Source organism: Rattus norvegicus, chromosome 17 (genome assembly GCF_021556685.1).
Source record: "Rattus norvegicus strain SHRSP/BbbUtx chromosome 17, alternate assembly SHRSP_T2T, whole genome shotgun sequence".
Classification (NCBI taxonomy): Eukaryota; Metazoa; Chordata; class Mammalia; order Rodentia; family Muridae; genus Rattus; species Rattus norvegicus.
The window spans coordinates 83,828,373-83,950,268 of record NC_141550.1 but is presented as its reverse complement, the minus strand read 5'-3'; the positions used below and the strand labels follow the sequence as shown (position 1 = coordinate 83,950,268).

At 41.6% G+C, this 121,896-nt stretch overlaps 2 protein-coding genes across 12 annotated transcripts; one reads left to right on the top strand and one right to left on the bottom strand.

The window, feature by feature from the left end:
• Nucleotides 1–247: 247 nt before the first annotated feature.
• Stam (signal transducing adaptor molecule) lies at nucleotides 248–44,745 on the bottom strand. Its single transcript, NM_001109121.2, is given in 14 exon segments — nucleotides 248–1,735; nucleotides 5,640–5,815; nucleotides 7,202–7,355; nucleotides 8,097–8,151; nucleotides 8,569–8,656; nucleotides 11,531–11,625; nucleotides 15,059–15,153; nucleotides 17,148–17,340; nucleotides 17,688–17,778; nucleotides 20,626–20,772; nucleotides 22,124–22,219; nucleotides 22,305–22,380; nucleotides 33,064–33,148; nucleotides 44,588–44,745. Coding segments are annotated over 14 exon segments (1,644 nt in total). The 5' UTR covers nucleotides 44,628–44,745; the 3' UTR covers nucleotides 248–1,482.
• A 14,115-nt stretch (nucleotides 44,746–58,860) lies between these two features.
• Hacd1 (3-hydroxyacyl-CoA dehydratase 1) lies at nucleotides 58,861–81,593 on the top strand. Of its 11 annotated transcripts, none has more exons than XM_087591477.1 (7): nucleotides 58,861–59,138; nucleotides 67,238–67,355; nucleotides 67,527–67,545; nucleotides 67,622–67,680; nucleotides 72,393–72,514; nucleotides 77,090–77,268; nucleotides 81,366–81,593. In XM_087591477.1, the coding sequence occupies exons 1-7, from the start codon at nucleotides 59,002–59,004 to the stop codon at nucleotides 81,446–81,448; spliced, it is 717 nt and encodes a 238-aa protein (XP_087447603.1). In that variant the 5' UTR covers nucleotides 58,861–59,001; the 3' UTR covers nucleotides 81,449–81,593. The 11 variants fall into 11 exon arrangements, 7 of the variants coding, with proteins under 7 accessions (XP_087447603.1, XP_087447602.1, XP_087447601.1 ...); NM_001101001.1 differs by having other exon boundaries at nucleotides 58,911–59,138; nucleotides 67,622–67,710; nucleotides 81,366–81,538; XR_015640967.1 differs by lacking the exon at nucleotides 72,393–72,514.
• The last annotated feature ends 40,303 nt before the right edge of the window (nucleotides 81,594–121,896 follow it).

The following is a 121,896-nucleotide window of genomic DNA, read 5'->3' as shown; positions in this document are numbered from 1 at the left end:
TTAAAATCTAAACATTACTATTTGATGGTGACACACTTTAAACTCAAGTAAACTTACGAGTGAAGGAGCTGTAGATATGATCTGAGTTAGTCACCCTCAGACTATTCGCCAAAGCGGAAGGCATTTGTCAGAAGGAGGACAAGTCAGCAATGCAAAGCTATCATGCACTCACAGGAGGGATGCTCAGTTCTAGTGAGTATGATACGCAAATTCTAGGTTATTTAAATAACAGGATAGCACAACCAGGGGAATTGTAAATATTTATGACTAAAATATCAATGGAATTTTTATATGAATTACAATAATTCATTAAAGTTACTCCTAAATAAGCAAAAATAATTCTATTAGAACTTCAAGTGAGACAAAGAGGGAAAAACTTAGACTCCAGTTTGTAGCAACAATAAATATATACACTATTAAACAAAATCAGAATATAAATTACTTTGAAACACCTATTTATATCCATTTTAATGAGAATTAAAAGATACAATGTGTCAACAACATTAAAAAAAAACCTAGTGGGGTAAGACAGGAGAATCAGATCTTGTTTATAGCGTACGCTTTACAAGAGACTTTGACATTGTAGTGTTAGTTCATCGCTGCCCACTGAACGATCCCCGTGTGCATCGTCTCTGTCTTTGGTGTCACTGCTACCAATAAACACAGTACACGGCTTTAAAACCTAATCACACTAACTAGGAAAAAGTAAATCAACGTCACCTTTTTCAAAATAAAATACAAGGACTAATTTTTGTCTCATGGTCCACAATACCTGGAACATCATGCCAAAATATAAAGGGTTAAAGGGAACATTATTCTCCTCTAATTGCACCAAAATGTGGCTACTGTATGCTGGTGTGATGACAACCAGTGGGCAGAAGCTACACAAAGATACAACGTACATGTTTTGTTCACAATTAGTAAAAGAAAGGTTCAATTTAATGTGACACGATAACAGGACAATGCCTTCAGGTCAATGTGCTACGAGTTGCTTCTCTTGTAGCTTAAAAAGATAGTGTACTTATCTTAAATTTACACAAAACATTAGCAAACATAGTTGTTCATGATTAAAATAAAACAATGTAAATTAATTTAACAGTGTTAAATATATTCACATGACCACCACTGTAATTCAAAGGTCGCTAAGGAAGTTACATGTCAATATATGTACATAACATTTGCCACAGCAGTTTCTGATCATTTGAGTGCTGCAGACCAGGTAATTTTACAAGACAATAATCTTGTAACAATTCTTCATATCATGAAAGGAAATAAATGTTGTAAGTAGTTTCATTCCTCGGGGGAGGAGCATTCCTCTAAAAAGTCAGTGCAAACTGAAGCAGTTCTACCTTCTTGAGTATTTGAACTTGACCAAGATAGACTCTCACAAGCTGAGGAAAACAAATCTTAGGATGTTAATGAATTTCCTAACACTGTCAGTGGCACTCAGCAGAAATAGGCCACCCAGAGCAGCATCAAGTCCTATAGCAGAGCCTTCTGAGAATATGCTTGCTGTGGCTGAGGTGGCTGTTGGCTGCCTCCTGTGTGAGGCAGGGTCGATGACGTTAAGGTATAGTTTGGCACCTGGGACATGTTAGGTCCTGGATTCTGGTAGATGGTGACATCAGCAGGCACAGGCACTGCAGTGACAGCGACAGCGGCAGCAGCAGCAGCAGGACTGTATATTGAAGCCTGGCTGGGATACGAATTTCCTTGAACAGAACTAACCATTGCACTGTGGAGGGAGGAAAACACTGGATTAGCTAAATAATGAATTATGCATCCAATTCAGAGATGAACAGGAAAATTATTAAACAGTTCATCTGACAATTTATTAAATAAGTGCAAAGTATCAAACACTGTTATTTAAGCACTGGGATGCTATCAAGAAAGAAAATGAGTAGCTATCATTACAGAGCTTACATTCTGGTGGGAGAAAAAAAAGATAGCTAATAAATTTAAAGGATGCCAATGCTTAAAATCTCAGTAAAGAAAAACAGGGATCGGCAAATACCAGAAGTCTGGTAACCAGATTCTCGCTTATGTAGGGTGTTAGAGGGAGGCCTTTCAGACAAGGCTTCATGCAAGGGAAGGTCTTGAGAAAGCAGAGGAACTCCATCAACAGTCTAGGAAAGGCACACAGTAGGCTACAAAAAAAAAAAAAAAAAAAAGAAGCCTTTGAGGTTTTGTAATGCCATGTTCAAAGAACAAAAAGGAGGCCAAGGCATTCATACAACGTGCCGAGAAAGCACATGTGGTATAAGAGATAAAGGAGCTGTTAGGAGGGCTACAGAAGGTCCAACAAGTTCCTTAGAAGCCACAGGGTTATGCATGTGAGTCAAGTGAAACAAGCACTGGGTGGTGTCTGAGGAGAGAGGTAATGAGATAGGACTTATATTTTTGACAGGCTCACATGGGAACAGGAACAGATGTGAGAGCTGGCAAGTGCCCAGAGCCATAGTGGAGACAGGAGAGAAGGGTCACACCCTACTTTGAAAAAAGAGCCATTGAAATTTGATAATGGACCAAGTAGTTTAGTATGCCTGGTTTTGTAACTGATAAAAATAACTGGAATGACCACTTACTAAAAGAAGAAAACTACACTTGGGACTACAGCTGACTGGAACAAGAGAGGCATGGGCAGGCAGAACCAACAGTTTTGGACACCTCAAGTGAGATGTCCAAAAGACACGTAAGAAAACACATGCAACCTGGTGTCCCAGGGGAGAGAGGAGTGGAAATAGACACTAAGAGTCCTCATTCAGAAACACGGGGCTGAATGAAGTCCTCAGAAAGTGACTGAAGAGAGCGAGCAGAGCAGTGCATGCGAGTCCTCCACTCTCTGACGTCAGGAACATAAAGGTGTACCCGACAATGGCACGTGAGGAGCAGTAACCAGAAAAGAAAGCCTGACCCAGCCTAACAAGGGCCTGACCCAGGAACACGCACCAAAAACGAACAGGAAAGAGACTCACTGTAAGAGAGGTGGGCCTGGGGTTTGAGCAGAGGGTCTGGACGTCGGCACATCCTGACAGAATCATCTCAATGGACTAGTGAATGAAAGCATGGCTGCCTTTGTTATCTCCCTAAAGGTTTAGGCTAAGGACATCCTACACACCCCCACCCTGGCCACACCTACCCCTACCTGGAACTGTAACTAACTGTTCTGGTTGGCGCCGGTGTCTAATGTGCCCAGCCTGACATGCAGTGGAGCACTGACGTCACCTCTAAGGAACACCTGTCCCTTCCATACGTTCTGTGAGGTGTGTCCTTAAATGTCTGGCCTTCTTGGCTGGTCTCCTCTCTGTTCTCTAGTTAGTTCTTGGCGCGACGTCATTTTCTCTAGGACACCCCTGCTGTCCGTCTCTATTGCTCCTGGTACCAGCAGATTCGACGTGTGCTCCTACCAGTTTCCTTGGGTGGCTCCCTTCCTGTGTCTATGCCTATAAAACTACAGCAGTTTCAAGAGCCAGGACGGAGTTTCTGTCCCCTTTTTACAGCCATCTCTTAGGACATGACTTACAGCAGGAGCTCAGTGACTAATGAGAAAGTGCCAGTGCCCACAATTCCAAAGTCTACATTAGGACAGAGGTGAGGCGACGGCTTTCAATCCCTTGAAGGCGTATCAGAGACTCCGAGGTAATCTGAGAATTGATATATATTTGTACATGTATAAAAACAAGTGTCTGCTCAGGAGAAGAAATAAGGCAAGTGCTGGCAGAGGAAATGGAGGATCTGGAAAGGAAAACGAAGGAAAACCAAGGCCTGGTGTGAGTCAGGAGTGCTATGTATCTGAGCTTTCGGCTGTAATTCAAGGCCATGCAGATTTTCACCAATTCACTGGCAGGTTGTCCCAGCCCTGGAAGGTTATTTCCTTTTTGTCTTTTTAAAAATTTTTATACACTTTAATTAAAATAAAATTATATCTCTGTCCCTCTTTCCTCCCACCAACCCCTCCTACGGACCTCTCTCTCAAGTTGATAGCTTCCTTTTCTCTGACTATTGTTATATACATGTGTGTGTGGGCACAAATACATAAATACAACCTACTCAAGAGTGCGCTTTTGTTCTTTGTTTGCGCATGGTTTTAGGGCTGACACCTCTGGAGTAAAGAAGCAACAGGGAATGCATGAGAGGCTGTTTTCTCTTCCTCTTCACACAGCTTTAATTCTAGAAGTAAGCACTTTGCAGACATCTGTCCCCAGGACATACGGAAGGCGCTCACTCAAGAGCCAGTACTCAGGTAATGTTCTAAGCTACCTACCGTGGGGACAGTATTTTGAGAAGAGAGAAAGGATGAAGCCACCATAACTTACAGATCTATTATCACTGATTTGGTTTGATGAACAGATGTTTAAGGATTTAATGAGAAATGAGATATAAAATGGCGGTAGAACACTGGCTTCATATACAAGGTTCTAGGCTTGATCCTAGCACTGTGAAAATGTGAGGCTGGGGGGTGGACATGGACAAAAGCAGCTTCTTTAGACTATGAGCTTTTCTATTTGACATGGGCTAGTCAAGAAAGGTCTCACTAAGAGAAGGGAGGAACTGACATCGGTAAGTACTTCCCAAGTCAGGGGAAAAGGGTAGATATTTTTGTACGCCATTAGTACAGTTACTGAGGGGTTAAAGTAGATGATAGGATCAGAAAGAAACACCACAGAGACACTGGTGAGGAGGACCGAAGAATGAATGGACCAATCTGAGTTGATGAGAACTGCAGTAATTGGATAAACTCATTTATAAGGACAAAAAAAACTGTGCAGCCATGGTGATTAGGTAAGAAATGATTAGTATCCAACTGTAAGTGTATTATGGTATTTCTCTGAAAGACTTGGACATGGTAAATAATTACATATTAGTTGTCGTGGTAGACAATGCAGAGGAGAGAGAAGCAGTCCATGTGAACGGCAGGGGTTAGCCTCAGCTAACTCTGGGAGGAGATGAGGAGTGGAACGTAGGAGACAGCTGACACTGGACAGAATATTTAGCATGTGCCCAGAGCACATCAATGCTCTGCAGCCACCACCACCATTCCAAATGCTGCACTGGGAGAAAGGGAGCTAAATTTCAGTGTTCTGGCCTCAGGCCTGGTTCTGGATCTTAGCTAAGTGGGACCTTAGTTTGCATATCAGTTTCCCATTAACAAAATGGAGTGAGTGCCAATGTTACCTCTCATAGCTATTACAGAGGGTCAGTTGGTTAGCGTGTGTTAAACATAAGCACAGCACTTGGTCCGTACATGCAGTATCAGGCTTCTTCACTATCTTCCTTGAAGTCATGTTAACATCTGAGACATGACAACAGAACAATGTCTTTAAAAGCTCACCCACACTTTGTGGATGGGCACGCCAATAGCGAGGTACACACAGGACATTACTGACACTGCTGCTTTCTGAAGTGTGCCTGTGTTACCCAGAAACACTATGCTGGTGAGCTCGTGAAAGCCTTCCCTTACTTGCCTCAAGGAAAAGACTTTGCCCGCACTCTTACAACACTCACTCTACATAAACAGGGCAGTCTGAACAGCGATGCCTACCTCCTGTTTTTCTTATCCAGATTTATGATCACAGACCACTGTAACCAATTAAAAAAATTTAACGTTAACCCTAAACAACCATCAACAATGAAATTACTTCGGGTAAGAAGCCTGGGCCTGCTGATTAGGAAGGGCTGGGGTTGCAGAGGGAGGAACTGCTCCTTGGCTGATGGAAGCCAGCTGCTCCGGGGGAAGGCTGTAGCTCTGGAGATGGGTCATCTGGGCATTCCCTGCAACCAGATAGGCTCCGCTCTGAGCAGGCCCTGGGTATACCTACAAGAGACGACACGGACACAATCCATTAGACAAGTGTAATGTATACTCCAAAGTTACTTAGCAGAGGCATTCAGTTACGAAAACAGGGATACTGTTCTTTAGAACTTCCTTTAAAAGTAGCTTCTATCAATTGGAATTTTATAAAAGGCACTTTATATGTTTGCATGAATGTGGATGCATGTATGCGTATGTTGGAGCATGTGGGCCAAGGGTCAAGTGTCTTCCTGGATTATTTCCCACCAAATCTATTCAACCAGGGTCTCTTACTGAACCCAAAGCTCACCTATTTGGCCACTATAGCTGGCCAACTTGCTCTCCCTGTGCTGGGATTAGCTACCATGCCCAACTAGCATTTACAAGAGAGCTAGGAATCCAAACTCCGGTCTGGCAAGCATTTTATGCCCTGAGCCATCTTCCTAGTCTGAAGTGTTATTTTTACAGATTATATGAGCAGACTTTACTTTCATATAGAACCATCCCTATTGCCAATCCCTATATCCAAAAGCTGTTCTTTCTGATGTTGAAATACATTTTACACTAACATAATCTCTACACTCAATTTATGATATACTTTCCATGTTGGTCTTTTAAGAGCATTTGTTAAATTCCCATTTGTTTGTCAGCAAGTTTATTTGGGGGTGGGGGCTGTGGTTGTGGGGGTATGGAGACGAGAGGATCTGGGAGGAGTTGGGGAAGGGAAACCATGATCAGATTGTATGAAAAACAGTTTTTTCAATTTGTCTCTCCCCCTCTTCCTTCCTCCTCTCGGAAATATATTTTGTTATATAGCCCTAGACTATATTCACAATTCACATTTCTAAACTGCAACGGAAAGAACGGAGAACGCACTAACTTCCTAGGGTTAAGGTGCAGTGTCTGTGGTAAGCACTCAATTCTATAGGCTTAGAATGCAGCTCTGCACAAAGCAGAAACAAACGGGGCAGCTGTGAGGCAAATGGAGTGGCTGGTGTGCACTTCATACAAACGGGCAGCTAGATTTGCTTGTCAATCCCCATATCTAAGCTGTTCCTCCTGTGGATGCTGGGTTAAATTTAAAAAGACAGAGTCCTTTTTCTCTGAGGTCAGTTCCCAGCACCTACAGCACACACTTCAAAATGTTGTAAATCCAGCTCCAGGAAATCCAACATCTTCTTTTGGCAACCAAGGGGAATAGTACACACATGTAGTACATAGTACACACATGTAGTATACACTAGCAAGCACAGATACATATGCACACATTTTAGAAAAACAAGACGTTCCAAATAATGTCAACTACATTCAAGGATTTGCACAACGCCCGTCAGCTTTACAAAGCATACCTGGGGAGCAGGCCCGGCAGAGGCCTGCACGTAGTCCTGCTGACCCTGTAACTTTGCGTACCTGGGGAGCGGACACACCAGAGGCCTGCACATAGTACTGCTGACTCTGGGACTTGGCGTACACAGAGTACACTGGGTCTTCATTCATTAGCTTCGTATACAGTGAGAGAGCCTCCATCACCTTCACATTCAGTTCTGAGAGTTCTGAGTGTTTTCTGAAACATTACACAGAATTTGATTGTTAAATGATACATTGCTCTAATTATGACTCATCAAAATAACAAAGAGTAATCAACAGGGGAGGCAGAAAGGCCTTCTGCTCGCCCCTGAGGCAACAAAAACTGTTTCAGGTTAGGATTCCCTGCTGGAGTCCTTGACTTTACCTGAGACGTCTAGATTTCCTCATTTATCAACAGCCAGCCAGCCTGTGGGCTCTGACAATGCTGCCTACATGAGCATGATTAGAGAGCAAAGAGGAAGACAGTGAAGGCCTCTGGGAAGCCTGCTTTTCAAGAACGGGCAAATAAAGCCAAATCCTCACTCCTGGCAGAGTAAACAGTGCATAAAGACTGGTTCTTTGAAGCACTGTCTATGTATGTGGTCCATGTAACAGCTTCATGCACATGGAGGGCCTGAGACAGTGTGGATGTCTGTCCTCTACAGCTCGCTACCTTTCGTTTTAGGACAGAAGGAAGCTGAAGCTCATCCAGAGCCCGTGGCTGGCAGTGGACTCAGGCATCTGTACCACACCTCTTCTTTCTCCTGCCGCACCTCCTTGGGTTTACAGACAAGCACCACAGCCTGCTTTTTATGTGGGCTTTAAGGATCCAAACTCAGGTCCTTGGCAGTTGTATGGGAGCCATCTCCGCAGTCTGCAGCACCTTTTTAAAAGGTGGTTCACTAAAATGGTTTCAGAGAGAAAGATACACAATCTAAATAGAGCTCAAGTTCCTTACCTATCGATGTCCTCCAGCTTTTCATCAATGAGAGGTCCCATCTGGTGACACATCGCTAAGGTGACAATTTTTGAAGAAATAAGAAAACACAACAAAAGAAAGTAAACTTTTGAAAAATATTCATATAAAGAAATGAAAAGCTTAATGTGAAGTAATAAAAATTATCAATTATCCTTCATCAATACAACTTAAAATATTTTCTTAAAATATAAAATGGTGACAATTTAAAATACTGACTTCAAAATACTTTTTTCATTGTACAAGATTAAGATGTTGAATAAAATAATTTGTATAGTAAGGCTTTTTCAACTTCTACACAAGATTTAAACAGCACATGACAGGTGAAAAAGGAACAGGAAGAATGTGTAATGTTCCGTTTCTAAGCTTACTCTCAAAGCCCATTCTGGAGCAGTAGAGGAAGAAAGGTCTCAGTTTACTCTCTGCTTATAATGTAGATAGAAAATGAGGTTACCTTCGAGATGAAGTAGCTCTGGTAAGTCTGGCTGATTATCGCTGGGATCTGTACTTTGCAACATCTGTAGCAACTGGTCCATTTTATCCTACAGAAGTTAAATGGTTAATGTCGAAAGCAGCCGATCTCTATGAAACCTTATGCTCTCCTAACTCAGTCATGGCCAGATGATTCTCACAATTCAGAGTGAGGAAGGCTAATTTCCCGTTTATGCTTTCAGCATCTTACTTATTCCTTTAGTACCATGAGAAACACTATCCTCAGGTCTTTTTCAAAATGTCCTAATTAGAACAGGACCATCCACAGGAACTCACAGGGTGTAACCTCTCCAATTTCTTACGTCACGTTCAGGAATTTCACTTTGCTTTGGAGCGGCTGTAGTTTAGCCACACAGCAGTCAGGACGTCCCTCAGAACGGCCTGCTATGCTAACAGCTCAGTCTTACTTTTCTCTGGCAGTGAGGATGACAGCTGTTCCTCTAAGGACTGACTCTGTTCTCTTCCCATCAACATTTCAGTTTGTCATAAAAGAAAAGAAATTTGTACTTTATTCCTTTTTGTTGGAAATGATAGCTAGATTATATCCACTTACTTGAGTCTATTTCAAAATCCTTTAATACTTAGGATGGAAAGAACTAAAAAAGGCCGTTGCATAAAAATACCACGTATTGTATAAGATGTAGCTTTTCATTTGCCAAATTCTATGAACATTATTACAAACTTCTGAGACATTTTCTACACAGTAATGCTATTATACATAGGTATAGGGCTAATATATTAAAAACTACAAATTCAAAGTAAGACTGCTATGTCAAACAAAGACTGTTTAAGAGATGAATTAATTGTCAGATTGGAAGCAGAGGAAAGCTCCTCTCTGGGCAAATTAATTCTGTATTTTAAAATGGATACTCTTTCGGGTAAAAGATTCACATTAATTTAAGACATTTAAAAAGACAGTAGAAACGGTTGTCTCTTGTTAACACAACATGCTTTCTCCATGGCCACGGCCAAGTACTCATTCAATTCCCTCTGTGAGGCAATCTGGCCGAGCAGAACACTCCCTGAACTAGCTGGATTCCATAGTCTTAGCACTCTTCCACTCTCTTGCTTCTCTCAAACAGAAAGCAGCAGCACCATTTAGACCAGGCTGGAGCTATGGCTCAACAGACCACTTGCCTGCCATGTACTAGACTTTGGGTTCTATCTCTAGGACTGCAAAACAAACAACCATTCTTTAAATCAGTAATTCTAAACTGATTTTCTCCTTAATATCATTATACTATCTCCTACAAAATGTTACCTAACTGTACTTTAAAGTCTTCTAGAAGACTATGTCAAACCTCTTTGCAATAAAATGTGTGAAGAGTAGCAATACTCTTGTGTGTAAAATTCATCTGTATGCATTCATGATCTCTACCAGTATATAAATGGGCTGAGGTAAGAAAGCTCGAATTTAAGAAGCGGAAACGAGTCAGGATTCATGGTCATTCACATCCCTACTTGATGACGCTATAGATGAAACTGATGGGAACTTGTTTACATAGTTCAAGCTCTTAGCCTTATCATTAAACATCGCTTTTAGGGGCTGAAGAGATGACTCAGCAGTTGCGAACACTGCAGCTCTTCCCGAGGACTCCCAGTGCCCATACGGCAGCTTGCAACACCCTGTTCTTCCAATTCCGGGGAAACCCAATGCCCTTTCTACCCACTTATATACCAGGCATATAAGTGGTACACAGACATGAATCCAGGCAAAATACCCATACAAGTGAAGTAAAATAAAATTTTAAAAATTTAAAAATTATATTTAATAATCTACTAGCTGGCAATTCACTGTACTCATTTTTTTTATTATTACAAAATGTATGAAGCCATTGGAATTGTGCTACCCAGTCATTACCACCACCAATATGTGGAACTGCCCCTAGAGCTCAATGCGCTGCAGCAAGCTCAGGATGGGCACAGGATGAGGCTTTTATCTGTCGAGTGGAGAAAGTGTAAAAGAGAAGAGGAAGAAATGGGAAGTGATGGCAGGAGTGTTCTCACACACACCAACTGCAAGACTTAGTACAAGAAATGAAGTGCAGAAAAGGTGTTGTACACTGGTCTATACCAGGAGCCAGAAATTATGCACAGGACTCCATAGTCTCTTTGGTAACTTCAGCACAAAGGCATCAGAAAGTACATAAAAGAGTCTAGTGGGACTTCAAGTTTGATCTGCTGGGACAGCATCCTGTATGGCTTGCTAACTCCATCATTCATACTTTACTGTAAAGTAAATTTTAGTGGATTAATATTTAGTTTTTACTAATCCAATACAATATTGATACTGTGATTCAAAACAATACTATTAATAAGTGGGAATAAAATTTAATAGCTGTTGAGTATATGGAAAAGCAAGTATTTTCACAAGCAGTAACAAAATTAGAAAATCTCCCTTCTGTTCAACAATTAGTTACAATTAGTTCTGTTCACAGTAGTTATTAACATGAAAAAGACATAGATCCTTCAGTCTGGAAGTTCCAGTCCTGGATATCTTAGCTAAGAAAGTTAAACTAAATGTTAAGAAGAAAACAAACAAAACCCTCACTAGAATACTCTTTGTGACAGCAATTAAAACTGGAAACTGCCTAGGTGCCTAATAATTAGATGCAGCAATGTAGATCCATGGAATCCAAACATACGAGACAGGAATGCATACTCAGTCTTACCTTGTTACCCCTTCGTCCTCTCTCTATGGCACTGGAGATCAATGCAGAGTCCCACACATGCTACACAATGTTCAACTACTGAGCTACATCCTCAACCCTTTCTTAGCAGAATAAAAATTAACATTTTTGTACGGGAGACGCGAAGCCCGAGAAGCTGTAGCGACGACGCTCGCTTGGTCTTCTCTAACATTCTCAGAACAAGTGACTCGGCTTCCACGCAAAGTGCCTGCCGCTGTGAACAAGAGCACGCACCTCATCAATGAAGGCTGGTTCCGGTTCTGGTTCTGGTTCTATTGTCTCTATCTGAACATCGTCACTGAATTGTACCGTCTTCTTCTCTGTCTTAACTGAAAAGAGAGATAAAAATTATATTCCCCTCAAAATAGATCTAAAAGTTTAAGTCCTTAATAGGGAATATGGACTATGGAGACTATAGAAGGAATAACTGAGCTGCAGACAGCTTAGACAACAGGGAACAGAACTTGATAAAACTGTCTAGATTTTCTAATTCCCTCCTGCAAAACTCTCTTTCCTATCAGAGATGTTACTAAAACTAACTTATGTTTCTGAAATTAAAAATTACCTACTTCAGAATTAAAAGTTTAATACTCACATATGTAAGTTCTATAATTTAAAGCAATTGTTTTTAAATGACCAGACAATTCAAAAGAAATATTGCCTTTGATAGAAAAACCATGTCACGGCAGTATAGTGAACTGGAAAATCATTAAGTGCCCTGGCAAGGCACCGGGTTTTGTACGCAGAGAGTAGCATCACGGCTCATGGAAAAACCATGTACATGACCTCAGCAGGAATCTGCACTGGCCAGCACATAAGCCTGACTTTCTAGGTTCACTGTTCTTACAAGTGAAATGTGACCAATAAGATTCGGCGAACTGGCCATATGTACATATTTCTCTTGCTCACCAAAGCTTAAATGTAGCTAAAAATGTCAGACTATGTTCATATGGTAACATCCAAGTAACACAAAAAACAGACACTTCTAGAGAAGGAAATACTAGGAATAAAGATGAAAATGGAGATGTCACAGTAGAAGACCTATGGACAGAAATAATACTCATTATGTAACTCAGTGATGAGATATAATTTTGATGAAACAGTAAATTTGCTCTGATGACTTTCCAAACAATCCTATATAGAGTGATTATGTTAAGAAAGTAGTTTAGAAAGATTAAAATCTCTTGGACAAAAGAAAACGAACAACTGGAACAGCCGGACCTGAATGTCAACTGCTCTTGTCCTTTAGTCCTACACCTGGAATCTGGCTTGCGGCTTTGAAAAGAAGTTGTTATGTATTATGGGCTTGGGTATTGTCTCTTCAATCGCAGGTAAGAAACGCATTCATTACATTCAAGTCACCACAAAGCAAAATTCTACATAGCATAAAAAAAAGTCTGGCTGATTCATTTCCCCACGGGGAAAAGCAGACATCTGCTACAGACATTCCGCTCGCTGTGTTGCACTATTAACAAGTAGAAAACTGAAACAGCTCGGTATTCATTGCTGCTACCCGAAAGCAAACACATGGCAGACTTCACAGAACCAGTAAGACATGAGTTTGCAATCCCCTTTCTCATAGGAACTGATCCTGAATGTGTATGATATGCTATTCACACATACACAGTGGCATATTTTCACAATATCATGTCTCCCAAATCACACAAGTGAGGCATATGTGTGCATGTGACAGGTCAAGTGAGACTGGCTTCTGTTTCCTATAGAAGAATGATGCTACCCATATTCTGCTAGCATATTCTTTGAGGCCTATGACTGAATTATATAAGTTCTGATTTTCCTGTTTCTCTTACACTGTCCTGAGTAAAGCATATAAAAATCAGAAAACTCATAGTAAAGCAGCATTGTCAGATGAAAGACAAAGATTAAATGACTGCCTATCAGACATATGATCTTGGCTCTCATCTTGAACAGAAGTCCAAAGAAGTTCTAAGCTTGCCAAGAGCTGACACTAAAAAAAGCCCAAAATACAACAAAAAGCCTCCAGCAGACCTGATTATTAAAAAACATGACACATTATGCAAGGCCATTCAAATAGGTTTATAATAGGCTTTTTAATATACTTTTAAAAACTATGCACAATGTCCATCTGTGTGTCAGAGTGTGCATGTAAGTGCAGGTACCCTAGAAGGGCAAAGGCATTTGATCCCCTGGAGTTACAGATAGTTGTAAACCATTCAAAGTGGGCACTGGGAAACAAACTTGGGTCCTCTGTGTTCTTAACCACCAATGTATCTTTCCAGTCCAAGTTTATACAATATTTAGTTTTCAATGACGTTTTAGTTCTAACAATAGAAAACTGAATAAAAAGATGGGTATCAAGATCTGCCTCAAAAGCTGATGAGGACAGCTCAGTACAGGTCTGCAGTTTCAGACTTGGGAGTAAACAGGAAAAGTGTTCTTCTTCACTGCTAACACGCATATCCATGGCACATACATAGTCTGGGAATGTGTACATAGTGTATATTGGGCTTGAGATTCAATAGCAGGTGCAAACAGCTAAGACAAAGATCCTTCCTTCAATTCTTTGTCAGCTAAAGAGGAACTACACACCTTGTGGCATTTAACTAATTTTGAATCCTTCTGCCTATTATAACAGAAAGAAAAGGTGAGATAGCCTGGCAGATAAGAACAGCTTAGCAATTTATAAATAAAAGTTCAAAAGTTCTTTTACGATCCTGAACCTTTCAGTCACTAACAGAAATCTTCCCATACTTAACATGTTTTTCTGCTTTCCTAAGAAATAGAATATTTTGATTTTCCCATTTCTCTGATGATTCTTAACATGAAGATTTATCACAGCACAGCTACCTACGGACTCTATAGTCAGGACACAGCACTGTTCAAGGGCCTGGCAATGCTATCTCCTACTTATGTTACAGCTGCCATTACCACTGCTTTTCTCTATGATCACACTTGTCTTCTTTGCAATTTAGCAAGGATTTGAAATCAAACACAAAGTCTCTGTGTGATTAAGATTTTTACCTGGCTTCTGCAGATTTTACCATACTTCTGACAGAGGTGGCCATTATGTGGCTTACAGGCTCTACTGAAAAATCTAAGACGCCAGAAAATGGCCCCACATTTGGAAAGCACTGTACATGCCACCCTTCATTGGCTGATAAGAAAGAATTCACAGTGCACATGAGCCCACAACACTTCTTCATGTGTCTGTGTCTTGGATGGCACCTACTCTGTCAGATATATACCAAAGTCGGGCAGTGTACACAGGATTTTAATTCTTACATTATTTCTGTCTTGGATTTTTATTTGATTTATTTGGTTTATATAAACAAGGTGTCAGAAAGTAGCTCTTCTGAGGCCTTCACTTGGCCGTGTGGCATCACTCCTCCACATGCTGGACCTGCGGAAGTGTTGGGAGTACAAGCATGACCACAATGTGCACCTTGGAATTTCATTGTTAAAAACACCTAGAAACGGGCTGGAGAGATGGCTCAGCGGTTAAGAGCACCCGACTGCTCTTCCAGAGGTCATGAGCTCAATTCCCAGCAACCACATGGTGGCTCACAACCATCTGTAAAGAGATCCGATTCTCTCTTCTGGTGTATCTGAAGACAGCTACAGTGTACTTACATATAATAAATGAATAAATCTTTAAAAAAAAAAAAAAAAACACCTAGAAACAAAACCACCTAAGTCATTTGCCTATAAAGCTGAGTTTACTCAACTTTCACCAAGAATATGGATTTTCTATCATCCACCAACAGACTGAAAAGTACTTACTCATTTCCGGTTCAGCAGTAAGATCTGCAGTTACAAAATTAGAAGGAAAAAGCCCCATGCCTTGATGTGTTTCACCTTTCCACCAGTTGGGATCACTGTGACAAACAGAGAAAGCATGTTTCATCATGAGAAGGACTTACTCCTGTACTCCTAGTACTTATCCTGCATTATCACCAGACTGGAATCCCGCAACAATTCAATAAAGGAGAGAGCAGCCTATCTCTGTGAGGAGCTCCAATGGCACAATCAGTTAGTGTGAAGGTCTAATGCAAAAAGGGAATGAGCCCCTCCAACAGAAGCTTTTAAAGCCACAGTCCTCTCCCCCAGGTCAGTAAATCCTCTGAGAAGCCAATAAAAAAGCTATGAACAGTGTAGTATTAGAATTTGCCATGCATTTCTGATACTATTATGGTCTTGTATGGATTCCTAACAATACAGCAGACACTCAAATGCTGGTTTTTAATTGTCTTACATTTTGTTGCTGTTCTCATAAGGACCTGAAAAATGTTTCAGTTTGTCAAATCATATGTGTAATGTTCATATGTAAGCCTTCACATGTCAATCTCTACTGAGCTCCCGGCTATAGGCAGCTCCCACCCCACCCCCCGCCACCCAGGGGTTTTAATTTTCTCAGAATAAAATAGTCTATTCAGCCTTTAATGCTCTGGGTGTGCATTACCCATTTTTCTCATTCCCAGTTTTGACACATGTTAACAGAGTAAGTCAAACAGGGTAGAGAAATGTTTAATAGTGTTTACTCCCTTCAGAATGTTTTAAATAGTGCGGATCCGAGGCATTTATCTTTCCAACATAAACAGGCTGCATCATTCTCAACTTCAAAACACAAGAATCTGAACAAACAAATGAAAACCAAACTATAAACTCTCCCTGCAAAGGGGCCGTTAGGCTTAAAGCCATGCCTGTCAGGTAGTCGCTTGGGCACCTACGTAAGAGCACTTCCTAATATGACGCGTGCTTAGCCAAATCTGCACTCCTTCAACACTACTCCTGCGTGCACCCACTAAGGAGAACTGCTTTCTCCTCCCACAGACACCACAGAATATGACGCTACCTGCAGTACAAACATGAAACTAAACTGTCCCCAGTGCCTACTGCAGAAAAAGCCAGCACGAGTTTAATGAACGCTTTTCCAAAGAATGAACGACCAAGTGCAATGTCAGCTAACCAGGTCAGGTTCTACATCGCTTTGGCTTCCTCATGAAAACATTAACGGTCTGAATGTCTATCTTCCTCAAGTCCCCGCACTGAATCTTGTCAGTGTCAGAAGGGAGGCTTCGGAAGGTGGTTAACTCATGGAGGCAGAACTTCCTTGACCGGAATTGGTGACCTTATAGAGGAGACTCCTGGCCTTTTCTTCGCTCCTGCTGCCACATGTGAACTCGGTGAGCACACAGCTGACTGATCAGAAAGGACCCTCACCATGCACCAAGTCTGCTAGAGCTTGGCCTTTCAGTCTCAGAACTCAGAGAAGTAAATTTCTGTTGTTTAAATACTATAGCAATAAAATTTTTAAAAAGCCTATAAAAATAACCTTTATCAATCCAAATTCATTTTTAAGGAGCACTTACAAATTCTAACTTCGTGATTCACTTCACATAAACATCATATGGATAAACTCTAAGAAGCTGACACTGTGTAGTTCTACCATGGCACCACAGCATAAAGTTATTATATCTTATGGATACACGGTTCTGTATGGACACTTACACCATAGCATAAAGTTATTATGTCTTATGGATATACGGTTCTGCATGGACACTTACAGCAGATCATGAATCCTTTCAAATTAATCCACCATATTTTCTAAAACTTTAACCTTTTAAAAAATTTAACAATTTAAATTACTGGATGAAACAAAACAAAACAGAACAGGTTTCCAAAACGAAAACTATTTCAGTATCATAAATTAGGGGGAAATTATATATAAAATGAGCCTTTATAGTATGAGGCGAGCAAGTTAACCATCATCTAAAACGTCTAGTCAATACTTTGATCGTGTTTGATAATAACATTCAATGAGGTATAAAGCCAGGTCATGTGACTCTATCTTCACAGGAGTGACTCTTACCTGTCGTCAAGCACTGTGATGACCTCTCCAGCTTTAAAGGTGAGCTCATTGTCCTCTGCAGCCTCAAAGTCATACACGGCGCGGACTTTCCTGCCTTCATGTTGGTGGTTAGTGAGGAGACTGGATGTGCTTGGGTACAACGTGGAGAGGGGGGCTGCCTGCTGCCTTTGCTCCTTGAGCGACAACTCAATAGCTGCAAACCGTGAGAGGTTAAGACCCCAAAGGTTAAAGCGGCCAACAATGCATTGAAGTGTTATTCTTCCACAGTCTAGCAGGAGACACGGCAAACCCACACACGGTACCAACAGTCAGCAGTTCTACACATTAACTCGGTACTGAAAAAACAAACTTTTTAAGTATTTATGGCATTTTAACTGAAAAAGTACAATTAAAGTTATTCTAGGTAATATAAAGACTCCATTCAAAACATAAAGCAGCTCGCTTTACCTGAAGACATTCCTTTATCTGTAAATAGCTAAGAAACACCCTTCAGTCAGAGACCTGTCTTTTTGCCTCCCCTTCCGGGATTCACAAACTCACCTTTGGCTAAATCTTCTTCTTCCTTTTTGGTAGCCACAGTGCCAGGGTCCTTGGCTACCAGAGCCGGGCTTGCTTTCGCTTGTTCTGCAGCCTAACACACACAGAAAAGGGCGTGGGCGGGCGTCATTCTCAAACCGTCTTACATGTCCATCAAAGCAAAAATCTCCCAAGAACCCTCTCGTTCCTCTGCTACAGATTTCTCAAGAAGAAAAGACATCCAATCGGAAAGACTTTCCATTGGAAAGAGGAAGGAACGTCAGAAATGAAAAGTAAAGTCTACTGGACAGGTGGGTAGGCCACCTGCACTCTCCAGATCAGTACAAAGACAATAAACTAAAGATACGTACGTAAGACAGAAAAAAATGAAAACAAAAATAGTATTTATAATTTTAAAAAAATTCTAGAACCAAAAGAGGAGTTGTGAGAGGAAATCTGAGAACTATTTTAAAAACAGCTTTGGAAATTTTTAATACAAATTTAATAGTTGTACTTTACTATTTCTTTCAGGTGAAAAGGCAGAAAGTAATCTCTATGTGCTAATATTTATAAATAACAACATAGTTAGTCTTAGAATCACATTTTATTAATGAAAATACACGCTCCTCTGGCAGTGTGCTAATGCTTACCATTAATTATATTGTAAACAAAACAATGTGCAGATAAAAACGTGGGCGAAGTCACAGGTGTGAAATCGGAAGCTTGTAAAGCTCATGGCCTTCATGGCCTTGTGGAATTTGCATACCATCATCACAGATCAGAATGTGGCCTATCTTGCTAACCTCTGGTTCAGTCTCCAGTCCCCAGAAGCTGACAGTGGCTGCTGAGCAGAATGCACACTACAGCTAGTACACCTAGGGCCTGCATGTGCTTCTAGTCAGAGAGCTCCCTTGGTTCATTACGCTCTATCACTCTGTTGTCACTGATCCCTACTGAGTCCCAACAACCAGTCAGTCAGTAGCTAAGAAATCACTTGCTCAAGCCCCCTGTTAAGCACCCTTGTTAACCTCTGGTACCTAAACAACAATTTGAACAAGGTAGTATAAGATGGGTGACTAAAATTACAAGTTAAGGATCAAGGCAAATGTGGATTCAAATTCCACATGTCCCATACTAGCCATATGCTATCAGGTGTCCCTAGCCATACAACACTCTTCATACAACATGCTCAGGGGCCTGGGCTTGCATGTACAGCTTCTAAAGCCAGATGAGAAGAGGGTCATTCTGGGTTCAAAGCAGAAGGATACCACTGAGGCTTTTCTACATTTGGGGTAACTTCTAAGCACAAGTGCATCCAGTCGATGCTCTCAGAAAACAAGAGTAGGTGGTGTAAAATCTCTGGACTGAATTATCCAGTCTGTGGTGTCCTTCTTCTGGCGACTCTCAAAATCAGTTCTTCACATGCAAAACGAAGGGACTGCATTAGGAAGCCCTGAAGCTGCTCCCATAACTATCTAAGAATCTACATAATGGCGGAGGCTCCATGTCAAACACATCCCTAGGTCTCCTTCTCTCACAAGGGCAATCCCATCTACACTGAGTTGTTTACACTCGCACTAGGCTGGGCTCCAGAGCAGAGATCTCAGTGCTTTGTGCACACGGGAAACCGTCTTAGTAACGGAGACAATGAGTCCACAGGAGTCATGGCACCTCAGAGGCTGCAGTCCTGATAATACTTCCAGTGATCCTGATGATAATGGTCAATGGATCACAGTCTGAGTAACAACTTCTAGAACAAGTACAGAAAATGCAATTCTAAGTCTGTTCTGTATGTCCCTCCAGTGCATTCACTCTGTGATAGACATTGCTTCTCTCTCGTGCCAAAAATTTATAGCAGCTGTGATTGTTCTGCATAAAATCAAACATTAGTTTTAAATTTTCAAAATTACTAATAAAATCTGGCTATTAATTATGAATGAATACTAAGATGTATTACCATAGACTTAGTTTAAAAACCGATTTTTTAAAGCAAAAAGAAAATAATTCACACACTTCCTTTCTCATATGTATATATATGTACATATATATATATTTATATTTATATTTATATTTATATTTCTAGGCCTTCACATCTAAAGAACACTCAAATTGGCCTGGAGAAAAGTCTAGACAATTGTATATGATTTAATATAACTGCTTAAAGCAGTCAACAGTCAGAAGGTATGCTCTTCATGGAAAGGCTGGTTTGTTCATATTCTCATATAATTTGCTAGAGCTTGTCCAATCCAAAAGCAGGAAATGAGAACACACTACTCTGCGCTTTAGTCAGCCCACGTTGGTTAAACGCCCCTAAGGATGGCTACAGAATAGAAAAGACTGTAAAAGATGCCCGCTGATTTTTTTTCCTATATGACACAAACCAGAAATCCACTGCATAACAGACACAGTGGTGTGTGTGAGAGGAAAGTTAACCCCGCAGCAGTCAGACTTTTTAGAAAGCAGAAGACTCAGGGTCTACTTAGCTCTTCATAACAAACAAACAAACAAACGAACAGGTCATTTATTTCATTTGCTTTTTTTCCCACTGACTACTCCCATATTTCCTCATTTTAAATAAAGGCACTCATACATTTCTCAATAAAAAGACACACAGATTTTTAAGCTATCGTTCTTTGTAGATAAGTACTAGCATTAAAAGCATTAACGAGATTGTCCATTGCTATCTGAGCCAATGCCATTTTGTCAGAGTCAAACTGGATAAAGAAGTTAAACTGTAAGACATTGAAGCCATTGCTTTCTGAAGGAGAGGAGGTGGTGGGAAAGGCACACTAGTCTTCTACTTCAGCTTGTTGGGGGGGGTACAGGGAGGGGTCTCTAAATAAAATGTTATCAGCAAACCACACTATAGCACTAAAAGCTAACTATAAATGAGAAAAACATCAACAGACATAGCTACTTTAGAAGAAAAATTAAACTGTAACATACATAACTTCACAAATACCTGAGAGCCGATGGCTGGGAATGTTACACCCTGTTCCTTGAGGTTCTTAATCATTGCCGATATCAGACTTAGCTGTGGGTCATTCTTAAATTCATCTGTCCATTCAACCATAAGAGCCTTTAATTTTTCACATACTTTAGGATGGCCCTAAGGAACGAGAAAGAAAAAATAATGATAAAGCACCAGTTTTCTGGTACAGTTTTGAAATATATTTCTTTTGTATTGCAACAGACTATACACGTGAAAATAAAACATCTATAAATTAATTAAGATTACTTTCTTACCATAAAAAAGAAAAATATTATTGCCTATATATCACTTAACTGATACATTAAATGTGTAATAATTATTTTGGAGATCAGAATGACAGGACTTTTCAGTATGATTTACAATTTTACATGCTTTATACATCAGTACAACAAAAAATAATTATGTATTTCTATTGCTATTTATATTTTTAAAAAACTGCAAAGCAAATATAAATCGCTAACATGAGCTAATATCCCTGAAACTGAGTGCTTCTTAGTTTAGAATCACAACCAGCCCAGTCTTGGCTTGGGGGCAGTACCCAGAAAGAACGTCTCTGCCACCACATTAGGGGGGAACTCCACCTAAAGGTCTGGCCCAAGAGAATGGTAATACAGGAGGAAAACCCAGTGATGGCCAGTCACACAGTATCCCTGATCACGTAAGACAAAGACTTAATAGGACCTTAAATTCTAGCAGTTCCCTCTGAAGGAGTCTACATTAGGGAAATGCCTTTGTGGATACAAAAATGATAAATAATAATAATAATAAAGAAGAAGAAAAGACCTAAAGTAGACTGGTATTTCATTAAATAATGGAGAGACTTGAAGCAATTCCACTATAATCAGGAACAAGACAAGGCTGCCCACTGTCTCCCTTCCTACTCAATATAGTACTCGAAGTTCTACCCAGAGCAATAAGACAAATAAGCAAAGGAGATCAAGGAGATACAAATTGGCAAAGAAGTTGTCAAAATTGGCAGATGACATGATAGTATACATAAGCAACCCCAAAATTCTACCAGAGAATTTCTACAGCTGATAACAACTTCAGCAAAGTGGCCAGTTAAAAAATTAACTCAAACAAATCAGTAGTCTTCCTTTATACAAATGATAAACGGGCTGAGGAAGAAAATAGGGAAACAACACTCTTCGCAAGTCACAAATAATATAAAATATCTTGGGGTAATTCTAACCAGGAATGTATCTTTTCTTATCAAATGAAAATATAAAAATCCTAAACCTACTACAATGTGGCTTGCAGAAGAAGAACCAATGTAAAATTTCATGTAGTCTTTTCAAGTAAACACAGTTCTTATAATCTAGGAACACACACACACACACACACACACACACACACACACACACACACACACACACGATCTTTGGAATTTAACATGGGAAGAATTTAACAATAAAAACCACAAAGAAAGAACGAAGACGCCCTTGTATCTGGACATAAGGTTCCTTACCTTATTTAACACATTGCTTACTTCGCTAGCGAAATCCCTTGAACACACTTCTAAGTGAAAAATTTTGCCACAGTTTGATACACATGCTCCTAGAAGCTGTAAAGACAGAGTGAGAAATTAAAAGGGTTCCGTGATGAAAGGTAATGAAGTAGTGCTGCTGACTTAAAACGAAGCTACTTACAGTTAAAGCCTGCATAGCAACATGGGGGTCTTTATGGTTCACTCTTCTCATAATAGAACGAAGACAATCTTTAGGTCTAAAAAACGACAAGTTTAACAGTTAATAATACATCTAGCCCCCTGCACTTAGTGTGTAAAGGGAAGCTAGTACCCAACGGTTTGACTGTCACAGACAATGTGCCAGTTCCCTAAGCTCTCCTGTTCTTGCTTAGCAGACACAGGTGAGGCATTTCAAGCGATTTCTGCAATAAGAACTGAGGAAAATGGAAGGCTAAGACATCTCAAGTCTGACAAAATAAACGCAGCAAGATTTATATTCCCCCTATAAAAAATTACAAAACTAGAAAACACACATGAAACATGTATTGAGAAATGTTGCCCCGTAGTTTGGGTAGTGACAGGAGCTCCTGGCCCACGCAGAGCCAGCTTGACCTGCTCTACAGACTGTGAGTGAGGGAAAGGTGATGATCAAAAGCAGACAGGTCCAAGGAGATGCAACAGGAATTGGTGAAGTATTGCAATCAGGCAAGGAGAATAATTGTGGCGTTCATCGGAAAGAGCGCTGTAGCCTATGTCTCAATTAGAGTAGTGCAGGAGTGGTCATGGCTTCCTAATGAGGACAAGTGCAGAAAGGGATAAGAGGTGTGACCCACCTAGAAAGAAGCACTGTGCCATGGAAAGGAACCTCAGGAGCTGTGACACAAGAAACACACTGAAGCTTTTTGTACCTGGGCTAAATGGCCAATTTTCCACTCAAAGCTGCTGATAACGACTGTGTCACAAACTCAGTGACCTACCAAAAAAGAATTTTAGGCTAACTACCTCATAACAGAGACAGATATCATCAGGCATCCAGACCAGCATTTAATACTTGGAGTTTAATTATGGACGGCAGTTCTGGTGATGGAGCAATGACAGGACAGATGGCCTTTGCTTTCCATCTCAGAGGTGCTGGACTGACCCTGTAGGACGTGTATGATGCAGGGAAGCACTCTATCACTGAGATACAGCCCCATTCTACATTTGCATTTACTTTCTATTCTATATTTCTCTGCTTCATCTTTTCTCTCAATCCATTATTTATAAAACTACTGTAAATAAAAATAAGCAGATGTGTGTGTAGGTCAATGACAGAGTGCCTAGCAAGCCCTGAGTTTGACCCCCATCACTGCAAATTAATCAGTTAATACATATTGAGGTATTTGGAGACATAAGACCAGGCAGTAATAAATACTAATTCGCAAAAAGAAAACAAGTCAGATAAGCCAAGTTTGTTTCAACTTTCTGCCTCCAGATGCTTTTCACACTTTTACTTAAAACAGTTTCTAGATTTCAGAACAAGGAAGGTGATTCTGAAAATAAGAGAAAATCACTGACTCAAGCAGAAATGTATTAAAACCAGGAAGTCTATGAAATCCAGAAATCATAGGATGAAATAGAAAGAATTCTAGAATTTGAGAGATGATCTAGTCCACAGGGCACCTGCCACACATGCATGAAGCCCTGAGCTCAATGACCCAGCCAGCCTAGCAAATGTGCTCAACTCTGGATTCAGTAAGGACCTGTCTTAGAAAACAAGGTAGAAAATGCCTAGAGAAGATACCCAACACCAACTTCTGGCCTCCACAGACATGCCTACATTTATGCATCATATATATGTGAACACACATGTACAATGCACACAGAAACTATAAAAAATTAAAGAATTATCTTAAATAAATTAGATTTCTCAATCTGCTTCACTCTGACCCTAGCATGATGAACTGAAACTATGAAATTATGAACCTATGAAATTAGAAATGGGGTTGTTGCTGAGTTTGCTGATATGATTCAGAACTCCAGAACAGATCTGTGGGAGAAATTTGAAAAAGCTTACAGATACAAGAGAGTTCTGCAGTGCTGTCAGCAGAGCTCACTGGTGAGCTCAGGTGCGAGCTCAGAATGCTAGCAGAATACAGACAGCACAGGCTGTGCTCAAGAAGCTTCACAGAGGACTAAGGATTCCACAGAGTATGCAGTCAGAGGCCATTTGTATTACACTCTGGCAAAGAACTTGCTACATTTTGTCTTGTTCTGAGGCTTTAAGGAAGGCTGAACTTCAAAGGGTGGAGTAATTAATCTACTTGAGGATATTTCAAGCCAGGCCACCATTCAGGCTCTAGCATGATTACTGGCCCTTTTAGCCAAATTTACATAGAAACACGACAGAAAGGCCTGGAAAGTTTGCAGTTTACTCAGAAAGGAACTGTGAGCAAAGTTGAGGCCAGAAAGCTATGGTTACTGAAGAGAGACAAATACCCTACACCATCAGTACAGTAGGAGAGCTACTTAACGGACTCTGAAGGAGTCACGCCCTAGTTCTAGGGCATCCGGCTCCCAGAAAGCAGTACAGTGAACCTCACCAGATACATGCACTCTGTGCCTATGGTCTAGGGGATCCAATCACTCCGTTAGCTGGCGACATTCCTTGGCATGGTTCACATTGGTGCTAGCTTTGCAAAGAACTAAATCTGAGAATTATATGGTCACAGGAGCTTCCCTCCAGATTTCAAAGAACTGCTTGAGAAGCCAGGGAAAGGGCCAAGAGTCCTGCAGCACTAAGACTGTAATTCGTGCATCTGTGACAATGGGAACGGAATGAGAGCAATGTAGATCTTAGGAAGTCAAAAATGCTGGGAATGTGGGTTACCCACATGCAGTAAGTGAAGTCAACCCAAGGGAGAGGCCATGGAGGCAGTAAAGCAAAGGCCACGGGTGAGGCTTACCACTGAATGGGAGAAAATAGTTTCTAGTTATACATCTGACACATGATTAGTAAACAGAATATACAAGAAATTCAGAAAAACTAAACATTAAGAAAACAAACAAGCTGATTAAAATGCAGTGTGAAACTAAATAAAGAGTTCTCATGAGAAGAAATGCACGAGTACTAAACACTTCATATTTTTTAAACTATCCTTAGCAATGCAGGAAATGCAGAGTACAACTACCTTAAAAATTCCACTTCGCCCCAGTCAGAACACCAAGAAAAATGGCAACATTATGGCAACATAGAGCACCCTTTTACACTGTTGGTAGAAATGTAAAATAGTGCACCGCTTTGAAAAACCTGGAAGGCCCTCACTAAACTAGAAATAACATTACCGTGGCTCATTCACACCACTCCTGGGCATATAACCAAAGAAATCTGTGTGCTATTACAGAGTCACTTGTCCACACACATTCACCACTACTGCCCTCTTATCAAGCAAGGCATCGGCATCAGCCTAGACGCCCACCAATTAGTGGATCGAAAAGTGTAGTACACATGTACAATGAGTTCTATTTAGCTGTAAAGAAAAAGTAAAATTTGAATTTTCCAAGAATAAGGATAAAACTGGCACTTGGGGGAGGGGTACTGAGTAAGGTAATTCACACCCAGAAAGACAGATGTCACATGTCTCTGTCCTAAATGATCCTAGCTTCAAGTTTAGGGGTTTTGTTGTTTGACCTAAGAATACTTGTGGAAGCCGTAAAACTAGAAAAAGGTCAGGGTTGGGGTACAGAAAGGACCTTAGGGAGAAGGATTGTAAAACATGGGTAAAAGTGAAAGTGCAGAGGGGAATTGATTGAGATAGAGTTAAAGACAGAGGGTGAGGATGGAGAAACTGGGGACAAGAACAAATAAAAACATACAGGGGTATGAAAAAGGCCATATAAAAACTACAATCTTCTAACCCAATTAAAAAACAATGTGTGGAAGGGGGTACCCTTCATGGCAAGATACTAAACAAGAACCCTAGTGCTAATGTGGGAACTCTCCATAAGAGCAGTTGGCCATTGAGGACCCAGAGGCTCCAAAACAAGACAATCCCGTCTTTCCACCTGGGTGCCCACCAGAGCAGGACTTACTTGTTTAAGACATTATACTTTTTGGTTGCAAGACATAGAGAAATGAAGCTGGGCTAGACACCTTCCCTGCTTACTGGCTTTCAAACTGTAGGAAGGCACTACACAGGCTACCGGGCAAAGAAGGAAACTACCAGAAGCCTTACTCAGCAGTTAACCCCACATTCTTCAACATTAAGCTATCAAGCAAGATGTGTCCACATGCACAGGAGCGGCACAACTGTTATGTGGGGTTGACTGGATCTGAGGCACACTACAGAAGAGAAAGCTCATGAGGGCAATTACTACTGATGTTACTTTAAGCTAAATGGACATAATGTTAAACTGCCTTCTAAATACCTCAATTATACCCTTAGACAAAGGCTACTCTCAACCCTAATGAGAGAAGCCTACAGAGACTCAAGACGCTGAGGGTAAGTAACAGAGGAGGGCTCAGCCCTTAACAATTCATTTCTCATCTTCTAGACATGAACAAGATCGTGAACTCACAGCACAGTTACATGCATTGGACTGCATGAAAAGCCTTCTCAGTACTCTGCTGTGAATGGAAGACAGACCCACAGGGCTTTGGCCCTTATCGTTCAATTGTAGGGTATTGGTCAGACTCTAGGAAAGCCACTGTCTTCAGCTGTGTCCCCACTGATGAACCACCAGGCTCTATGGATAGTTCTAATCTCACGTCCACAGACACAGTCCTATTCAAACCCTGTTCAAACAACACAGAATGACAAGATGGGGTGTGGGCATGTGGAGGTGAGAACAATCAGAGTACATTACACACATGTAGGAAATTAGCAAAGAAAAAAATTTAATGAATAAAAAAATGGGGGAAGTAATAAAGCCAATTCTAAAGTGTACACAGGGACAGAAGAACAGAAACAGGTAGGAAAATCAGAGAGGGTTTATAGGACACAAGTGGTAAAAGGGGAAAGCAAGAAGGAAGGTTTTAGTTGGGAAGGGGGTAGGAGGACCAATATGGAGGAAGGAAGTATAAATTTGAAAATACTGTAAGGAAACATTTTATATTTATTTAGTTTTGTGTGTGTGTGTGTGTGTGTGTGTGTGTGTGGGTGTGTGTGTGTGTGTTTGTGAATCTTAAGTTATGCCACTTGAGCTAACAATGTTCCCCCAAAGAACCGTGGACCACCTAACAAAACCCCACCACCCAGCATGAGAAACCTCCTTTTGAGTCAATGGTCAGGGAGTCCAAGAGTCTCCTAAAACAATACAGGATGCTATAGTTGCTCTTGGTTGACCCCAGAGGTTGAAAGTAAGTTCCTATAATTGCTGAAGAGACCATGTACTTTGGACACTGGGCCTAGAAGATTCAATCTGGAACTTGCCTAAAAGTTTCCTCCTTGAGGAATAGCTTTCTTAGTACTAGAAGGTTCTATGCAAATTACCACGGGAGGGAGGCAAGCATTAGTCCTACCCACCTGTGATGTCTATGAACCACAACAATCACTAGTATGGCAAGATATCCTAACGGTGCAATACTGGCACTCGAAAACCACGGAAACCAAAAGCTCTCTGGCTGAAGACACACTCAACGGAAAATCATGCTCATTACTGGACACCTAAACAACTACATATGGTAATTAGATGATGCAGCTTAGAGAACCACTACCACGACTTTACCAGACCAGCATAATTCCTAACTGCATTCCAAACACTTATCTTATGCACAGAGCTAAGTACAGCTCTCCTTCCTCATCAAGCTTCTCTTTGTAACAAAGAGACTATCAAAGAAGACTCTAACTGGTAAAAACGCAGAGAAGAACTGGTAGTGGACTGCCTAGCCCCAACTGATGGGTACAATTCATCCACTCAAGGATCAGGGAACCTTGAGGAAGAAAGGGAGATAAGATTGTTTAAAAAAGAAATCAGAGGACCAGGAAGTCTGCTATGAGGCTGTGTCTCTTAGAAAAGGCAGTTCCTTATACACACATCTTAATACTATGATTACCTAAACAAAACCCAAACAATGAAAGCACCAACCGACATGCTTACATGGAAGGAGGAAACTTCACATGACCCAACTCCTAGTTCAAAAATACTACAGGCAACTAGGCAATTCCTGAGAGAGGGAGAGAATTAGCTTTTTCCAGGAAAGAGCCCCTTAACTGGTTATCCAACTACAAGTGCTTGGCTCTGAGATCATATGCATACAGGCAATGTTAACAAAGTAAGCAGGCTGTGCATGCGTGCATGCGTGTGTATAGCAACAATAATGAGAGGGAAAGAGACCATGACTTTGGTCTGTTTGGAAAGGAGCAAGGCAGGAACATGCAAAGGGTTGGAAGAAGAAATGGGAAGGGTGAAAATGATGTAATTACATTTTAATCAATTTAAAAAGTTATGAAAAGAAAGCAATGAGAAAGACTAGTCTTACCAACTATTAAAACATATTACAAAGCTTTATTAATTAAATCCACAAGTAATACACACATAGTAGACATAGTATCAATGAGACTAAAGAGAAAATTCAAAAGTATCCAAACCCAGATCGCAATGTACTATAATGAAGTATAATGTAGTATTTCAAATCAGAAGGAAGTAAAATAAGACTATTTAGTATATGGTACTGTGGTGTCTGGTAACGGGTCACTGGCTATCAGCACTATTGATGCTGACTACAAAAAAAGTTGGAGTAAGTCCTCAGGGTGCTTAATAAATATCAAACCAGACCAAGGACCTCAATATAAAAGATGAAACAATATAGTGACTACAGATGGTTAAATTAACAACTAATTAAATGAACAACTAATAAATCTAACACACAAAAGAAACTACTCTGAAACTTCTCTTGGTTTCTAACAGAGGCTGTCCAGTTCATCACATGACCTAGCTGGCATCCTTCACTACTGACTCATACACTGGCACTGCAGCTAGAGAATCATGTGAGCAATGAAAATTCCTAAGTATTTTTCAAAACATCAAGTTTTAAGTTTAATATAATCAAATTGCTTTATCTTTATCAAAAAAATCACATAGGCTACCTAGACATATGGGGGGGTACACAAATGTATCAAGATTGATACAGTTATTTAAGGTTATTAACTTCTATTCATTAGTGTGTAAACTTTGTCAAATGTTATACTCATAATTAAAATTGATATTAAATTAGAATGTTTTTATTAGTCCAATACTAATAGACATCTTAAAAAAATACATCTCTATGAATGACTGGCTGTGTTAGAGAACTAAGCACAGTGTACATTACAGAACAGTGTATACGAAATGTGTATAGTATATGAATGAAGAACAGATATTTATATTTGTGTAAAAACACAATGAAAAACTGTAGAGGAGAATGTGTTTTACCTACATGAGGTGGGCCTAAGAGACAGGGATAGGAGGAAAGATTTGTTTTCCTTTTGTAAGCAGGTATTATGGTATACACTTAACAATCCCAGCACTTGAGGCTGAGGCAGGAGGATGAAGAGTAGGTCATTCTGTATCCCACTTTATTATTTTCCTAAAAGGAAACTTGATGGGATAGAGAAACAGTTCATCAGTAAGATCCCCAGCTATGCAAGACACTGTGGCAACAGAATAAGACATGACCACGACAGAGCAGAACATGTGACGTTCTACTCTGGCTTCTGCATGTGAGCAGGTACTCATCTCACACAAGACACAAACATACACACAAATAAAACTTTCACTGAAAAAAGTTTAATTTTCTATTACAGACTTGATCTGGTATCGTATAAACTGTTCCTATAATGTTAATCCTTTGTGCATGTATCTGGCTTACAATTCTAGAGTCACACAAAAATGTTAAGCTCTAAAATGGTTTAATATACTTAGATTTCTTTATAACAATTCAATAGATAAAATAATGCATATATATTAAATTAAATGGGGAAAGTATCCCATAAAAGTAAAATTGCCTTAGGGCTAGGGAAGTCAGCATGGGACCATATGTTGACCAATTCCTGCAATTAGACTATGAAGGGACTGTAATAAAGCAGAAACACATGTATATACATAAATACAAAACATTATATATACACATTCACAAATCCACTCATTCATTTATCATTGTGTAAGTGAGGCAGACCCAGAAAGATCTCTCTATGTTATGTGGTCTGGCTTTGAATGCCACCATTCTTCCTGTCTCTGCCTTCTGACTACTGGAATTACTTACTCATAGGAGCCACCAACTCTGGCTCCCAAAACAGTCTTACTTTAGCCAGGTAGAGAAACACATGGCATTATTTTTAGACCTCAATAATACTGGACCAGTACCTCCAATATTATTTAGATTTCCAAACCATTAATAAGGGCTCTAACAAGATGTCTCATGTATACAAGCAAATAAATGCTTGGAAAACAATGGTTTATAATGGTTCTCAACTGGTGGGGTTGGACTTATTTGGGGGTTGTATATCAGATATTTACAATTCATAACAGCAGCAAAATTACAGTTATGAAATAGCAAGGAAAAATAATTTTAGGTTTGGAGGTCATCACAACATAAAGAACCATAGTAAAGGGTCATAGCATTAGGAAGGTTGAGAACTACTGGTTTAGAAGAACTACAGACCACTAACTCTTCAAGGAGAAAAAAAGGAGGAAAAAGGGATGAAAGGAAAGAAGGGAGAGGAAAACAGAAAATACAAAGGAATAAGATCAAGTGAATAAGAGAGCCATCCCTCATCGAGGCAGAACTGCTTCCTAAGTAAATACCTCGATTTTAGTATAACCAATTCAAATCTCCAAACAGCAACTCAAATGTTAATGATGCCCTTTGAAAAAGCGTACAGGTTGATTTTTTTTCTTTTTAAATGAGCATGTACTTCAACCAACTGGTACTGAATAAAACACAATGCAGACAAAAGCACTAATAGCTAAAATGAGTAAATTTCAAATATATAGGAAAAAAATGTCTCATGAATATGGCTGGTCAATATTAATATACTGAAAAACAACAACAAAAAAAGTAACTTCCCCATAATTACACAGCACACAAAATTTCAAGTTGATTTTTAACTAGAAAATAAGAAAATTTCTGATAATGAAAGTGTACAAGATTTAGATACAAAAGAGAAAACAGGCTAATGTACCATTGCATACAACACATACACTCTACTTGCACTTCTACAGCTATAACAAAGTAACCTCCAACCCCACCCCACCCCCCAGCAACTTAGAGGGAAAAGGTTTTTTAGTTTACAAGTCTAGGTCACAGTCCATCATCAAAAAGACAGACATCAGGACAGAAACGGAAGGTGAACAGAGAAATATTAATTTATACATGCTCTCTTTAAAACAGTTTAGGCCACACCCGTCATCCTCATGCTGCGTGCTCTGACTCTTCCCTGGTTAGTGAAGACAATCTCCAGAGCGCACACGTGGCCGACCAATGTAGACCGCCCTCCACCGAACCTCCCTCCTCAGGTGAGCACACACTGTGATAAGCTGGCAATTAAAGCTAACATTCATCACAATGAGGAATGTTCCAAATAAAGTGGGCCAAATGAAAACTGAAGAAGAAATGTCCAACTGACACACAGCAGTTATTCAAATTTCAGTTAAATTAATGAGCTAGACCAGAGAACACAGTCTTAATACAAAGATAAAAAAAATCGAAGTAGCAGAGAGCCCAGATGTTTCCATGGGTAAAATGTTGCCATGCGAGACTGAGGAACTGAGTTCAATCCCTGGTACCCATGTAAAGAAAGGGGAATGGAGAGAACTGACTCCTCAAAGTTGTCTTCTCAAGTCCATGTATAAGTTGTGATACGCATGTACCCATGTACACGTGTACACACATACACGCACAGACACACACGACTAAAATTCAGTTTAAATTTAAAAAATTTTAAGTGATTAGACAGAGGACATATTTCAGACAATCTTGGGGACCATATAAAAACAACAGACCAGAGGCTGAAAGAAAGCTCTGGAGTAAAGGTATAGACTGACCCTGGCTATAAACTTCCTGTCTAGCCAGGCTTATAGGTTATGGAATCCTTGAAAGAGACTATAAGGACTGCATGGCAGAACCAAGCAAAGGCTAGGACTATACGATGACCACTGGAAGGATGAAGCGCAAACCGGACAGGCCTTCTGAAGGACTCCCATGTGAGTAAGACAATGCGGTCTGTGTGTCATACATGCAAATGATACTGCTCTGCGCTGAATGGTGTTGGACCAGAAGCTGAAGAAATCATTTATATACACATCAGTTAATCCACTCTGAAGTGTTTGGAAAGATTATCCTTTAATCGACATTAATCAGTTGACGATGTGAAGAATTCAAATATAACAAAGAAAGTCGGTAACCAAGAAATAACAGTGATCTGGCATGAGTGAAAAGATGGATTTCAAAAAGAAAATCACGTGACAAGTGAGTAGTAAAGCTCCAGCTTCCCAACAGCCCTGCCACCCTCAAGGCCACAGGTTATAGTAACTGTTTCTCTCAGGACCGAGACACATTCTGACTAGAAGCAGCTTAAGGGCTTATCCTGGCTACCATTCTTATGGTCTGGAAGATGCAGTGAGAGGAACAGGAAGCAGCTGATTACACTGTATCTGAACTCAGGAAGCAGAGGGACAGGGTGTAGGGCCAGAGATAATCAATCCCTCCAGAAACATTCCCAGTAACCCATTCCTCCAACAGGGCTCCACCTCCAAGAGGTTCTACAGCAGTCCCAAACAGCACCAACTGGAGGCTAAGGGTTCAAACACAGGGTGTGAGAGGATTGTTTCACAGTCAAACCACAAGAGAGGGTACTCTAAACAGGACAATTCTTCAAACCTTTATAGTAAAACACCCTCTTTTTAAACTAATTTAGAACTGTAACATACTTTACTTTTCTAATTTTTCTTAATTATAAGGAGGATGAATCTTGAACACTCACCCTGTGCGAGATTGGCCAACCTTATCACAAATATCCAAGATGAGGCCCCAGTCCTCAGCAGTATTCAACTCACTGGTTGCTTTCTCTGTAGATCATAAAAGAATATTGTTATAAAATGTTATCACATTCAAATCACCAAGCTGTAACACAATTAAATCTCAGCATCAAACCCAAACAGTTGCCAAATTATTATTAATCAGATTTTATAGGCTTAATCTATCAGAAACTTCCCTAGTCACACCTCAGTTGTTCTTCACTTCGCTTGAAAGCCATTATCTTTCTTCATTCAAACCTATCTCTATCTGCAAATAGACTACAGAAAGAAAGACTTTTGTTTTCAGAAAATTCTTAGCCTTACTTACCTGGCATTAAAAGAGACATGGACTAAGCACTGACACATACATGCACACCCATTCACATGCACAATAAAAATCAGGCAAAAACTTGATATATTATTAAAGACATCAACAGAGACAGGCAGATTGATTTTTAAAAAAACAAGGGCAAGATAAACATAGCAAGCTTTCTTAGCAGCAAAAGTTTTCCAGCAATACAGATAAATAGGGTGGTACATATAGAAGGCATAAGAAAGGAGAACAAAGATAGGAATAATAAACCTTAAGAACAAGGTTGTTTTATACAACTGAGTCACAAGGAACTTTGCTCTCGATGTCAAAGAGCACAGAGAGAACTTAAAGGAATGGATGCCAGCTAGAGTGACAGTACACCTCTAATTCTAACACTTAGCAGGCAGACGTAGGTGGATCTCAGCGTCCAAGGCCTATCTAGTCTATACAGGAAATTCCTGGCCAGTCAGAGCTACATAGGTAAGACTCTCGCAAAAGAAAAAATAAACTGTAAAGAAGAGTGAATAGAAGCTGATTAAAATGTACGCTGGTCACTACGTGCCTTCCTCACGCACAAGAGCTGGCAACTACCAGTAAGAGAAAGAGTGGAAGTTTGCTTTCTGGAGACCAAACAAAACTTTTCTGGACTAGTAGACACCAGAATAGTAGAGATGGGAACAAAAAATGAAGGAAGTATTAATTCTCGACATAACATGTAAGGAGAAAGGTGCCATCCCTCTACCCAACCAAACAAAAAGCTGGGTGAACTGAAAACGTGGCTCTTTCAAGATCAATCTTTCAGGAAAGGGAACTTATTGCCAATTGCTGATCCCAAAACTACAAAGACAGCAAATGGAAAGAACTCCAATGGTCCATAAGAACCATCTCCATAAGAACCAATGGTGAGCCGGAGGACCCACCCAATACAACAGACTGATGGAGGCTCAGCGAGGACAAGTACCCAAGCCAGGGAATCGAAACCTCGGGGGTAAAATCACCAGTCCACACCTCTGTTGTCTCTAACTGTCCGAATTACACAGTGAATGTATTTAAATGCACACACGCACACAAGGAGAAATAAAGCCATTATGAAAAACCTCAGAGAATTCAGTTCTTAATACAACCCATCCTTAAGAAAAATTAAGATCAACATTTTACTAATAACTAATCAAATTAGTTTTACCAGAGATTAACTCCCTTGAGGTAGGAAAATCCCTAACTCTGGCCTCCTCAGGCACTCCACTAGAAGGAAGAGGAGCATCCAGCTCCAGTTCACCCTAGCTACCCTACCTCACATAATGGGGCATTCATGACGTTTATGAACCACAGCACAGGCTCCTTAATATACTTACCACAATGCCACACCTCTCTGACACACTGCTCAGGTCTATGCAAAGATCTCTAAAGCTCTAGAGTAGTTCCTATTCTCTAGTACATAAAGTTGGGATTTTAGCAAAATTTTACAAGTCATACTAAAAGACAAAAACGACCTGAAAAGACAAGCGAGCTTCAGACTCTGATGGATGGATGGTAGAATGCTAGATTTAACAGTCTTTGAATTTTGAAACTATGTTTAATACATAAGAACAGCCTATAAGAACAAGACAATAGAAGCAGATAAAAGTTAAGAAGGAATAAAAATGATTATTTAAAACTAGAAATTATAGATAGGAGGGTTAATGAAATTTCTGTCAGTGAAGTTCTTTGACATGCATTCTTAAGGACTTGAGTTTGAGCCACAGTGCACACATTACATCATGTAATCATGATGATAATAACGATAAGCTAGGCACGGTGGTGCACACTTGTAATCCCAGTACTGAGGAGACAGACACATGGGTCTGAACCATAATACACAAGTACTAAAAATACAAATTATACAGTGTTTGCTCAGACCATAATAGCATTAAGCTAGTAAGGAATTACTGAAGAATCCTAAGTACATGGAGAAAATACTTGATTTAATTAGTTTGTCTTATTGTATATGTGTATGTGTATGTATGTGGGAGGTGGAGGACAACCTGCAAAGTCAGTGCTACGCTAATCCTACATAGATCCTGGAGCTCCAACTCAAGTCTTAGACTTGAAAGTGAACACTAAGCCATCTCACTAGGTTGGTTTGTTGTTATTGTTGCTTGTCCGTGTTCATTTTTGTTTGTAGGGGTAGGGAGTGTGGGCTTGTTGGAGTAGGTGTGTCCTTGCTGGGGGAGGTGTGTCACTGGGGTAGGCTTTGAGGTTGGAAAAACCCAGTCTCCCCCAACTCTCCCCAAACCCACCACCCTTGTGTATCAGGATGTAGTTCTCAGCTACACTTCTCCATACCATGCCTGCTGCCATGCTCCCTGCCTGATGGTAATGGGCTAACCTAACCCCCTGAAGCTGTAAGCAAGCGCCACCCCCACCCCCGATTAAATGCTTTCTTTTCAAGAATTGCCTTAGTCATGACATCGCTTCTCTGAAGTGAGAAGTTTGGTTTCTTTTAAAAAATCACAGACATATTATGAAAAAGTGCTTTTGTTTTAATCCCAGGTGTGGCAATGTGGGGCTGCTACAGACTGTCTGCAGCGGCTGACTGTGATTTGCCTCTTGCTCTGACTGGGGTGATTTTGCCAGCTGCAGATAGTTTCTTGGGGCTGTGTGATGTTTGAAATTCCGGAACTGTCAGAAGACATATGAATGCTAGGGCCCTAGGAGGCAGTGGGTCTGAAGTGGGGCTGCTGGTAGGTTGGTTGATGGTCACAATTTGTTAAGCAGTCATGCACAAAGAAGAAATTGGCTATCCTGACAGTAAAGACCAAACTTGCCCCAAGAAACTCGAAGCCTCTAATCAGTAAGAAGTCTAATGATAATGTCTCCCCATTTCTAACCCCTGAGTTCATTTAGGAATCTCCTAAAGATAATACTCAAGTTAGGTAACAGCATTACTTGTAAACTATGAATAAATTCTTTCCATAGTTACAAATGCAAAAACTCCCAGCAATATGAACAAACTGAATTTAATAATGTTTAGAAAAATCACATAGTTTGACCAAGTGAGGTTTATTCTAATTATGCAGGACTGGTTAAACTTAAAAGGCTATTATCTTCTGCAACATGATTAGAAGACTTCTTTAGACTGGAGGGGATGCCACACACCTTTAATCCCACTTGGGGAACAACAGCAGGTGGATCTGAGTTTGAAGCCAACTAGCTCTACAGACTGAGTTCCAGGACAGCCAGGGCTACACAGAGAAACGGTGTCTCGGAAAAGTAAAAAGACTTCTTTGTGTGCTCTGCTCAGCTCAATATAAAAGACTAAAACAAAATGTGGAGGGTTGAGGAAGAGACTCCATAGCAAACTGACCACCAGAAAATTGTACTAAGATGAAGGTCAAGACCTAAATATATTATCAGCATTTCCAGTATGTGCTTGATTTTTATTTACTTATATTTTTTAAGTATTAACCAGGGGCAGTCAGCCAAGGATTATCAGCTGAGAGTGTTCTAACATGAAAGTAAAGAAAACACAAATAAGTCGGAAAAAAAAAGATGGGAAAAAAGGTTAAACAGAAGCTATGTTCAAAGGTCAAAGCTGCATACATGCACAAAGTAACTAGTTCTGACCACAACACTGTAATAAAGTAATGTAATACCATCATGATCTTCAACAACAGATTTAAATTTTAGCCTGGCACAGACCAACCAATAATACTAAGATTCTTATTTGTAGTGCTTGGTCTTACTTAGGTTAACAATGAAACCCCTGGCTTCCTTCTCCCCAGCAGTCTGCTAAGTCAAGAACACTCCCAGTTCAACAGGTAAAGGAGGTGTTGGCAAGTTTAACAGCAGAAAATTCTTTGCAGGCTTACAAAATGATCCATACCAGAGCTGTCAGAGTCATAGCATTGCTCAAGTTAGTCTCTAGCCCTGGACATCTAGAATAAACACCTTGCAACAAAGGCATCAGCCCGAAGGTACTAGTACACACAGTACCTCTGCCTCACTGTCTCTATCACCACTGTGGTCTTGTAACAACATACATACATACATACATACATACATACATACATACATACATACATACATTCATTCATGGAACTGGTTAATCTAGCAGCCTCATCAGCTCAGCCCCTAATGGAGACTTCACAGTAGTCTTTAACACACACACCAGTCACGTAATTTCATGAAACAAGCAGTCATGGGATTTTAGAGGGCAGGCTCACTTTAGAATATAAACAAATAGCTCACTTTTGCAGGAACTAATCCAGGTTCCGTAAGAACTACATCCATCTCTTCCAATAACCCAATTACTTCCCTCTAAGCTCCACCTTTTAAAGGGTCCATCACTACTCCATATTGCCACAGTGGGCACCAAATTTCCAGTTCATGAACGTGAAGGGCATACTCAAACTACAATACTGATGCATAATCTTTTAATATGGAAAATAACAAAAGCAAGTTATTCATTAATATGTAAGAATAGACAAATTTCAAAACATTTTTGATTTCACTCTTAGGCTCAGAAAATGATACCCCAAAGCAAAGGCCTCATATGCGATTTTTTCCTGCACCTCAGTCTTTCCTATCCCTCATTCTGTCATGATCGAAGCCACACAACGACATTTCTTTTTTCCAAGGCTGCATTATAGAAACTAAAAGCCATTCTTCCCACAGCTGTAAATACTAGGATTACTCTAATCTTTCTCTGCCCGTCTGTCTGTCTAGGCGCTGGCCATAAACTTAAGACCAACATCCCAGAGGTGTCCTGCCTCACACTCAGAGGAACTGCTACAGCAGAGAGGAGAAACATCTGAACAGCTAGGTCTTGGTAGATTTTTCCACTCTCTCTATTACCATTAACTCATTGTTTTTCTGTCCAACCACCTTTCTACATCGAATTTTAGCATAAAAATGAACAGAACACCCCAGATGTCTGAAACTTCAGTAACATGGCTCCCATGTCAAGAAAAACTACTATCACATCAGTTTATTATCTCTTGTTAAACTACCTTGAGTTCTTTTTAAGCAGCCCTAGGATTCACTAAAGTTCAGGTTAGCCCTGAACGTATAATCTCCCCCATCCTAATGACCACCTTAATCTGTTTTGATATAAGGGATACAAACTATAATACTATCTTAGAAATAGGATCGATCACATATCCCTTCTCTACATTGCTAAGTTGATTTTTACAGAAAATTATAAAATCTAAGTATATATTCCAGAAAATAAAATGGATTTCTAGTCCATTCAGGTCATATCTGAAGCAGCTAACAACTAAAGTAACAAAGGAGTTAACAGAGAGAGCCCTAATACAAAACAGGAAAAGGGTCTCAAAATGTTAATGATCAGCATAATTTAAAAGAAAAGTAAAGAGCAGTGGGGAAGAAAGAAAAAAAAAATCAAAGGATGTTGGACATTAGAAACCAAAAAGAAATGGAAAGGTCTTTCTTTCTTTCTGCTTAAGGAATAAAGCATAAAGTAATAAAAACAGAAAAGGACAATGATGAATACAGGCTAGCTGGTGAACAGACCGCTTTGTAAAAAGTTGAAATAAGAAGACCCAACTACAGAACAAGCTCCAGGCATCCAGGGCTACTCTGAGAAATTTTGTCTCAAAAACAAACACTCCAATAATGCCCTAAACTAATCATATCATTTTTGATGCTTCCTTAAGATCAACCAAATAGTAGCATAATTCTCCTCAGCTCTTAAAAAAATTATTTTCTAAATCAGAAGAATATAAATTACCAACAGCAACTCAACAGTAAGGAGTAGAAATGTTTAGGAACGAGATGGAGGGCTGGAGAAATGGCTCAGTGGTTAAGTACACTGTCTAATCTTCCAGATGACCCAGGGTCAATTCCCAGCACTCACATGGCAGCTCAGTCTGTAACTCCATTCAGTCTGTAACCCTCACACATACAGGCAACAGGCAAAATGCCAACGCACACGACAGAAGGAAAAGAAGGAGGGAGGGAGGAAAGGGAAGGCTGCAGAATAAAAGAGAACCCACGTCAAATACAGAAGACCTCCACAACTATAATCCCAATATTTAGATACAGAGGCAAGAGTACTGCTTCAAACAACAGCCTGCTTTACATAAAGCTTTTTGGCCTGTCAATTTTTCACATGAAGGCACAGGGGAGCCAGAAAATTTGAGTTGTTAAAGTCATCATGAGTTCATACTAGGTGTAGATGTAGGATTACATTGACATTCTTTAAACACAACCATCAAACATCACTAGAGAAAGAGGAAAACAATTAGAAGCTTCTGTACTAATCTAATTACCTCCCCGGGTGCAGAAATGGAAGATGGATTCAAAGCGATTAAGATAAAACATATACACTATACCAGTATCCTAAAAGACACGGTGGCTTTATCTATTACAGTCAACAGTACATCTTTGTGGTCAGGAATGTAGAAAAGTACAACCACGAAGTCAAGATGTCACACAGCTTACTGACCTATATAATAAATAACGACTGATGTCTACTCAGAAAAACAATGGGAAAATGTTAATAAAGTCTCAATACAGTTTTGAACATGCTGAAGTTGAGGTGTACAAAACATATCCAATACCAGTAAAGAAATAGAATATCAAGTATTTTGACAATCCTTATAGCAACCTGAGATAGTTTTATAACTACTTACAACACTAGAAAATGAATTCAAAGGGGTTTGATCTTATTTAATACAAAATTCTAAAGGGGCATTGAAGGTCAAAGTCAAGAGCTCAGGACAATGGTTCTCAACCTGTGGGTTTTGAACCCCTGGCAAACCTCTATCTCCAAAACATTTATATTATGATTTGTAACAGCAGCAAAACTGCAGTTATGAAGTAGCATTGAAAATAATTTTATGGTTGTGGGGGTCACTAAAATACAAATGATTTCATTAAAGCGTTGGAGCATTAGGAAGGTTGAGAACCACTGCTTTAGGAGAAAACTCATCGGACTGTGGTTTATGATGCTGACTGGACTAAGCAAAATAAGTAAAAAGTACACATAGTGGATGGATTAGCAGAATTCATGACATGAACTGGTCAAACAGTTTGACTAGGAATACATACTTTTTGAAAATTACTTACTTTGTTTTTAGGTAAGGCCTTGTTATATATAATACCTTTAGCTGATCTGGAACTTACTAGGTAGACCAGGCTGTCCTCCAAACAATAGAAGACCACCTGCCTCTGCCTCCAGAGAGCTGGGATTAAAGGTGTTGGCCACCACACCTGGCTACATTACTATTTGCTCTAAATATTAAAAGCAGCATTTATCAGAGACAAAGGAATAATTCAAAGTCCTTTCTTATTGGCACTAGGCTTGTTTTTGCACAACTCTCACTTAGCAGGCAAAGGCAGCACTTAGGAGGGAAAGTTAGGAACGTCTCATGTTCTAGACTAATCTTGGATACAAAGTGAGACCCCATGTCAAGAAAACAAGATTAGGGACTGACTACTGGGTGTGGGCTCCCTAGCCAATGCAAGGCCCTGGATTAGATAGATCTCCAGCACGAAGGGAGGGAGGGAGGGAGGCAGACCCACACTTTTTATTTTTTAAAAGTTACGAAGGCAGAGGTAGGCAGATCTCTGAGTTAAAGGCGAGTCTGGTCTACAGAGCTAGTTCTAGGATAGCTCAGGCTATACAGTGAAACCCAGTCTCAGAAACCAAAAGTCAAGATAAATGAAACATTATAAAATAATCAAATAATGAAAAGAACAACTTGGAAAGGTAATTTCAAGTTTCTAATAGACTGATTTTTAAGTGGTAACAGAACACCAAACTGACAAACTAGCAAATTGTCAGTAATTTATTACTAGATAAATTATGGGTTTTAGGAATTGCCCCTAAGGTGCCAGAGACAAGAACAAAACGTTCTTTATGAAGTTCATGCCACACAAGGCCATCGATTGATGAACTTAATGGCAGTACTGAATACTATCAAGAAAATGAGTAAGCAGTCGTGAGTAGAAAACAACTGATGGTTTGCTTTAAGAGACAGGAACCAGGAAAACCTCTTTTAGAAAGTGAACTTTGAACAGCATCCCTAAATGATGTGATGGACATCAAGACCTTAAAATGCCTAAGGGAACATTAACAGAAGCAAAGAAAATGGCCACAAAGCTACAGATGCAGAAATGTTTGCAAAGTTCAGATCCAAGAAGCTTGACATGAAAACGAATCCAAAGATTGCAAATCCTATATTACATATAGAAAGTCACCAGAGATTTTTTAATAGGTAGGTGACCTTATCCAGTATTTCTTAAAGATTAATGGCTTTTATAAATGAAAGCTTATTAGAGGGACAAAAGAGAAATGAAAAATCCTGCCAGTCTTTGAGGGGGCTGAGGTGACTGAATGTAATATGAGGTAACAAGATTCTGGATAAAGTTAGGTAGCGCCAAAAGATCTCACTGACAGAATGGGTGGGAAGTATGAAAGAACCAACATGACTCTTAGACATCAGAACTGACTAACAGGAAAGATTGATGACTCAATCTGAGACCAGCTAAAAGGACAGAATAAGAAGTGGGAAGGGAATAAACGGGTTTTTGACATGCTTGTTTCTAGACTCCTATCGAAATCCAGTGGACAAAATCTCTAACACCTACCAAGACTATCTAGACTTGGGAGTAGTAGGAATATGCAAGGCGTTCAAAGCTAAGAGACTAGCTGATTTAAATCCTACTTCACAAACATAAAAAAAAAAAAATTGTTTTCTAGGTGCTTTTCAAACACTGACTGATTCTCTTACCAACCCTGTAAGCTAAGAAACATTGCAATTCTTTTTTTGTTTGTTTTCATTTGATTTTTTTTTTGCTTTTGCAAATATCTTTTTGAAGAAACATTATAATTCTTATGCTCCATATTTAAAGATAAGTAAACAAAGGTACAGAACATCTAACAACTAACTTAAAGCCACATTGCTAATAAGCAGCAAGCCTGAAACCTGAATTTAAGCAAATCACTCCAAATTCTACTAAACATTAAGTGTCATAAGACTCTAAGAGAACCAAGTTGTCAATGGAGAAGAGGTTTTATTACTGCTCAACATTTGGACAATGCAAAAAAAGAGGGGTGGGGACGGACACTAAAAAGCTAAGCAGAAATCCAGAAAAGGGTTGGTGGCCTACAAACCTATGGATAAAGCACAGAAGGAAAATTTAAGACATCAATAAAAAACTGGATGAGGAAAACTTACTGTTGGAATTGGTAAAAACAAATCAGTAGGGAACTTGATGTACAAATTATCTTTATAATTCAAACTGAATTTAAAAACCATGTCTAACAGGCTTAACATATTTTCAACTCAACAAGCATTTATTCAAAGCCAACTACGTAAGAGTCATCAAACAAGGAGCAAAATAAAGTATACACTGATATACAATGTTTAATTTAGTAACGACAAAAACGTTGAAATTTGTAGGAGATGGGAGAGGGTGAAAATCACCATATTTAAACCCGCTAGAGACATTAAATCATGTCTGAAGACTTCTCAAGTCATGACTGGCTGTGAGAGGTTATAGGCATCTACTGAGTGAAGAGCGAATACAAAGTTAACACCCTTCATGTGTAGAGCATAACCTCCTTAAGGATTTTATGTATTCCAAACCGTCAATAGCGTTCCGACTTATCAACTCCAGGTTGCAGGAATCAGCAAATCATTCAGGTCCAACAAGTTGGACTCTAACTTGACTTTAAGCTTGAGGCCATATATGCACAAAGACAGATGAAATAACACAAACAAAGCAAAGGCAAGAAGGGGCCTGTGTCGGACTGGGCGGTGCAGTGGCAAGAACAGGTTTAACGTTAAGAAATCCACCTGAATCCACTGCAAACGTAGGTTCAAAAAAAAGCAGAAAGAACACATATTAGGCCCTGGGTTCCATTCCCAACACCACAAAAACAAGCAAGCCAGGAGAATGTAACTGTGATTGGTTAGCAGAAAGCAAGATTATGTAGGATCACTACATAATGCTGGGAACAGAAGCAGCCAAGTATTGCTTTGCCCTAAAGACTGATGGAACAGATTGTAGACTGCCAAAGGGCCTCAGCGAGATGGGCTTCATGGTTGCGTCTCTTGTCAATGAACACTGTGTTCAGTAAGTACTGGTGCTAATAAGCACTTATTAAACACAATTTCCCAGCTCATTACTTATTTAGCATTATTGATTATTCTATCCACAGCTCAGATTCAGGACTTTCAATTAAATCACTATGAACTAGGCAGGAAGTTGCAGTAATAGGATTTCCAGTTGGCAAAATTTACAATTCACCTCTAATACACAAAATTCATAAAGTAACTCTCACAAGTCATCCTTACATTCTTTTACGACAGTTATGGTTGAATTCAATTTATGGGACGGGATGGTATCGGTTCGCTTTCATTCTACACTATGGAGCCAGTGTAGTTCTACACGCGCGTTCAAAACATCCCCAAATTCTCTTTCAAGAAATTCAAATTTAAGCCAGAAAAACAGTTAGCCTGCTAAATGGGTACAATCGGTACCTAATACCAATTATTCAGACACCAAAATTTAGCATTTCAGACCCCCTTCCTAGAATCAAAATCCTCTTCCACACTTCCCAAAGGCAAAGGCCCAGTCTGAAAAAGACATCCCGATGGCTCATGACTTCAATGGCGTTTCAGTTGTTGCCAAGAGATCTTCATCTCTTCCAACATTTCAACCTACCCATACGTAACCATACCTCTGTCTTCCAGGGACCGTTATAAGGGCTATTAAAAAGCCCTTTAATAACCTTACCTAAAACATTTTGCCAGTTCCTGACGCTTTCCATTGGGCCAGACAAACACTTTGGCGACACAGCTTATAATCAATCTGCTCAAGCCCTTCGCACTTCTCCCAGAAGTCAAGCTCCAGCGGCAGATGGTTTCGTCGTCTGTTCCTCCCGAGGCAACCCTTTACCCCAAATCCCTTAAGCGATCCCATCAAAGCTCCCCCTCCCCAAGTCCCTTACCAAGGCCCATTGGAGAGGTTCTAAGTCCCATTTCTTTCAAAGAGGATGCGCCAAGCGCTCAACCTTCTCCCAACTCTGAACCAAGGGGCCCCGGGAGAGAAGAACGTGGGCTCGGCCTTGGGAATTTAGAATGAACGAACGCAGGGAGAGAGTGGGCGGCGTGGGCTCGTGGTCTCGGGGGTTGAGGGCACTCACAGGGGGCGGTGAAAACACTTACCAACATCCTGGTCGAAGGGGTTGGTGGCAAAGAGAGGCATGTCCGCTGCGTGCCGAGGTGTCCCCAGGGACTGCCCCTCGACACCGCGGCACTCGAGAAGTGACGGAGAAAGGAGGCCCCTCAGGTACAAAAACACTAAGGGAGATTGCCAGTGCAGGGTCCTTCTCAGCCCCTCCTCTCACCCACCCCCAGCAACAGAGGAGGAGGCGGCGGCAGCGGCGGCAACAGCGGAGAAGCTGGACAGGCCCCCGCGCGGGGCGTGTCGGGAATCTAGGCGACTTGAGCGCTGCCTGAACCGTGCTCGCTCCAAATCTGACCAGAACCAGACCCACGCGAGGAGCCGCCTCTGTCGCTTCCTCTGCTGAGCTCTCGCCTACGCGTGGGGTTAACGGCTGTGTCCTCAGCTTTCCCATTCCCCGGGCGTCTCTGGAGGATGGGGTCCTTCAGGCGCACCGAGGCCGACTAAGAACCTCTGGAGTGAATCAGAGTCTGGGAAAGGGAGAGGGTTCAGTTTGGGTCCAGCCAAGCCCTTAATTTTTAACTCCTTGGGTTTACTGGATGGGTTGTTGTTGTGATTTTGTAATCCCTTCTAGAAGATCAGACAGTCCTTTGGGTTATCCAAGTAAAATGTGGAGCTCGCTGGTCTGAGGGGTCAAAGGAAGTCGTGGGATTGGAGTCATGTGAGCTGGTGGAACTGGCTGGAATCCCGAGGAGGGGAGTGTCAAGGCGCGCAGCCTCTGGAGAGGCTGAGGTAACGCTGGCTCCTGACCCAGCCTGAGATCAGAGGGAAGCTTTCTGGGTGTCGGCTCCGACTGACTAAACGTGCTGTCACTGGGTCGCTGGAGTGACTCGAAGATTAGACCTTCGCGGCCCGAGATAAGCACCCACACCCAGCAGCAGAAATAAAAAACAACCATGAAAAATGGAGTCAGACATTGATGGCAACTTACAATGTTGACTTGGTGATCTTATTTGTACCTGTGAATGTAACGCACGCCCCCCCCCAACGCACACAAGCACACACACACACACACGCCCTCAACATCATGCGAAATCTAAAGAATCATCTCTTGGGAATATTACATAAAGTTAGCAAGCCAGTCTTGCACAATGAGATTATGTAAAATGTGCCCAAATAGGGACTCTTAAAAATGAAGCTTACAGATACATGTCAACAAGATTTGTATATCAGTAATAACAGTTTTCTCACCAAACAGTTGAGGCCGAATTTTGAAGAGGAGCAAACTAAAGCATCAATTAATGTTTTCAGTCAATTAAAAAATAAAAGAATCAAAGGGAAACAAGTTTGCCTGACGGTATATAAATTAACAGCATTCTTAAGAGAAACAATGGGGAGTATATAGTGAGCTTTTGGAAATGTGCCTTTGGTTCCAGGAATTCTGATTTTTAAAAGTTACATAAAGACAGTCTTTAAAAACATCAAGATATTAATGGCAGCGTTGTTTACAGTATCAACGAACTGTAGACCACTAAAATGTCCGACACTCAAGAGACTGGGCACACTCCTCTCAATGTCTGTTTCCTCGTTTATAAGAAACGGAAATAAACTATTGAAGATTAAATAAATTATGAGAAGCAAATCCCCTGCAGTAGTGTCTAGCACATAGTGAGCACTCAAGTGCAATCAATAGTTATAATCGTACTGCTCAAATAGAGTGTCCGATATCAAAAGTATTTAGCCATTGGAAGTAACACTGTAGATCTGTATTTGCATTGGTACACATGTGAGTACATGAAAATCTAAAAGGTAAAGACTAAGGATGTGGCTCAGTGATGGAGAACTTGTTTCGCATGCAAGAGACTCTGAATTCTGTCCTTAGCACCGAAAAAACAACAACAACAACAACAGCCTACAAATGCATATGAAATGAATTTAAATTCTGACAACAGTCTGGATGAAAATATGAATGACACGATTATCTCTGGATAAGGTTTTGCTTGCGCATTTTATGTTTTCCAAGTAGTTTAATGATGAGCACAGTTTTTTTTTTCTTTCAAAAGGGTGGGATTAAAATATAAAGACACAACAAATGTCATATGTTAAAGTCACCATTTTCTTAACAGTTGGAAGTGCTTGTGAGAAGTTGTGAGTCCTTATAAAATCTTCCTGCTGTCTGTATGGAAAGCAGAGTATCAGCTCTCAATAGACTTTCTCTTGACTTCTGTTCTGACAGAATTAGATGTCGACTTATCCATTTAAAGTGAGGGACCTGTGCCTTGGGTACCTTATCGTAATGGCCCTGGCTCAGAGCCAGATGGTTATGAAAACATATTTGGGCATGATCATACTCCAGTAATGAAATGTAATTGTTGCTAGCAAAACCGCTACTTTTCAAGTTTTAATCATCAGTATGTGAAAATTGTAATAGCATACATATACATGGTATTGATAACAATAACAATGCTTTCTGACCTAGAAGAATGACTTTGCTATTAGGCACCTTTATGATGTAATATGCTATTGAATAGAGGTTTTAAAAATAAGAAATGTTATACGTACAAGAAAAGCCAAATATAAAACATGGCATGGGTTTGTATTTTGGAGTTAACTTGTCATATGACCTAAAATACTGAAATTACTGAATAGTTTTATTTTTAACAACAGTTCCTTAAAAGACATTTTAGAGACTTCATTTCACGTTAAAATGTTTGCGTGATGTTTAATAAATTCCACAGTTTATTTTGAAATGTTATATCCCTTTAATCGATTTGATTTTTAAAACTGTTCTATATTATAAACAAAGATACCTGTGTGTAAAATGGAGTAGGTCCAGGAAAAGTTTCTGTTGCTATAATAACCCACGATTAACACACTCAACCTACCTATCTGTAAACCACTCTATATTACAGAGTGATTTTTCTATAAATGTGATATCATTCCTTCCCAACTCTCATATGATTCCCCAGTCAGCCAATGATTCAATAAACATGTAATAACTCCTTATATCTCTGAGGTACCTATATGCTGGAAATATTACAGGATACGTATCAGGAAGAGAGTCCTTAAGTTATTGCCCGATTATGGGTGTGCGAAGAGGCTCCTGCCTTCAAAGTTAATCCATTTTTTAAAAATAGAGCAAATGTAGAATTATTAAGAAAAAGTGAGAAAGAATGGGAGTGGGAGGTGCTCCAAGAGAGGAATCCCTAACCTTAGAACTACTATTTACACCCTTAACGCATTGGCCCTGATTGACCCTTTACTTGATACACTCTAGCTTTTTTCTGAACTATGACAGCTGTCCGGATGTCCCATATCTTCCACATCCTCAAACAGACAACTTTTACCACTCTTGTTGTATTTAGAAATCTCTGGACCTTCTCTGAATCCCCACGTAGGTACTGCTGATAAAAGCCTTTTCTAATTCAGTACACAATGGATAACGACACATCATAAATTCTTGCTAATTAATTGATTGAGTGGTCACTTCTACCATAGCACTCAGTGGGGTGATATTTGTTCCAGATATTGATTTCTACGTAGCACATTCTAAGGGTAGCCTCTTAGTGTGAGAATGATCATTTATTTTGCTAACGCATCAAAAGTTTGGTCAGACCTCACCACGAACAGCTTGCCTGTCCTCCACACGGCATCAACAGGACTGGTACAGTGCCTGCGATCATTACAGCTCATTTTCAATATTTAACGAAGTTGCTCAGTGTGTGTCTGGCAATGGATGCTGGAAGTTGGCTGAGTCATTGAGGCTGTCTGCCACACCAACTGCACAGAACACGCTATGTATCTCCTTGGCTTCTCCCAGCATACTGAATGGACGTAAGTTAGAATGTTTCGGGAGACAAGAAGAGGAAGCTTCCAATGCCTTGAGGTATGGACCGGGAGGTGGGGATACCATCACTCAATCATACTCCGTTGCAGCCACAGTGTCTACACTCAAGGACAGAGAACAAAATTTACTTTTTGGTGAAATTAGTTTCAATGAATTAGGGTAGGGGGGCATGTTTAAATGCTACAACAATATTGTATCCTCTGGTTAAGCATTCTGCTTTGGATTATTATCTGTATGCATTGGCTTTTCATAGTTGGTTGTTCCATGGTGTTTATTAAATGGGATAAATGCAATCAGCCACCATTAAAATGGCATATACTGCTGTTGCTGGCCATAAGGAGGTAAAGAAATCACCACTTCCTTTACTGTAAGCAAAAGGAAACTGGGCGGGGGGATCATGTGTATGGGTTAGATATGAAATGTGGCTCCAAGGCTCATGTAACCCCCTCTGGTGATGCTGTTGAGGACGATCAGATCATGAGGATAACAACCTCATCAACGGACAATGTTCACACTGAACAGGAAGTGAGGTCTGGTTGGAGATAGCATAGTCTAGTTCAAAATCCCGTCTTTATCTCTAGCTCGGCCTCGTGGCCACCGTGAAGTGGCAGCTTTGGGTTCTTCTTCTCACAGCCCATGAACAATAGAGCCAGCTAGCGGTGGGCTGAGGCCCCTGAGGGTGTGAACTAAAAAACATATCTTTCCTCCTTCAAGGTTGCTTATTTGAGGCCCTTTGTCCCAGAGACGGAAAAAGTCAGTCTTAAGTTTACGGCTGATTTCCAACATAAGCTAATAGCAGTATAAAACAAATGGGGAGGAAGCAGGAAGTGTGCGTTGAGCCACATAACAGCCAATGACTTCCTGCTGGCCCACAACTGTTTTTCTGAACTGAAGCAGAGAACCCCGAAATGATCCCAAATGGTCAGAATGTAACCGTGATGATTTGAATACGTTTGGCCATGGAGTGGCACTATTAGGAGGTGTGGCCTTGTTGGAGTAGGTGTGGCTTTGTTGGAGTAGGTGTGGCCTTGTTGGAGTGGGTGTGGCCTTGTTGGAGTAGGTGTGGCCTTGTTGGAGTGGGTGTGGCCTTGTTGGAGTGGGTGTGGCCTTGTTGGAGTAGGTGTAGCACTGTGTATGTAGGCTTTAATACCCTTGTCCTCACCCAGTCTTCTAGCAACTTTGAAGTGAAGCTGTGTAGGTTTCTCAGCTCCTCCTGCCCCACACCTGCCTGGATGCTGCCATGTCCTCACCTTGATGATAATGGACTGGACCTCTGAACCTGTAAGCCGTCCCCAATGAAATGTTGTCCTTGTAAGAGTTCCTTGATCTGGTGTCTGCTCACAGCAGTAAAACCCTAAGGTAGCACTGAAGAGAAAAAAATCAGAATGGGGGAAGCCGAGAGATGATTGCACAGCTTAGAGGTTTCGGCCCATGCTTACTCCCTCCTCCTTCTTTTGACATCGTATATCTTTGCAAGAGCTGGTGGCAAAACAGAATCACACATTCAGCGGTAGGATAGCAAAAGACAGGAAGTATCTGGAGTCCCACTCTCTCCTCTGCAGGATCCTAGTGACCCAAAGATCTCCTGGTAGGGACCTACTCGCTAACATTTCCACCACCTCCCAATAATGTTAGGACAAAGCTCAGGCCTTTATCACACATTGATACGGGGGGTGGAGGGGCGACACATGGCCCAAACTGCAGTACCCCAAAGATGCAATATTTGAAAGTGGAAGCCTTTATAATGTCCAGGGGTCAACAAAAAAATTTACTGGACATATGACAGAAAATGGGAATTAAACAAAACAGTCAGAAGAAACAGACCCCAAAATGAAAGGATGTCTCAAATATTGTAAGGATGTTTTAAGATCATGTGCTCCAGACTTTACAGAAAGTGGAGTATGATAAAGAGAAAAGAGAAATAAAGGGTATCAAAAGGGAGCAAATGAAAAGCCTAGAAATGGAAACAACAAGAGAAAACGTAAATGAGGTGTAGTTAACAGAAAAAAAAATACAATAATGCAAATCAAAGCAGCCTGAAAACAATGACCAGAACCTCAATTATCTGTAGAAACGACAACAATTACAACAACAACAGAAACCAAGACAGTGTGCCATGTGTGAAGTTCCAGGGGAGGGGGAATAAGTAAAACATGGTGTCTCATGCCTGTAATCCCAGCATTTGGGAGGGCTAGCCAGAGAATTACTTTGCCGTTGGGGACAGCCTGGGCTAAAGAATAAAATCCAGGCTTCAAAAGAACAAAAAAAAAAAAAAAACACACAAAAAAGAGCAGGGCATGGTGGTGCATGCCTTGAGCCCCAGCACGCAGTCAGGAGGCAGAGGCAGGTGAATCTCTGAGTTCAAAGCCAACCTGCTCTACAGAGTAAGTTCCAGGACAGCCAGGGCCATAGGGAGAAACCCTTTCTTGGAAAACCAAAACCAAACAACAACCAGAAGAAGAAGAAGAAGAGGAGGAAGAAGAGGAGGAGGAAGAGGAGAAGGAGGAGGAGGAGGAGGAAAAGGAGGAGGAGGAGGAAGAGGAGGAGGAGGAAAAAGAGGAGGAGGAGGAAGAAGAGGAGGAGGAGGAGGAGGAGGAGGAGGAAGAAGAAGAAGAAGAAGAAGAAGAAGAAGAAGAAGAAGAAGAAGAAGAAGAAGAAGAAGAAGAAGAAAGAAAGAAAGAATGAAAGAAAGAGAGGAAGAAAGAGAGGAAGAGAAAGAAAGAAAACCTAGGTGTGGTGGTACACACTGTTAATTCCAGCACTGGAGAAGCAGAGGCAGGCAGATCTCTGATTTCAACACCAAACTGAGTTCCAGGAGCCAAAACTGCTCTACAGAATAACCCTATCTGGGATGAGGGAAGGGAAGGGGGCTAGAGAGATGGCTCAGCGATAAAGAGCACGGGCTGTTTTTTTCCAGCATTCCAGGGCTCGAGTCCCAGCACACACAGGACAGCTCACAACTGTCTGTACCTCTAGTTATAGGGTATCTAGCGCCCTCACGTAGACATACATGCAGGCAAACACTAAAGCACGTAAAGATAAATATTTAAAAATGTTTAAGTAAAGCACAGAAGTGGTAGGAGACTTTGAAGTCTTGAGTGCATGGGTCACGGTTACAGTATCTAACAAAGTAAAATAATGTCTAATCCAGTCAGAAATTACCAGACCACAGGAACTCACTTTAAATACAAGAATATTCCACGGAGCGTGGGTTGGGGAAATAACTCTGTTGCTAAGGTACAAGCATAAGAATCTGCATTCATTTTCCCAAACCTCCTTGGAGAGCAGGCCTAGCAACACATGCTTGGGATCCCAGCACTGGGGAGGTAGAGGCACGGGGATCCCTGAACTTCTGTTTTGTTTTGGGGTTTTTTTGTTCTTTTTTTTCGGAGCTGGGGACCGAACCCACTGAACTTCTGTTTTGATCATGGGGACGTTGTCGGGGCTTGGCATGGTGATGAGGGACTTTAATCCTAGCACTCAGTGGGACAGATCTCTGTGAGTCCAAGGTAAGCCTAGACTACACGGTTAAAGGTGCGCGTGCATGGACGCGCGCGCACGCAAGCACACACACACACACACACACACACACACACACACACACACACATTGAGCACTTGTCTTTTACTGTCTATTGTAATGCTAAGTGCTGGACCCCAAGACCTGGTGTCTGCACATAGCTCCCGGAACCCTGGCCCCAAGTTAAGTTTGATTGGTGAATAAAGATGCCGACAGCTAACAGCTGGGAAAAGGAGACGTAGGTGGGGTTGAGGTTCATGCTTGCTGGAGAGAGGGCCACTAGGAGGGAGAGGAGAGAAGGCGCCTCCGTGGAAGAAGAAGAATGTGCAGGAGGGAGAAGGAGAGCTGGTATAGACTAAGGGCCAAAAGAGCTTGTCTCAGGGGGCTGCCGGATCAGATTAGGAGCAGCGCAGACGGAACGTAGTAAACAGTGAGTGGTAACTTGGGGTTATGGAAAGTAGAGGCTAAGGACGTGGAGGGTACGCAGCTGCCCAGCTACTGCGCTGCCTAAGGCGGATGACAATGTAAAGACTGTGTGTGTCTTTCATTAAGGAACACAGATGGTCTATGATGTGGGAGAAGCTCTGGGCTGGGATACTTAATATTTTTTATTACACACACACACACACACACACACACACACACACACACAGATGGGGGGATTCTAATGATGCATGGTCTGAAATAAGCAAAGTACAATGCCATATATGTATAAAGTGCCAACTAAATTTTAAAATAAAAATATTGACGCCTTCAGCAATAGGAACTTTTCACCCTCTGAGAGGCAAGCAAGGGCAAGAGACTCTATGGAAGTCTCTTGGATTCTGTTGACCAACTTGAAAGTTGGTTTCTCATATCTGGGGCTGGGGGGGTATTGTTAGATAGCCTGTGGCTCTTTAAAGAGAACACTATCACTTTAAAAAATATATATGTCTCTATATATTTTAATATATACATATGCATTTTATATTTATACTTATATTTATATGTATATCACATATTTAGTTTATGATATATTTAAATATATTTTATATAAAAATATTTTACAATGTATGTGCTATATAAAATATATTAGATATATACACATATATTTAAAATGTATATATGGGGGTGGCACATACCTTCAATTGCAGCATTCGGAGACAGAGGCAGGGGGGATATCTGAGTTTGAGGCCAGCTGGTCTACAGAGAAAGTTGCAGGAGATCCAGGTATAAACATAGAAATCTTATCTCCAAAATCCAGTAATATAATATATATGTATATATATATAATGATATATATATATATATATATTCCCAAAGGAAGAAGAAAATAAAAAGAAATACACCGAGTCCAGTCTGTGTTGCCCATATACTCGCTGAAGCATGGTCAAGTCTGGGGCCTGAAGAGATGGCTCAGCAGTTGGGAACACTGACTGCTCTTCTAGAGGACTCAGGTTCAATTGCCAGCACCCACATGGCAGCTCACGACTATCTGTAACTCCAGGATCTAACCCCCTCACACAGACACACAGACCGGAAAAACACCAATGCACAGAAGAAAAAAAAATGAGTCCTTTCCCCGATGTCCCCACCCCCACCCCATCAGCACTGAGGAGCTACAGGTCAGCATCATGGTCACGAATTTTAAGGGCTCTCTTCAGTGGCTTCCTACCTAGACTGTTTCCTTTCGTATGGGAGTGGGAAGTTGTCCCAAAAGACTTCAATGTCTCTGATTTCAACCGGGAGTCTGCAGTTATTGATACCACGGCAAAAGGAGCTACCTCGCTCGTCGTCGGCATGGATCGTAGACTTCCACACGGTTTCTGGTGACAGTCCAGACCACGGACATCCACTGGCATTCTGGTGTCAGCACAGACCACAGACAACACAGCTCCCAGCCACAGCGCTATTCCCCTCTACAAAACTTCTTTCTCCACACTGTGGTCCTGTTCTCCTGGGTTCTGCACTTAGTACAGGTTATATATTGACATCTGAAGATTCGGACCTAAGAAACCGCTGATGAGCAAGAACATGAGATTTTCTTCTTGGACCTGTGTTAGTTCATGAATATATTCTCTAGTTCCAGCCACTAACCTGCAAACTTCATTTTTTCTTTTAAAAATAGATATTAATAATTAACTAAAATATAATAAAATAAAAACTCATTGGAACAGTACAAAGTGAACAGAAGGAAAAGAACTTGAGCAAAGGCACAAGAAACAGGTGAAGAGACCTACTCATTCACAAATACAAAACTGGAAACCATAATATATACACAAAGGAGCTATAAGGAAGGAGGGAGACAGGGAGGGGGAGAGGGAGGGAGGGAAGAAAGGAGGGAGAGGAGAGGGAGAGAGAGAAAGAAGAGGGAGAGAGAGAGAGAGAGAGAGAGAGAGAGAGAGAGAGAGAGGGTAAATATACAAATAAAATAAAAAGATAAAGTTAATGGTGGTACAGAACTTGTGGGAGTGGCCAACCAATGACTGGTTCAACCTGAGACCCATGGCATGAGAGAGAACACACCCCTGACACTACCGGAGGGCCAGGACCTAGAGGCTGGATAGCCCAGAGACCTAGGACAGAGACCAAAGTCATCTGGGAAAAATTTTAATGAAATTATGCCTAATGGTATCCTGCTATACTCATAGATTGGAGCCTAGCCCATTTGTCATCAGGAAGGCTTCATTCAACAACCAATAGAAACAGAAGCAAAGACTCATAGCGAAACATTTAGGCAAGCCTCAGGGAATTCTGTGGAAGATGGAGGAAGGATTAAAGGAGTCAGAGGGGTCAAGGACACCACAAGAACCATTGTTCACACAATCAACTAACTGGGCTCAGAGAGGCTCACAGACTGAACTGACCATCAGGGAGCCTGTATGGGTCTGATGTAGGTCTTCTGCGTATATGATTGTGTAGGTATCTTGTGGGACTCCTAACAGTGGGAGTTGGGGGTGTTTCTGACACTTGCCTGCTTTGGGGACCCTTGTCCTCTCACTGGGTTGCCTAGCTCAGCCTTAATATAAGGGGAGGTGCCTAACTTTATTGCAGCTTGATGTGCCATGTTTGGTTGATATCCCTGGGATGTCTGCCCTTCTCTGAAGGGAAATAAATGGAAGAGGGGGTGAATCTGATGAGGAGGGACTGGGAGAACTGGGATGAAAAACCGTGGTTGGGATGTAATATATGAGAGAAGAATTTTAAAAGTAATAAAATAAAATAATAAAGTATAGAGTTCTGGCACAATGGTAGGAGACAAAGAACTTCTGATGATCACTTGGGTTCCTTTTCCTCTCAGGGTTCCCTGAGGGCTGAGGAGAGGAATTTGATGGTATGGTGGTTTGAATATGCTTGGCCCAGGAAGTGGCACTATTGGGAAGTGTGGCCTTAATGGAAGAAGTGTGCCACTGTAGGGATGGGCAATGAGACCTTCCTCTTAACCACATGGGAAGGTCTTCTAGGGGCCTTAAGATGAAGATGCAGAACTCTCAGCTCCTCCACACCACGCCTGCCTGGATGCTGCCCTGCTCCTGCCTTGATGATAATGGACTGAACCTCTGAACCTGTAAGCCAGCCCCAGTTGAATGTTGTCTTTCTAAGAGTTGCCTTGGTCATGGTGTCTGTTCACAGCAATGGAAGCCCTAACTAGGACAGAAGTGAGCATCCCGCTTCTTCTTGACATCCTTAAAAAGTAAAGAGATTATTAGATCAACTCCTCGGCAGGAAAGGTGTTATGTAACTGACACATCTTATTACTCCAAACTATAGAATTTATCTTAAACTTATTCATAAGGCTATTTTTCTTATCTACTCTAAAATACTGCTCATGAGGATATACCCTCACATACATACACCTGTATAAGTTATTTACAACCAGTACCCAACAAATTATTCATTTTCAAAGAGACAGTTGACATGTTTCAACAAACATGTTGTTATTTAGTCCTAAGTAATATTTTTTCCAAAATGTTATATTTTGAAGTTTGTAAGAAACATCATTATTGTGAAAATGAGGTGCAACATTGTGTCAAGTTCTGTGGTTTGTACTGATCTCAGCCAAACGACTAAGATGTGACTCAAATTCAATGCTTTAAGGGGATGTTTGAAAGGGAGATGATTTATTAACCATGCAACAAACCTCACCTTTATCATGATATTGGGATTCATGCCATCACCAATATGTAAATATACACTTAAAATGCTATGTGAGATATTTAAAGATCAACTCCAAGAGATATCTAAAGATCAACTCCAAGCAAGAATCTGTACTAAATGAATCCAGTTCTCATTTGGTGTGAAAACAGAAATCACAACCAACCACGCCCCTATTTAGTCTTGGTCTTTCTTTCTCACAGACATCATTAGCTTCAAGCAATGTTGTCCCAGCTAAGATTTTTCCTTTCTAATTTCATAATACACTATATATTTTGTTTGGCTGCATTAGCTCAGCCTAACGTTTACGAGACTCGTTTTTGTTGACCGGCCGGCTGCTCATGTCTTGGTTCTGCTGAGTAACGTGGTACTAAAGAATACATTTGTCTCTTCGTTCCCGTGTTAACCGACATGCGGGTTATTTTTAGTTTGGGGCTACTATGACTAAACGGTTATGAATATCCGTGTCTAATTCATTGTGTGGGCATATGTGTTTGTTTGCCCTGGTTAAACACAAAGGGGAAATTGCTCGACCATATGACAGCTAGACGTGTTGATCTTTTGAAAGACATTGATAGATTGTGTTCCAAAGCAGTGCTCTCCTTAGCCCTGTGGAAAAGGCCACTTGCTATACACCCTTGCCAGCCCTTTGAAATGTTAGCCACTGTAATTGTGCTGTTCTTGTCACTGTGGGTCTAATTCAAATGTCCCAAACGACTAATGAAGCAAAGCACTTATGTTTGCGCCACTGGCTGTGTCTGCATTGCCCTGTGGTTTACATTCTCTTAATTGCTAAAAAACGAACAAACAAACAAACAGACTCCTTTATTGACTTAAAAATACTTTATTTTACTACTGTGTGTGTATGTCATGTGTGTGTGCCCGAGGAGGCCAGAAGAGGGGTTACCCAGAAGATACCCAGGAACTGGAGTTTTCACGGTTAAACCACTGACCTGGGTGCTAGGAGCCAAACTTGGGTCCTCCGGAAGAGCAGCAAGAACTTTAAACTGCTGATCTCTCTCTCCAGCCCCTGTCTTACTGGATTATAAAGATTGATCATATATTCTTGTTACTTGAATGTATGGCGAATATTTTTCATTTTAAAATTGTTTTTGGAATAGATTTTTACAGTTTGATGATCGGTTTTTAAGAGTCATATTTCCTTCCTTCCTTCCTTCCTTCCTTCCTTCCTTCCTTCCTTCCTTCCTCCTTCCTTCTTTCCTTTCTTGATGGTAGTTGCACCTAAGAAGTCTTTGCCTTTTCCCCTAACATCACAGATTTTGCTGTTTTCTTCCAGGAGCTTTACAGTGCTTGGTTGTGCGTTTAATTCTGTGATCACCTTGAAATGATCGCACGTCTATGATGTAAAGATTCCTTTTGAATGTGGTTGCCTAGTTGTTCAACTCATTGAAAAGATTAAGACTTCATCAATGCATTACCTCAGACGAGGGTGTATCTGGACTCTGCAGTCACACTGGCCCACAATTCCCTTTTGCTTACGAGTCTATGTTGAGACTGTAGTTTCATAGTGAGGTTTTTGATAGGCTATGGTTTGTAAGAGGCTATGCACATGCCCCTCGTTCTTCCTGTACACTTTCACGGACCTGTTGGTTTTAGCTTTTCAAATGAAACCTGTTGGCATCTGGAGAGAACTGACATTCTAACATTCTGAGATTTGGGGGCCTGTCGCACGGCAGTGACTTAATGCTCAGTGTACAGGGCCAGCACATGCTTTAGTAAATGTATCCCCAGTTCACTTTGCAGCTGGAAGGTTTTACTTAACCCACCCCACCTCAGATTGGACGGGTAATGCTCCCATTCCACATCCAGAATCTAGGCGCGCATGGACAAGCCTATGGTCATTTGTCCCTTCCAACAGTGTCTAGATTCTGTTGCTGAACTGTGTAACACCTTCCGATGCCCTTTGCAAAATCCTTTCTCAAATTATAAGCAAGATCGCCAGAAAAAGTGCTAGTATGCATATTTGTGGTGACAAGCAAGTCCGTACCTGCTTTTGATGGACATTTTACTGAACCCTACCTCTCTATGAGGTACACCATTTTGTTTTCCTTTGTGGAAATGTAGGCATACACAAACTTCTAAGTTCCCAGACTGGTGGAGGTCAGGAATTTGGGGGTTGAATTCCAGTAAACCGACTTGGTAGCCTGCTTGCTTAGCTACACTTTATAGAGGGGAAAGGAAAGGGAACTATTAAAAGAATGGTTCTTGGGAGGAAGAGAGAAAAAGTGGAAGATTAAGTGTGGAGAGCAGTGGGGCACTTCTTCCCTGCAAGACAGGGAACTTGTTAACACCATGGCTGGATTTCTTGTACGTACCCTAACACCGATCCTTGTTTTACCACGTCCTTTCCCCCAGCTCCCCTTTGGCATGCAGCTTTAGAACAGACTCTCTAGAACCCATGAGACCCATCTGACCCCGTAGTAATGGCACGGGACAAGGCTAGGCCGGAGCTGCTTCTCCAGAAGCTCAGGAGACCAAGCCTTTGGTGGGGGAGACCCTGCTTTCTGGGCAAAACCCCCGTCGCCTCTGGTACATTCGCTCTGTCTGGACAAGGCGCACCAGCGAGACACCCATTGCCAGGGCACGCGTCGCCCGCGTCTCTCTAGGAAGAGGTCGCAGCCAGAGCGGGCGGACAGCTCTTCCACGGGAGCGCGCGGCGCGACACCGCCTGGAAGCCGTGACCCCGGCTGGCCCACCCCGGGACCCGGGCCCTGAGAGCGCGCTCCCGAGAGGCGGCGCCGGGGCGGGGCGCGCGGCCGGGGGCGCGCTCCTCCCCCTCGCGGGCGGCCGGGCAGGCGGCGCCGACCCCCCGCGCGTCGCACATGGAGCGCTGGACCGTGCCGGCGGCCGCGGGCAGCGGCGCTTCAGTGGCGCGCTCAGCCGGCCCCTCCCGCTCCTGTGCGCTGCTCCTCCGGCTCCGCGTGCGCGGTCACCATGGCGTCCAGTGAGGAGGACGGCACCAACGGCGCCTCCGAGGCCAGCGACGAGAAGGAAGCCACCGGCAAGCGGAGACGCCTAGGCTTCCTGGCCACCGCCTGGCTCACCTTCTACAATATCGCCATGACCGCCGGGTACGTGCGCGCGAAGGTCCTTCCGCGCTCCGCACGCAGTTGTGCGGTCCCTCGGCGATCCGGGCTCGGGGACGCGGGGAGCGCGCGCTCGCGGGGCTGCTGGGGGTCGAGCCGCGGCCACGGCGCGCGTACGAGGGTGGAACGGAAGCGCGCGGGGGAGTTCTCAGGGGTCGAGGCGGAGGCGCGCGACAGAAGTGGGGGGTTCTTATGAAGCGAGAGCGCGCGTGTCGTCCAACTGGGGGTCGCGGCGCAGCTGTCGCACATGGAGCTGGGGGAGCGCGTGTGCCCTGCCACTTGCGGTCGGAGCAGTCTGGGCGTGTGGCCCGGGTGCAAAGAGCAAGGGCGCGAGTGCTGGGCCCTAGGTGGTCGCGGCGCGGCGGGGGCGCGCGGCGCGATGGGGGAGGGGCGCAGCCCTGTTGAATGGAGCGGGGCGGGGCGGCCGCTCGCCGCTCGCTGGGCATTGCCTAATACGGTGCACGGTGTGGCGCGGCGGCACGGGGCGCGGGCCGGAGGTTAAGTATAGACCCGGGCAGGAATGCGGGGCCGACCCACGGGGGAGGCGACTGCGGCCCGGCAGCCTTCGCCTGTTGTTGAAGAAACCACCGAGTCTGTTCACCCCAACGGGGAGCTGTCCGCTGCCTGTAGACGCCAGACCCTGGGCATGTGGTTCTTGGTGCTGTGGGTCGCTGGGCAGTGTCTTCACCTACTGTTTCTTCTTCATTTACTGTTTCTTTTTAAGCATGACACTTAGGAATGCCCACTTGGGACTTTGTTTGAAACACCTGGAACAGGGCAAGATGGCCAGCGTGTCCCGGCCTAATCTTTTCCAGATTTGTCTTCCCCACCCCCAACCCCAGGCCTAGCGTGAATTGGAAGTTAAGATCATACAAGATCAGTCTTCAAAGGGCTGTCAAATGACTTATGGGTCTACAGTGACTCAAACCCATTATGAAAATGCCCTTCGCTCCCTTGGCATTAGAGTTACATTCTCAGTATCCACGCACGTTTTAAGTTACAGGGTGGCGAAGAAACGTTTACTCTTTAAAATAGTCCCTGATGTTTATAGAAATAAATGTGCACTTTTCTATAAATTGAATCGACCTGTTAGCTAAGATAAAGTGTAGAAGCTAAGATTCCCCCATAGACCCTCTCCTGTCCTAAGGGATTTGGGGCTGTCCTCATTGAAGACCATTTTCACTCCCCAGTTTACTTTCCCAGTGTTCTTGCCTTTCAAACCCCCCAACTCTCTGCTCAGGTTGCACTTTACAGCTCTCTTTGCAGAGGTTCCCTCTTTCTGTGACATCATCATTGTTCTTGTGGCTTCCGCAGAGGGTTTGAACTTTTCTAGGTTCCCCTGCCTCAGGGGGTACTGCTTTGTGTTCTCACACTTCAGTCATGCTGTGCCCTTTCCAGAGAGCCACTGCTTACCCTAAGTGTGTCTGTCCTTTGTACTGAGAGGGCTCCCTGCTATTCTTATCAAGTCAGAGTACCCAGATGGAGTCATCCACGAAGTTCTATGAGCCCCCTACAGAGAAACGTTCATTTTTCCTTATCATTTGAGCATATGATTCCCTTCAAGGTTATCTCCAGATCTCTATCCTTAGGGAGACTTTACCTGGGCACCTTCTGTGATGTACTAGCACATCCTGACTCCTTGATTTTTCTCCATCCCACTTACTGGCCCTCAGCCATACCATATATTGTACCAATTCTTCATTGTAAGCTCCAGGAAGTAATAAATACTTATGGAATGAATGAATGAGTGAATATCTTGTAGAACATTGGTGATTAATGTCTTTTGTATAAGCTCCTGTTTCCACTTGATATTCAAGTACATCATTCTAATTTTTATAATTATACTTTTAATTCTTATATAAGACTGTGTAGAAGAAATGTACCATTATGGATTAAGTCAGGCCCTAGTGACATTTTAAAGTCCCCCTACCCTGACCCTGTGGAATAATTAGTGGCTTTAGGCAAATTCAGAGTGGAGGTCCCTTTAAAGGATGGAAGGATTTTATATATATATATACATATATATACATATATATACATATATATACACACATATACATACACACACATATATATATAATGTATATATGGTTTATTCATATTATTCATAATAGTCTTTTGGCTAGAGTAGGGAGCATCTGTGCTTTGCTTTCCCACAAACTCTTCTGAACCTATGGATGCTAATTCGTCGCCTTAGGTCAAGTGGGCAATGTAAGACATATATCTGGGCTCATCCTTGAAGAAGCACAGCCTGGACATTTACAGGCAGATAATAATTGCAATAAAGATGGGATACAATGAGTGCATGCAAAGCAGAAGCCAGAGAGAGGACAGGGAGACTGAGCGAAACCTCAGAGGGAGATGAAGGCATTTGAATGGATCTTTGAAAGCTAAGCAGGGTTTATCAGACGTGGTTGAGGAGACAGCCTGTGTTAGTATTGAGACAGGAGGCAGGGAGACATCAGTTAGGCAACACCAATGGGCCGGAGCACAGATAGACGGGTGGCTCAGTCCATCCATTGTAAGGCCGCAGGTGCCTTGCGAGCGGATTTTATTTTTTAAACACTGCGAGAGTGTTGATGAAAGGTTCTGTAGTGGAGTAAAGTTGAAAAGTTGTTTGACCTCTGAGCCTTAGTTTTCCCATCTGTAGAATTGGAACAACACAGCTACTTCGCTAAGGATATATTCCAAGGGGTAAAGAGGTGAGAAGTGTGAAGTTCTTTTTTTCTTTTTTTTAAAGATTTATTTATTTCATGAATGTATGGCTCTCTTCAGACACACCAGAAGAGGGCATCAGATCCCATTACAGATGGTTTTGAGCCACCATGTTGCTGCTGGGACTTGAACTCAGGGCCTCTGGAAGAGCAGACAGTGCTCTTAACTGCTGAGCTACCTCTCCAGCCCCAGGTGTAACGTTCTTAGCAGAGGTGTTTGATGGACAGATGCAGGAGCTGACGCAGAGGCCAGAGTAGCATGCTGTTTGGTAGCTTGCTCCTCATTCTTCAAGAAGAAGTATCCCATCCTTAGTGGTTGATTTGAAATTACACTTCCTGGGAAGAGAAAGAGAAACCAGGATTTTTCCTTTTCTCTGTTATGCTGAATGTACCTTGATTGAACGACAAATCCAATTTCCCTTCCCAAAACGTTAAGTAGTAGCCATATCTTCTAGCCAATGATCGATTGCTATGCTTGGTAGCTTGAGTGAATGGATATACCACAACTGGGTTATCCATTTACCTGTTGATGGGTATTTCTAGTTCGAGACTACAATCTACACAAAGCTGTGAACATTCACGTACAAGTCTGTGTGTGGGTTTGTGCTTTCATTTTCCTCGGATAAATGTTTAAAAGTACAGTGGTTCCGTCATGGAGTAGTCACATGTTTGATGTCTCAAACCACTGAGCTCTTTTCCCGAAGCATAATGCCCTTTCCCCTTCCCATTAGCAACAATGAGACAGTTCCTGTATGTCCTTGCCAACGATTGGTGTGGCCAATGGTCACTGTTTATCATCAAGTAAAGTTAGGACAGGAGCTCAAACAGGGCAGGAACCTGGAGGCAGGAGCTGATGCAGAGACCATGGAGGAAGGCTGCATACAAGCTTGTTCCTCATGGCTCAGCCTGCTCTCTTACAGAACCCAGGACCGGGGCTGGAGAGATGGCTCAGCGGTTAAGAGCACTGACTGCTCTTCCAGAGGTCCTGAGTTCAATTCCCAGCAACCACGTGGTGGCTCACAACCATCTGTAAAGAGATCCAATGCCTTCTTCTGGTGTGTGAAGACAGCTACAGTGTACTTATATATAATAAATGAATAAATAAATCTTTAAAAAAGAAAACAGAACCCAGGACCATGGAGGAAGGGGAGGGGGGGCTAGGGGGATGTTGGCCTGGAAACCGGGAAAGGTAATAACAATCGAAATGTAAATAAGAAATACTCAAGTTAATAAAGATAAAAAAAATCTAGAAGAAATCCAGAAGAAATCCTGAAGAAAAAAATGCTAGAAGATCACTAGAAGAAAGAGATTAGCTTGCCAAGGACATGGCAGCCAGAGTGACATAGAAACACCCGTTCCCTTTGTAGGTTCTAGCACGTGTTGCTTGTCAGAGCACTGTCCTCTGTACTTGCTAAGTCAGTGCAATCTGAGCCAAAATAAATCACGTCCTATTTATCTCACATCCAGTTTAGCACCTCCCTATCTCAGTAATGCTTGCCGAATGACGAATGAATGAATGAACAAACGCAAATATGCAGCAGAAACTCCTCTGAAACAGGTTTTGATTGTTTGTTTGTTTGGGACAACCCCCCATGAGGCCCTGCCTGGCCTGGAGCTTGCTCTGTAGACCAAGCCGGCCTTGAACTTGAGGCGACCCTCTACCCTGTGCCTCTGGAAGCTAGCATCCCAGGTGTGCACCCTTACTCTAGGCTTGCGCATTTGGTTCACCGAGGGCGGGGACTGAAGCTATTCGAGTTCATGCGATCTAAATCCCTGGCACATTTAAAAGCAAAACAGAACAGAGCACCCCTCAAACCAATTTCCAGTTGGAGAAATTCCAGTTGCTATGTTTTTTTTTTTTTTTAAACTAAACTAATACCCACAGTTTGCTAAATGTAGGGCCCTTAGGGGAACTTTGGGCATTCTTTGTGAAGGTTTCCTTGGGCAATGAATTCTGATTAGTTTATATAGGCCTTGGCCTTGTTTACTGAAAACAAAGTCAGGTTCAAAGCCCTGGTGGTCTTTTCCAGCTCCAGGGCCTTCATTTGTAGTCACCTGTGTAGCATGTAGCTGGTACAATGCTGCCACCTATGGGACAGTCCCAAACACGAACTATCACATAAATACTGCTTAAAATGTGAGGAAGACTTATCGCTTTGACGATGTTTTTGTTAACATAGTAATTGCCGCACAAATTAACTTTTATAGGCGTCTAACTTGTCTCTGCCTCCAAAAGCCAGGTGTGTGGAAAATGAGTTAGCCTTCGCTAACTTTTTGGTTTTCTTATTAGGGCCTCGGGGACTTAGAACCAAGGCAGATAAAGTCATTACGTTTTGAGCTGGGGAGGTACTTAAAACACCGTCCAATGAGGGCCTTAGGATTAGCTCAGTACTTATTACAGAAGCAGCTCATTACAGAAGGCAGGGTCATGAGCTGAATCAAATATCAAAGCCGTGATGTGCTAGGACAGGTTTGGGGACTTTAGAGGCTCAGTCCCAGCCTTGCCCATATCTTACTCCAAGATGCATTCTGTAAGGTTTTTTTCCTTTTTTCCAATGTTAAGTGCAGAGTGGAGGACTTCTTATATAGTCTTCTTATATAGGCAGTCTACCACGGAGCTATGCCCTCAGATTAGTAAATTAACCTCTTTACTGCGAGTGGCCTGCACACTTTTTCACACTATAGAAATGTTTTAGCCCAGTCTCTCCCTGTGACGTTACAATGTAAGGTAAGCATGGACTATTCTGTGATCATAGTGGTTGGAGCCAACCCAAGTCAGTGCAGGAGCTCAGGAGTGGGGGCTCTAGGTCACAGCTGGCTTGGCTGTGTGTCCCTCTGTGTCTGCTTCTTCATCAGTAAAAGAAGAATAATCCTTCAGAAGCTGGCAAGGACCAAAATTGGTGTGTGGCCGTGTCTGAAACAGATCTGAGGGTGCATTTACTGTCTTTGCTAACATCTCAGACGTCTGATGCTGTTAGACATTTGCTTGGCCTTGTGCTGTTTTGTCCAGTGTGCCCTATGCTGAGCAGGGGGAGAGGAGAGTGGTCCTGCATGTTGCACTCTGTCCTTAAGTTCTGTCAAGCCTGCACCAGTCACTGGAATCTTTATAAGGGGATGCATTTAAGCCAGTGGTTCACAACCTTCCTAATTCTGTGACCTTTTAAGACAGTTCCTCATGTTGTGGTGACCCCCAACTATAAAATGATTTCCATTGCCACTCCATAACTGTAATTTCGCTACTGTTATGAATCATAATGTAAATTTATGTGGTTTCCCAGGGGTCTTAGGTGACCCCTGTGAAAGGGTCATTTCACCCCTGAAGGGGTTGCGACCTGCAGGTTGACAACTGCTGATTTGACTGTACACTTTGCTACCCCCCCATCTTAAGGCTTAGGGTGTCTATAGATGGAGTATCCCAGGCTTTCAAAAGCCACTGATAAGGCAACTTTCTTAAACTTCTCCATACAGGAGTGGAGATGGAAACCAGGAAGTTAGCTCTCACCAGAAACATATGGAGCGTGGACCACAAAGCTGCTGCCCACAAGTGTGAATTCAGGGAGGAAAACACATACTTAACACATACCTGGAAGCTGACAAGGGTCAATATATGTTCATTTCTTTTTTAATAACTCCAACCTTTGGCTGGGTGTGGTGGCAAGTATCCTTGATCCTAGCATGTGGAAGACAGAGGCAGGCAGATGGATGTGACTTTGAGGTCAGCCTAGTCTACACAGTCAGTTCTTGACCAGCCAGGCCTTCACAGTAAGACCCAGCTTCCAACAGCAGTAATTCTTTGAAAGCAGGCTCATATTTGATCTGTATGTAGGTCTTCTATATTACAGCCATTGGCTTTGTTTATCGAAGACTAATAAATGATTCTTATTAAAGATTTCTGTGTGTGCCCACATAAATTGTATGTTGTATTTTCCTATGAATACAGCTTTCCAACAGCTTTTTATCTTGAGACTGGTTAGTTTACTTACCATCAACCCGCTACCTGGTCAGAGAGAAAATCTACCGAGGAATTTCCCAGATCATATTAACCTGTGGGCCTGTTTATGGGACATTGTTTTGCTTGATGATTGATGTGGGAGGCCTCAGCCCACTGTGGGCGGTACCATACCTAGGCAAGTGGGTCTGGACTGTATCCAAAAAAAAAAAAAAAAAAAAAAAAAAAAAGTCAGTTGAGCAAGGAAGCAAGCTAGTAATCCATTTCCCCATGGTATTTGGTTCCGTTTCTGCCCAGATTTCCCTTCATGATGGACTGTGACCCGGAAATGTAAGGTGAAACAAAGCCTTTGGTCCAAATGTTTTAATCACAGACATATAAAGAAACTGGTACTATGACATTATATACTTATTAAGTGCTTTGATAATCTCATTTTTTTTCCTTTCTTTTTTTCGGAGCTGGGGACAGAACCCAGGGCCTTGTGCTTGCTAGGCAAGCGCTCTACCACTGAGCTAAATCCCCAACCCCGATAATCTCATTTTTAAAACACGCAGCTACTTCTGTCAGTCTGTCAGATTGATTGCTGCAAACAAACGCATCCTAGCCTCTGCCTTGTTGGTAATTGGCCCCTTGTATGTTCCACAGACCAACTTTTGTTCTCTTTCCCTCTGGGCTGGTTTTTTTTTTTTTCCCCCTCAAAATAACGAACTAAGAGAATGATGAAACACAAATACTATTGTACAGGTTTTGGCATTTTTCCGAGAGCCTCAGCGAGGATAAATATACACGGACTTTCTTGAACGTCGTAACATACAGTCTGTGGCTTTAAGTACAGTTACGGTTTGTGCGGTTGTCATCGACACTCCTATCCCTGAGTTCATCACAGACAACAACCTCTGTACACATTGAACACTGTCTCCTTCTCACCCTTTCTCCCAGCTCCCGCCAACCACCAGTCTTTCAATGCCTGGGACTCTGATAACCCCTGGTACCTCATATAAGTGAAATACAGTATTTGCCCTTTTGCAACTGGCTTATTTCCCCCCCAGTATATAGTGCCTTCAGGGTCCATCTATGTCATAGCATATATTGGAGTCTCTTCTTTTAAAAGACAGAATAATATTTTGGGCCTACAAGTATATTGCGATCTACAGCATTGGTATTTTAAAGTGTTGGCATATTACAGGGAGCAAGATGAGTGAAAAAGGGGTGGGCTTGAATTTAGGTGTCGCTGTAGACTGACTACAGTAAATGACAAAGTACTGACAGACCACAAGAAGTATCTGTGTAGTCGGCGACCGATACCCGCTGCTTTTACCTTTTAGTTACTGCTAATGGTAAATAACACTGCTACGATTGCATGCATGAGTCAGTAATATTAGTTTTGATAGAACTTTGTAAAATGCTTTTATTTCCTCTAGGTGGTTGGTTCTAGCTATTGCAATGGTACGCTTTTATATGGAAAAAGGAACACACAGAGGTTTATATAAAAGCATTCAGAAGACACTTAAATTTTTCCAAACATTTGCTTTGCTTGAGGTAAGTGTTTTTCAATATGTCTGCTATGGTGTTTATTTGGAAATACTTCCGTTGAACAATGGGAATCCTCATTTGCTAATTACATAATACCTGTGGGCTCGTTTCCCACCCCCCGAGGATGGGTATTTAATATTCATGTTATTGACTTGTGGTTTCTCAATTTCCCTACAGGTAGTCCACTGTCTGATTGGTGAGTCGTTCCTTTAATTTTATGCTATTGGTAGAAGGTGCCTGTGAGGCAATCACTGACTTGATTTCTCTTCCAGGAATCGTACCCACTTCTGTGCTTGTGACTGGGGTCCAAGTGAGTTCACGAATCTTCATGGTATGGCTCATTACTCACAGTATAAAACCCGTAAGTGATGTGCACATGTTGTCTACCTGAGCCACGGGAAGCTTTCCATTCTAAGAGACCCAAAGTATTAACCCTGCAGTGTTTTGGGGAACTGAATGATTGGGCACAGAGGAGGTGGGCTTTGATGTAGAATGGGCTGTACAGTCGTCTTCTGTTCATAGAATCTCCCGTGTTTTCTGGATGTGAACACATTTCCATCCAACTGATTTTTTTTTCTTTTCTATTACGTTTCTTCTTAAGTAATTAAAAAAAAAACTTGGACATTATCAGTGTAAACAATTCAGTTGCTTTTCTTTGTTTAGTACAAGGGATTATAGCAATAGGCAAACATAAATGTAGTTTTTCTAGCATCTGAACAAATAGAAAACATTTAAATTAAAAGCTGTAGTTCATAATCTCCGGCGGGAAGAGTTACATTTCAGAGAGCTGTGGTGACTACAGATGTTGACAATGTCTGCTTGAACATTGTTGACAGTAGATTTTAAGTGTTTACCCCCAAACAAATGAGAAATGTGCCAAGGTAAAGTATAAGTTAATTAGCTTCAGTCAGCCATTCTGTAATGCATACATATTTTCAGAACCGCATGCTATGTACCATAAATATATGCAGTTTTAATTTGCCAATTAAAATACATTTTGAAAGTTAAGGTTGAGGAACTTAGAGAAAAATAGACACATTATTTATGGACACATGACAGGAGACAGACCTAATTACTGAGTCTAATTAGTGGTTTCAACTATGTAGACAAAACAAACACTGTTGCAAGTCTCTCTGAGGATGTTGGGCCTTTTAAACCCATGTCAGAAACATTTCTCAGCTCAACCCTCCTGACCTTCTTGACAGCCTCCGTAGTCTCCTGTCCACTTGAGGACAGATCTCTGGCTTTCTTTCCATCCCGCAGATTCCTTTCTCGTCTCCTCTGTGCTTTGGGGCTGACACCTAACCTCCTCTCCATTTCCTCTGAGCCTCCCTGGCCTTGTGTCTGTGTGGGGACAGATCTCTGACCTTGTTCCCTCTCACTACTCTTGACGGGGATCTTTTACCTAATTGACTCGAACCTAACTGACTCGAACCTGTCCCTAGCCAGGACTGCAGACCGGACAGTACTGAGCACACACCTCACACTCAGCCCAAGCATTTTCTAAAGTCGCTTTCTAGTTTAAAAGGAAGACCACCACATTGACAGACCAGCAGAAAGATGACTCTAGACAGGGAAGGAATATAATAAATGAGCCAGAACCACAGAGACCCTGAAGACGGAGGGAGAAGGCAGAGTTGTGTAGCTGACAGCACCGAGGGGGAACCGTTAAAGAGAAGTTAGGAATGGAGAGGTCCTAAGGGGAAAGGAACCTCCTGGTCCTTTCATTCCCCTGGAGGCTCTATCCCTTGAGTTTCTTATTTGATTTTCTCTGGCAGTGGCTTCCCATTGACATTTATCAACAACTGATTGATTAATTCAACCAGTAGTTATTGAACATCTTCTCCACATCTTGAAGTACTAATTCCTGGATGTCCAGAAATGAATATGGCAACCACAGCTATCACTCTGCTGGATGTTGGGACACATGGGCCACACGTAGCAACTGTGCAGTTACTCTGTGCTGAGGACGTGGCCGTCAACAATGCCTATGGTTTCTTACCCTCTGGAGCCTGTGGTGGAGGGAACCTAAATAAATAGTTCTGCAAATGCTGACTGAATTGCATTTGTTTTAAGTCTTTTGAAACAGGAGCACAGTATGCTTTACACTGTATGCCTAGAGTTTAGTGTCTTCTGGGAAGTGATTGAATGCTGCCATAGAAAGGCGTATGTAAGCTGGGCGAGCACCGACTGAGATACAGGAGAGAACATTATCTATTCAGATCAATGAGTGCTAATCCAAAAAGTCGCATCAGGATGGGATGGTGAGCAAGGAGCTGCGCAGGCCTGAGAGAGGCTTGGGACTTGTGTTAGACTGAGTATGCTTGACACAAACAACAGTGAAGACATTCATTAAAGGTCATGGTTTTAGAGGCTTCAGCACATAGTCCTTGGCTCCCAGGCCACACAGAGGGACAACTTCCTGGAAGCAGGAACATAGCGCAAGTTATTCAGCTCAGAGCGGAGACAGGAGGCAGAGAGGATAAGGGATCAGGCATCAGAGGTCTGCCTCTCCAGGGACCTGTATCCTCCAGCTATGTCCCCTCTGCCCATTTCCATTGTCTCCCCAAGTAGTGCCACCACCAGGCATGGTCAACATAAGCCCGTGGGGACATTTTATATCCAACCCATTATAGGGGCTGTCATCTCGTAGCTGGGTCTTAAGAAACGAGAAAGGGTTTTGTATGGGAAGCAATCACTCTAATGAGAGGGACCAGCCTGTGTAAAGACATAGATGTTCTGAGCATATCCCGGGAATAATGCGAACTATAATGTTGCCACGGTAACAAGCAGAGAGAGATAAGTAACAGCAGAAGAAGTTGTGGATGTAACTGAGCTCAGGCTGTGAGGACCTTTCTGTAGCACTCAGGTGCTAGAATTGACCCTTTTCACCTGTTAAGCCATGAGAGATCAATGTTAAGTTCCACATCACATGACTTAATCTGATTTTATCATCTTCATCATCTTCTTCACCACCACCATCAGCAGCAGCAGCAGCAGCAGCTTTGTTTTATTTTTAAGAAAACTTTTACTGGAGAGGAAGATAAAAATGAAAAGCCACTTAGGAAAGAGTTAGAATGGTCCAGCTGCGACATGATAAGGCTGGAACTGAAATATAAATGTTAGAGGCAAAGAAGAATGGCCAGATTAGAGAGTTGGTATCTTTCGTCACTGTTCTGTTGCTGTGAAGAGTCACCACGACCAAGGCAGCTCTCATAAAGAGAGCATTTAATTGGAGGCTGGCTCACAGGTTCACAGCGTCAGTCCATGATCTTCATGGCAGGAAGCAGACAGGAATGGTGTTGGAGCAGTAGCTGAGAGTTGAGCTTCACAGGCAGCTGACTGAGAAAGAAGCGTGTGCCACTCCCAACCACCGCCCCCAGCCCCCGCCTGTCCTGAGCTTTTGAAAGCTCATCCCCCAATGGCACATAAGGCCACACCCACACCAACAAGACCACACCCACTCCAACGAGGCCACACCCAAAGGCCACACCCACTCTAACAAGGCCACACCCACTCCAACACGGCCACACCCACCCGAACAAAGGCCACACACACACACACACACACACACACACACACACACACACACCCCAACAAGACCACACATCCCCAACAAGGCCACACCTTGTACTTCCCAAATAGTTCCACCATCTTGGGGTCGGGGGGAAGTGGTCCAAGCTTTAAATATATGAACCTCTGGGGGGACCATTCCTGTTGCAGTAAAAATAAGAAAAGCGGCAGAATGGGTTCCTGCTTGTTTTTACTCCTCAGGAGTTGTGCACTCTGGCTGTTTCTCTGCCAGCTGCTTTCACACACTGTCCCCTTGGCTTGGCAGGTTGTTACCACGCCTGACACACACATCGAGTTCCCCGGGCCATTCTACTGTGGCACCATGCCAAGCTAGCCCCAGGCATTCTGTAGCCTAGCACAGCTTCCTGCCACAGACTCTGCCCACGCTCCCAGCAACCGCCCCCCTGGTAGTTAAAGTATAAACTCCCAACTACCCAGTGAAATCAAGACTCAACAAACTGTAACACAGGCATCAGATTTATATGTTAAATTCTCAGTCCACAATACAACCACACGATGAATACACAACCAATTGATAAGGATATAAACCGCCCACCTAGATAAGATAAATTTGCCTACAGAAATCCATCCCAGCTACCTTGGCGATTCAAGACCACCCGGATCTGAGTCATTCTTCCCCATTTCCATCTTGATTCTCCCGCTTCCCCTCTCCTCTTCTTCCTCCCCTTCCTCTTCCTCTTCCTCCTCCTCTTCCTCCTCTTCCTCATCTTCCTCCTCCTCTTCCTCTTCCTCTTCCTCTTCCTCCTCCTCTTCCTCCTCTTCCTCATCTTCCTCCTCCTCTTCCTCATCTTCCTCATCTTCCTCTTCTTCCTCTTCTTCATCCTCCTCCTCTTCCTCTTCCTCCTCCTCTTCCTCCTCTTCCTCCTCTTCCTCCTCCTCTTCCTTCTCCTTCTCCTCTCTCCTCCCTCCCTTCTCTCTTCCCATTCCCTCCCCTCCCCTCCCTGCCTCTACCCTCCCCTCCCTCTCTCCTCCCTCCCCAATCTCCTAGATTTCTTCCCCCGTGTACCCTTCGTTCTCATCCAATGATAGGCTTTGCTTTATCTTGGACCTGTCTTTGTTGCATAATGACATCGTCCTACACGTTCTCATTCAGACTGCCACAGTATCCTCGAAGTAGCGTTTGTATGACTTGATGACTAATAGGAAGTTGGAAGAGCACTGTTCCCATTCAGGTTTCAAGGCAACAATGTTGTTCTAGGATATTAATCACATTCACTGGCTGGTCTGAGAATGGAGGGAGCAAATATCAGCAAATAGTCAGCCCCTCGCACAGGACATAGTTAAGTTCCACGTTTAGAACCATTACATAATGGTGACTTCGATGTGTCCTGAATTCCATTATAATAAAGGGTGACAACCAATCTAAAAAATTTTTTTTTTGCTTATCTCACTGGGAAAAAAAAAAAAAGCCCGATGTTGAACGGCACTGTGGCTTTCTCTAATCTGCAGATCCAGAACGAAGAGAGCGTGGTGCTTTTTCTGGTCTCCTGGACTGTGACCGAGATCACTCGCTATTCCTTCTACACATTCAGTCTCCTCGACCACTTGCCGCACTTCATTAAATGGGCCAGGTGGCAGCGTCTTGCCTTCTAGTTCCTCTCCGCCCTGTGCATGCTGACCTTGTGTGCTGAACTAACACGGGAGAATTACAGTCGGGTCACAGCTCCATGATGCCAGAATGCTACCGCTTGGGATACTAGCATTGTTCTAACTCACATCCTAAACGCTGAATCTCAGTGGCCATAGGCACATAGTAGTACTGAAATACAGTTTATGTGAAATCATATCCTATGTAATATCCAGCAGACCATATCCTTAAGTAATCTCAGTTGGTCATTTACTTCATTATTTTGGAAAGTACAATATACCTTTTGGGTGTTACATAGTAAGTAACGTTTACTCAAAATATAGCTAACTGATTGCTCTGAGGTATTAGTGTGGAGGCTTATTTTTATTATTTTTGACTTTGTACACACCTATGTGTCTGCCTGAGTGCCGGTGTCCTTGGGGGCCAGAGGCATCAGAGTCCCTGCAGCTGGAGTCACAGGTGTTTGTTAAGGCCCTGATGTGGGTGCTTAGAACCGAACCCTCTCTCTCGCTGAGGGAGCCCCCCTTCCGTACGTTTTTAAGTCAGCAGGAGTGTGTGTCAGTCTAGCACTCCATCCCTAGTACTTGGATGCTGCCACGAAATGCTCCTTCCCAACCTTCTGATACCATAAGAGGTGATGCAAAATATTAGAGACAATACCACATCTCCTATTTCTCTCTTTTAAAAACTAATTTTTAAGCCCAGCAGGTGATACGTGCCTTTCATCCTAGCACACGGAAGGCGGAAGCAGGCGGGTTTCTGTGAGTTCAAAGCCATCCTGGTCAAACTAGGGAGTCCCAAGCCTGTTATCATTACACGGGGAGACCTGTCTTAAAAACAAAACAACGGACCAGGTGATGGCAGCGCAGGCCTTCAATCCCAGCTCTCAGGAGGCAGAGGCAGGTGGATCTCTGAGTTCCAGGCCAGCGGGGTCTGCAGAGGGAGTTCCAGGCTGCACAGAGAAACCTTGTCTCAAACAGACAAAAGAAAGCAAAACAAAATAACCTCTGACATCTGTATTAGAACATGCTTCGTTTTTCATACTTGCTCCAGATCACCATCTATTAAAGGCCTAACATTTTCTTAGATGATTACTCTTTTTTTAAAAACTCACTGTGCCTGTTTAATGATAATAAATTAGAATAAATAAAAAGAAGGAAATAAAACTTTGAAAATTACCCACAACTCCATTCCATAGGGCATTCCTGTTGACTGTATTTCGAGACTCTTACGCTTAAAATACCCTTTGGTTCCCTTTTAGACATTTCTACCTTACAGTTTTGCATACAATAAAATGCTCTAAAATTATACCTCAATTCCTTGTCTGTCATAAGAAGGTTGCATGGTTATGCACTGGGTTCATTCTTATTTTACATGAAAACCCATTCACGTTTAAGGATTAGGCCTTTGAAGAGGTTTTGCAGCTTAGCATGACGCGGGGCCTAATGTTAGATGGCCCATCAGTCCTGTTTTCCAACAGCCTTTCGAGCCTCTGGTTCTTTTAAACTCACTAACACAGCACATCGTCTCTGCTCACGAAATTGTACTTTGCAAAGTCTTCTTGAAGAAGGTAACGGAACACTGCATGTTTGCATAGGCCAGGCCTGCTAGCCTGCAGTGTCTCTGTTCCCTCGTTTGGAATGTATTTGCGTGTCATCCGTTTCTGAGTGCACAGAACTGCTGTGTCATGCTTGAACTTGCTGCGTTGAAATCATTTATCACCTCCTTTGTGTGGAGGGTTTAGAATCTGGGCATGGTTGTGTGCACTACAGTCCCAGCTCTTGGGAAGTGGAGGCAGAAGATGAGTAGTTTAGGGCCAGCCTCTACTACATATGGAGTTCGAGGCCAAATCGGTATTATGTGAGACCAATTCTAACAATTACAACAACACTGAAATAGAACTGCTGATATATGTATCATTTGATTATAATCATCAATGATTTTTTTTTAAGATAGAGTCTCACTTTGTAGCCCTGGCTAGCTTAGAATTTATTATGTAGACGAGGCTGGCCTTGCCTGACCCTGCCTCCTGGGTGCAGGGATTAAAGGTGTGTACTCATGCCTAGCCATCATCAATAATTTTGTTTCCTTTCCAAACACTCTTGATATTTTCAAATATTTAAATATATTTTCCAACAATGTTAAATAATCCAAAGTAATATTTATATTTAAGTTCAAATATGGAAGCTATTATTCTCAAATAAAACTTCAGTTTAGAAATGGATTCAAAGTTTGACCTATCACAATTGACTACCTTGATTCTATTTACGAGTTGAAAATGTTCCTGAATAATTTTATGTCGGGTTATGCTTTCACACTGATTTCCATTTTAATTTCAGAAGTATATTTTCTCAAAGAAATTTTAGGTAACAAGTGGAAACGTCCAAGGTATCGAGGCTTTCCACAGTTAGCATAAGAAAAGTGAAATAATATATAACTTATTCCCATCTCATTATGAATTTTCACTGACCTTGTGGCTTTCAACTACTTTTTAAATATCATCTATTTAAGAGTGATGGCCAGGTGATGGTGGCACATAGCCTTAATTCCAGCACATGGAAAGCAGAGGCAAGCAGGTCTCTGAGTTCGAGGCCAGCCTGGTCTACAGAGTGAGTTCCAGGAGTGCCAGGGCTACCCAGAGAAACCCTACCTCTGGAAAAAAAAAATAAACAAAAATAAAACAAAACAACAAAAATAATAATAATTTACAAAAGATATTTAATTACATTTTCTTGATGGATTGTAGTGTGTGTGTGTGTGTGTGTGTGTGTGTGTGTGTGTGTGTGTGTGTATGTGTGTGCACTTGCGTTTTCCAGATGCTCCTGTGAAGATCATAGGATAGGTTTGCAAGGAGTTTTCTCCTTCTTTTTATGTGTCCTGGGGATTGAACACAGATTGTCTAGATTGTCAGGCTTCCAAGACCCTTGACCCACCACCCAATCTTACCAACTTGGGAGTGAACACACATGCTACTTAAAAAAAAATCACCGGAGAGCTTCATGAGGTTAAAACATAAATTAGATTAGGTATTTTGTTTGAAAGGAGATTATACAATTGGATATAGGAGTTTTAAAAGGTAAAGTTGGAAAATGTTGATTTAAATAATACACAAAGGTATATGAGTCCGGGAAGTGAACAGGAGCATAACCCAGCAAGGCCAGAATAGGTAGGGACAGCAGAGGCTCTTTTCCTTTCTTTCTTTGAACTTCCTTCCTTATCTCTTCACATGACTGTAGTACATGGGAATCAGGTGACCTAGCTATCATCTGTCTACCTGTCTTCCTGTTTGTCTGTCTATCCATTATCCATCCATCATCCATCCATCTGCCATCCATCCATCCATCTATCCATCCATCCATCTATTCATCTGTCCATCCATCTTCATCTGTCTTTCTAACTATCCATCTATCTACCTACCTATCTATCCATTCATCAGTATATTATCTATTGATCCATCCACTATCTATCATCCATATTCATTTATCTATCCATCTCTCTATCCTTTCATCTGTCTGTCTATCATCTTTCTGTCTCTGTCTCCTCTTTGTCTGTCTGTCTCTCACCTCCTCCCACCCACTATGCACCTCCCGACATACAGGGTATTGTGTGTCCCAGGCTGGCCTTGAACTCTCTGTGTGGTAGAAGATGACTCTGCACCTCTGCTCCTCCTGCCTCTCTGTCTCCAGAGTGCTGGCCTCACAGGTGTGCTGTACCATGCCTGTTTCATGCAGCGCTGGGGACCTAACTCAGAGCTCCGTGTGTGCTTGGTAAGCACTCCCCCAGCTGTGTCACGTGACTCTTCTGTACAGATGTTTCTTCATGCCAGCTGGGGGTTAAATGAAACGCAAATCATTTTTCCATAAGAGAAAATTCTGTGAAGATGTTGTGCACTGTGTACTAATTACTGGTGGCTGGTGACTGAAGTTGTGTGGTCAGTTTCCTATAGTAGTATGTTTAATCAGTAATCACAATTTTCCAAATAACCTAAAATATCTGCTTTAGTCACTTGAAAGTTACTACCCAATTAGGGTCCCTGTTGGCCTTTTTAAGGCACAGAATTTATCAGTAAATGACCAGCTATAGGAGAAAAAGGAGCCATTATGACTATATACCCCGAAGAAGAAATATTTTTTAAAAAAATAACTGAAACAAAAGAGCTGTATGGATAGACATGGTGTCCCCATCTGTGGTGTCAGTGACTTGGAGGTCAAAGCAGGAGGAGGGTCACTTGAGGCCAGGATCACTCAAGACCAACTTGGCCAACACAGTAATCCCACATCACAAAGCAAACACGCATACTTTCAAATGAATTATAACAATATTTTAATACCATATAGAGTAAATTGCTTCCTTTATCCTATGTTGTCACTGGGCATGGGGATCACTATTAGAAACGAGGTGACAGTTAGTGAGCATATGGTGACATCAACAGCCTGTGGGCAATATTGTAAACGCATAGAGAGACTTCCAAGTGAACACACAGTAGTGACGGAAGGGCTGAGCTCTAGAACAGTGCTCGTTCTGGAGGAACAATCATCCGTGTCTTGTCTTTCTCCAGATACAATTTTTTTATCATCTTATATCCCGTTGGAGTTGCTGGAGAGCTTCTCACGATATACGCTGCCTTGCCTTACGTAAAGAAATCAGGGATGTTTTCAGTAAGGCTTCCTAACAAGTACAACGTCTCTTTCGACTACTACTATTTTCTTCTCATAACCATGGCCTCGTATATACCGCGTAAGTACGGACTTACATGTACTTCGATTTAATGCATAACATGCACGTGTTTGGAACAGCAAGCTAAGCTAATTTAAAAAGTGAGGGGAATGGAGAATAATTTCTCCCAAATACATTAGCATGCTTATGTGTTTGGAATAATGGAAGGGAAGTGAGTTAGTTCTTTCTTTCTTTCTTTCTTTCTTTCTTTCTTTCTTTCTTTCTTTCTTCTTTCCTGATTATGTGAAAAGGTAAGTAAATTAATATCCAAGTGATTGCTCTCTTAAAAATAATTTAAATGAGCTCTGTATGGTTAAAAGAAAAAAAAACTAAATCATTTCAAAAGCGTGCATCTGTAGGACTATTAACGAGGACTCTAGCTCTGTCTGAATCATAAGCATTCTATCAAGAAGACGTGAGATCTTTTCTACCCGTTGGCATACTGGGGATTTAATACAAATGCTCTCTAGGCTTTTTTGTGTTGTTTCATGGACTTGACAGGAATACAGATTTTTTTTTTCTTAAAAAGTATTTTGAATAATTGAGCCTTTCCTCTAACTTCTCACCATCTTTCAACAGTTTCAATGAGTTCACGAGACTTTGTTCTCTTCTCGATAGATTTTTATGTCTTTTTTTTTCTTTTTGGAAATCAGTAGCAGCAAATAAAAGAAGGAAACATGATTTGTTCACCTTCTCAGTAAAATAAAGGGAGGATGTCTGTGGGAAGTAGATGGAGATGTGAGAAAGTCAGAGAGCCTGAATTCGATGTGGCCAGGTGAGAAGGGCCTCTTGTGTCACAGGGCTGTGCATAGGATTTGGCCAGTCTGTGAGAGCCCTGACCCTGGAGCTTTTCTAAAACCAAAATAGACAGAGTTCAGAGGATGCATCTCCTTGTCCTTTACCACTTCGGCCTGATTGACCACCCAGCCCGTGCTGTAAGCGAAGGAAGATGGACAGACGCCGTGTGTCACACCCCTTGCTTTTTAAGAGTCTCAAGGTGGGGACAGAATGCCGCAAATAGAATCAGGGCTCATAAAGACTGCTTGCGGTCACAGGGGTGACCGGTCCTGTGGTCACCTCTCTTGTGACCTCTGAAGTTAGTCCATAGAAACCAAGACCCTTAGAGAATGTAGCTTGAGGCTTCAAACCTCTAGCCTGCTTGTCAGGTGTCCTGGGAGATGTTAATCTGACCTCTGACCTCTGCCAGTGGCAACTTCCTAGCTCACTGTCCCTGCGGCCACTGAGGTTTCTCTTGCCCCAGATCGGTCTGTCAGAGACCTGTGTTTGTTTCCACATCTTTACTGATATTGCTAGATACAACAGCTGGTTTTACTTGGATAATCAACAACAGTAGCATTTGAATACTTAATTTCAGTACTGAGAATTTGCATCTCTCACTCAACCATGAGGGCATTCCACATGGGAGAATTCCAGCGAACACTGAAGTACCCAGGATGCAGTGCCTTCTGTTAAACTACTCAGGGTTTTATAGGAGAACTCACTGTAATTGCTTGGTTTGCTTTAAACGTACATGACCTGCATGTTTTCACCTGTAGATATAATATGACTCAATTTATCAGTATGGGAAGTGCATAATAAAAACAAGAAACCCTGTCTACATTCTTGTCCTGTTTGAACTAAATTTTAAAAATAGTTTTTGAAAACAACACACACACACACACACACACACACACACACACGCGCGCGCACGCACACACACACACACACACACAGGCCAAAGATGCTTGAAGAAGATATTGAAAGTTTCTGTGATTAATTTCTCTAGTGTGGTTATTCAGGGATGGCCTTATATTCGGAGGTTATAGCTGGTTCATACTTGCTCAGACACCAGCCTTTATGACGTGACTGAAAGTCTTTCTTCCGGTTCATTTCACACTGGTTCAGACTTTCCTCCAAATCTGCTGCACGGATAGTCGTATATCCAGCCGGTACGATCTGTACACACACATCTGTGTGATCCATGACAGAAGCCCACAGGCCCAGCTGTGGGGACTGTCTGATGAGGACTCTGTTCTGGCTGCCCCTTAGACACCACATCTGAGACTATGGCCCAGGTCCTGTCCTGCTCCAAGGGTTAATCTCAGCATTAACGCGTGATGTTCCGAGAGCATGTGCAGCTGTTCAGTGGGTATGGATGAGGGCTGGATACAGCTGGGACATTTACATGTATGTGCATGCAGATGTTCATGGAGCTAGGTACAGTTAACAAAACAGATAAAAGTAGACAGTGTAGTGTGGTCTGCTGTCCTTGGTTCTGATTTATTTCTGTGTTACTGATGTGTAAAAATAAACACGATCATCCAGCTCTGGATGGAAACTGTGTTTATCGGGGCATATGAACTTGCTATGACAGACACACTCCCAGCAGTTTATGTGCTACATAGCGCATGGCCTCTAGTTTTGCTCTTAGCTCCTGCTCCATAAGCATCAGTGGGTTGTGCATGTAGTAGCTCTATATGTGTGTAGTAGCTCTATATGTGTGTCAGAGTTCTGTGTGTGTAGTAGTTCTCTATGTGTGTAGTAGTTCTCTATGCGTGTAGTACTGTATGTGTGTAGTTCTATATGTGCATAGTAGTTCCATATGTGTGTAGTAGTTCTATATGTTTAGTAGTTCTCTATGTGTGTAGTAGTTCTCTATGCGTATAGTACTGTATGTGTGTAGTTCTATATGTGCATAGTAGTTCCATATGTGTGTAGTAGTTCTATATGTGTGTCTAGTTCTCTATGTGTGTGTAGTATTTCTCTATGTGTGTAGTAGTTCTCTATGTGTATAGTAGTTCTATATGTATGTAATAGTTCTATATGTGCATAGTAGTTCTATATGTGTGTAGTAGTTCTCTATATGTGTAGTAGTTCCCTGTGTTTAGTAGTTCTCTATATGTGTAGTAGTTCTCTATGTGTGTAGTAGTTCTCTATGTGTGTAGTAGTTCTCTATGTGTGTAGTAGTTCTCTATGTGTGTAGTAGTTCTATATGTGTGTAGTAGTTCTCTATATGTGTAGTAGTTCCCTGTGTTTAGTAGTTCTCTATATGTGTAGTAGTTCTCTATGTGTGTAGTAGTTCTCTATGTGTGTAGTAGTTCTCTATGTGTGTAGTAGTTCTCTATGTGTGTAGTAGTTCTATATGTGTGTAGTAGTTCTCTATATGTGTAGTAGTTCCCTGTGTTTAGTAGTTCTCTATATGTGTAGTAGTTCTCTATGTGTGTAGTAGTTCTCTATGTGTGTAGTAGTTCTCTATGTGTGTAGTAGTTCTTTATATGTGTAGTAGTTCTCTATGTGTATAGTAGTTCTCTATGTGTGTAATAGTTCTGTATGTGCATAGTAGTTCTATATGTGTGTAGTAGTTCTCTATGTGTGTAGTAGTTCTCTATGTGTGTAGTAGTTCTCTATGTGTGTAGTAGTTCTCTATGTGTGTAGTAGTTCTTTATATGTGTAGTAGTTCTCTATGTGTATAGTAGTTCTCTATGTGTGTAATAGTTCTCTATGTGCATAGTAGTTCTCTATGTGTGTAGTAGTTCTCTATGTGTGTAGTAGTTCTCTATGTGTGTAGTAGTTCTCTATGTGTGTAGTAGTTCTCTATGTGTGTAGTAGTTCTTTATATGTGTAGTAGTTCTCTATGTGTATAGTAGTTCTCTATGTGTGTAATAGTTCTCTATGTGCATAGTAGTTCTATATGTGTGTAGTAGTTCTCTATGTATGTAGTAGTTCTCTATGTGTATAGTAGTTCTATATGTGTGTAATAGTTCTATATGTGTGTAGTAGTTCTATGTGTGTGTAGTAGTTCTCTATATGTGTAGTAGTTCTCTATGTGCGTAGTAGTTCTGTATGTGTGTAGTAGTTCTCTATGTGTGTAGTTCTATATGTGCATAGTAGTTCTCTATGTGTGTAGTAGTTCTCTATATGTGTAGTTGGTTATATATGTGCGTAGTAGTTCTATATGTGTGTAGTAGTTCTCTATGTGTGTAGTTCTATATGTGCATGGTAGTTCTAATGTGTGTAGTAGTTCTATATAAAGCGCAGAGCTCTTTCATTTAACAGGTTTCAAGCAGAGTTTAAAGCAATGGCTTATCTCTGTTTTCTTTTTCTTTTTTCCAATGAAGTGTTTCCTCAGCTCTATTTTCATATGTTACGTCAAAGAAGAAAGGTGCTTCATGGCGAGGTGATCGTAGAGAAGGACGATTAAATGGTCCCTACAAACAAGGTGCTTTTTTCAGAAAAACCGGATTACTTGAGTCCAAGTTTTAATAATAAGAATAAACAACTTCATGAAATACCATGGATTGTATTGTTTCCTGAAATAGAAGAAAAAAACATGGTGTTTGCCAGTATTTTTCTTTGTACTGTGTTGTATCTGTTTTTTGACAACTGCAAATATTCTAAACCTGTGGGTGAGGGGCCAGAGTGACTCATTTAGAAACAATTGGATGTATTACCCGGGAAGAAGAATTTCTTGTTACCTTTATTAATATTTTTCACAACATGTGCTCAAGGCTCTTTAAAATCAATAGGTAAAAATTGGTTTAATTTAGCATGATGCCTACCGATGACACTTATATTTTACTTTACAAATGAAAGCCAATACGAAACTGTTACGACTGATCAACCTTGCATTAGAACTGCCTGTCCATTGTTCCAAGTTGTAAGGCAACGTTTAGGATTGATATCAATGTCTGGGAAGCATGGACATTATTTTCTATGGCGAGCCTTTAATATAAACTAGAAGCATAAAAATGTTCAAGTAAATGTCAGTGTTAGAAGCCTGTTTCTTTTCTTTGGAGAGAGTTGGGGTTACTGGAGACACAGCCAAGATAGTCCACGGAAGTGATGGTCACCAAATGGCATCCTTAGTTTCAGGAGAATATTCTTTGAAGATCTTTCTAGACTGTTGTAATTATTTATCGAGCAGACTTTTGTTTGCATTAATCACACAAGGACAGCTTTCTCAGTCATAAGGATTTTAAGAGGCTAGACAAATTCCAGATATTTATTTTGCCTACTGGCTAAAAGAAACATCTGATCATATTGTTTCCAGATATTTGGTTGAGCAAGCGACTCCAACCTGCTGAATTATCTTATAGGACCGTGGCATGGCAATCCTTTGTGGTACTTTATAACTAAGCATTTCTAGCTGTCTTCTGAAACATTTCGTTTTATTCTGAGTTATACCAGGGAGCAAAAGTCTCCTGATAAAGCCTTGACCCCATCTTTTTTAATGGCAAATTTATAATTTCAAATTTCTTATTGGATATTTTTTATTTACATTTCAAATGTTATTCCCTTTTAGGTTTCCCAGGCATTACACCCCCCCATCCTATCCCCCTCCCCTTCTTTTATAGGGTGTTTCCCCTCCCAAACCACCTCCTCTTCCCGTAACCCCCTCCTCCACATTCCTCTATACTGGGGAGTCCAGCCTTGGCAGTCCAGCCTTGGCAGTCCAGCCTTGGCAGGCCTGACCCCATGTTTAATAGAAAGACAATCCTGAACAATTTTCACTTCCGCTTTAATGAAATAAGGTCTTGAAAGGTCTGTGTCCTATGGTAAAATATGCTGATTTACTGGTCGAGTTTAAAGGGATTGTCCATGTGGCGAGAAAAGGAATCCTTTGTCTGCTGTAGCTTCACAGATGCAATTGTAGCTGTAAGTGTCTGGTCTGGTGTGTACTTACACACGTAACACACTCTTTTCAGATTGGCTCATTTGTATGTAACCTCCTCCTATAGTGGTCTTTGTATAGTGAGGTAGAGTTCAGAACAGCTTTTCAGATTTGTTATGGGTAACTTTTTCCCCCAAAGAAGCTGTTTTTGTTACATTGCCCTCTATGCCTCCACTTCGGCTGATTGTTCAAATGCACGCCAAGTATTAGGCCACTAATTTTCAAATGCCACCATCATTCTGCTCGGACACTGCTTGGTCAGTTTTCACCTTGAATTTTTTGATGAAGAAATTTTTCCTTACTTTGGGTAACACACTGTGAAACATCTACCTAGTGCAAATACCTCCAGTCATATTCCCGAAGCAGGCGTTCCTTCAGTCTGCACTGCCTCCAAGAAGCTGGAATACTTCTCCGCTTCCAGTGATAGTCTATCCTGAAATAGGAATTATAATTAACTTTAATAAAAATGAATTCTTAAGCTATTTGGCGAATTACTCAAATAATGTACTCAAAACATGTAGGTTTTAGGTTTCGTTTGGTATCCCCTAGAGTCCACCAATTTTAATCTGTCAATTTATGGAGTAAAGTGCTAAATGGTAGTTTGACTTTAGGAGAGAAAAAAACTGCTTGAAATTCACTGTGCTGTGACTGCATCTGATTTTCTCCTTAAGTCGCCCTAACCTGTGAACCAGGGCTCAAATCAAATAGAATTTGAATTCCGTTAGCATTTGAGAAGATTACACCTAGAAATTTTATTACCAGCACCATTCAATTACATTTGGTGACAGTCGCCAAAATTCTGACAGTTCTTTATTTAAGCTTGATAACAATAAATTACATAATATGCAAATTGAGAAGATTTTGTGATGTCTTAATGTTGACAGTTGCCACTTAGAAAAATGTAAACAGTTCTTCACTGAAGCCTTTGCTGCCTGAGATCTGGTCACTTTCGGAAGTGTTTTTTCTTTTTTTTTCCCCTCCATCTTTATTTACTTGAGTATTTCTTATTTACATTTCGATTGTTATTCCCCTTCCCGGTTTTCAGGCCAACATCCCCCTAAAACCTCCCCCTCCCCTTATATGTGGGTGTTCCCCTCCCCATCATCCCCCCATTACCACCCTCCCCCCAACAATCACTTTCACTGGGGCTTCAGTCTTGGCAGGACCAAGGGCTTCCCCTTCCACTGGTGCTCTTACTTAGGCAGTTGGAGCCCAGGGTCAGTCCATGTATAGTCTTTGGGTAGTGACTTAGTCCCTGGAAGCTCTAGTTGGTTGGCATTGTTGTTCATATAGGGTCTCAAGCCCCTTCAAGCTCTTTCACTCCTTTCTCTGATTACTTCAACGAGCGTCCCGTTCTCAGTTCAGTGGTTTGCTGCTGGCATTCGCCTCTGTATTTGCTGTATTCTGGCTGTGTCTCTCAGGAGAGATCTACATCCGGTTCCTGTCAGCCTGCACTTCTTTGCTTCATCTATTTTATCTAGCTTGGTGGCTGTATATGTATGGGCCACATGTGGGGCAGGCTCTGAATGGGTGTTCCTTCAGCCTCTATTCTATTCCCTCCCAAGTGTAATCCTGTTCCCCTTTTAAAGAAAGAGTGAAGCATTTGCATTTTGGTCATCCTTCTTGAGTTTCATGTGTTCTGTGCATCTAGGGCAATTCAAGCATTTGGGCTAATATCTACTTATCAATGAGTGCATACCATGTGTGTTTTTCTGTGATTGGGTTACCTCACTCAGGATGATATTTTCTAGTTCATTCCATTTGCCTATGAATTTCGCAAAGTCATTGTTTTTGATAGCTGAGTAGTATTCCATTGTGCAGATGTACCACATTTTCTGTATCCATTCCTCTGTTGAAGGGCATCTGGGTTCTTTCCAGCTTCTGGCTATTATAAATAAGGCTGCGATGAACATAGTGGAGCACGTGTCTTTGTTATATGTTGGGGGCATCTTTTGGGTATATGCCCAAGAGATGTATAGCTGGGTCCTCAGGTAGCTCAATGTCCAATTTTCTGAGGAACCTCCAGACTGATTTCCAGAATGGTTTTACCAGTCTGCAATCCCACCAACAATGGAGGAGTGTTCCTCTTTCTCCACATCCTCACCAGCATCTGCTGTCACCTGAATTTTTGATCTTAGCCATTCTGACTGATGTGAGGTGGAATCTCAGGGTTGTTTTGATTTGCATTTCCCTTATGACTAAAGATGTTGAACATTTCTTTAGGTGTTTCTCAGCCATTCGGCATTCCTCAGCTGTGAATTCTTTGTTTAGCTCTGAACCCATTTTTTAATAGGGTTATTTGTCTCCCTGCAGTCTAACTTCATGAGTTCTTTGTATATTTTGGATATAAGCCCTCTATCAGTTGTAGGATTGGTAAAGATCTTTTTCCAATCTGTTGGTTGCAGTTTTGTCCTAACCACAGTGTCCTTTGCCTTACAGAAGCTTTGCAGTTTTATGAGATCCCATTTGTCAATTCTTGATCTTAGAGCATAAGCCATTTGTGTTTTGTTCAGGAAATTTTCTCCAGTGCCCATGTGTTTGAGATTCTTCCCCATTTTTTCTTCTATTAGTTTGAGTGTATCTGGTTTGATGTGGAGGTCCTTGATCCACTTGGACTTAAGATTTGTACAGGGTGATAAGAATGGATCGATCTGGGTTGGGGATTTAGCTCAGTGGTAGAGCGCTTGCCTAGGAAGCGCAAGGCCCTGGGTTCGGTCCCTAGCTCCGAGAAAAAAAAAAAAAAAAAAGAATGGATCGATCTGCATTCTTCTACATGCTGACCTCAAGTTGAACCAGCACCATTTGCTGAAAATGCTATCTTTTTCCATTGGATGGTTTTGGCTCCTTTGTCAAAAATCAAGTGACCATAGGTATGTGGGTTCATTTCTGGGTCTTCAATTCTATTCCACTGGTCTAGCTGCCTGTCTCTGTACCAACACCATACAGTTTTTATCACTATTGCTCTGTAATACTGCTTGAATTCAGGAATAGTGATTCCCCTGGAAATCTTTTTATTGTTGAGGATAGTTTTAGCTATCCTGGGTTTTTTGTTATTCCAGATGAATTTGCAAATTGTTCTGTCTAACTCTATGAAGAATTGGGTTGGAATTTTGATGGTGATTCCATTGAATCTGTAGATCGCTTTTGGTAAAATGGCCATTTTTACTATGTTAATCCTGCCAATCCATGAGCATGGGAGATCTTTCCATCTTCTAAGATCTTCAATTTCTTTCTTCAGAGGCTTGAAGTTCTTATCATCCAGATCTTTCACTTGCTTGGTTAAAGTCACATCAAGGTATTTTATATTATTTAGGACTATTATGAAGGGTGTCATTTGCCTAATTTCTTTCTTGGCTTGTCTCTCTTTTGTGTAGAGGAAGGCTAGTGATTTATTTGAGTTAATTTTATACCCAGCCACTTTGCTTAATGTGTTTATCAGGCTTAGTAGTTCTCTGGTGGAACTTTTGGGATCACTTAAGTATAAGATCATATCGTCTGCAAATAGTGATATTTTGACTTCTTCCTTTCCAATCCGTATCCCTTTGATCTCATTTTGTTGTCTGATTGCTCTGGCTAGGACTTTGAGAACTATATTGAATAAGTAGGGAGAGAGTGGGCAGCCTTGTCCAGTCCCTTATTTTAGCGGAAGTGTTTTTTCAACGTTGAGATTTCTGTGCATCTCTTGATCATGCGGCTCCTACATCATTCCGGTAACCTTTCTCATGTACCAAATATTGTTTTGAGTCCCTTACGTGCTCCATGTTTGCTAAGGGCAACTAGCAGTCTCTTGTCTTTTGCCGTCTGGCACAGAAACCCTTTGGCACAATTATGAGATCACATTGCGGGATATTATACAGACTTCAACAAAATACAGTTTGTTGATGATATGAGGATGTGGCCTGGTTCCTGTTCCCTGGGTCTGTCAAGGCGCCGTTCGAGCTATTTCAGAACCAACAGAAGGGCAGTTATGAGACTGAGAAAACAAACCACTAAGGGACCATTGAACGAAAGGACAACTGTAAAAAAGCAACATTATAAGTATTTTAAAGGGAGTACTTGGCTGTTGATACTTTTCTGACCGGTACTTATAGGTCTGGATTATACATACATGGATTAAAAAAAAACAAAGCAAAACAATAACAACAACAACAACAAACAAACAACAGAAAAAGCAACAGAAAGGCTCATTGGGTCAAAGAAAGCCTGAACATCTGGGTTGGATCCCTGGGACGCAGGTAAATACATCTGATGGAGTAGCCTGAATCTGTCATCACACCATTCCCATGGCTGTGGGAAACAGAGGCAGGAAACCCACCTGCTCTCAGGCCATGAGCCCAGAGTACTCAGCCTGGGAGAAACAAGACCAACCCTGCCTCAAGGAGGTGAAAGGTGAGAACCAGCTCTGCAAAGTTGTCTCCTGACCGCCACACGTCCTCACTGACGTCCACATGCCACCACCCCCAAATAACATAAACAGGAAAGAAGTCCTCTCTTAAAAAATTAGCAACACGATAGCATGATTTCTCAGAGGAAGGCATTTAATAGAAAGATTTGTTCATGTTTTGGTATAACTGTATAAATACTTAGACAAGAGTGGTTCCCTCAGAGATGAAGGTTAAATATTCTGAAGGTTTTAGATTTCTAGAATTCTCATGTCAGCTTGAAGAATGTTCTGCTTGCTGTTTTGAAGTCATTTCAAACCTACAGGCATGTCGCGCGCCCAATGTCCCGCCAGCAAGAACGACGCGCGGCAACAGGATTCTTCTGCGAGCAAGCCTTTACTGTGTTACAGCTCTTCTTAGTGTTACAGCTCTCTTAGTGTTACAGCTCTCTTAGTGTTACAGCTCTCTTGAACAGGGACTCCGAGCAGCAAAATCGCTCGGCTTATATAGACAACAGTATGCTAATTATCTCTCAGGGATTGGTGGGGCTTGGATCACCCCACTACTTGTCCTCCAGGGATTGGCGGAGAATGAATCACCTCATTAGCATATTAACGGTCAACTAACACCTGGTGCATAAACCGCACATGTGCAGTACCGCTGTTCACCACTAGAGGGAGCCCTAGCAAGGGGACAAGCCTGCACATGCGCAGTAAGTCGTTTATATCCAGACAAGGCTGGATGTCGGCGCCATCTTTGTTTCACCGCGCCGCTCTCTACATCTCCCCCTTTTTTGTTTAATAAAATGACTGGTCTAGATCTGGGTGTCACGTCAATCTTGTCATTGCTCCTGTCTTAGGTCGTTCTCATCCAAACTCGGCCTTACCCGTCATAGAGTTACCCTATCGCCACCGGGCCCCGTGTCTTAGGTTGGTCCGAGTTCGAGGAAAGTTGCCCGTCCCTGGATACAATGACTCCACATGACTGTGACAAAAATGATCTAGGGCGAACTCTTGATCTTTCAAAGAGGCCAGCCATATGTTGGGAGAAGCACCCTTTTTAATGGTGGTCATAGCCTGGTAAACAACCACTTTGTGTCTGGCATGTTCTCTTTTTTAAACAGCCAATAAGCCAGAGACCTACTCCGCATCCCAGGAGGACAATAGCTCCCCGGGACAAACATGCCCGCCCACTCCTTGAAAAGGGAGAAAGCATTGGTAATCCATGAGGTAAAGTCTTCAACTGTGATGGGGTCCGGCCTAGTGCTGTTGAGGACAGCAATCTGCATCAGCAATTGTCTTGATAGTTGCTCTGCTTTCATGGACCAGTTTCCTTTCAGATAATTCGAGATTTCTTTGCTCTGTTGAAAATTCTGAGAAAAGTTAGCTCACAAAGGAATAATGCATAAACCTCTAAGGGAGGAAACACAAGACAGCTGTGTCATATGATACAGTGCTTCAATTTGTTCTTGAACTAAATCTATCCTTTGATTGGCTAATAGAAGGCCAGATGCCAAATGGGTATTAAATTCTTCTTGTATCTCTAGCACCACTGCAGTTCTTTCTACAATCTGATTGACAGTCTCAGCCGTCTGTATTTGATTGGTCATAGCGATTTCAGCTGTGGTAGCTGCGGCAGCAGACAGCACAATGGCTGAAATTATGGCTGCCGTAATTCCAAAATCTCTTTTGGCTCTCAGCAAATTAAGAATAGGAAAGCTATCTGGGTTTGCCTCCACTGGGATTGGCACAAAGGAGGGAATCTTAACCATCACTGCGGTGTCATTAGTGCCATCCCAGCATTCAGCTAAATAGCAGACTACATCAGAGCTATTACAATTTAAAGCACCACTGCTTACATTAGTGCTTATCAGAAAAAAGGTGATCTAGCACATACTGAAGTACTAGTGGCAGTATTATTTACCAAGAGGTTATTATATTGAATATTGATCAACCTGGTATCACCTTTTTCTGGTAGCTGAAACATTATACAGCACGAAGTTCTCTCCCATCAACCTAGCAAAGGAGGTCAGGGATGTATATGCCCCTTGCTCATTGGACAGCACCCATTGAAACCAAGACCAGAGATTATGCTTGTCAGTCTTATTCTCAAAACAGTAGAATTGCTATGAACTGGCATGGGTACTGGCCAGGATCTGGCAATAGCCCACAGGGTGAGAGAATTAACCTGTATTACCATTCCCAGTAGTAATAGTAGGGTTCGTAGTCTCATCTTCAGGAAGAGCAGAAGGCAATTTTCGAGTCAAACGCTCAGGTACCCAAATTGGATTTTCTTGATTCTGCGGAAAAACACAAATCGCTCCCCATAGATCTCGAAATCACGGGATCTGGGCCACGCCATTCATCAGTTAAGACATCCTTCCACTTTACTTCTACATTAGTTATAGGTGTAGTAGCAGCATGGCGATCCGTGGCAGAACGGCCATGCGCATCCAGAATTAAGAAATTTAGAGTAAAAAGGAAGTTGTTCTTTTGGTGTTCGGCTGCTGGCAATTCCCCCTTTTTGTTTTTGTATAAGCTCTTTTAAGGTACGATGTACTCTTTCCACAATTCCTTGACCTTGGGGATTGTATGGCAATCTTGTAGTATGTTTGACCTGCATTGTCTGGCAAAATGCCTGAAAGGACTTTGCAGTGTAGGCAGGCCTGTTGTCTGTCTTGAGACTATCAGGCTTTCCCCAGGCTGCCCATGCCTCTAAGCAATGGCTAATGGCATTACGAGCCTTTTCACCAGTCATCAGAGTAGCATGTATAATACCGGAATAGGTATCAACAGAAACATGAGCATATTTTAAATTTCCAAATTGAGATATGTGTGTGACATCCATCTGCCAAAGTTTTAGCTGGATCAGACCACGAGGGTTAATACCACATGAGGAGGGTGGTGAAATTGAACACAATTTTGGCAACGTAACACCACATCACAAGCTGCAGCTCTAGAGATTTTTAAATTTTTGTTGAAGAGTAAAAGCAGGTACATGAAACTTTTGATGAAATCCTCTAGCGAGATCAACCGGAGTGGCATGAAAAATAAACTCTCTACGAGTACTAGCATCCACCAGGGTGTTATTACTGGTCATGGGACCAGGCAAATTAGTATGGGCTCGAATATGTTGTATAAAAATTTTATTTTTTCTGGCCCAAATCAAATTTTGTAATTCTAAAAGAATTTGACATACAGTACTAGTCGACCGAATTGGCCCTGCAATTTCAAGTGAGCGCACCGCATTAACTACATAAGCAGAGTCAGAAATTAAAAAAATCATGAAATCTTTTGAAAACTTCCAATACAATTTTACGTTCTGTAATTTGGGGGGTGCCTGGACTATATTGAATTAATACTGGTTCTTGAGAATCAACCATATAGGCACCTACACCTGTTTTGGAGCCATCTGTATAAATATTTAACGCTCCAGACAAAGGCTCTGAGGCAGTGACCTTTGGAAAAATCACTGGATGTTCAGTAAAAAATTGTAGCAAAGGCATCCCAATTTAGACCTGTTTCCCTAGATTGGCTCATGCCACATGTTATCTAGAATGACTCCATCCAAATTTTCCAGTTTTATGTCAACTTTCTGTTACCAATGTTACATTTTTTTAACCATATCCAATAACTTAAAAGCCAATAGTCCATAACCAAGGCATGTAGAGAATATTTATACATTTAAAACCAATCAGAAAACAAAATTGAAGTGGCTACACATACCTTTAATATTTAAATCAATCACTATTTTTACTTTTTCTAGCTGTAGTTTTAAGAGAAACACCTTGTCACCTGTTGAGTCCAATAATCACAGTCAAAGATTTTTCTAAGAGAGACAGCGATCAGTTCCGTTACCTTAGAAGCTGTGAAGCTCCTTGTGTCTTTAGGATCGGCTAGTGTAAACATTTAGCCAGCCCCCTGGGGAGCTTGCCCAGCCGACTTAGGCTTCTAGCTACAGATGCAGGCTCCAAAAGCCAATTGAAACTTTTTATTTATTTGTTCCTTTCTTGAAAGGAGTTAAAGCTACATCAATGGGTGAATCAACCAGCATTTAAAATTTTAACCTTTTCTTTTAAACATGAAACACAAAACATTCAAGCAAGGAGAAGCAAAACCCAGACATAAATTGACATACATGGACAGCTTGGTGCACCAAGGACAGACAATAGACACAGAGGAAAAGAACTAGATGGTGTTCCACCAAAAGGACCCAAACATCCTACCTAAAGAACCCAGAACCAGAAATAAGCACTTCTCCAATAGGAGCCAGCAAGGAGGCAAGACGTCTCCCACCTCCTTCTGTTCCCAGGAGAGCTCCAAAAAGTTTAAGCTCATTTCCTTCTTTTGCCAAAGCATCTGTGGAGAGTTCGGGAGGAATGTTTTTCTCAACCCCATTCTCTCTTTGTCCAGGGTGTAAACTGTCTCTAGTCAGGGTCCAAAGACTAGAAGCATCTATGAGAATCGACTTTGCTTCTCTAGATTTTAACATAACTCTAAAAGAACACATACACAAAAACATTTTACCATTATTACCTTGTCCACTACCACTACCCCAAATCTTTATCTTTGCACATGCTTTCAGTTTCTGTGATCCTTCTGAATTCTGCTTACTGGGGCCTTTAAAATCTGTATCCACCACCTGAGTTCCCATTCGAGGGGTCAATACGAGTCTGGTGGTCGAACTGAGGTCGAGTCCTGCGCTTCCCTTGTTGCTCTGCGGGAGGCCCGGGACCTGATGGTTCTACCTTTAGTTTCACTTTCTCTAAGCTGTCGGTGATGCTTTCTAGATTGTCTGACATTTCTAAGGTCAAGGCTTTTAAAGAATATATCTTATTTGTTTCCTGGTCCTGATTATCCTCTTTTTTTATCTCTGCCTTCTCTCTGTTCCTTTTATCTCCTTTTCTTTTCTTTTTTTCTTTTGAGACCTTTTCTCCCTCTGACATACTTTCTTGTTGCTCTGCAAGGACCCTCTGACCTGTCCTAACAGCTCTAACGGCTTCCTCACATTGTTTATCCTCTAAGCAGGCAGGGACCATTTGCCAAAGAGGTTTTGGTCCGGGCTTAAGCTTGCCGTCTGTGGCTTCTCTATCCCACACAAAGAAAAAAAGAAACAAAATTACCAGCCTTGCCCACAAAGGATCCATAACTTTAGGTTTCTTCACAGTGGCTCTCCACCTAGGCCCATATCTTTCTTCCTCATATATGGCTGCCTCTTCCTCTAATTCCTCCTCCTCGGACTCTGACAACTCTTGCTCAGAGTCACTGCCAGCCAGTTCTAAGGCTTCTAATTCTTTTAATGGATACAAAGTATCCTCTCCGGATGACTTGTACTTTGTCCTCCGGGGCACTCTTATTTTTTCCTCCAGCGGCATTTCTTCTGCCTTTTGTATCTCTTTCACTTTTGTTTTAGTAACCTTTTTCTTTTTGCGAGCTCCTAATTTGAGCTCCTAATTTCTCACTCTGCTCCGTTTCTGCCTCTGCTCCGTTTCTGACATGCTCTCTTAAATCCAAAAAGGGGCATGCCTCTCGAAGCCTAATTTCTCACTCTGCTCCGTTTCTGACATGCTCTCTTCCAAAAAGGGGCATGCCTCTCGAAGCTTACCTTTTAATTTACCTTCTCGCAGTTCTGAATCCTCTTCAGCACACTGAAGGGTCCCCTGGCACCGGCGATGTTGGTTCCCGGGTCTCGGCACCACTTGTCGCGCGCCCAATGTCCCGCCAGCAAGAACGACGCGCGGCAACAGGATTCTTCTGCGAGCAAGCCTTTACTGTGTTACAGCTCTTCTTAGTGTTACAGCTCTCTTAGTGTTACAGCTCTCTTAGTGTTACAGCTCTCTTGAACAGGGACTCCGAGCAGCAAAATCGCTCGGCTTATATAGACAACAGTATGCTAATTATCTCTCAGGGATTGGTGGGGCTTGGATCACCCCACTACTTGTCCTCCAGGGATTGGCGGAGAATGAATCACCTCATTAGCATATTAACGGTCAACTAACACCTGGTGCATAAACCGCACATGTGCAGTACCGCTGTTCACCACTAGAGGGAGCCCTAGCAAGGGGACAAGCCTGCACATGCGCAGTAAGTCGTTTATATCCAGACAAGGCTGGATGTCGGCGCCATCTTTGTTTCACCGCGCCGCTCTCTACACAGGCAGCCTGCAAGGACAGTGTAATGAGCTGTTCAAAGCCTTCTCAGAATTCTCCGTTTGGCAGCTGCTTTCCGATCTCCACAGTGTTCTCTCTGTTATTGCACAGAAGCTGAGATCATTGGTGCCCGATTTCCTTAGTGAGTATTTTCCTAGGAACTTTCCTATATTTCCCCAGTTTAGTGACCAGTTAGGCTAACAGCATGGCTGGCCTATCTTTGCAGTCTGCCACCATTCCCAGTCTTGGTGTGCAACCGCACACGTGCACTCTGGGTCAACTTCCAAGCTTTCAAGCCAGGTTCAGGAGCTGCATGCAGTGTGTGTGTGTGTGTGTGTGCGTGCGTGCGTGCGTGCGTGTGTGTGTGAGTGTGTGTGAGTGTGTGTGTCTGTGTGTGTGTCTCTGTGTGTGTATGTGTGTCTGTGTGTGTGTCTGTGTGTGTGTCTGTGTGTGTATGTGTGTGTCTCTGTGTGTGTCTCTGTGTGTGTCTTTGTGTGTTTGTGTGTGTAAGTGTGTGTGTGTCTGTGTGTGTCTCTGTGTGTGTGTCTGTGTGTGTGAGTGTGTGTGTGTGTCTGTGTGTGTGTCTGTGTGTGTATGTGTGTATGTGTGTGTGTCTATGTGTGTGTATGTGTCTGTGTGTGTGTGTCTGTGTGTGTATGTGTGTGTGTATGTGTGGTCTGTGTGTGTGTGTGTGTGTGTGTCTGGGTCTGTGTGTGTGTGTGTGGGTGTCTGGGTCTGTGTGTGTGTATGTATGTGTTGGAAACGTGCCACAGTGTGCTGATGGATATCAGAGGACAATTTTTAGGACCTGATTCCTCCTGCCTTTTTATGGGTTCCAAGGACAGAAGACGACTGTCAGACTTGCATGAAAAACACCTCTACCTCCTGACACATGCCACTTCATCACGGGCTCCTCATGACTTAGATGTTTATCAATAGTATAGGACAGTTGATTTATAGCAAGTCCTTCATCTTGGGGCTGTCTCCTCGGTGAGTTTATCTGACTTTTGGCAGGAATATTTCTTTTCACTCGTTTTAACTGCCGCCAGCCTGAGGTAGTAAGAATTTTTTGTCCTATAATGGTTTTCGTTCCAGAGAATTTCCTACAATTTCATTGTTTTTGAGACAGGGTCTTGCTAGGGCTGTGTGGCTTAGGCTGGACCTAGACCTGCAGCAGTCCTTCTGCCTCAGCTCCCGAAGGTTGGGATTATAGGTCTGTGCCGTCGCACCCAGATGCATAGAAAATCTTTTCTTCTGATTCTTGGGGGTTTATGAACTAAAGTATTGAGTCTTTCCTTTTCTGAAAACCCGATGAATGGGCCATTAATACCTGAGCATCAATGTCTAAGACATGAAAAGGTACTCAGCTCTTTACACACGAACAACTTCTGGGCACATTATTAACTCAACCTTTGTATTGACTTTTATGTCACCTAGATTAGATTCTGTACAATTCTGTAATTAACACAATTTGATTTCACTTGGCCATTCTTGACTATACCCTGTTCTATACTATACTGTACACGCCTCACTGCCAGCACTGTGCTAACGTTCTGTATGGTTTTAGGTTGACATTCCTGTAACATACATTTTATTTCCTCTTTTATGATGGCCTTCTATCCCTATCAATTGAAAATGCAGTTTAGACAGGTTGAAATTTTAAAATGGTCTCAAATGCACTTTGTGGATTAACTCCTGACAGCAGAATTGTTTTCATCTTATATTTCCAAGAAAAGGAATGCCCTGGGTACCTTAGCCTCCTGCCCATTGAGACTTTCACATCAGCGGCTGTGGGACCAGAGATGGGCACTTTGACCTGGTGTTGGCTGATGCCTTCGGGCAGACGGTTAGATTGTCTTTCAAGCCTGTGAGAAACACTGCAACAGCCTGGCAGCCTGACCTGACCATGTAACAACCCCTAGGAGGATGAGACAAGGGTACCAAGTTCAAAACCTGCTAGGACTAGGTAGTGAGTTCAAGGCCAGCCTAGGTAATTCTGCTCCAAAATAAAAAGGGCTCGGGCTGTAACTTAGTGATTGAGTGCTTGTCCAGTGCGCATGGGTAAAACCCATTTTTCCCTGCCATAGTTCTTCTTTTCCCTTTCATTCTTTGTATTTGCTTATATGGTTCATGTGCACACATGCGCATACGTGTGTGTGTGTGTGTGTGTGTGTGTATGTGCGCGCGCGCGCGCGCAAGCGCTCGCCTTACATATGTATATGTACCTAGTACATGTGCCTGGTGCTTGAGGATTCAGAAAATGGCATCTAGTCTTCTACAGTTGGAGTTATGAATGTCTGTGAGCCACAGTGTGGGCACTGGGAACCAAATCTGGGTCCTCTGCAAGAGCAGTAAGTATTTTAACCCCCAAGCTGTCCCTCCATCCTTCCCACAAACACCTAGTTCTGATGTTAAAGTGAACTGAATGGATTCACTTAAAGCTAGACATATTTCTTTTTTTTTATCTTTATTAACTTGAGTATTTCTTATTTACATTTCAATTGTTATTCCCTTTCCCGGTTTCCAGGCCAACATCCCCCTAACCCCTCCCCTCTCCTTATATATGGGTGTTCCCCTCCCCATCTTCCCCCCATTACCACCCTCCTCCCAACAATCACATTCACTGGGGGTTCAGTCTTGGCAGGACCCAGGGCTTCCCCTTCCACTGGTGCTCTTACTAGGATATTCATTGCTACCTATGAGGTCAGAGTCCAGGGTCACTCCATGTATAGTCTTTAGGTAGTGGCTTAGTCCCGGGAAGCTCTGGTTGCTTGGCATTGTTGTTCATAAGGGGTCTCGAGCCCCTTCAAGCTCTTCCAGTTCTTTCTCTGATTCCTTCAACGGGGGTCCCGTTCTCAGTTCAGTGGTTTGCTGCTGGCATTCGCCTATGTATTTGCTGTATTCTGGCTGTGTCTCAGGAGAGATCTACATCCGGTTCCTGTCGGCCTGCACTTCTTTGCTTCATCCATCTAATCTAATTGGGTGGCTGTATATGTATGGACCTAGACATATTTCTTTGCGGATGAAGTACATGCTCTTGCTGGGGGTGTGTAGCTGAACAGTCAAATGCGTGCTTAGTACCTGCAAGAGCTTACGTTCAACTCCCAGAGCTACCTGTAGTCCCCAAATATATAGATTTACTTCTTAAGGAACATTAGCGACAGTTTAGAAGCCACAGTCAGTACCTTAGGATGTTGCTGGATTCTGGTGACAGGACTTTGCGGATTATCGTCAGCCACATAGAGTAAAGATGCGGTGGCTGGAGCCTGGGCATGGAGCTTGGGCAGGCAGAAGTGTGGCGGAGGGTTTCCAGCCATCCCTCCCCCACCCACAGCAGTGTTTCCAGGAAACACAGGAGAGTTCGACCCGCTGGCAGGAGCACCGTGAACTATTCTCCTATGGACCCTTTAAGAGGATTCTGCGCTGTCAGCACACTGTTCCTATTGTTAATAATTGGTATATGTGTCATTAATGGAAGATTATAAAGGCTTTTATGGGTTTCTCAAATGAGGAGTTCCCTTAATCAGAATCTGCTGAAATAATTTTGGTCAGAACGGCTTCATTAATCTGTCACTGCCAGCAATAAGATGATTTTCTTAGAAAGAAAAGTTCATTGGTGACCATCCCCATTAAAGTGTACATGCCAATCTCCTTAATTCTAAGTGCTAGGAAAAACCGTACTTCATAACAACGTCTCCGCTCATTTCCATCCTGAAAAGCCAGTTGAGTCGATTGGTTTCAAATGACGCAAGCCAAATGGTGAGTGGTTGTGGTTGAATGCATTGAGTTTGCTGGTTGTAAGGAGATCCTGGAGTCTCATTGACTGTTTAGAAAGGACAGGATTGAAACGATGAGGGACACAAGAAGGCAAGTCTTCAGCTCCTCTCTTCACGCCAGACCTTGATGTGTTAGTGACAGTTTCGTGTCTTCTCACTCTCGTGCGAAACAGCCATTTTCATCTTTTAAATATTGCGTTAATTCCCCAAGAATTTCACGTAATGTATTTCGATTGTATTCGCCCTTCTTCTCCCTCCCATCCCTACTACCTAATTTGTGTCCATTGAGTCCATTTGTGCTTTCCACACTCCTGTCTGTGGGGCTATTCACTGCAGTGTGGCTGACTTACCAGGGACCATATTTTGTCTTCTCCAGAAACTATCAATTGTCCGTAGCTTCTCAACGAGTCTCAAAGCTGAGCAAGGCACGGGACAGAAAGGTGAAAAAAATGAAACAAAGAGTACACTTAGATAACGTACATGTGCACCCAAATTTAAATACCAAATAAACAGTTGTATATCTATAGGAATCCATTTTGTCTTTTGATTTGGGTCTTACAGTATCCTAACAATATTCACTGTATAGGTCTTCTACCAAAAGGAAAACTTGCTGTGCTGTGGATTGTGTTAATGTACACATATGCATGTGCACATTTATATGGACATAACTAAGTTAAGAAACAAACCCAAACTTGGTGATTTAAAACACCTGTAGATGACCGTCTTTCACCATCTCATCCACTAGAACTGTTTAGCAAGCGGGCTTGTGTTTGCCCCCTGTGGTGCCAAGTGAGGCTCAAGTGTTTGGGACTCAGTGAGTCTGGACCATTCATATGTCTCATGCATATGACTGGCATCTGCTGCTGGTTGGGATCTCAGCTGGTTTACTGTATGTTGTCTTTCTCTCTGCTGGATACCAAAGATAGATTGGAAGACTGTTCTCATGAACACCAGCTCCATAACTGGCCATATGTCATGTGTACCACATTAGGCTCACCCAGGGCCAGCTAGACTTAAAAGAAAAATGAGAAAATTATGACACCTCTTCATGAAGAGAGTGCAGAACAATTCGTGACCATCTTCAATCCAGCACAAGGATCAAGATGTCTTTACTAGAAATTAAATATAGTTAAAGTTCCTACTAAACAACTCATTAGCAAAAACAAATTCTACCAGAGAGAATTACAAATGGATTTGAAGAAGTTAAGACCATTCCTGGAAACATACCTACCTTCCCATATCCCTGAAGAAGACCATCATTAGCATAGGATACTTAGTCTAAAATATTTGGAAGCTTGGACAGTTGTGTTCAGTGAGTTCTGAAGTCATGCTCTCTGCTTAACAAAGGGAAACAAAGTAAGCAGTCACCAGCCACTCACTGCTGTGTTTTAGAGGCCTGGCTATGCCCTTTCCATGACCTATGTGATGGTCAAGAAAGCATCAAGGAAGTTTCTGCTGTTGTTTTCAAATCCTAGGGCTAGGAAATTCCTATGGCCTGTGAAGAATTGACATGATTATTTTTTGCAGTTAATATCAAATCTACAGCATACTTCATTAAAAATGTTAAAAAATTTTCAGGTGATTTTAATGATGATGTGGATTATGACCTGCATGCATTGATGCGCTCACTGCCTTCTTAGTATTTTTCTACACTAGCTGTATTTTCCACAAGGTTAAGTTTTATATATGCCTGTTTTTTTTAATGCTTAATCTATTGTCCTTGTAAATCTGAGATCTCTTATAAAGAAACTAATTTATAAATAGTGAAGACACTATAATCATTGGTAGAGATAAATATATAAATTTGCACTCTTTTAATGCATGAGTTTGTAGGACAAGGGGCAGTACCAAGGTCACATCTCCAAAGTATCTAAAACAATTTCAGAAAACCTATCCTGGAAGTCATAAACTTGCACAACCCTGGTTTGCAAATTGACAACAACGAGAGGAAATGCCTAATCACTAATACCTGGAGGAGACTTACACTGGGCACCATAATATGTGGGGACAGAATGAATGCTTTCTACATAGTAACAAACATTCCATTGTTGTCAATTCACCCTTGTGGAAATTTTGATTAGTGAAGGGAGTAAAAATGGGATTGTGATGGTTTGTATCTGCTTGGTCCAGGGAGTGGCACTATTAGGAGGTATGGCCTTGTTGGAGTGGGTGTGTCACTGTGGGCATGGCTTAAGACCCTCATTCAAGTTGCCTAGAAGTCAGTCTTCCACTAGCAACCTTCAGATGAAGGTGTAGAACTCTCGTCTCTGCCTGCATCATGTCTGCTTAGATGCTGCCCTGCTCCCACCTTGATGATTATGGACTGAACCTGTAAGCCATTCCCAAGTAAATGTTGTCCTTTGTAAGACTTGCCTTGGTCATGGTGTCTGTTCACAGCAGTAAAACCCTAGCTAAGACAGGGATGAAGAAAACTTACCACTCACAGATGCTACTGAGGATGTAGAAATAGAGAACTCTTAAGGTAAACAATATTCACCAGTAAAGTTACCAAGTTCACTGGCTATACCCAAAATGGGTTGTATGTTCTATATACTAAATGCAACCAAAAGTCATATAGAAAACTTACTATCTGCTCAGTGAGTAAAATACTAGCCAAGCAAGCTTTTAGAAAAGGGAAAACTATTATAAGAAATGAGAAAGGGACTGCATACCTCACCAAAACATATTGAAATGCTTACTGAACATGGTTAATCACCACAGAAGAATCTAAAACTGAGACATGACACACAGAAATGGTTAAAGTTAAAAAAAAAGAAATGGTTAAAGTTGGAATTTACTGTAAAGTTGTGGACCACCAGGAAATCACATATATTGATGGTGGAAGGGTTAATTTGAAAATCTGGCAATGGAGTGCGTGCATGTACACCTGTGCATATGTTGTATACTGTATGTATACACACATATATACATTGTGTATAATATATGTACATATATAGTTGTATAATATGTACATATGCATGTATACATATATGCATAATATAAAAACACATACATATTATCTCTAATATACATACATATATGTATATATATATACCACCATTGAAAGTGTCCATCATCATCCTGATTATGCAAACTTCACACATCAGTGAACTAATCCATCTATCTATCTATCTATCTATCTATCTATCTATCTATCTATCTATCCATTCTATTCTTAGATATATACCTAGGAGACTAGTACATATGTGTACCTAAAGAAACATGCAAGGTTACTTAATAACAGCATTTTTCATTACAATGCCAAACTGAAGACAATGCAACTGCCTTTCAAGGATAAATGAGTAAAACCATTAATGAAGTGTTATTCATTATTAACTAAAAACTACCCACTGCTGTGTGCAGTAATAAGGATAAATTATATAGACACAATATTGCATGAAGAGAGCTAATAAAAAGGAGCACGTGGTTCACTGTGATTCCATTTAGAGCTCAAAAGGAGCAGAACTCAATTATCATGATTAAAATCATAATAGTATTGACCTTCGATGGGTGGCAGATTACTGGTATTTTTTTGGGTCCGAGGTCCCTCCTTTCCTGCTATCTACTATTTCTTGTCTGGTCTCAGTCCCGCAAAGCTTACTCCTCACATGGTCCTGTCTCTCTTCAGAGCAGTTGTAGTTCATCAAATCCACTGCACACTAGGCATAGCACTCACAAGATGGCAGGAGGTAAACATCATTTGGGTCAAAGCATAGGTTCCTGTAATAGGCATTTGTTAGTTTTGAAAGAAAGATTTATTTTGGATCGCTATATCAGAGATTTCCGGTCATGTAGTTCGATTGCATTGTTTTTTTGCCTGTTGGAAGGCGGAACACGGCAGGGCAGAGTGAGGCAGGGCTGATTTCTTCGTGGCAGTGAAGAAACAGAGAGAGACACACACAGAGGAGGGCCTGGGACAATATGCACCTCTAAAGACATACTCCTAGCGACCAACTCCTCCAACTAGCCCCCACCACTGCAAGTATCCACCCTGATCATGCGACCAAACTCAACTCAGAAGTGAATTAGTCCATTGACTTGATCAGAGTCTTCTCTATCCCGTGACCTCTCAGTGATTGGATCCACAAGCTGGGGACTAAGTCTTTCAACTTTTGGAGGGGACACTTTATATCTGGACTCACAGGCATTTCTAAGTGTAAAAATTCACCCTGATGGATGAATTAAGTTTACCACATGTATAGCATCTTTTAATAAAGGTTAAGTCAAATCTGGAGACATGGCTCGCTTGGTAAAGTGCTTGCCTCCTAAGTGTTAGGCTATGAGTTTGAATCTCTAGGCACTCATGTAAAAGCACGGTGTAATCACAGTGAAGGCAGAGGCAGGGGGATCCCTGGGTTTTGCTAGCCAGTCAAGTTTAACCAAGTGAATCAGTGAGCGTCAGGTTCATTAAGAGAACCCTAGGGAAAAAAATAAGACAGAGATGTCTCACTAAGGGAGGGGTACTTTTGAAGTGGAACTCAAAGAATAGTTATAACAGTGACAGGTAACTAGGAGCAGGAAGGCAGTCTTGACAAAGTGATTGATCTTACAAATGCTGACGTGGGAAATACAGAATGTGTGCAGGGAGCAGCAAGGAGATTGGCAGGCACCAAATGAAACACCGTGGAAGAGACAGGAGGAAAAGTGCAGGGAGGAGAGATGGCTTGGGATCAGCCTCAGTGGCGTTTGACATCAGCCCTGGGCTGGAGCTCAGGAACTGGAGTCCAGGTAGCATTAGAAGGGGGCTGTGGTAGCAAAGAGCAGACCATCAGTTATAACAACAGTAGTGCTAGCTGAAGAAAGGACCACAGAGACAGAAATGGAAGGGGCTTGATAAAATGGGAGGTGGCATTATAGTTTATAGGAGAGCTTTGCCAGCCCAAACTGTTGTTTACCTCTGTAGTAATTAAACACACATGCACATGCGCATGCAAACACACACACACACACACACACACAAACACACACACACACACACACACAAACACGTGCATGCTCACATGCTCAGTTTTCCTGTACAATGTATTTTGATCATGGTTTTCCTTTCCCCAATTTCTCCCAGCCCACCCCCTCCCCACCTCCTAACCTCCTTTATATTCTCTTTCCATTTTTTTCAAAAAACAAAACAAAGTTCCAAAGCAACTAGAAACAAACAAAAAAAGATAAACACAAAAATACCCCCATGGAAACAAAAATCAAAGTAAAAGAAAAACAAACCAACAAACAAAAAACAGTAACACAAAAGCAAGCAAACAAAACCGTAAAACAAAGCAAAATGAGAAAGTCCACAGAAATATACTCAGTGACTCCATTGGAGGCTGCTTTCCCTTTCCCCGTAGGTATCAATTACAGATAGCTTCCTGGTGAGGATTTGGGTTCCAGTATTCCCTTCTCCCTCTCAGTGCTGAGACCCGGCTTGACTTGAACCTGTGCAGACCATGGGTATGCTGTCACAGTCTCTGTGAGTTCATGTGTACATCAGCTCTGTTGTGTCTGGAAACATTGCTGCCTTGGTATCATCCATCATCCCTGGCTGTTACAGTCTTTCAGCCTCCTGTTAGGCACAGCTCCTTTGGCCTTGAGTTTGAGAAGACATCCCATTTAGGACAGAGTGTTCCAAAGTCACTCTCTGCACCTGGTCCAGTTGTGAGTCTCTGTGTTAATTTAGCTTATTACAAGAAGTCCTAGTATCTTTGATGAAGTTTCAATGAGGCACTAGGGTATGGAATCCTTCAGTTATAGCTTGTCATTGAGAATAAAGACATTTTCCAGTCTCCTTGACAGTTAGACGGTTATATGACTAAGTTCTAGTCAGTGGGATGTAAGTGAAACAATTCCTTACGACCATTTTTTTGTTTTGTTTTTAAGATTTCTTTTGTGTAATGATGCTTTATCTCCATGAGTGGCTGTTCCTACAGAAGCTAGGAGAGTGTATCAGATCCCCTGAAAATGAAATTATGGATGGCTGTGTGCTACTATGCGAGTGCTGGGAACTGAACTAGGGTCTTCAGAAAGAGTACCTAGTGCTCTTAACCACTGAGCCATCATCTCTCCGGCCGCACACAACCAGATTTCTAATGGAGTGTGGTGATGGCGATTCAGCTTGGAACACAATAAATCCTGGACTGTCCTGGAAACACTGGAGCAATAGGATAAGCTGTGCCTCCAGGGAACAGCCTGGGAACAGCGGGAACGAGTCTTGGAAAGTGTCCACAAGGAGGTTAATTTGAATATATATTGTGAGTAACATGAGGGCCTCAATCACAAAGACATGGGTGTTTCCATTGAAAGTAGTGGCAGGCAAATGGTGAGAGAGAGTAAGATTTTGTGAGGGGACAAAGTGGGACACGGTGTGTAACGTCTTAGGATGAGAAGTGTGAGAAGTATGAAGAGTGGAAGGTCCATACCCCTAGGAACTTAAACCTACAGAGAAAAAAGTGCATTTGTAAAAATACATGAGGGCCTAGAGACAGTAGCAGCTGTGGAATTTATACTCCAATGAAAATGCATGTATGCTAATTGTTAATTATGCATTATTATCTTTGGTACTGAGGCTGAACTTGGGTCCCTGTGCATGCTAAGGTCTTGCTCTACCACAGCACTACAAACCCCAGCCTTATATCCATAACATTAGTAAGCGGGAGTGAAGTGAGGGTTTGGAAGCAATAATCTAGTGAATGAAAGACATTTATACCAATAATGGTAATATACAGTAGTGAAGTGAGGGCCAGAGGCATCACTGATATTAAACAGGATTGAACTAGCTTGCCCGCAGCTCCAGTCAACGTTCATCACGTTTTCCTTAAGATGTCCTTAAGTTATGAGATTCAGAGCTAATTTTTCCATTTCATTGTCCTTAGACAACTGGCCTTTGCAATTCTCGAGACATTTGCTGGTGTGTTTTAAAGAGCTGTGTTTTTTTTCCCTTACCGCAGAAATGAAAAAGAAAAATCAATATATTTTTATTTGCTCAAGAAAATGAAAACATACTTGGCCCCAGAGGAACAAAACATCTAATTTATTTTTACAATGTTTTCTAAATATTTCTCCAGAGAAGCTTATGTTTATGGATAGTATCTGAATATGACCTTTAAAGTACATTGGTAGTTTTGTTCTAAGCAATCCATGACAATAATAATACACTATAAAGGAAAATGCATTTAGAAAGAAATAATGTAAGGGGGTGCAAATGCTTATGTGTGTGAGCTAGCCACAAATCTTGCAAGTCTCTCTTCAGTGTTCAGACTGTTCCCATCGCAGTACCAATTTGCTATTAAGACTCACCGTGAATATTTATTGAGGACCTCTTTACAAAAAAGTACTCTACAGAACACTGTGGAAGAGTGTGTTTGTAAGGCAAATTTTCTGTTCTCATATGGCAAGCCATCACCTTGAAGAGTGTGTGGACTCATGCATAAAGAGTCACTATGTAGAAGTGTTAATAAATAACATTAAAATAATGTTAAATAAATAAAATTAAAATATTAAAAGTAAAGGGTTGAGGTCATGCAAAATTTGGGAAGAAGTTTCCCGCCACCCCTGGGTGATGCTGGAGTGCTTCAGTGAGGGGAGGGATTTGGATATTAAAAGGTTGGTAGCCTATCAGCATGCATACTGAGAAGTGAGCTTTAGTCTGGGGCAAACTTGGGATGAATGGGTCATCACCAACTGAAGCAAAGAGAGTATTCAGGGAGCAGACAAAGCTGGCAGGGACTGAAAGCTGTGTTAGATTCCTGTCATTATGACTAAATACCCAAGAATATCCACTAAAAAGGATTTATTTTGGTTGTTGGTTTCAGAAGTTGCAGTACATGGTTGGCTGGCTTATAGATTTGGGGCCTGTGGCTAGTCAGGTAGAAGGTTTGATAGAGCAAACTGCCAGCCTCATGGTGCCTAAAAGAGACAGAACTAAAGTTCCAAAGCTCACCTGTCTTCCCTCCTCTAGATACTGCCTCCTGAGACTCCCACCACCTAGAAGTAATAAGATCTACCCACAAAGCTAGTGTCCTGTGGTGTTTCCTGGGGAGACACAAATGTTTACTCACCCCAGATAGGGAGAGCACCGACAAGCCAAGTGACTTGCATGTGACGCTTGATGAATGAGTGAGTTTACTGGGAGTGGTCATCAGAGCCTCGAGGGACTCAGAAGCAGCTCTGTCACTCAGCAGAAATGAAGTTAAGTCTGCCTCGCCATGAAGAGTCCTACCTGCAGTGTGAATGACTTGTCAAAAGCTGTTCTACCGAAGAGGCTCCCTAGGCAACATTGGCAGATAGGCTACTAAGGAGTCCCAGCCCTTAGTCAACCTTTCTCCCATCTCACCTTGGGAAGGAGAGAGGGCCTTGTCATAAAGACTCATGAACCTCCCTCAAGGGGATGTTAGTAGCACCAATCTCATAAGGGCCACCCTGGGTGATCACATCTGCTCTAATTCCAGGACAACAATGCTACTCTCTTCGAAGAATGTTCTATGGTAGCTGTGTTTTTGATTTTGAGTCAGTGACTTTATTCGGTTCGTAGCCAGTAGCAGATGATACAAAAACATCGTCAAATCAGGCACTGAGAATATCCTGCAGGAACAACTAGGGGAGGCCTGGAGTTCCAGAATGCTGAAGTTCCAGAATGAGACGTTTCTGAGAAGAGCGGAGAGGTTTCTGGGCAGATGAACTTTCAACTTCTTTAGCCACTATAGGCACGTAAAAGTACGAGATGAATAACAATAACTTCAGCTGGAAGTGCTTTGCCTCCTAGCTGTTCTGAAAGGCACAGCACTTTTAATGCATCTCGCTGTTTTATCTTCTTCTTCCCAGTTACAAGGTTGGGGGACCAGCTTTCTTCGTGACTAGAAGATTTAGATTAACAGGCTGGGATCTGAGACAGGGCGTCTGTCTAGCTCAGAGTCAGCAGGCACAAACAGCACATGCTGATTTACTAATCAATATATCTTACATTACCCACAGTCATGAAAAAGTCAGAGGAAATAGCACGAGGCCCCTAAAAAAGTCTGATATGCAGATTTTTGTCTCTCAAGGAGACATAGTAAGCTGACTGAGACCGTAGAGATCTTTGAACATTCGAGAATTCCATCTGTGGCTTCTTGGGGGCAGAGACTAGACGCATCAATTGGTAGGCTACTTTGCAGCATTATCGTAGAGGATCTAACTGGGGAAAACATGGAGGAATATAAAGATGGCTGTGACGTTCAAGTCAGCACCGAGAAGGAGGTTCTGTGGTTGGTGACTGGGAAGAAATGGCAGAGGAAACAGGACACCTTGAAACAGTCTTCTAGTACATAGGCCAGTGGAGCTTTGTCATCTGACAGAAAACGGAAGTGAGTGATGGGGACGTGGCTTGGCAGGTAAAGTGCTTGCCATGCAAGTGTAAGGACCAAGCTTCAGTTCACCCAGACCCATGTAGATGCTGAGTGTATGGTGGCATGCCTTTAATCCCAGTGTGCACAGGTGACAGAGACAGGATCCCTAGAGCAAGATGGCCACCTGGACTAGCCGAAACGGTGACCACTGGGCTCATCAGGAACCCTGCCTCAATACACGAGGCAGAAAGCAACTGAAGAAGTCAATATCCACCTGTTATGGTCTCTACAAGCACATAGTACATGCACACCCCCTACACATATAAACACACCTATGTACACATGCACGCCACAGACATGTACACATGCAAAGCAGTGAAAATGAAGACGTTGAGTTCTCCTGAAGATACTCAGTAATTCAATCCAATTCATCAGTACACGCCAATCCATCCTCTTTCTCCGATCTCGCAGTCATCAGTGATGTCCTACTATCTTCTTGCCAGAGCACTTCCTGTTAGCTTCATCTTCAAAGCACACCAAGAATCTAGTATTTCATGTTCCTCTCCAGACAGTATTCTGGGCTGGGTCACATTAGGCCATCATTGTCTTCTTTTTATATCACGACTAGTTTCTCATAGCTAGTTTCTCCTAATTCACCCCTCTAGTCCTAGGTCTGTCCTTCCACAGCAGATAGAAGATGAAGATAACCTCTCTTTTTTTCTCAAACACTTGCAGCAATTCCCCATGGCGCTCCTAGTAAAAGTAAGAGCTCCAGAAAAATGGCCTGCCTTGCTCTCCTCAGTTCCCTTCTTTTCCTTCAATCACAGTTACAACTACCTTCCACCTCATCTTTCTTTGCTACTGTGCCCCAACCACACTGGTACTTATTGTATCACTCCTGGGAAAATGTCAGTCATGGTTCTGCCTCAGGACCCTTGCACTTGGTACCTTTTCCTATTGGTTTTCTGCTCAAAATGTTACTTTGTGGTCTGGGTAAAGTGCTTTCCACAAAAGCATACGGACCCATGTTTGAAGCACCTCTGTCTGAAACAGCCAAGCAAATCAGTGCTTGTCTGAAACTCCAGCACTGAGGTGGCAAGACTGAGACCTCCTTTGGCTTTGACAGATCTAGGCACTTGGTGAATTTGAGATGGGGTGAGAGATCATGACTCAGAAATAAGGCAGAGAGAAACTGATATACACATCAAATGTTGACCTCATGTGCACACATATGAACAGATTCACATACAAGGAGAAAGTCACTTCAGCAGAGAGCCCTTCCCTGATCACCCTGTGAGGAAGCAAACCTTGTCACTACGCTTATTTTATATTTGTTACACCCCAGATACTTGTTTCTAGAATATTTGACAAAATGAATATTTATCCAGTTCATGTTTCTGAAGGTCTGGAATATCGAGCAAAGGCAGGCAATCCTATTGACTGTTTTGGTTTTCACTGGTTGCCCCATCTCCAATATCCAGAATAGCTAGAAACATAGTAAATGTAGAAGCACCCACAGAATAAGGGAATGAATGAGTCCTTACACTTTTATCTTGCTGTGGTTTCTGAGGATTGAACCCAGAGCCACCCACATCCTAAGCAAACGCTCTGTCACCGTCCTACATCCCCAGTTCTGAGTGCATGAGTTCTCTCCACAGAGGGTTGCGTTCTGGAGGTGTGCCAAAACCTCCCATTGCTCATGCCTGCTGACAGCCTTTGATGTATAGATTACTAGGAATTTCCAGTACATCATTTATAAATCACAACTGGCAAAAAGAAAAGAGAGAGAGAGGGAGAGAGGGAGAGAGGGAGAGAGGGAGAGAGAGAGAGAGAGAGAGAGAGAGAGAGAGAGAGAGAGAGAGAGAGAGAGAGAGAGAAAGCCACAACACAACAATCGAGCAACTAAAATAAACAAACCTGAAGCCTGATCGGTACAGTGTCCTAGTGAGGTGACACTTTGCTTTGTTCTCAAACTTGAGGGGTTAAACAAGTGGTCTTTGTATTATTTATTTTTAAAAATGTACTTAATCTGCAGAATTTACCAGAATTCACTCAAACAACAGTGCGACAGTTTTATTAACACAAATGCCAGCACTGTGCAGTAATGTGCCAAGGTAAAAGGCTGTTTCTGGCCACAAGAAACTTATAATCTGTGATAGAAGAAAAAGAAGGAAAGAAGGACCCAAAGGATATTGTTAAGTCAGTAAAATGTTGTCATAAAAGCAAGAAGTTCTGAGTTTGTATCCCTGCACCAAAGTAAAAGACTGTATATGGTGGTATAAATTTATAATCCTAGACAGGGGAAGCAGACATAGGCAGATCCAGCTAGTTTTGCAAAATCTATGAACTCCAGGTTCAGTGAGAGACCCTAAAATGGTGGAAAGCAATAAAGGGGAAAAAAACTGACATCAGCCTCTGGCCTCTACATGTATGTGCACACATACTTATATGTATATGAAAGTGTGTGTACAGAGATGTATATACACGCACAAGAGTGAGAATGAGTGAGTGAGTGAGTGAGTGAGTGAGTGAGGCTTATATTTTTCAAAACCTACTTTTAATAAGGGTACTTAAATGCTTTGACCTCCCTTCTAGCCCACTACCCACCAGAGGCAGTAGAAAGGAAAAGTTAATAGGGCAAAGGAGGATGTGGGCTGTTTAGAAATTGTTCTTTGGAGTGAATCCCATCTTCATTGTCAGGATATCAGCAGTTCAGTTCCCATGAATCAGCGGCAGCAGCTTGACCCACTCACAAACACCATTCACTAATCAGCAATGACAAGTCAATCCAGAAGATACCGTGAGGCTTTGCCAATTAGCCTGAGGCTGAGGAAACAGCAAGAAGATGCCAGGACACCACCAGAAGTTCTTTGGTGACATTTGTCTCTATAAAGTCATGACAAACGATGACCAATAAAGAGTGGCAAGGCGAACCAATACCACACAGCAACATTCACTGACTGTTGAGTTATATGTATACCCTTTCCAAACACCACGTGTTCTCTCAAGCATCCGCCCAAGCAAAACATCACACGCCCCTTTCCAGGCTGCTTCCAGAAAAACACCACATGTCTGTTCTCAGCAAAACATCTTCCCACTTGTTTGCTTCAGCAAAAAAAATCCTCGCATAACAGTTTCCAGAAACGCATCACACGACACAACTGTATCTTCAAAGAAACCAGAAATTTCCACTTCATATCCCCCCTTCTGTTTAAAAAACTTGTCCTTTTCTCTAACACTGTCAGTTTACACACAGTAGAAACAGTTATAAGAACCACAAACTAGAACTTTACATCGTACCTTACATAAACAGCTTATGTACAAGACAGTTAAACAATAGTCTAGCAAAGCAAACTTACATCTCTATCAATATACCATAATTAGGCAAAACAAACTAAAATTCCTGTCATTATACAATAATTAGGCAAAACAACTTTAAATTCTATCACTCCACAATAATTAAGCAAACTAACCTACCACCCTAGATGATAAGAACCGTAACACGTCAAATGATCAAAACCATCCACCCCAATTTTAGGGATTGGGATGACAGTCGTCGTCGTCGTCGTCGTCGTCGTCGTCTTCTTCTTCTTCTTCTTCTTCTTCTTCTTCTTCTTCTTCTTCTTCTTCTTCTTCTTCTTCTTCTTCTTCCTCCTCCTCCTCCTCCTCCTCCTCCTCCTCCTCCCCCTCCTCCTCCTCCTCTTCTTCTTCCTCTTCCTCTTCCTCTTCCTCTTCCTCCTCCTCCTCCTCCTCCTTCTTCCTCTTCCTCTTCCTCCTCTTCTTCTTCTTCTCCTTCTCCTTCTCCTCCTTCTCCTTCTCCTTCTCCTCCTCCTCCTCCTCCTCCTCCTTCCTCTTCCTCTTCCTCTTCTTCTTCTTCTTCTCCTTCTCCTTCTCCTCCTTCTCCTTCTCCTCCTCCTCCCCCTCCTCCTCCTCCTCCTCCTCCTCCTCCTCCTCCTCCTTCTTCTTTTCTTCTTTTTTGATAACCCAGTGTCTTTCAGCTGCTGCTGTTCCATTTTCACCAACATTAAGAACATCTAGAGTTAACAAATCATTATGTAGTCTGTCCCTGGGGGAGGTTTATCCTCCTTTTTTGTCTAATAAGCATCTCTCTTAAGGTATAGTTGGATCTTTCTTTTAAATATTTTTTTCTTTATTCACTTTTTATTTGAGTACAACACTGTAACTGTCTTCAGACACACCAGAAGAGGGCATCGGATCCCATTACAGATGGTTGTGAGCCATTGTGTGGTTGCTGGGAATTGAACTCAGTACCTCTGGAAGAACAACCAGTGTTCTTAACCGCTGAACCATCCCTCCAGCCCTGGTTGGATCTTTCTATAACGTCTTGCCCTGTGGGATTTTGTGGCATGCCAGTAACATGCTTTATATTATAATATGCAAAGAATTGCTTCATTTTATTGGATACATATGCAGGAGCATTGTCAGCTTTAATTTATGCAGGTATCCCCATAATTGCCAGGGGTTCCATTAGATGTGTAATTACATAATCAGCCTTCTTAGAACTTAAAGCAGTTGCCTATTAGTATCAATGGTATGCTGTATATACTTTTGTTTTCCAAATTCTGCAAAATGGAAAACATCCATCTGCCAGATGTCATTTCTTTTGGTATCCCTAGGGTTACTCCAAACAGGTAATGGAGTTTGTGTAGGAAACATGTAGGACATTTTAAAAAATTTTCCTCTTTGGCTGGTTGCCAAGTGACAGAAATTTTTTCTTTAAACCTTTCCCACTAACATGATGTTTCTCGTGAAAATTTGAAGCTTTTAACATAGTTCCTATTAGTAATTGGTCAATTTTCTCATTTCCTTGAGCTAATGGATCTGGCAAAGCTGTGTGAAACCAAATGTGAGTAATAAGGATAGTTTCTACTTCTGATGGCCCGTTGCAATTGTATAAACCACTAAGTTAAATCTGAGTTACCAGGTACAAGTTCAGCAATCTTATGTAAAACAACTCTTTATGCATATAAAAAAATCACTAATTATGTTAAGAGATTCAGGGTAACCTAATAATACCATAAGGATAGCATATAATTCTGATTTTTGAATGAATGTATATGAACTTCTGATCCTTGTTTATTTTATTTGATTTATAACCTGCCGTCTCCATCTTGTTTGTATCAGTATAAAATGTTGGTGCCTCAGGAATTGGTGTTCTATTTACTATACATGGAAGAATCCAAGTAGTTCTTTTTATAAAATGTAATGTTTGCTTTTTGGATATCTGTTATTAATTTCACCTAAGTAATTACTACAAGATCTTTGCAAATCTTCATTGATCACCCACAATGACATAATGTAAGCACTTGTCAAAGGTATTATAATTTTGGTCAGGTCTGTTTCTGACAATCGTTGTAATCTTATTCTTTTTTATACATTTAATAATTACTACTATATATGTATAATATCTTTTAAAATTAATTCAGAAATCCTTTCTGTATATGTCTTCCATTTTTTACTTTGTTCATGAGCTAAGGAAATCCATTCCACAATGCTATCTTCCCTTTGCCTAATGAGCATAAGTAGGAGAAGGAGTTACAGGTGAAAGGACCAAAATACAATCAAATTTAGGATCAGTTTGATCTGCCTATGCCTCTTGCAGTCTTTGTTCTACACGAGTTAACTCTTTTTCTGCTTCAGATGTTAGACATCTTGGGCTGTTTAAATTGGAGTCTCCTTGTACTGTTTGAAACAAATTACTTAACTAATGTTTACTTAATCCAATTGTAGACTGCAGCCAGCTAATATCTCCCATTAATTTTTGAAAATCCTGAAGAGTTTGCAATTGGTCCCTAGGGATGTGTACCTTTTGTGGTTGAATTTCTTGCTGGCTGATTTTTATAGCTCAAGTAACTAAGTGAATCTCCTTTTCTAGTTTTTTTTTCTGGAGAAATCTGTAACCCCCAGCATGGCAAAATTCTTCGTTACCTTAAACATATTCTCTAAAGCATCTGTGTCATAATTAGCCAATGGAATGTCATTCATATAATGATAAATGATAGATCGAGGGAATTGCTTACAAATTATTTCTAATGGTTGCTGCAGAAAATTTTGACATAAAGTTGGACTATTTAACCTTCCCTGCAGAAGTAAATTCCAGTGGTATCTTTTCATTGGACTGCTATTGTTCAGAGAAGGTACTGAGAAAGCAAACTTTTCCCTATCTTACTCACGCAAGGATATTGTGAAAAACATTCTTTCAAATCAGTTATTATTATAGGCCATCATCTCAGTAACAAAGATGGTGAAGAAAGTCCAGGTTGAAAAAGACCCAGTGGTTTAATTACCTTAACTGCTCTTAAGCTCGTTATCATCCTTCATTTCCTGATTTATTTACAACAACCACAGGGGAATTACAAGGGCTGCTACCAGGGACTCTTCTGTATGTTGAGCCTCCAGCTGCTCTTGTACTAACTGTTCAAGTGCCTGCAAGTTTTCTTTAGTTATGGGCCACTGCTCTTGAAATACAGGTCGATTCGATAACTATTTTTTAAAAATTTTTATTACATATATTTCTTTACTTACATTTCAAATGTTAGTCCCCTTTCCGGTTTCCTGTCCATAAGCCCCCATCCACTCTGCTCCCTCTCCCCTATATGGGTATCCCCCCATACATTCCCCTACTGTCCCCCCATATTCCCCTGCACTGAGGGTCCAACCTTGGCAGCACCAAGGGTTTCCCCTTCCACTGGTGCTGTAACAAGGCTGTTCTCTGCTACATATGCAGTTGGAGCCCTGGGTCAGTCCATGTATAGTCTTTGGGTAGTGGTTTAGTCCCTGGAAGCTCTGGTTGGTTGTCATTGTTGTTCTTATGGGGTTGCAAGCTCCTTCAACTCTTTCAATATTTCCTCTAATTCCTCCCAAGGGGGTCCTATTCTCAGTTCAGTGGTTTGCTGCTAGAATTGACCTCTGTATTGGACATGCTCTGGATGTGTCTCTCAGGAGAGGTCTGTAGCCAGTCCCTTTCAGCATGCATTTTTTAGCTTCATCAATCTTACCTGGTTTGGGTAGCTGTATATATGTATGGGCCACATGTGGGTCAGGCTCTGAATGGCTGTTCCTTGAGTCGCTGCTCTAAACTTTGCTTCCATATCCCCTCCTATGGATATTTTCCCCCTTTTAAGAAGGAGTGGGAGCGTCCACATTTTGGTCATCCTCCTTCTTGAGCTTCCTATGGTCTGTGGATTGCATCTTGGGTAATTTGAGCTTTTTGGCTAATATCCACTAATAAATGAGTGCATACCAAGTGTGTTTTTCTGTGATTGAGTTACCTCCCTCAGGATGATATTTTCTAGTTCATTCCATTTGCCTATGAATTTCATGAAGTCATTGTTTTTGATAGCTGAATAGTACTCCATTGTGTAGATGCACCACATTTTTTGAATCCATTCCTCTGTTGAAGGGCATCTGGGTTCTTTCCAGTTTTGGGCTGTTATGAATAAGGCTGCTATGAACATAGTGGAGCACGTGTCTTTGTTGTATGTTGGGGCATCTTTTGGGTATATGCTCAGGAGAGGTATAGCTGGGTCCTCAGGTAGTACAATGTCCAATTTTCTGAGGAACCTCCAGACTGATTTCCAGAATGGTTGTACCAGTTTGCAATCCCACCAACAATGGAGGAGTGTTCCTCTTTCTCCGCATCCTCACCAGCATCTGCTGTCACCTGAGTTTTTAATCTTAGCCATTCTGACTGGTGTGAGGTGGAATCTCGGGGTTGTTTTGATTTGCATTTCCCTGATGACTAAGGATGTCGAAGATTTCTTTAGGTGCTTTTTTGGCCATTCGATAATCCTCAGCTGAGAATGTTTTGTTTAGCTCTGTACCCCATTTTTCAATAGGGTGATTTGGCTCTCTGGAGTCTAATGTCACATAAAATCAAACAAATCAGTAGCCTTCCTCTTTTCAAAGGATAAACAGGATGAGAGAGAAATTAGGGAAAAACCACTCTTCACAGAGCAATCATGAGAAAAACTGCATGGTATTGGTACAAAGACAGGCAGATAGATTAATGCAACAGAACTGAAGACCCAGAAATGAACCCATACACCCATGGTCATGTGATCTTTGACAAAGGAGCTAAAACTATCCAATGGAGAGAAGACAGCATTTTCTTTCCTCTTTTTTTTTTTTAAATGATAGCATTTTCAACAAATGATGCTGGTTCCACTGGAGATCAGTTTGTGCAATAATGCAAATCGACACATTCTTATTTCCTTGTACAAAGCTCTAGTCCAGGTGGATCAAGGGCCTGAACATAAAACCAGATACACTGAAACTAATAGAACAGAAAGTGGAGAAAATCTTTGAATACATAGGCACTGGGGAAAACTTCCTGAACAGAACACCAATGGCTAATACTCTAAGATCAAGAATTGACAAGTGGGACCTCTTAAAATTGCAAAGCTTCTATAAGGCAAAGGACACTGTCAATAGAACAATATGGCAACCAACAGATTGGGAAAAGATCTTTACCAATCCTACCACATCCAATAGAGGCCTAATATCTAATATATACAAAGAACTCAAGAAGTTAGACTCCAGGAAAAGCAATTCTTAAATTCATTTGGAATAACAAAAATCCCAAGATAGCAAAAACTAAATTCAACCATAAAAGAATTTTCGGGGAAATCACCATTCCTCACCTTAAGCTGTACTACAGAGCAATAGTGATAAAAATTGCATGGTATTGGCTGAGAAGTAGACAGGTAGATCAATGTAATAGAATTGAAGATCCAGAAATGAACCCACACAAAATGTTCACTTGACCCTTGACAAAGAAGCTAAAAATCATCCAGAGGAAAAAGGCATTTTCAACAAATGGTGCTGGTTCAACTGGAGGTCAGAATGTAGAAGAATGCAAATTGATTCATTCTTATCTCCTCGTACAAAGATCAAATACAAATACATCAAGGACCTCCACATAAAGCCACATACACTGAAACTAATATAAGAGAAAGTGGGGAAGAGTCTTGAACACATGGGCACAAGGGAAATATTTCTGAACAGAACTCCAATGACTTATGCTCTAAGATCAAGAATCCACAAATGGGACCTCATAAAATTGAACATCCTCAGGGGTTGGGGATTTAGCTCAGCGGTAGAGCGCTTGCCTAGCATGCACAAGGCCCTGGGTTTGGTCCCCAGCTCCGAAAAAAAAAAGAAAAAAGAAAAAAAATTGAAAATCTTCTGTAAGGCAAAGGACAATGTCAATAGGACAAAATGGTAACCAACAGACTAAGAAAATATCTTTACCAATCCTACATCCTATAGAGGGCTAATATGCAATATATACAAAGAACTCAAGAAATTAAACTCCAGAGAACCAAATAACCCTATTAAAAATGGGGAACAGAGCCCAAAAGCTCTGATTACCCAAGATACAATCCACAGACCACATGAAACTCAAGAAAGACAACCAAAGTGTGGATGCTTTAGCTCTCCATAGAAGGGAAAACAAAAATATTCATAGGAGGAAATATGGAGGCAAAATTTGGAGCCAGACTGAAGGAAAGGCCATCCAGTGACTGCCCCACCTGGGGATCCAGCCCATATACATACAGCCACCAAATGCAGATGACATTGCTGGTGCCAAGAAGTGCATGCTGACAGGAGCCTGATATAGTTGTCTCCTGATAGGCTCTGCCAGAGCATGACAAATACACAAGCAGACACTTGTATCCAACCATTGAACTGAGAATAGGGTCCCCATTGGAGGAGTTAGAGAAAGGATTGAAGGAACTGAAGGGATTCTCAAACCCATAAGAACAACAATACCAACCAACCAGAGCTCCCAAGGACTAAACCACCATCCAAAGAGTACACATGGACAGACCCATGGCTCCAGCTGCATATGTAGCAGAGAATGGCCTAGTTTGGCACCAATGGGAAGAGAATCCCTTGGTCTTGTAGGGGAATGTTGGGGAGATTGGTGGGGGAGCACCCTCATAGAGGAATGGGGAGGGGGTAGGATAGGGGGTTAATGAATGGGAAACCAGGAAAGAGGATAATTTTTGAAATGTAAATAAATAAAAAATCTAATAAAAACTAAAAAATGGGGAACAGAGCTAAACAAAGAATTCTCAACTGAGGAATATTGAATGGCTGAGAAGTACCTAAAGAAATGTTCAACATCCTTAGTAATCAGGGAAATGCAAATCAAACAACCCTGAGATTCCACCTCACATCACTTAGAATGGTTAAGATAAAAAACTCAGGTGACACCAGATACTGGTGAGGGTGTGGAGAAAGAAGAACACTTCTCCATTGTTGGTGGGATTGCAAGCTGTTACAACCACTCTGGAAATCAGTCTGGTGGTTCCTCAAAAAATTGGACATAGTACTACCTGAGGACCCAGCTGTACCACTCCTGGGCATATACCCAAAAGATGCTCCAACATGTAACAAGGATACATGCTTCATTATGTCTATAGAAGCTTTATTCATAATAGCCAGAAGCTGGAAAGATCCCAGATGTCCTTCAACAAAGGAATGGATACAGAAAATGTGGTACATCTATACAATGGAGTACTACTCAGCTATCAAAAACAATGACTTCATGAAATTCATAGGCAAATGGAAGGGACTAGAAAATATTATCCAGAGTGAGGTAACTCAGTCACAAAAGAACACACACACTATGTACTCACTGATAAGTGAATATTAGGCAAAGAGCTTGGAATACCCACAATAAAGCTCAAGGACCACATGAAACTCAAGAGGAAGGAAGACCAAAGAGTGGATACTTCAGTCCTACTCAGAAGAAGAAACAAAATAATTAAAGGTAGTAGAGGGTGGGAGGGCTTGGAAGAAAGAAAGGAGGAAGAAAAAAGAGGGGCAGAAAAAGAGGGAGGAGGAATTTCTCTTCTGGTCCAATCTATTTGGAGTTCTGTAGGCTTCTTGTATGTTTACGGGCATCTCTTTCTTTAGATTAGGGAAGTTTTCTTCTATAATTTTGTTGAATATATTTACTGGCCCTTTAAGTTGGGAGTCTTCACTCTCTTCTATACCTATCATCCTTAGATTTGATCTTCTCATTGTGTCCTGGATTTCCTGTATGTTTTGGGCTAGGAGTTTTTTGCGTTTTACATTACCTTCAATGGTTGTGTTGATGTTTTCTACTGTATCTTCTGCCTTGAGTTCTTTGTATATTTAAAAGAAAATGCTGTCTTTTCTCCATTGAATAGTTTTAGCTCCTTTGTCAAAGATCACATGACCATAGGTGTATGGGTTCATTTCTCGATCTTCAATTCTATTGCATTGATATATCGTCCTGTCTTTGTACCAATACCATGCAGTTTTTCTCATGATTGCTCTGTTACAGGAATTGCTCTGTTGAGGTCAGGAATGGTGATTTCTGCAGAAGGTCTTTTATTGTTGAGAATAGTTTTTTCTATCCTATATTTTTGGTTATTCCAAATGAATTTGCAAATTGCTTTCTAATTCTATGAAAAATTGGAAATGAAAAATTTCCATTGGGCATATACCCAAAAGATGCTCCAACATGTAACAAGGATACATGCTTCATTATGTCTATAGAAGCTTTATTCATAATAACCAGAAGCTGGAAAGAGCCCAGATGTCCTTCAACAAAGGAATGGATACAGAAAATATGGTACATCAACACAATGGAGTACCACTCAGCTATTAAAAACAATGACTTCATGAAATTCTTAGGCAAATGGAGGGAACTAGAAAATATCTTTCTGAATGAGATTACACAGTCACAAAACTTATGAACTCACTGATAAGTGGATATTAGCCCCAAGTCTTGGATTACCCAAGATACAATTCATAGACCCTATGAAGCTCAAGAAGAAGTAAGACCAAAATGTGGATGTTTCAGTCCTACTTAGAAGGGGGAACAAATACCCACAGTGGAAATATAGGGACAAAGAGGAGCAGAGAGTTAAGGAAAGGACATCCAGAAACTGCCCTACCTGGGCACCCTTATGCCACCACCATACCCAGTCACTATTGCCGATGCCAAGAAAGGCTTGCTGACAGGAATCTGATATGGCTGTCTCCTGAGAGCCTCTGTCAGATCCTTACTGATACAGATTAAGATGCTTGCAGCTTCCATCAGATTGAGCATGGGGCCCCAATGGAGTAGTTAAAGAAAGGACTGAAGGAACAAAAGGGTTTTGCAATCCCTTAGGAAGAACAATATCAACCAAGCAGACCTCTCAGAGCTCCCAGGAACTAAACCACCAACTAAAGGATCTACATGGGAGGACCCATGCTTGTAGCAGAGCATGACATTGTCTGGCATACATAGGAGGAGGTGATCTTGGTCCTGTGAATGCTCTTGTCCTCAGTGTAGGGGAATGCCAGGGTGTTGAGCTGACAGTAGGTGGGTGCAAGGGGAAGCATCCTCACAGAAGCAATGGGATGGGGAAAGTGAGAGGGCGGAACTGGGAAAGGGGATAACATTTGAAATGTAAACACATAAACTATCCAGTGTGGGGGGTAGAAGGAAAAACAAAGAAGATAACAAAAAATGCTCTTTCTAACTCTCTGAAGAATTGAGTTGGAATTTTGATGCGGGATTGCATAGAATCTATAGATTGCTTTCAGCAGGATAGCCATTTTTACTATATTAATCCGGTCAATCCATGAGCGTGGGAGATCTTTCCATTTTCGGAGATCTTTGATTTCAGAGACTTGAGGTTCTTGTCATTCAGATCTTTCACTTGTTTGGGTAGAGTCACCCCAAGGTATTTTATATTATTTGTGAATATTGTGAAATGTTCCATTTCCCTAATTTCTTTCTTAGCCCCTATGTCCTTTGAATGGAGGAAGGCTACTGATTTGTTTGTATTAATTTTATATCCAGCCACTTTCCTTTCCAATCTGTATCCCTTTGACCTCCTTTTGTTGTCTAATTGCTCTAGCTTTAACTTCAAGCACTATGTTGAGTAGGTAGGGAGATAGTGAGCAGCTTTGTCTATTCCCTGATTTTAGTGGGATTGCTTCAAGTTTCTCTTCATTTAGTTTGATGTTGACTTCTGGTTTGCTATATATTGTTCTTACTATGTTTAGTTATGGGCCTTGAATTCCTGTTCTATCCGAGACTTTTAACATGAAGGGGTATTGAATTTTGTCAAATGCTTTTTTAGCATTTAATGAAATAATCATTTTTTTAAATTTTTTATTTAGTTTGTTTATGTGGTGGATTAGATGGATATTGAACAACCTTTGCATCCCTGGTATCAAGAATACTTGATCATGGTAAACGATCGTTTTGATGTGTTCTTAGATTTGGTTTGCAAGAATTTTAATGTGTATTTTTGCATCAATATTCATAAGGAAAGTTGGTCTGAAGTTCTCTTCCCTCTTTGGGGAGAGTCTTTGAGTGGTTTTAGTATCAGGGTAACTGTGGCTTCAAAGTGTTCCTTCTGTTTCAATTTTGTGGAATAGTTTGAAGAGTATTGGTATTAGGTCTTCTTTGAATGTTTGATAGAATTCAGCACTAAACCCATCCGGTCCTGGGCTTTTTTTTTTGGTGGGAAGATTTTGAATGACTGCTTTTATTTCTTTAGGAGTTATGGGACTGTTTCAATGGTTTATCTGAACCTGATTTAACTATGGTACCAGGTATCTTTCTAGAATTTTTCCATTTTCTCCAGATTTTCCAATCCTGTTGAGTATAGGCTTTTATAGTAGGATCTGATGATATTTTGAATTTCCTCAGCTTTTTTTGATATGTCTCCTTTTTCATTTCTGGTTTCATTAATTTGGATACTGTCTCTCCTTGGTTAGTCTGACTAAACATTTATCTATCTTGTTAATTTTGTCAAAGAACCATCTCCCCCTTTTGTTGATTCTTTGTATAGTTCTTTTTGTTTCTACTTGGTTGTTTTCAGCCCTGAGTTTGATTATTTCCTGCTATCTACTCCTATTGGGTGTATTTGCTTCTTTTTGTTCTACATATATCAGGTGTGCTATCAAGGTGTTAGTGTGTGCTCTCTCCAACTTCTTTTGGAGGCATTCAAAGGTATGAGTTTTCCTCTTAACACTTCTTTCATTGTGTTCCATAAGTTTGGGTATGTTGTGCCTTCATTTTCATTAAATTTTAAAAATGTCCTTAACTTCTTTTTTATTTCTTCCCTGACAAAATTATCGTTGATTAGAGCATTGTTCAGCTTCCATGTGCATGTGGCCTTTCTATTGTTTTTGTTGTTATTGAAAACCAGCCTTAGTCCATGGTGATTTCATAAGATGCATTGGATTATTTTTGTTTGCTTTTTGTTTTTTTTTTTGTTTTGTTTGGTTTTGGATTTTTTTTCCAATTCTATGGTCAATTTGGAGAAGGTGCCATGAGTTGCTGAGAAGAAAGTATATTCTTTTGTTTTAGAATGAAATGTTCTATAGATATCTGTTTAATCCATTTCTTTCATAACTTCTGTTAGTTTCACTGTGTCTCTGTTTAGTTTCTGTTTCCATGATCTATCCATTCATGAGAGTGGGGTGTTGAAATCCCTCACTATTATTGTGTAAAGTGAAATGTGTGCTTTGAGCTTTAGTAAAAATGCTCAAATGTGGGTCCCCTTGCATTTGGATCATAGTTGTTCAGAATTGAGAGTTCATCTTGGTAGTTTTTTTCTTTGATGAATACAAAGAGTCCTTATCTTTTTCAATAAATTTTTGTTGAAAGTCGATTTTATTTGATATTAGAATGGCTATTCCAGCTTGTTTCTTGGGCCCATTTGCTTGGAGAATTTTTTCCAGCATTTTACTCTAAGAGAGTGTCTTTGTCACTAAAGTGCATTTCCTGTGTGCAGCATAATGCTGGGTCCTCTTTACATATCTAGTCTTTTAGGCTGTGTCTTTTTATTGGGGGAATTGAGTCCACTGGGGTTAAGAGTTATTATGGAGTAGTAATTGTTCTTTCCTATTGTTTTTGTTGTTAGAGGTGGAATTATGTTTGTGTGTCTATCTTTTGTGTTTGTTCAAAGAAGATTACTTTCTTGCTTTTTCTAGGGTGTAGTTTTCTTCCTTGTGTTGGAGTTTTCCATCTATTATCATTTGTAGGGCTGGATTTGTGGAAAGATATTGTGTAAATTTGGTTTGGTCATGGAATATCTTGGTTTCTCCATCTATGGTAATTGGTAGTTTTGCTATGTATAGCAAAAGTGCCCTAGCATTTGGGTCCTCTTAGGGTCTGTATGACATCTGCCCAGGATCTTCTAACTTTCATAGTCTCTGTTCAGAAGTCTGGTATAATTCTGATAGGTCTGCCTTTATATATTACTTGAATTTTTTTTCTAAATGCTTTTAATATTATTTCTTTGTTTTGTGCGTTTGGTGTTTTGACTATTATGTGATAGGAGGAATTTCTTTT

What these genes read in the sequence shown, in the direction of transcription:
- Hacd1 (XM_087591475.1), top strand. Translation starts at nt 59,002, where the DNA reads ATGGCGTCCAGTGAGGAGGACGGCACCAACGGCGCCTCCGAGGCCAGC. An exon ending in TTTTCAATATGTCTGCTATG is followed by an intron (nt 67,384 to 67,621) that starts GTGTTTATTTGG and finishes TTTCTCTTCCAG; the next exon opens with GAATCGTACCCACTTCTGTG. An exon ending in CACTTCATTAAATGGGCCAG is followed by an intron (nt 72,515 to 77,089) that starts GTGGCAGCGTCT and finishes GTCTTTCTCCAG; the next exon opens with ATACAATTTTTTTATCATCT.